Raw genomic sequence first — 135,228 nt, forward strand, 5'->3', positions numbered from 1 at the left:
CTCATTTGTAGTAATGTTCACAGCAAATATTTGAGATTTTCTTGTCACTTCTTATTGAATAAATTTAGCAATAATTCTGCAACTTCACAATGTATTCAGTCTTCAGATTCACTTCAAAAGCAGGATGTTGCTTATGGAGCCACAATACTCTAATTTACAACACAAAAACCCGCAAATCGTTATTCAAGAATGGTTGACATACCCGGTAATATTCTAATAAAGTCTAGTGCCATGGAAAAATGTTTAGTAGTTTGTAAAACAACATCCCAAACTTCAGATGGGACCAGCAGGTGGCGGTCACGCGCAATGTCCACTTCTATTCTAATGCAAAGCCAAGAAGAAGAAAAACAATGCGGAAGATGTCAGAAAACCAACGAATAAGGGCCTGCGTCTTTAAAAACCCTAGGTGACGTCACTTGATTGAACGCGTTGATTCTCTGGATGTATAAACAAAACCCGGTCACGCTTTAAGAAAGTCATAAGGAAAGGTAAGCGTTACATTAGGGGAGAGATATTTTCCCCGTACTTGAAGCAGCTGTATGTTTTACACTACGTAGTATATATTTATATACATTTTTAAAACTTAAGTCACAAACTGGTGAATGCCATCTCTAGCTAACGGCTAAGATGCTAACATGTAGCCTAATTTGTAAATGGTTTTTGAAAGCCTGCAGTGGTTTTTACAGTGAGTACTTTCTAAGAAGCGGAGTTTTAATTTGTGGTTTTGTTATTCCAGGAGTGTGTGTTCATTCCCACCAGGATGAAGGTGGTGAATTTGAAGCAAGCCATTCTGCAGGCTTGGAAAGAGCGCTGGAGTGACTACCAATGGGCAGTCAACATTAAGAAAAACTTTCCAAAGGGGGCAACATGGGACTACCTTAACTTCGCAGGTTCTTTAAGCATACTTGACGTTGCATTGAGTCCGTTTATTGGCGTTTCCTCTTAATGTTTTCCCCTCTGTGTGTGTTTCAGAGGCTCTGATGGAGCAGGCGATGATTGGTCCATCTCCCAACCCACTCATTTTGTCTTACCTTAAATATGCCATAAGTTCACAGGTACGGCAAGAGCAGTCATAAAAACAGAGTACTAATCAGCGTTTTGCTCATTCTAAATATCTCCCTGTTTGTGTTAGATGGTGTCTTATTCCAGCGTTCTCACTGCCATCAGCAAGGTAAACGGCGGGCTGATAAATGTTACTGCAGCATCACGTTTACTGGAGGATTTTCACAGTTTTCTCAACCAACATGTCTTCCAGTTCGACGGCTTTTCCCGGGAGCTGTGTGTCAAGTCGTTGTTGGAGATAATGGACATGTTCTGCCATCGTCTCAAGTATGTGCACAACTAACGTCAGGTTAATGCTACCACATATAAAACAGAACTGCACAGTTTAATGTCTCCAATCAGCACAGCAACACCACAACAGACTGCTTGAGTTTGATATTTGGTAGAATATGAAGTGTATTTACTCACTGCGGTTGTAAATGCAGCCACTTAATGCTCAAACATCATTTGAATTTAAGAGGGATTTAATTTCCCTTTGGGATCAATGCGATATTTTTGATCTGAATTGAATTGAAAGCAGGTGCAGCAGCACAGATTTCTGAACATCAGAGATGGTGGTGGGGGAATTATGAGGACAGGTAAGAAAAAGATGAGAGGAAAATACGCATCCATACATTTGTGCAACATGGAGCAACTTTTAAATCCCACCAATTCAAAGTAGGACTTTGAATTTGATCACAAATTCAAAGTCCATGTGTCAGAGCATCCCTCCTCCACTCAACTCCTTCAGACTAGCCAGCAGCAATTAGCAAACACCTGGTGGAACTGCACATCATCTGAGCTCATTATACAAGCTACTTCTTAGTGCAATACTGGTTAAAAGAAAAGTTGCTAGAGGGTTAATAGAGGAGCCATGTTGTGATGACTTTGTGAAGGCAGACTTTCAGAAAGAGCAGGAGTATCTTAAAGAGACAGAGGTCCAATTTCAAGGTGTTGAATTACAAAGTAAAATTTCTTAATCACATTTGATATATCCATCACTTTTATAAGAAGGTTGTTTTCACTGAATTTCTAAAGGTAGTATTACATGTTTTCCAGGCACATAATACATATGTGCCTTGAAGTTAACATAGTTATTTGATTGTGCTACAAAATTGCACTATTTGCCTGGAAAACACATAATGCTGCCTCTTTAAATGCAGTGAACACAACCTTCTTGAGTAGCTTTACTGATGATCCAGCTGTATTTTCTGCATGCCGTTCGTTCAGCTGCCATGGGAAGGCCGAGGAGTGCATCGGGCTGTGTCGGGCCCTGCTGGGAGTGGTGGTGTGGCTGCTGCAGGGCTGTGCGTTTTACTGTGACCAGCTGAGAGAGCTGGGGCCGTCGGCCAGCACCGAGGCCATCCTGAGAGCCTGCCAGGAGCGACTGCATGGCCTGATAAGCAGCACCAAGAACAAAGCTCTGGTCCACATCGCCCGGCTGGAAGACCCAGGTACCGCTAACCGCTAGCTGCATGACGACACCTACACCAAAGTGTATGGCTGATATATGTTTTGGAGTTAATAGTTTCATAGCAAAGGGTGCTGAATAGGAGATTATTATTATTATTGTATGAAAACTGTGTATATTTTTCATACAGTTTTGGCTTAGTTATTGCTCTGAGAATTTTGTTCTTTCAAAAATTGGCCTTTTTTTTTGAGTCTGTATACTCCAGTTAATGATTAATCGATACTAAGGTAGTTGACAGTTGATAATCTGAATAATCGATTCCTTCTGATTAATGTCCCCAGCCTTACTTTGAGGTACTCTGATCACCATGTGAGATCTCCTTGTGTGTTTCTGCTGCCCCCTGCAGGTTCCTGGGGTAATGTTGAGGAAACGATGATTGCGGTGACAGACGGCCTCTGTAATGTTCCTAACGGGACACTGAGGACTTCCATAGAGGAAACGCTGGCTTTGGTGAAAAGGTGAGGGCTCCTGGATGAATTTGGTGTGGCTAAAGCGGGAATCTCAGTCCAACCTGATGATCTCTTTCTCTCTCTTCTTTTTTCTCCCTCTGTCTCTCTCTCTCTCTCTCTCTTCTTTTTTCTCCCTCTGTCTCTCTCTCTCTCTCTGTCTCTCTCATTCCTCAGTATTCCCCTGATGCTCTCTGCGCAGAGTGAGCCTCCACCTCACGCCTCCTTCCCATCTGTCCACGCCTTCATCATGCTGGAGGGCACCATGAACCTGACGGGGGAGACGCAGCCTCTGGTGGAGCAGCTGATGATGATTAAAAGGATGCAGGTGAACATGATGTGTGGAAGAAATCCTGCAACCAAATCTGCACACATGAAACTCTCGATAGTTTGAAATATTGTAAAGTTGCACCTTTTACCTCAAAGCCTGACTTCCATCCATGTGCTTTAAGTCCAGACTTCTAAGTTTTAGTTTGTATTGTTCTAATTATCATTTCAAACTAGAGATGCACCAATCTGCTTAGATTATTAAAGAAAAATTTCCATATTTCTTTAATATTTAAGCTGGAAATGGTGCAAGATGCTGATTTTAAATACATCAAACGAACAGGGAAATAGAACATTTCTGTGTTTGCCTTGCAGACCTCAGATCAATAAAGAGGAAACTGTTTGTTTGTTGCATCTGGAACAAACAGTTTGTTCCAGATGTGGTGCTGCATTTGCCAAAGTCTGAGTCATCATAAACATTTGCTCAAAAATGACACGTTACACATCCAGGGTTAAGTAATTATTAGAGGGATTTCCCTGATCTGGTAATATTCAGGCTTAATGATAAATTTCAAGAGGTGAGAAGTTATGTTTGTAGTGTTTGGAAAAACAGTATTTATATCTCACACGTTTGTTGCAATTGAATGGAGAAACCACAGAGCATTAGTTGTTGTCATTTCTCTTGTTTATTGATTTGAATTGTTTTCTTCAGAGAATTCCTGGTCCTCTGTTCGTCCTGGAGATCTGGAAGGCTTGTTTCACTGGCCTCATCGAGTCACCAGAGGGCACCGAAGAGCTGAAATGGACCGCCTTCACTTTCCTCAAAGTAAAACTCCTTTGTGAACGTTGTTTCTTTTACTACATGCTCTTCTTCAGTCATATGCAATGGCGTATTTGGGGCATTGCAGATAGAAAAAAAATAGCTAATTTACAGCAAAAAAAAATTGAGATTAATCTCAGATATTTTCTAGAAAAAAGTTGGAAATTTGCTTTTTTATTTTTATTAGATTTTATTTTTTATAAAATTTCTGAGATTAATCTCAAAATTTCCAAGTTTTGTGGCGTAAATTTACTCCTCCCTTTTTTTCTATCTGCAATGGTCCTAATAAGTCGTCATAGTCTTGACTGTGTTAAGCTATCACATATTTTTTAGGAGTATTTAACACTTTCGGAAAATTAATGTTCACCATTTCAGCTCTTTTCAGCTTAATGAATCCAACATTATGACTTCACGGCAAATAAACAGCCACAACAATCTTATTTCTTTGTCTTTTCTTAGATTCCTCAAGTTTTGCTCAGACTGAAGAAATATCCGCAAGGAGACAAGGGACAGGTCAAAGATTCACTCTTATCTTCAAAACAAATTGGTCATACATTAATGGATATTTATTATATTGCTTTTGTCCAGATGAACCTGTAAAGATTTCAGGCACCTGTCTACACATCTTATGTTTGTCTTTTTTTTTTGGTCTTTGGATGGACTGTACTAAAACAAATTTTGTTGTGCTTCTGTGTGATGACAGAAAAGGCTGATTCTGGTTCTGAAATCTCTTTTATTTTCAGGATTTTACAGAGGAGGTAAACATTGCATTTCAGTACCTCCTGAAACTGACGCCGCTGCTGGACAAGGCAGACCAGAGATGCAAGTAAGTCCTCAAAAATCATCACCGTTGTTCCGTTGTTTTCTTTCCGTCTAAACCCGGAAAGCCCGCCTCAGATCCTGGAATCTATTTTAACCTCGCCGCTCTGCTTGAAGTTGCGACTGCCTCGGCATGCTGCTGCAGGAGTGCAACAAGCTGGGCCTGCTGTCGGATTCCAACACCGAAGTCCTCACGTCCAAACGGTACGGCTCTGTTTCTGGAAATACTCACAATACCGAAACCGCTCCACGTTTTGTCACCTTGCAACCGCAACCCTCAGTTGATTTTATGTGATACAGCAACAGAACTGTAGTGTTAGTGTTTGGAGAAGGAAAGTGATGCACAATGATTAAAGTCATTAAGCCTGAATGCACTCAGCTTCTATTCACACCAAATCTGGAACAAGCTTCCAGAAAACTGCAAAACGTCTGAAACCCTGACTTCCTTCAAACTGAGACTTTAAGTCCCATCAAAATGGGAACCATAATAAATGGAACATTGACCAACATATCTGATGCAGGATCATTTTAACAGTGGCACTTGACAAAATGTAATGTCTGTTATTGGTTTTCACAACCTTCTGATGTGTTTACGATGTTTTTCACAATGTGAAACAATTTCAACTGCGTTGTCACTAAAATGTGCTTTACAAATAAGTGCAATTGATTAAAAAGAAAAATTAGAAAAGTGTACCTACATTCGTATTGAGCCATGAAATGTTTTCCGCTGGACACCTGCATTTATAATGAGATTAAACTTATTCGGACTCCATTCTGAAGGTTGCACAGGATTTTTATTTTGGGATATTGCTGCTAACGGGGTTGTATGTGAAAATGGACACTATACCTTTGAGATTTTTCTTTTGAGGGAAAAACAAAATCATTTTCCTTCCACTTCGGCTATGCACTACTTTCTCTTGGTCAAGCACACAAAAGCCCCCATTTCAAATGACATCCGTACTTTAACCTTCTGCACGGACTTTGTTGCGTGTTGAATTGATTTCTGCTGAACTCGGTGTAAGATGGTGGAAGAAATGTAAAAACCCACATCTCTCCTCTTCCTCCTCTCCTCATCTTGTTTATTTTATTCAGGAACGAAGACAGGGAGTTTGCCCCACGGCTAAAAACGGCAGAAAACGCAAACATCCAGCCAAACCCGGGCCTCATCCTGAGAGCGGAACCAACTGTTACAAATATTCTTAAGGTAAACCACCAGGACGTCGCATGGATTGCAGTGTAGTGTAGAAAATTGAAGCAGCCATGTTAGACTGACAGTACGTCGCATCAGTAATGTTGATTCTCATCATGTTGGTGGCCAATTGAACGTTTTCTTTACTCCGTGTTCATTAGACAGTGGATGCGGACCACTCAAAATCCCCCGAGGGCCTCCTGGGGGTTCTGGGTCACATGCTGTCTGGGAAGAGTCTGGATCTGCTCCTGGCAGCAGCAGCAGCCACCGGCAAACTCAAATCCTTCGCCCGGAAATTTATTAAGTGAGTATATCCACACTGCCTTGTCCGTGAAATCCAGAACTTTTATTTCACCAGTGTTTTGTTTAGTTTTTGTTTTTTTTTCCCTCGGCTGAACATTTTTAATGACGTTTAAAACAAAACATAAAATGTTTCCCGTCTTCTTCCAGGCTCAACGAGTTTCCGAAGCACATCAGCGGCGAAGGATGTGAGTTCATTTATGAGAGTCAAGTTCCAGTGGGTGATTAAAAAAAACTGATGCTAACACTGCGGACGTCTTCTGTTCTGTCCTTCAGCGAAGTCTGCGTCTGTACGCGCCCAGCTCTTTGACATTTCCTTCCTCATGCTCTGTCATGTTGTGCAGACGTACGGTTCAGAGGTAAGCTCACGAGATCCAGGAGACATTTTGGCCTTTTTCTTTTTATATATATCAAGTCATTTTATTTTTCTGTGATGAATGACTGAAGCTCAGGTTTGCCAGAACACAGCTGTTTTAAGACGTTAGAATAATAAAGGAATTTACTTGAATCTGGCTAAGTTTATTAAATTTTACAAAAAACCAATACAATTGTTTCAAATGGAACAGGAAAAGTCCCTTTGAGAACTATTTGAAATGACATTTGTGTTCAGACATTTATCTTAGCAAGGAGTAAAAATGTTTCATTTTTGGAATACTTGCTATGTACATATTTATTTTAAGTTTGTCCACCAGATGGCACTACTTTCACTCAGAAAGCATTCAACAAAAATTTCAACTTTTTGTCGAGAGCATGACTTCACTAGTGATGTTAGGTAGCAAATTTTAGCCATTTATTTGACAAAACAGCAAAGCTCCTTGTGGAAAAGCAAAATGAAAATATAAAGCCCCATCTCTCTGCTGAGCTTTCTGACTATAAGAAAGAAGAGTGGGCAGAAGCAGTGGATTAGCAGTTCATGTGAACAACATATGTTGTAATCCAAGACATGCTACTGTGAACTGTCATCATTAAGTCTCTGTCCATATTACAAAGCGTTCACCCGTGTTATTTTTGCAACTATTTACATCCCACCATCGGCCATTGCACAATCTTTTGCTCATCATAATGCATGTGATGTCCTCATTTCCATTGTTGCTAAGCTACAGATGGGTTTGCGACAATATTTGGGATTTTAATCACACCTCACCCTCTGCTACATTTCCAACATTTCAACACGTTTGTTAGCAGCTTTACCAGAGAAAACAAAAATGTTGGGTTTGTTTTATGCAAATGTCAAAAGTTATACATCTCCACAGCAAGGCCTCCTATGGGCAAATCCGACTGCAGTCTCATCTGTCTCTTACCTGAAGGTTACCTGTGGGTTGCCGGTTCGAACCCCTGTTATGCTCATCTCAGACTTTAAAGAACCTTTAGAGTTAAAGTAGCTGCGTTAATTATGTGTTTTACAATAAGGCTACACTATGTCCTCCAAAAAAAACAAGATTAAATGACCTTATTAAATGACCTAACCACTGTTACTCTTTACTGGTATCCACGCAGTTACTTGATTTCAACGGAGACTTGATAACTTACTGATGTCCATATTTCCCATATTGTAGGTGATCTTGTCCGACCCCAGTCCTTCAGTGGAGACGCCCTTTTTTGAAACATGGCTGCAGACGTGCATGCCTGAGGAGGGCAAGACTCTGAATCCAGACCACCCATGCTTCAGACCCGAGCCGGGTAAAGTGGAGAGCCTGGTGACCCTGCTGAACAACTCCTCAGAAATGAAACTAGTGTACGTTGCATCCGAATGAGTGTTTTTTGTGAGGAATATGTGTTGCGAATGCTCCTAGGTGACATGTGTTTTTTTATTTTTCATTTTTTTTACTATTAATTTGACCTGTTGTAAAAGTCAGGTGAAGTGGCATGAAATCTGCCTCAGCACTCCGGCGGCCATTTTGGAAGTTCTCAACGCGTGGGAGAACGGAGTTCTTTCCGTGGAGGCGGTGCAGGTCAGTCCTCTCCTCACTGTCGTCTTCTTTCTATTTTTATCTTTTGCGTCGCTGGAATGTATTGTTTTGAAATTTCCGAAATGATTGCGGCTCACATTACTTTATTGCTTTATCCTTTTTGACTCATCACGATATTTCACATTAAATGACACTTCCACTCTCGTCACACTCCATGACGTCACATTTTCACCCACTTCTCCTTTCTTTCCTGCTTCATTCAGTGTGGACGGATGTCACTTTGCTCATCTTTTTTTGATGAGCACAATTCTTACCAGTTGTCTTCGATCCTTCCTTTTTTTTCTTGCATTGAGCTTAGAAGATCACTGATAACATCAAGGGGAAAGTGTGCAGCATGGCCATTTGTGCGGTGGCGTGGCTGGTGGCGCACGTCCGGATGTTGGGACGGGACGAGAGAGAGAAGCCTCAGACTATGATCCGACAGCTTGTGACTCCCCTGTACGCGGAGAACACGATGCAGTTCTACAACGAACGGTACAAAAGCACACAGCACGTCTCTTCTCACTACTGTTACCCGCAATCGTCCGAGGATAGACGGCTAAGTCTTGCCTTCTTCATCCTCTCTCAAACTGTGTTTAGCGTGGTCATAATGAGCTCCATCATGGAGCACATGTGCGCCGACGTCTTCCAACAAACGGGCGCCATGCTACGTTCGCCCATAGAAGGCCAAGAGCCGATCGCGTACCGCAACCTGCTGCCTCCCAAGGAACCCATCCACCATTCCCTCAGCAAGCAGTTCCAGGTGGTGCTGCGCAAAGGCTGGGTGGATAGTCGGGCTCTGCACCTGTTTGAGAGTCTCCTCAACATGGGAGGGGTCTTCTGGTTTACTAACAATCTCATCAAGGTAACGCGACTGTTGTTACGGTGCCTCCGATCATCGACATAACATACATTGTCCTTGCAAGGAGCTGCTTGGTGCAGTATTTTTTGAGTTGTTATTCACGCTGCAGGATGTAATTTCCCTTTTGGGATCAATGAAGTCGTTTAGAATTGGATAGATTGTTGCTGTTTAGATAGACTTCTGCAGAATTGTATGCTGTCACCTAAAGTATTATTTGCCAAAATGATGGTGACATCAAGATATGGTTTGAACACAGTCCATGTTATTGCATTGTTCAACATTACAGCGTCTTGTTTCCCTAACATTGTGCAGTCCCATGCAGCTCTGCTTGAATTAGACTGGGGTTAAACTTTTTCAGCCTCTTACAGAGTTGTGTCCAGGATTGTCCTGCATCCTTAAAAAGTCTTAATTTCATGTGTCTAAAATCAAGGCCTTAAAATGTTTTAAATTCATTTAAAAAATGTAAGTTAGCCTTGAATACATTAATCACAGATCTTTAATTTTGACATGGCAACACTATTTAGTCTTGCATATTCTCATATACATGTATGTAGTTTTTTTTGTTTTTGTCTTGGGACTTTACTGTCAGACAAAAGTTTTGAGCTAAAAAGCTAACTAGCTAGCTTTTTTTTGCCTCTCTCATAGGTAACTGTTATTTTATCGCAATTTGGCTGGACGGCCTTCATTTTTGCCACTTCTGCTGCCAACCCATATGAGGATAGGTGCAAACATTTAAGCTAGGCACTGCGGATCTTTAGGCTGTACAGATTCATATGCAGTGGGAGAAGCACAAAGCCGCTGCCAAGAGACACAAACAGAAGTTTCACAGTTTTTCTTATGCTTGATTTGTCATGCAACAGGATCCCCCAAACATCCCCTGTGTTTCTAGTTTTTTCAGTTCTAAATTGCATTCAAAATGGCATTAAAAAGTCTTAAATTTGATAGAAAAGCTGTTTTTCACTGAAATTGAACCCCCAACTATAGCTAGTTAGGGGTGTTTAGGGGTATGAGAGTAAAAGGGTCTAGATAAAAGTCTATGACATACTTTTTTTTGTAAAAAAAAAAAAACAATCAAAGACAAACCACCCATCATTTTCTTTCCACTTCACGTTTAGCGTTTCTGCTCGTTAGTGTTGGTCTGTGACATAAGGTCACAGTAAAACAGCTTTGGAGCCGGTGGCGTCTCCATTGTTAGTCCTGATCTTTTACATGCTGGATTTCTTTACCCACTGCTGACCGATTGTGAATCATAACTGCTCCCGGGGTCTTGTTTCAGGAACTGCTGAAGGAAACCCGGCAGGAGTGGGCCACCCGGGTCGTAGAGTTGCTGTACAGCATCTTCTGCCTGGACATGCAGCAGATCACGCTGACTCTGCTGGGAACCATCCTGCCCAACCTCCTGACCGACTCTGCTCACTGGCACAGCCTGGCCGACCCTCCCGGAAAGGCCTTGGCCAAGTAAGACGGGATTTATGATTTGTGCTCTTTGTGACGGAGGTTACACTATTTCTTGCAACTGTTCTTGACCTTTAACCCCAGGCTGTCAGTGTGGTGCGCTCTCAGCTCTTACTCCTCGCACCACAAAGGCCCCTTCTCGGCTCGTCAGCGGAAAAGGCAGAGAGAAGATATCGAGGTAAAACATCCAGTCAGGTCTCATACAAGCTGCCATTGTTATCTCCTTCTTTCTTTTTTTTCCCCTAACACAGATCTGGTTCTATTTGTGTGTTTTTGGAAACATAGGACTACAACAGTCTCTTCCCATTGGACGACACTCAGCCGTCTAAACTCATGCGGCTCCTCAGTTCCAACGAGGACGAGCCCGTCGCTCTCTCCAGTCCAGGTCCGGTTACTAACCCGAACGTTTGAGTTTGACTTTCTAAGATCAGGCTAGCAACAGCTTTCATCCTGCGAGCTCTGTTCAAAACCCAAAACAGATGAGCTTTGCCAAAGCTTTGGCTCTGGCAAACAGCCCGTCTCTCTAGACAATGACTCCCCCGTCGGCAAACTCTGTACTAGGCTGTCTCTTGGGAAGTTTTTTTTTTTTTTAAAAGACCTGCGTTACGCAACAGCAGTGAGATTTTAACAGAGAGCTAAAGCGGCACTGTGTTGTACCCACTTTTTCCCAGCCACATGACTGTTTTAATGAGCTTTTAGACTTTGAGCTTTCGGGAATGAACTTTTTCTTTTTTTCCTTTTGAGTTGCAGCTACCGAGAAATTCCCAGACAAGCCGTTGCATGACTGTGGACAAGAAATGCACAACGTCTCTTGCAGTGTTTTCAAAAACTGGGGTTTCATTTCCTGACCGATGTCAGGAGCTCATTTAGAAACTTTTGAGTATTGGAAGAAAAAAAAAAAACCAAACAAGCATCACGTGAGGATGATGGGTTTGTTTAATGCCTTGTTTGTATTCAGTTGTTTCTTTTTTTCCAAGCCAGAAAAAGATCCCAAACATCAGCAGCCTCCCCAAAACCCCCATCTAACGGGCTTTAGAACCCCTTAGATGAGAAATGTTGCTCACAATTCACCCAATAAGCACAGAAAAGTGCATAAACGTTTGACCCAACAAACTCAAATGTTCCTAAATCAACAAGTTGTGCCAGAATGAGCCCCATCAGTGGAGTCTTCAGCACATTAGGAGCCAATAGCACATTAGGAAACCATTAACATCCAGCGTTTACTATGTACTTTGGTAGGTGCGGGTTAAATGTTCTCATTCTTATCGTCAAGGTGACTGGTGGACATGTTTCTTCCTGTTGGACAGTTTGGATCCGGGGGCCTGTGATGAGGCTTGTTGTTCTGCTGCGTGTTGCTGGTTGACAGTGAAGGCGGCGTGTCGGTTGACCTGAACTGTGTTTTTGATTCGGGTTGGAAGTGTTTGGTTTTCATGTTGGCTGGTGTGGTTTTGCAATGTTAAAACGTCTCTAGCTGTGTTTCCTTTAACCATTAAATGATGCATATTGAAATTCTGAAAATTAATTTGCCGAATTGAAACATGCCAGCTTAAAAAAAAACAAAAAAACTTCTGTTTGTTCGATAGGTTTTTGCAGCAGTAGAAGCGAAAGTGGAACTCTTGAATCTTCAGTAAAAAAATAATCTTGTGTAAATAACCCCAACCATCGTGGCTTCCCTCTTTTTTTTAAAAAACTGTTTCTGGAGTTTGTGCTTTTTCCTGGAGGCACTATAAATAAATAAAAAAGCTTGTGACTCCATCAGCTGTTTTGTCATCTCTCCTGTTGCCTCACAGGAGACCGGTCCATGAGCAGCTCCCTGTCTCCGTCTCAGCTGCACACCGTCAACATGAGGGACCCTCTCAATAGAGTCCTGGGTGAGCCTGTTCTCCGTCACGTATAAAGAAATAAGAACTAAAATCCTAATATCCTGCATTTATTAGTGGTTCTGAAATGATAATTGTATGATTTAAATGAAATGGAAGAAAATGTGTCTAAAATAAACCAACAAACTGAGCTGACTGAAGCGACGGCCTCAGAGGAAACGCACCACACATTTCTGTAGAAATGCACCTGTTGCTGTTTTGTTCACATTGACTTCCTATTATAGTAAAAAAAAATCAGTTCCCATTTTGAATTTTGATTCCAATTTCTTTATGGGGATAATGAATCAGCATTATTAGTAAGCATTCTGATGTCATCAAGTTGGTTGCCAATACTAGGGGAATACCAAAGTTCCAAAACTTCCAACATTTTCCATCTTGCCTTGTCAGCTGGCTGAAAGAGGAATGCTGCTGCATTCATCCTTCACTTTCAGAAAGGAAGCAGAAATGTTGGTTGACCAATGAATGGGCTAATATGTGATTTTTTTAATTTTTTTTATTTGTTATACTCCCTGTATTGATCTCTAGAATAGAACAAAATATACTTTATTTAGCCCCAATGGGAAATTGGGGCTCAATTTCCCATTGGGAAACAAGTATATACTTTATACTTTACTCAAAGTAATATACTTTGAGTAAAGTATATTAGTATATATACTTTAGTAATATACTTCCTCAGCCAAGTGTGTTACTTTGAGTAAAGTATATTACTTTATTGAGTAACATACTTTACTATAAAGTATATTGGGGCTCAATATACTTTATTGAGCCCCAATGGGAAATTGCTTATTTGTGGACAAGCTACTCTATCCAAGGTGTTAAATATTATTAAATACAAATATAACCATATTGCTTATGGTTATATTTGTATTTAATATTAAAAAAATATTATTTGTAAAAAAAAAAATATATAAAACAGATATATACTACATAAGTGTGATATTTTAAGTAATTTAAGTATTACTAAATATAAAATAAAATTATCGTCTAGTTGACTGGCGGACATGTTTCTTCCCGTCCACAGTGCAGGAATAACACAATATGACGTTTGTTAAAAAGGAAACAATTTTTCGTGTTTTGTCGGTAATCGTTCACAATCTAAGGTCGTCACATCACCCACAACTATTAATGCATGACTGCTGTTATGAGTATTTAAGATAAGTAGTAGATAGTAGTTTTAAGAGAAGTCACTGCTCGTCTGATTGGAATCAAAATTGTTTACCTTCATTTAAAAAAAAAAAAATATTTCTGTGTAACTCTGAATCTGTGGTCGTTTTAGTCAGTTATCACACTTTTTACTGCTGACATTTTTATGTCTTAGCATTTTTTTCCACAGAATTTTCTAGAGATAAAGTATTGAATAAAAGTATTTATGCGAATAAAGTCAAGCTACAGTTGAACTGCAACATATCTTACACTGTATCACAGTTAAACACCAAATTACGGCTTTCTAACTGGATCTTCAGTTTATTTTACTATTCAAGATATAAATTTGCTTCATATTACAGGATCATCTTTCCTGCTGATATAAGTTACCACTCTATACAACATGTGTGTGAAGAGAAGTTCTGATTTATTTTTTTATATGTAGTTAAATAGCCTATTTAGTCATTCTTTGTAACTTTAGTTTAATATAACGTGTTTTCTTTACTTGACTGTTAGTTTAGGTTTTAGGAAAAAACGCATATAGAGAAAAAGGATACAACTCTACCAGCATAATTCTGTTTTATAGAAATTATTAGACATGTGGACTGGTTTAAGACATTTAATTAAGATCTCGTTTTTAAGTTTCCTATAAACGGTTTCTAATGCAGGATGTTCTATGACAGATTAGCCTCGGTGCACCGCAATCTGGCAACCCGGCTGAACAGCTGACATGCCTCCACAGAAAACGGTTTCCTCTTATCGAACATCTCAATTGTGGTGAAAAGAAAGCAAAAAAAACCCACTTAGTAATCATTTCCAAACTGAAGATAAGATATGTGGTTGGAAACATGAATATCTTCTGTCATCAGGCCTATTTTGAAAAGGTTTAGTTCACTGTAGAAACACAATTTAATGTTTGCATTTTTTTTTTACTATGAAATTCAATTAACTTTATTGTGAAAATAAAATTTTTAAGTCACTTTATATGATTAGTGTAGATAAAGCAGGGATGTTTGGCTATAAAATGGGGGGAAAAACTGGCTGAATGAGTGAGACAGGAAGCTGTTCAACTCTTACATTTAGTTTGTGCAACACGCATTGCATTATAAATGACTGCTAAAGTGAGATTGCATTTCCACTTTCATTTGAAGCATTAACCAACTGTTAGATGAAAATGAGTATTGGTTGAAATTGAGATATTTCTGTAGGACCTGTGTGCCAGCTCTGCTAACTGAAAACAAACGTTCTGTTTTCTGCTCCTCAGCCAACCTCTTCCTCCTGTTCTCCTCCATCTTGGGCTCCAAGATGGCGGGGCCTCACACCCAGTTTGTGCAGAGTTTTCTTGAGGAGTGCGTCGAGTGCTTGGAGCAGGGAAGCCGTGGGAGCATTCTGCAGTTCATGCCTTTCACCATGGTGAGTTATGAGCTGGGAGGCGAAAACAACAAGAAAAAAGAAAAAAAAAAAGCGTGGTTGGACAGGAGTCAGTGTTGCATCAGGCTTTACTGAGAAAAGGTTTGGAATCCCTCCCCTTAAATTTAGCGCTTGCGGTAAAAAGCGAGCGCCTTATCAGACAGCATCAAAAGATTACCAGTCAAGGGTGCTGTGAGGTGTTTGCATAAGTTGAATAAAAACCAGTAAGATAGTTTAAGAACGCAAAAATAGACGCGCTTAAGACATTTGCCCTCAAGTCAGTTACGGGTGTATTTACGCGAAAGCTGACTCATTGCTGCTATAATAAAATTGTGCTGACTCATCTTTTTCTGTAAATTTTTTGTCACACTGGTAGCTTGACAGAATCAAGTGAACAATCAGAGAAAAATGTTTCGAGCAGCACAGATGACAGCTGGAGTGATGCAAACGCGTCCAGGGTTTTAGAAACACTCAGACCCTTTGAACCCTGTTGCTATGGATGCACCGATAGCAGTTTTCTGGCCAATCACTGAAAAGCCTGACTGTTTTTTTGTTTGTTTGTTTTGTTTTTTTGGATCTGAAAAGCAGGAAGTGGACAATAGTGCAGGGCATTCTGGGTAAATACACCTGGCATCAGAGAAATGGCTCGAGGTCTTTTGCTAAAGAGAAATCCTCCAGCCGCTAAAATCTGACGCCACTTCATTTGTGTTTACATTTTATGAAAAAAGGAAGTTGCGCTCATGCTGTCTTTAAAGGTTTTTGGGTTGTTTCCTTCAGTGGTTCTTGCTGCAGCGCCTCCACTGGTGAGGAGGGGAACAGTTTTTACAAGTGTTTTGGTTCATTAGGCACAGCGCAGTGTAAAAGAGAACCACAGCACCTGAAAATGGAGCAAATGTTGCAGTTTTGGTTCCCATTCGAACCACATCCACCAGACTATCAGGTGTAAAAACACCCTTAGACTTAAAGCCCTGAAAATTATTTTTCTTTATTTATCATTGTACAGTTCTGTTGGTGTGTAAGATGCTGCTCCTTGAGTTTTGTTTTTTACATACAAAGTTGTAAAATTGTTATGTTCAATTAGGCTTATTGGAATAAGATTTGAATTCTTGTTCTAGATCAATTTATTACAAGAATAAATGACATTTGAGAAAATATTTCAGTCCCTTCTTCTATAGAGAGTTTGCCATTACACTGATCAAATACTTTCTTTAATATAGTAGGTCATGAGTATGATTGGTGCCTGTTGGCTGAACCTCTTTGTGTAAAAGGAAAAAAAAACAAAAAAAAAACATAGACGTTGATAGAGCACAAACAGTCTCACCCAGCAGTGTGTGTAAAGTGAATGTGTGTTTTTGTGTGTGTTCAGATGTCGGAGCTGGTGAAGCTGCCGGCGCTGGCCAAGCCCAAAGTGGTCCTGGCCATCACTGACCTGAATCTGCCCCTGGGAAGGAGAGTGGCTGCCAAAGCCATCTCGGCTCTCTAAACTCTTCCCGTTTCCAGTTCCTCCAGCCCCGGACTCACCCGCCCGACCAATCTAACATGTTCTGAGAAGCGAAGATGAAGGACGAAGGGTAAAAACAAAACTTAAGCCTGAACGGACCGACTGGAGTATTAGACTTCCCTTTTTTTTTCTTTACACACAGTATCTTTTTGAGCTTTTTTCATACATCTTTGACTTTATAAATAGGTTTTTGAATAAAAAAAATAGTTTGTTTTGCCAGTTATTTACTTCTGTGACGTTTTTATTTTTGACCAGATCACATTTGTTTAAACAGTTTCGCCTGTTCTTGTGATCACTTTGTGCCTTAGTCAGACTGATGACACTCTGAGGTTTTTCACATGACATGCTGAGGGAGTCATCGTCCTGGTGACAGTTGGTCATCTGCCACTGGCGACACACCTGCAGGAACTCTGTCTGACGTGACGCCGGAGCCGCCGTTTCACTTTTAGTTGCACTTCTGTGTCCTTTGCTGGAATTTCGGAAACAAATTCACCAGCGAGGCAGCGCGTGTCAGCAGGTTTCACTGCACCATCATTATGAAAATGGAACAGTTGTATTTTCAAGAAAAACAGTTTTATTTTTGTATTGGGATGTAGGAAAATAACAACATATTAGATTTTAAATAGCAATACAAAAATAGTTTCTTTTTAAATGTTACACCATCTATAATCGTCGTTAAAGCTGTAGTTCATAACTTTTACAAAAAATGTGTTTTTCCATATTTATTAAAACTGTCAAAATGTTGTGACATTATTTTATGAGACAAGCAATCTGAAAAAATTGAGGTCCTCCATCTCCTCCTAGTGCTAATATTGCATCGCTCTGGGTCAAAATCAGCCAATCAGAGCCAGGAGGTGGGGCTTAGCGCTGTAAATCAACCTCCTTACTGTTACAGAAAAACTGTTAATCCACTGTCATCAGTGGCTATGCTAAATAGCATTAGCATTCATGGCATTCTATGTTGTGGAGAACCAGGTGTAGCGTAGCAAAGTGCAAGCAGGAGGAGCTGAGCACGAGAATGATTGACAGCGCTGAGACCCTCCTCGCTCTGATTGGTTGTTTCTGAGTGGTGAATTTCTGCATTTGGTATTGGGAGAAGCTGTATTTTTTTTTTCAAAGGTTGTGTTTTATACCGTCATGACATGATGATAATTTTAACAAATATGTTAAAAAAAAACATTTTTTAAAAGGTTACATACTGCTGCTTAAATATGTTCCCACAACTCACTAATATGTGTGTTAATAGCTGGTCATATGTCTGACGAGTGCTAAGGTTTTTCATAAAAATAGATTTCCTAAATAAATACAATCTCTCTAGAAATAAATATATAAATAAAAATAGATTTAACAAATAAATAGCAGATCAATAAATATAACAAAACCGGCAACGTAGGTTTTCAGCTCAGGCCGAAAGAAGAATACAACGATCTTTGGTCAGCTCTGGTTGTCGTCGTCGGCGCTGCGGTCCAGACTCCTGAGGCAACGCTCCACGTCCCGGCTGAACGCCTGCAGCTGGACCAGGGTCAGGTGAGCCGCCACCTTGACCTCAAATTCCCCCGGGAGGCGCAGTTCCACCGAGCCCGACGTGGGGGGCGCTGCAGTGTGCGATTGGTTCATTTTCTGCATCTGTGAAATGTATCAGGAAGTTGTGGTGATTGCAAGATGTGATACGAAGCGGGTTTTTTTGTTTGTTTTTTTCTTTTAGCTGCGATACAAACTTCAAAAATAAATTTACCTTAGCAATCTGGTTTTTTAGATCTCTGACATCGGACATCAACGCAACCACTTTGTCTTTCTCTGCTAGTCGAGGGCCGATGGAGCTCAGTAACCCTTGGTGCAGCTGCAGCCCATCATGCATCACTCTCAAAACAGTTTCCTAATACAGAACGAGGGGAGCAACCTGAGTGTCTTTTTTTTTTTCTTTAATAAATATATATATTTATGATTACATTAAAAAAAAAGTTTTCTACGAATGGAAGACGCTTACCAGAGTGAAGTTTTCTGAAACCACTACAGGAGCCGGGGGGAAGCCAATGTTGGTGGCCATGGTTGAAAACCTGCCGATGTCTGAAGAATCCAACTTTAGAGTCTGTGATGAAGAAATTATATGTAGATTGAGAATGTTAAATAGATACGCTTAGATTTTCTGTTGAAGTTGTTTTGATTCAGCATTAAGCCACAAACAAACTCAAACGTCTACAATATTTTCATAATTATGAAAAAATTATTTGCAATAACCACAAAGTACTGTTCACCTATTTCGTAAGATAAACTGTACTTATACTTATTTCAAGTATCATGTAAAGTACTAATGTTAAATTTTATTTTTACCTATGCTTAATGGTAATTTTTTATTTGATATTAAAGCATAAAGCTTTAATGTAGAGTAAACATAGCTTCACAGCAAATAAAGGTCGTAAGACTTTGTATTTTCTGAAAAATTTCTCTCTGATGCTTTGTGAACAGCATCTTCACTCAGTCTCAGATTGTTTAAAGTCAGAAATCTAAGAATCATAATTCAAAAGCTACTTGTTCATTTGAACACTTTATGCCCCATGTGTCTGTACTGGAGTCATGTTTTAAAACAACAAAATTGATGACTTATTTTTTTTCATTTATTAAATACTTTCCTCAATGTAAAATAAAAACCAATCAAGCTCAAGAATTTTTAAACAAATATTAATGTGATGAAGGGCTTTGGGCCCCCCAAATTATATTCTGCTCTAGGCCCTGTGTGACTTTCGGTCGCCTCTGGCAAAGTATGTTACTTTTTGTTAATTTGTAAAAAAAAAAAAAAAAAAGTTGTTTTAAAAGAACCAGCATGTAAAGAGAAAACCGAGAATAAGCCTTCTTGTGGATTTATTCTTGTAATCTCTGAGAGAAAGTGACGGGCACTGAAATGTTAACCGCGCTTCTAAATAGTGCATTTTAAGTTCCAGAATGGTTCCGTCTGCAGCCCAGAAAACAATAAACACATTTCAGACGGACCGAACAACAGAGCCTCATTTCTCCTGACTGAACCCTTCAGCTCAGAGCGTTATTCATTGTTTTGTGTTGTTCCTTACAATGACGCAGCAGTATTGCCCGCATATATTCAGCCGAAACGCAAAAAAAAAAAAAACAACCAAAAAAAACGTGCCAGGTTGCAGCGCCTCACCTCTGTGTGAACGCAGGAGCTGTGCGTGTCGGCTATGGAGTCCAGGATCTTGTGCGTCAAGCTGCGGCTCCTCTGCAGGATCTCCTGGAACTGCGGATCCTCAACAAGTGCGCTGGCGCTCTCCCGCAGAGGCGCGCTGCGGGCGGCGGAGGCCATGAAGCAGGCGAAGACTGCGGGGAGGAAACGGCCGAATAGTTAAGAAGAAGAAGACGCAGAACAACCGTCTTTACAGACAGAACAAAGCCCGTCTCTGTCAGCTCCTGTGTCCTGCAGAACTGAGCCCGAACCCTCACCCAATCCCCCCCTCCTCAGCCCTCCTCTCTCCGCCAATAAACACAAGAGGCTGCAGGAGTTTTATAAGACTCTCTGCAACATGAAACCCGAGGCAAAAAACCAAAACTGGACACGTCTATCCGAGCCCATGTGAAGGAGTGTTTCTATTTAAGATTAAACGGTCCGGTACCAGCCGGAGCGGATCCCTCCCGCCCCCAGTGCCCGGGTCAGAGCTGTCTGTGTGGGAGCTCTCTCCAGAGATGAGCAGCAGTTTTACAACGATTTCCTCACTACTCACCAATCAGGACATGCATGGCCTCAGCTGGGTCAGGTTTCACAAGTATTGACCTGAAAATGAGCACTATTACTGATTTACTCTACCCTTATTGACATATTTATAGAAACACCCAGAGGGGGTGGAGGGGTTTCCATCATCATCATCCTCATCATCATCTTATCTCACAATCCATGACACAAATTCCATTGAAATGTACAAATGACTGTTTTCTTTTTTTCTGAAATGATAGCCCAAATACAACTTGTGACTAATTAGAAATTGGCTGATTTTTGTTGTTGTGATAGGATTATAACATGTATAATTGATGTAAATCTGAAAGTTGGGGTAGAACCGGAACCAATGAAGTACTAACTGGTGAACTAGTTTGTCTTCCTTTTCTTACGTTTAATGGGAATTCATTTATTTGCTTCATGGACAACATAACGATTCGTTGCCAGTAAAAACCTATAACCTTAGCCTGGATTTAATTTTTATTCATTTTATTCTATTTTGTTTTCTAAACTAGAATTAAGAGAATGCGTCATGACAATCCTCTGAGACAATGAAGCATCTCTGAACAAAAAAAAAAAAAAAAAAATCTCAAACTCAACATGTTTTGTAATGAATTCAGTGGGATGGTTAGGTTCACCACCTGTCCAGGCCGTTCCCCGCCTCTCGCCCAGAACGTTAGCTGGAGATGGGCACCAGCACCTTCTGACCCCACGAGGGTCAAAGGTGTTAGAAAATGGATGGATGGATGGATAGACTACAGCCCATCACTGTACAGTATATATACTTGTGTACTGTATTGTACTGGTGTACTTGCATTTAAATGTACTTCAATTGTAAAGTACATTTAAAGTACTTTACATTTACTTTAAATGTAAAGTACTTTACTATTCAAATGTACATTTAAGTAAAATGTACTTTACTCAAGTAAAGAACATGTTTACCTTACTTGAGTTTGTACTGTATGAGGAACTTGTGACTTTCACTCCACTACATTTAAAATAAATGCGGTACGTTTGACTCTACATCTCCAGTTGGCTTGTCGTTTCTCGTCCCTTTCGGCGTTTTTACTCCGATGTTGCTGTTTTTCTTTACTGAAGTGAAATGGATGCACGTCACGGTCTTTGCAAGAACAGGAACCAATCACAGTCGCCGCTCACACCTGGGATTTGGAGTGAGGTCATCTTGGTTAAGTGTCTCGAGCTGACATCCCGCGCGCGCGCGCGGTGAAACTCAAGCGGAGAAACCAATGCAGCCATAGCCGTGTCTGTCTGAGCTCGACGTTTGAATTTTCGGGACTAAATAAGGATTGTTCGTATCAAATGTCTTCTGTGTTTAACATAAACAAGCTATATTTCTGCATTTAAGAACTCGCCTTACAACCCGACAAAGCACACTGAGGTAAGCGCTTTTTTTTCCTTCCAATTTTCAAAAATCGTAAAATGAAGTTTTTTTAAACTGAGGTTTAAGTGGTTGCAGTTAAATGCCATGACTAATTATTGAAATACAACCGACAATTAATGTTCTAAGCTTGGTGACACAAGTTTGAGCGGAAATATGGCGCAATTTGAGCGCCAAAATGACAAACGTGGCGCAGCACAGGAAGCTAGATCCATTCTGAGGTCAGATAGTGACCTGATTGAGAGGCTGGCATCGGTAACAGCGGCCGGTGTTCTGCTGTTTCCTGCTGAGAATTTCTCTGAGACATATTTTACAATGGTCATTAAATTACTATAAATATTATTAAACTGTGAATCCTTTCACTCATTGTAAAATTAACAAATGCTCTTGTATTATAAAAAAAAATTATTTGCAACAGTAACTTTTAAGTTGACTATAATAAGAAATAAAAGAATATGAATATAGTTGCTGATTACTTGCAAAGAAGGTAACATGTTAAATGAATTGTGATATTATTTGAAGTTATTTTCCCCCAGCCATACTCTACAAAATATGATGAAATTGCATTATTTTATTAAAGGTGAGAAGTAATAAAACTTTTTATTGCAATTTTGTTATTTACCTAGTTGTCTACCACCATCATTGTGTGTTGTACTTTTGATGCCATTTGAGTTAGCTCTCTTTAACCAAAGTTCTGTGTTTTTTTAGAGGAAGCGTACAAGGCAGCTGGAGAAATGTAATGAATTGACTACAGCAACCTGCAAGAGAAAATCTGAAGGTTTTCTCACAAACCTCACCCAGATGAAACGGTGCAAGTCTCTCACAAGAGTGTCAACAAGGCAGTTCTGAACTTCATAGTTCATGGTCTCCAGCCGTTCTCTCTTGTTGAGCAGCCAGCGTTTCAGAGCCTTATCCGAGATCTGCAGCCGAACTGCTCCATCATGTCTTGAACCACTGCGCGGCTCCAGCTTGATAAAGCCACATTAGCAATGAGGAAGATGCCATACATAGCCACAACGACTGATTGCTGGACTGCGAGGAGGAGGAGTTTCATTGGCATCACAGCTCATTGGCTGGATCTAAGCAGCTTCTGTTGGTCTTGTATGCATGCAGTTAAAGGGCACTCACATGTTTGACGTCTTGGCAAGCACTTGAATGACGTACAGTTAATATGCAATCTGTGAGAATATAGCCAGAACCACAACTGATCAAACTTCATTAAAGCCGTCTGAGTGCTTGGAGGAGACGAAAACAACAACGTTACTGGTGAGGAGGCAACTGATGAAGATCCAGCACAAGATTGTTAGGATGACGAAGTAGAATTCATCCAAGTTGGCACCATGATGACTGAAGATGATGGTCTCAAATATCAGCTTCTGAAGCATCTTTATTGTGCTTGCCATTTGTTCAATCTGGTGGATGCAAAAAACGCGAACAAGGCAGAGGCCTACAAGAAATCGTTGACGTCGGCCTTTTCCAAGTGCCAGGCTCTCTGGAACAAGACTGTGAGGTCTACTGTTGCTGAAGAGGTGGTTGAAGAACATTGTAAACTGCAGCTGGTGCAACCTAACATGACAAGGTGGAACTCCTTTTACTTGGCTGTAGAGCGGATCCTGAGAATCCTCAAAGAGCAAGGAGAGGGAGCGTTGAGAGCTGTCTGTGCTGCACTTGATGTTCCAGTGTAAGTAGTCAATATTTGGTGTTTTACTATTCACACAAAGGGTGCAATCACACCGGGCCTTTTTAATCTGCATTAATTGAACTGGAGTTGGTTTGCCTAGAAAGTCTGGTTTGTTTTGAGAGGTGTGAATGCGTAATCAAACTCTAATGCAGACCAAAAAGGCGAATAGCGGTCCGGTTAAAACTTAGATCTCGGTTCTATTATGATCTCGGAACCTGTATGGTTCAAATGCAAAAGTGGATGCAAGTGTACCAGAGATAGCTCCAAAAGCAGGAAGTGGATTATAGTGCAGGGCATTCTGGGTAAATACAACCAAAACAAACATGCAAGTCTTGCACTAGTGACAAAAATGGCTTGTCGTCTTTTACCAAAGACAAAAAAGAAATCCTACAACCGCTAAAATCTGACACTTTTCCAATATTTGTTTACATTTTGTGAAGAAGGAAGTTGTACTCATCTCTTCTTCTGAAGTTTTTGTGTTGCTTCCTTCAGGAGTTCTTGCAATAGCGCCTCCACAGGTGAGGGAGGGAAGAGGTTTTTAAACTAGTTTGGAGCGTTTGACTCAGTGCAGTGTGAAAGACAACCGCACCAGCTGAAAAAATGTAACAAATGTTGCAATTTTAGTTCCCAATCAAATTGAGTCTACCGGACTATCAGGTATGAAAACACCCTAGCACTTAATACTTAATAATTACCCAATGCTGCGCCTATTGAAATTATTCCAAGTAAATCTTAGAATTGGTCAGATACCCTGTGGAAAAGAAATTCCGATGGGATGGCTGCTCCCTACAGTCAACGCTCTCATCTCCAAGCTTGACAAAACCAGAGCGTCGCTGAAATTATGCAAGCCACTGGTCGATGCCCTGCAAGATGGAGTGAAGAAACAATTTGGGGAAATGATATCCGACCCGGACCTGGTCACTGCAACCATTTTGCATTTGAGATTTAAGAAATCCTGGACTGCAGATGAAGAGGATGTAAAACTGGGCAGGAAAATGTCAGTCATTAAATCTTGCCCCATCATGTTCCGATTTTGACTTTTTTTGTTTGTTTAGTTAAATGAATCAGAAATCTTATGTAGACACAGAAGACTTGAGAAATCTAGGCCGTTCTTTCCTTAAAAGTCAATTGGACAAATGACTTAGAGCATCGTTATTAAGAGTTTTATAGAAAATGCAATGATTGTTTTATTTAGGTCTCAGTTGCATCAAGGAGCATCTTCCTGAACACAAGACTCCTCTGCAGCCAACAAATCCCTCAAGTGGTTCTGATCAAGCAGATTTTTTCTCCAACATGAAGCACGTTCACACCCAGGAAACAACCAAACAACTTGATGCATACCTGCCTGTGCATCAAGTTGCATACCGAGAGCTTAACATACCGGGTAAGACCTTAAGGTATGTAAAGGTCTTACCCGGCTGTATGCACCCTGTTGCTCAAGCTACACACTGCCAGCTTTTCTTTTGAGTGACCCCCATCATAAGCAACTTGTACACTATTATTTTTTTATACACAATCCTTTGGAACATAATTTTACGCGTCGCACTTTGACCTCACGTCACGACAAATACGTGCAGCACTTTTGCAGACCACCAGTGGTTTGGTCATTGCAGTTTGAGAAAGACTGATCTAGATTAATCTGTGCAGAGCGTTCACTGTATAGTAAGTGTTTATGTTAATATTGACCATACTTATAGCTACTGGTGTTTTTTCTTTTGTTTGGTGGAGTGGGGATTATATAAGGTTAAAAAAATGATGAAAATAGCTTATGGGTTTTTTTATTGCACTTTTATGTCGAAGTTCTACAGATGGCATAGACTTTTTGTTGTACAGGATCAGGTGGTTTGAACAAGTTACAAGTTTCTGCAAAAGCACTTGGAAAACATTACAACAGTTTACTGATACGAGTAAAAATCATTAAACTTTTCAATAATATTCTATTATATATAATTATAGAATATTATGATTATTGTTGTAATAATTTATTGTTTGTCTAATAGTCTCCTAATATGGTCCTAAAAACACTTTCCATTTCCAAGAACAGGAACTTAAGCAAATCTCTCTAGTAAATTCCGTCTTTACCGTTGGTGATTCAGCTGAGCTAGTAGTTTATGAATGAGCTTGTCTAACTGAATGAAATCCCATGCAGCATAACAAAGAAGCCTGGAGGAAGCGGGCATTTCCTCTGACGACGGGAGAGTGAAATTGAAAGTCAGTCCCATTTATGTGGGATTTTCTTTTCTTAATATGCTTTGTGTTTTCCTGGACTGACCAACATTTGCACTCGGCTTTGTTGGTTACCTCTTGTTTGAACTGGGAAAAGGTGAAGTGTGACGTACAAGTGTTGTGTGTGGAGCTATGAATATGTGGGACAACGTTTTAACTAATTCATGCATCTAAGGAGGCAACTTGAGGCTGCTGCTCTGATTCACTCATGAATAAAATCCACTTACCTGCATGATGGACAGAGAAAATAAAAATGCAGGTACAGAACGTTAATCTCTGCTGACTCCCTGCCTGCAGCAGGTTCTGATGTGGGACTAACAACAAGAGTCATTAGAGCAGAAACATCCATCCATTATCTATAACCTATAGCTACCTATCTTCAAAGGGTCATCGTGGGCTGATGTCATTGAGGCAGCGTATGTCCTGGAAAGGTCATCAGTTCAACACTGTTGACCTGTCCAGGATATTAAGCTGTCACAACCTAGAGACAGTTTTAACAAATATGTAAAAAAACCCATTTTGTTTTACATATAAAAAACATATTACAGCTTTAACAGTCTGAAACTCACTTGCTCACAGATAGGTGAGTTTCAGACTCACTTGTCTCTGCCACCTCGACAAGCTCTTCAGTTGCAACTGTTCCATGCAGAAAGTTGATGTAGTTAGAACTAAATGTTTCTCAGCTTATTGTGAGCTCACCCTCTAGTATGTCACTGTTTAGTGGTGCTCAGTTCAAGTTCAAAGAGCAGGACCTTTAAGTTTAATGTTGTGCATACAGTTTAATTCCACTCATTAAGGCTCTCTTCTGAATACAGTTGTAGGCCACATTGGGTTTCGTAATCTGTTTACATGTAACTGCTTCAAGTATACACACAATGCAGAGGAGAGATGAGAAACTGTCTATGAGAACTTTCTAACATCAGCTGCTAAGAAAGTAGCTCTGAATTAGAGTTTTAGTTTTGTAACCATATTATACTGTCAGAAGCAAATCAAAGGAATTTTATTGAGACTCCAGGAAATGTCATGTCCTGGAAAACTGATACATAATATCACTAAAAGCAGCAGATAAATAAAAAGGTTACATTTCATTAATGCAGATCTCCACTGGGTATGATTCAGGGAGCACACCAGACTTTAGATATCAACATAAGGACACGATGGGAGCGCCCTCTGGTGGTGGTAATATTCTTGACAACCTTTAGATCAGGGGTGTCAAACTCCAGTCCTCAAGGGCCACTGTCCTGCAGTTTTTAGATGTGCCACAGGTACAAAACACTCAAATGAAGTGGCTACTTGTGTATAGGCCTGCTAATGACCTAATTATTCTATTCAGGTGTGGTGCAGAAGAGGCACATCTAAAGGTTGCAGGGCAGTGGCCCTCCAGGACTGGAGTTTGACACCTGTGCTTTAGATCTACAATGCAAAAGTTTCAGTCTCTCTCTCTTTCTCTCGCTCTCTCAGATTCTCTCTTGAAATGTAGTTTTATGTTTGTATTGTAGTTTCTCAATTCTACTTCAAAAAAGATTTCATTTCCATTTGCTCTCAAATGATTTTTTTTGCACTTTGTTTATTTAGGATAAAGCCCCACAAATCATGTTAATTTCCATCCATCCATTTTCTAACATGCTTATCCCTAGTGGGGTTATGAGGGGAGCTGATGTCTATCTCCAGCGGTCAACGGGTGAAAGGTGGGTCACCCTGGACAGGTCACCAGTTCATGGCAAATCATGTAAATATGTTTCAAATCTTCTTTTTTTTTCTTTTTTCAACTTAAAGTTGTTGTTTTTTTAGCAAACTTTATTGCCCCAATCTAGCTCCACAGAAAGGGGCCGCGTATTTACTTCATATCGGTTTGACGCAATAATTTTCAGTATCTCACCCCTCCAGTATTGGAGCAGAGACATCGATAACTGGCCCGACTGGAGCTGGACACCCACGGATTGAAGAAACGTTTCAAAGATTCAGATTACTTCACTATGTGTTGCTGCATGATTCCTTGTGGATTTAGTGCGGTGAATCTGTGGCCTCTGAATATACTAAAACATTGCAGTGAGTTTATTTTGAGGCTAAGCACAGCTGGACACGTCTCGGCTCTCTCTTCAAGCAGTTGATCTATTCACCAGTCTGTAAAGCTCCCTAAAACAAAGCTGGCCCTATTTTATTTTTACCTCCTGAATCTTCAGATTGTGTGGCTTTTTGTTTTTCTCCTTTTCTTTTCTTTCTCTATTCTTATGCTATATTGCAAAGGAAGCCAACGATAAGAACGTTTTTGGAATGTAATTCCAAAAATTACATTTTTGGAATGTAATTTCCAAAAATTACATTCCAAACATTGAATTACATTCAAAGGAATAAAATTCCTTTGATTTGCTTCTGACAGAATGTCAGAAAACTGACATTCAAAAGTCAGTTTTCTGACTTTTGAATGTGCTTGACATTAATCTACAGTCACTGCTGTTCAGACACTATAATGTGTTAAAACACACTTGAAATAAGTCGGATGCATTAGCATTCAGGTGACAACTTCTCTGCCTTCAATTCACAATCATGTGCTAAAACATTGTTGCCACTGTTATGCCTGCATACAAATGCAGACATATTTATTCACTCCGTGTTGGAAGACATGTGAAAAGCCTTGAAATGAATCCGTCTTTTAGAGCTGTAGATAAAGGTTAAACAGGAACATTTGGAAAAGATCCAACCTTGGATTTCAGTAGTGGGGGAAATCCCAGATTGAGAAATAACAGTTTTTAACAAAGTCACTAATTACACAACTAGTTGCTACTTCTTAAAATTCCTTGAAGCACAATTTGTACTTGAACTCTAAATTAGAAATTAGAAATCCGTGACATGAGTCAGAGGTTAGTTTCTTTCAGCCACTAGGCTTGAGGAAAAGACCCACTGTAGACTTATGTTGTGTGTGAAAAAATTAAAGTCATAATCAGTATCATAATCTTTCAAAAAAATTTAATGAGGGTTGAATTCTTTCACTTCAAATTTAGTTATTTACTAGATTTGCACCAATCTGACAGATAATCATCAGATAATCTGTGAAAAGATCCATCTTCTGCACTTCCTCTCTGAGCTACTTTTGCTGTCTGAAGAAATGCACCGCTCACGACCAAAAACAACCAATCAGAGCCAGGAGGAGGGGCTAAGTGCTGTTAATCACCCTCAGGTATGCGCTCCTAAATGGGATAATGGTGGAAAAACAACTTACCCTTAATAATAAAACGCTTTTCTGCTGTCATTGGTGGGAGGCATACACAGGAATGATTGACAGCGCTAAGACCTAACGCTAACACTGGTAGGAAGCAGAGGAGCTGGATTTTTTTTCACAGATTATCTATGTCATATAATACTGTCACAACATAGTGACAGTTTCAACGAATAAATAAAAACATATATTTTTTTGTTATAAAAGTTACATACTGCAGCTTTAACCAGACACAAAATCATTGGGCCTGTGGGCAACTTCGCATGAGATATGCTTCCTTACTGTGGATGCCAATGATTTTTTCTGAATCTGCATAAAGGTTGCTCCGAGTTTAGCCACCGCTCCGTAAAATTTGCAAGGCAACACCAGATCACCGACTTTGACATACTTGGATCAGATCCAGAGAGTTTCGTGTTTACGCTGGATGCCTGACACCATTGATCCTACAACACTTTTTTTTCTTCTTCTCTGCGACTGACGTTACTAAGCATGTGATTTCATGTGAAGTGAAAGCAACACTGTGATTACGTTGGAAAACGATGTTTCACTGGAGCCGGCCCAGTCAGGAGATAATGTGTGGAAACTGTGGAAACGGAGCCAGACAGCTCGTCCTCAGGACGGATGTGTAGACATGAAAGGATGTTGCTCAGGAAATGATTTCACAGCAGACAGCATGACAGTGATAAGACGTAAATTTTCCATGAGAGCCTCTATAGCTACTCACTTTGGCACGACTTTTACACAACATAGCTTTTGTCCTTAATGTGGGTTTACAAACAGTCTTGTGCAAATGTTTTAGACCATATCAAAGAACTTCCAAAGGAGCAAGACTTTCTTTTGATAAAATTGTTTATGCTTTCTGGAAACATTTCAAGTTTTTCCTGAACTTCAGCTGCTCTTTAGCTGCTCTTTTAGTTAGTTTCAGTTCATGTCCTTGTACATGACTATTGCAATATATTGTGCAGCGTGTATAAAATAAGCAGGCAAATGGAGGCCAACTATAAACACCAGTAGAACAGTATTTTAAGATGGCGTATTAGGGCCATTGTAGATAGAAAAGGAGTACATTTTTGCCAAAAAACTAAAAAAATGTTGAGATTAGTCTTACAAATTTTCTAGAAAAAACAAGAAAAGTTCTGAATTTGATAAGTCAAAAAATTGCTAGAAAAAACTCAGAAATTTTGTGATTATTGTCATAAATTTTTGATTTTCAAAATTCAACAATGTCAGCTTTTTGGAATATCTGAGATTTTGTCTCAAAAAATGTTCAGACTTTTTGGTGGAACTTTAATCAAGTAAAAGTAACTTCACTGGATGAAGAAAAAAACTTGTTTTAGCCAAAAATAAACCAAACACATACCTGCAGCTTTTGTTAAAGTTGAAAGATATTGAGTTGGAATTTTTTTTTTTGTCTGATTTTGTTGTTTTGCAATTATCCTATTTAGATCAATTATTTACATGTTGGTTACATGTAGTCAAATTAAGTTCATCAAACTTAATTTAATTAATTTTGTTTAACATGACAAGTTAATAATGTAATATGTTTACTTGGATAAACTTAATTTGAGTACTTGTAATAAATCAACTTTTTAAAAAAAAAAAGTTGGATCACCTTTCTTTTTTCAGTGCATTTTTAGCAAATGGGTTCATATTTAAGCCTCTCACTCTCTTCCATAGGGGGAGCTATAAAACATAAAATGAACATATGCAACGATTTATGTTTCTTTAACATAACTGGTGACAGAACTTGCCCAAAGCAGGTGGATGCCTTATTCTTTTATTAGCAAGGGAATTGAATGCTCCAATCTTTAGATTTAAAAAAAAAAATTTCATCTTTTATCGCTTCACTTTTTCTCTAAAAGATGCCGCTTCTCAGGCGGCCCATCGGATCCTTGCCTCAAGAGATCTCAGACCCAGAAAGGACTTCAGCTGCAACTGAACTCCGAGCCGGCCTGCGCTCTGTGGGATTGGATGAGTCACCTTATCCCCCACTTTGTGTCCCATTACCCAGCAGTTGTAATGCTCACACCAGTGTAACGTGTCCCAGGTTGCAGATGGGGCAAGCCGAGCTGCCTTGAAATTTAAATTAACCTCAGCAACATTGATGTGTGTGTCGGAGAACACAGGCATCGGGTTACCTCCACCCTCGCTCCCGCCATGCAAACACACCTGTCGTACATACGGCCGAACAAAAGAAGGAACACACTCGAATCGGCCGGGAGAAATACTGACACGCACGTCTGCTAATAGTTTTCGGTTTGTCCGTTCTTGTGGCGAGTGGCTTTCCTTTAGGAGCGGCTGCTTTCAAAACCACCGCCAGAGTGTGTTAACAAGAGCAGGGGTGTGTGCTCATGCGTGTGTGTTAGTGTGTGTGTGTGGCAGGAAATGTCAGGGAGAGAGGCTTACCATCTATTTTTTAGTACTGTTGAGCCTCCTGCTCGTCACGGGAGACTGCTTCAGGGCTTCCTTGAGATCAATATCGTTTTCTGCACAACCAACTCCACAAATCAGAACATAGGAGCTGATTAAATGGGGCGTGGGTGAGAAAACATATGGCATATTCAAAAAAACAGCCAGCATATCAATTAATAATTATCTGCACGTGTCTCCCTGTACATATGTGGGTTCTCTTTGGGTACTCCAGCTCTCTCTCCTTCCCACCTCCCACAGTCCAAAAACAGCTGCGATTCCATTACAAATGTGCACAACACTTTGTCAATGTCAGAAATACAAAATTTTGCAATTGCAGTGTTTCCATTAAATAAGAAATGCAAAGATTACACCTGAATAAGTTTAAGTCACTAAAAGTAACATGCCGCGCCATCATCCTGTTCTGTTACTTCTTTGTCTTTTCCATCAGTAGTAACATCCGGTTGTTGATCACATGACTCATGGGATGCAAAAAAAGTGTTTTGTGGTTTTGCGAAATAAAATAATTGTGATAGTCGAAAAATTACCTTATCTTAGCAGAAATCTTTTTCATTAAAAATGTAAGCTGTTTTTTTTTTCTTTTTTTAAAAATTGACATGTTTCCATTAAGCGAATTTATTTTCGGAATTCCAATTTGCACTATTATATGATCAATGGAAACACAGCTTGATTACTGTAAATTGTTCCTATAAGGTTCTTAAAGCATAAGTTAATATGTTGCTGTAAAGGACTCTACTTCTCTCTCAGAGTCGGAGACAGAGTCTAACTTTGCTTTTCTAAAACACTTTAAGTTTTTTATTGTTGGAAGGAGCCAGTGGCCCATTTTGCCACCAAGTCAGTATTGATGTTCCCATCATATTTGAAAAAAGTTATTAAAAAAGTCTTATTAATTATAAGAAACACTAAATAGGCGCTGTAATTACAGTCTTTCCCCGTTGCTCTAGTTTCTTTTTACTGTGATGATTTTGAGGGCACTAAATGGCTGTTTATGTGGCCCTGAAGACTCAAGAGGGCCACACAATAAAGCAGTCCAAATATTATTTTATCAGTCAAATCAAATCTGTTTTTATTTCTGTAGTGCCAAATGACACAAATGGGGAAATATGTCCAATATTATTACATTTTAAGAACTACTCACTGAATACATAGAAAGGTATAGAATAACATAATATTTTAATAGGTTATTCGTACATTCTGCCATAAACAGCCCTTTGAGGACCTTCATGATCTTGATGTGGCCCGAAATGAACATGAGTTTGAGCCTTAAAGGGCTCTTTTTGCTGTTTTGTCACGCTTGAATGTTTTAGATCATCGAACAAATTTCCTGCTTAATTTTAATTTTATTGAGATATTTTCTAATTTACTTGTGTTTGTGCTGCTGTAGTACTTTTAATTTGTCCCCACTGGGTTCAGTAAAGGAATATCTTTGTCTTATCTTAAAAAGACAACATGTTTCTGTCTGGAGTTGTTGTTGCAGTGAACACTACAAATGAATCCAAATCCTGAACAATCATCATTCTCTTAACAACCCAGTTGTTTCTACCATATTTTCATATTACATTAGCGCATTATATTATACGTAATTAAATTTTTTTTTTTTTTTTTACAATCCTCGATAGTTGCTATTTTAAAAATGTTGTTGTGCTTTCTTGCACAGTGACAGTAAAGGAATTTCCACTGTAAATCTCTTGTCTGGCTGATGGGTTAGACAGCCAGGTGGAGAGATGCTGGAGTAGGGGATAAGATCCTTGACCATTGTGATTGACAGAAGAAATGGTTTGAACTTCCTCCACGTCTCTCCTTCAATAGACCAATGTATTATTCCCAACTCCTTTGTGAGACTCTTGTTTCACATTTCCCTCTCGGTTAGCTCGACTCCTACATTAACCTACTTCAGATATCATTGAATGGCATAAAATCACTAGAAGTCTAAAGTGTATCCATATTTCCAGTGAAATGATTTTGAAGTGGTACTGCATTTACACAACTACATGACATCCTGCGCTGGTAATGAACATTAAAGAACCAAAGTGAAAGTCTAAAATGACTCCTCAGGAAACTCCCCAGTAGCTCAAGGGCATTTGGAAAGTGCTTCACCCAACGAATGTAAGTCAGACAGCAGAGAGGCGCTGATCCCGTGTGGCACTATCCTCTCATTTCTCCCAAGAAGTAGGTCACAGAAGATGATGGGTGCAGTCCCGGCCTTTCTGCACAAGTTTTTTTTTTGTGATATTCATGAATAACTTATTGGTCTCGCTCTGCTCTGGAGGCATTAGTGAGTCGAACACAAGGAAAACCCTTGTTGACAAACCCTTTCCCACATCTCGGACATCGGATTTCATTATTCAGCACCACATCAGGCTGTTTTCCGCTGGAGAAAGAGCCGATGAGTACATCTCGGGGTTTAGGCCGTAATGGATTCAATTATGCCTCCCTTTCAAATGCATTTCCCTGTTTTTGCAGTCTTGGTCTGGTATTGACTGTTTCATCAGTAGGAGCTCAAATGCATTTGTGCGTGTTGCTCTTTGCCATATGCTCCGGCGAAATGGAAAGTTCACTTCCCTGCTGCCTCCTTTAATGGACTGACCGGCCACGACCTCTTAAATGTTATTTATAAAGCACACGGGAGTGACTGCATTATAGATAATTCATAGAGACACCCTGGCTGCTTAATAAGGATGTTAGATGGAAAGGAAACAGCAGCTGGGGTAATCTAGTTAAGAGGACCAAAAGCATCCAGTTTTACAACCACAAAATAACAAACCCGCAAAGTCCTGCATGACGTAGAAAATACATGTGACAAAGACATGCTGACAACACAAATAACCTAAAAAATATATAGTAATTACATTTTCTCTCATCATTTGTAAAGTGTTATCACCTGTGCCAAAAATAATGCACTTTGCAATCATTTAGAATTTTTATTTCAGCCTCCACTGTCTGACATAGTGAGGTCTGAGCCCCCCAAATTGTAATCACAGATCCAAATAAGATGGTCATTAGTGAGTCCTTCATGTTCCTGTAATTACTTCGAGTGACAGCCATTTTCCAATCTCAATATAAAAACTGTTCTTGTTTAGATTTCTGTTCTCACATTTCTTGCACCATTTGAATATTTACTTGTCAGACCAATCTAATTTGACATCTTGATAATTAAGTGGGATGTCTGAAGCATTTTCTACGCCATCCATCTGATTTAAATGAAAAATTAAATATAAATCACAGAAGTAAATTTTTATATAAGTAAGATTGACTGCCTTGGAAAAAGTATTTTTAGCCCTAAACCTTTTCGCGCTTCTTCTCCACATTGCAGTCACAAACTTCCACACTTGCATAGGAATTTAAAACTGATTGACCAACACAAAGTACTGCATGACTGTGAAGGAGAAGGACAGTTTTAACATGTTTTCATACATAAAAATCAGAAAAGTGTGGTTTGCATTTGTAATTAGCCTCACTGAGTCAATTAGAGCCATTTTTTATACCTGCTAGTCATTTGGGGTTTATCTCTCTAAACTCATCTAGAAACTGATTTTTTTTTTCTTTTGCAAAATAGAAACCTTTTTGGATAGAAACCTACCCACCTTGCAGTCACAAACTTCCACACTTGCATAGGAATTTAAAACTGATTGACCAACACAAAGTACTGCATGACTGTGAAGGAGAAGGACAGTTTTAACATGTTTTCATACATAAAAATCAGAAAAGTGTGGTTTGCATTTGTAATTAGCCTCACTGAGTCAATTAGAGCCATTTTTTATACCTGCTAGTCATTTGGGGTTTATCTCTCTAAACTCATCTAGAAACTGATTTTTTTTTTCTTTTGCAAAATAGAAACCTTTTTGGATAGAAACCTACCCAACCTGGCTGAGCTAAAGCTCAGCCAGGTTGGGTAGATTATCTGATCTGACTATCCTTCCCATAGATTCTTAGTTGGATTTACATCTATGCTTTGATAGAGCCATTCTAACAGATGATTACACTTGGATCTAAACTATTCCATTGTGACTGAATGTTTAGCGTTGTTTCCCTGTTGGAAGGTGAACTTTCGCTCCAGTCTCAAGTCTTTTGCTGCCTCAAAATCTTTCCTCCTGGATTGTCCTGTATTTAACTGCAGCCATCTTCCCTCGTAGCCTCCTTCAGTGATGAAGGGGTCTACGCATCATGTGGCATGTCTGAAAAGAATTGCCACATGATGCTGCCACCATTATGTCTGACAATGGGGATGGTGTATTGACACTCCTCCACTTCTCCCCCCCATTGCCTGCTGACCTCTCCCCCCTACACACACACACACACACACAGAGTTTTGGATGTAGTTAAGTGTTGGTCACATCCAACGAGACCTTCCTCCACATTTGCCCGCAGCCCTCCAGACACCCATCCATGGTGGCAAGCTGGAAATGAAACCTTTTAGCAATGGTTTTCTTAATGCTACTCTTCTACAAAGGCCAGATATGTAAAACTGAAAACTTCTTGTCCCATTAAACGGATTATTCTTCTTGAGCTGTGAATGTCTGCGGCTTCTAGAGTTACAGTTGGGCTGTTAGCTACTTCTTGTCAATTTATGTAGTTGGCTATGTCTTGTTCAATTAGCAGTTGTGTCATTCCATCCGTCCGTCCGTCCGTCCGTCTGTCCGTCCATCATCTTACATACTCATCCCTAGTAGGGTCAGGAGGGGTACTGGTGCCCATCTCCAGCGGTCAATGGGCGAGAGGCGGGGTTCACCCCAGGCAGGTCGTCAGTCCATCACAGTCCATTTCAGATAATGGATTAAAAATGTACAAAGCTTGGGATATCATTTTAGAACTTAGATTTACTGCAGAAAAATTAGTTGAACACATATGTACACCTACCCTGGTACAATCCACCCCCTTGTTCTACTCCTTGCTTCGTCCAAAGGGTCTGGACCTACGGCTATTGTGAAATGACTGCTTCCTGGAGGGGTGGACTCTCTTTTAAGTTTGACCTGATTTTATCCAAAGACTAACGTTTGGACATGATACATTTCCAGTAAGCTTTGAAAGTTACTGGAAATTATGTTCGTTGTAAACTACCGTCCCCCAAGGATTCCAAGGGAGAAGTGCCGAGCTGAACAACATATTTGCCAGCAATAAAATGTCTTAAACATTCCTCTTGCTCCAATTTAAATTTCTCAATATTTGGAAGCATGGCCAATGCGGACTGAATGTCTTTGTTCACATCCTCCGCTCCACTGTCATTGCCAAACTACAATCCTATTTAGGCAGACTACAATTCTAAAACAGCACAGAAACTCAACGCCATTGTTCACAACTTCCTTTTCGCTGATTGGCCCAGTTGAAAATTAACTAGAGAAATGAACTCAGAGAAATTCCAGATGATGCAGTGAAGTGAGATGAGAATCAAGTGGAATTGCATAGGAAGGCAGTTGTCATTGTGGTTAATGTGCACCACACAAAACACATATTTCATGTTCATTTCACAGTTATGCTTTATCTTGTGTTGAGCTAAGAACACACACCAACGTTTGCAGCTGTAACAAAATATGTTAAAGTTCCAAACGTTTAACTGCTCTGAAGCAGTGTGTCTTTATTGTTTTCAATAAGACAAACTCACAGAACATCATATTAACTTGAAAATGCCGTTTTTACTTGTATTAGATGGGTCTATAATATTAGGACTCTGCTGAGAAACATATTACGCAGAGCGTGATAATAGCACTGTCAGACCATTGATATTGCTAACTGTGTCTTGACCACTGTAGAGGAGCATTGAGATACATGCACCACTGGATAAAACCCATTTGTATCCCATTTCTGGAGTTCACTGCTTTTACTTGCTTAGTGTACAGACAAGGCCATCAACTCAGCCAACAAAAAGTTCTAATGGCCTCCAGAAAGATGAATTATTTATCCGGACTACATTACATCCACCTCAGTCTGTCTGTGTACGAAAATGTTTTATTTCCTCTCTTCAACAGCAAGGAAATCCTTGAGATTCCCTATTATTGTCTAGATACATGCCACACCTGCTTGTGGTGATTTAGGATTTTAGGTTCTGTTTGTGACTACACCACAGTGCTGATGGTGGAGGACTCCTCTGACTTGCCCTGCCTGCTGGGCAACGATTTGAGATACTCCAAGTGTCTGCGGGCATCCTCCTGATTTGCACGGACATAGTAGACCAGGTAGGAAATGACCATGGTGAACCAGCCAAACATAACAACCAGCATAGCTACATCTGTAGTCCTCTTCATCACCACACACAGGTCTATATCCGGTTCCAACAGGAACGCAAGTCCTTGAACTTCTATTTCCTCTGGATCAGACGTCTGGCACACTATACCCGTCAGCGAGGCTGGCTCCAGGTCCACACGGGGCAATGCCATCTGCAAATTGCAGTCGCAAAGCCACGGGTTGTTCGTCAGGTTGGCGCGAGCTCGAAGGCCCTCAAAGGCGTCAGGGTTAAAGTTCACCAACTTGTTTGAAGACAGATCCAGGAACTGCAGGGAGGAGCCGAGTCCTCTGAATGCTCCAGGCTCCAGCTGGCTTATCTCGTTGTGCGACAGGTCCAGTTCTACTAAGTGGGTCAAACCAGCAAACGCATTCGTTGGAACTGCGGATAGAAGATTGAAGTCAAGGTAGACACGTTGCGTGTCATTGGGGATGTCCTCTGGGATCTCCGTGAGCTGCAGATTGCTGCAACGCATCGTCTTGCCTCCACTCTCCGTCTCAGAGCAGTAGCACCTCTTGGAGCAAGTGGTGGCAGCATGATGGAAGCAGAAGGCCATCAAGACCAAGCTGTGCAACAGCAAACACATGACCACCGAGTAACGCAGCAGCCAGACTGCAGCCAGGTGCATGGTGGGCTACGGGCATGCTCCAGGGAAGACCGCAGGAGTTCAGGGTGGAAGTCCACATCAACCTCCCCTGGTGCTGACGAACCTACAGCGGGAAAAGCAACAGATGGTCAGAAGCGAAGGAGAGAGAGAGGTCTACGTTTTGAACAACAAAAAATGGAAAAATATAAAATGCAAGTGATTAGCATCGTTCTTCAAACAGAGTTGTCATCTATTGGTGGTACAGCCTTTTATCTAATTGCAGTGTGGAGGCAGCAGGAAAGCTGCATGCTCAAAAAACAGGATCAAACACAGGCTTTAACTCTGCACAATAAACAAGCACAAAAAAGTGGATGATGTTGCTCTGTCTCTTTTATAATTGACGGACCTGCAGCGCGAGGCTATTTCGGTCCCCAGGCCCTTAAATTAACATACTGATCTAACACCATGTGAAACAAAATGTTACAAGCTGAACCTGATCTAAATCTGGCCGGATTGTCAGAGTTAACAGTTTACCACTCTGCTTATTGGTAGAATGTCCTTCTTTGGATTGTTTGAGCGAGTCACTAAAAGGCGCAGTTGCTCAGAAGTGCAAGTAACACAAAGCTTGTCCATCTGTCCTCTAAATTACAGTTTATTTTCTGTACCTCGGCTATTGAAAATAGCAGGCCCTACCCACCCTAACACACTTCATTAATAGCTGATCAGGACTACTGCCTATCCTGTTACTAATCCTCCTAAAGAAAAGTCTCTCAGTTAGTGTAGCATCACCGTTGGCCATGCAATCCTTTTGTTGAGGTAAATGCTAACATCGTAAACAGCAACGAGGCCAACAAACCTGACAGTGTGATGCCCCGTCTTTGTGCTCGGACAGAATGAAAAAAAAAAAACCAAACAAAAAAACAAAACGTAATTCAATCACGCTTGTTAATTTCTTCTAAATGCCAAGAGACTGGGTAAGATCTGCTTACCGAGATAAAAAAATGAAATGGACCTCTATGTACCTTGAAGTATCGCATGACACGGGTGGGTTGAGGACAGTGCTGCTTCTGTGTGATTGCTGGAAAAACAGCTAAGCAGTCGTATCTTCGTTTGGAAAACAGGAGAAATGTTTTGATCCAAAAAGCCAATGGAATTTCACTTTTCCTTGCAAAAGTATCAATACCCTTTTTTTTTTCTTTACATTTTGTCCTAGACTGACTTTAAGATTTTATAAAATAGTTTAAGTAAGTAGTTCACAGTTAAACAAAAGGAACTATAGTTTGTTTACCTAGAAAGCTTGGTTCATTTGGGGAGATGCGAATCAAACTTTGATGCGGACCAAAAAAGTTAACTGGTCTGTCTGAAAACTGAGGTCTCTGATTGGTTGAAGTAAACTCTTGGTGCGGTTCAAATGATACGCAGACTGGAGACCACTCAACAAACAATAAGTAAACTACTGTATAGTGCAGGGCATTCTGGGTAAATACTACTAAAATAAATGCTAGGGTCTAGCGCTAGCAGGAGAAATGGCTTGTAGACAAATGAGAAGTCCTACAACCACTAAAATCTGATACCATTCCATTTTTGTTTACATTTCGTGAAGAAGGAAGTTGCGCTCGGTGTCTTCTTCAGAGGTTTTCATGTTGTTTCTTTCAGTGGTCCTTGGTGCAGCGTCACCACAGGCAAGGGGGCAAAAGGGGCAGGTTTTCCAAAGAGTTTGGTTTCACACAGTGCAGTGTGAAAGAGAGCCACACCAACTGAAAATGTAACAAATGTTGCAATTTTGATTTGATCCCCAATCGACCCGAGTCTATTAGACGATCAGGTATGAAAACACCTTAAATTTCTTCTTTTCTGCCTGTCCACACATGGCATCTTTATGCTGGATTTCCAGCTGTACATTTAATCAAATGAAGCTTAATCTGCAGCTTCAGTCGGTGCAAGTTAAACATCTCAAAGGGAAGCTGGATCATCTCTGCAATCAGCAGATTGTTTCTCATTGGTTACCAACGGATGAGGAATCTAAATTGAAACTGAGTACAGAAAGCCCCACAAGTGTGCTCTTTTTGCATCTTAACCTAAAAGCTTGCACAGCAAGAACCCCACTTGTGCTTGGTCTACATCCCCAGAATAGAAAAGTTGCCTTCTAAAATAGATTCAGAGTACTGCTGAGAGAGATCAGTTAGACACTTTTATGATCTGTAATAATTCATCAGTGCGTGGCATGTCGGTCTTTCAATCTTTGACCGAAATCTCAACCTGCCAGAGAAAATTACAACTTCAAACAGACAAATTAAAAACCCCAGATGTGTTGTCAGTGATTTAAAAGCATGGAGAATTCTAAATGTTAGCTCATTTAAATTAGATTTCTTTTATCTGCTCTTTGTCCATAGCAGTAAAGTTAACAAGGAAGATAAATATGCAAATTATGCACTACTTTATGTTGGTCTATCCCATAAAATCCTTATTAATAACACTGGTGTTTGTGTTTGCAGTGCATAAAGCAGCTATTTTTTACAGCACTGTATCCCTGCACCTTCCTCAAGGCCAAGATAAGACACTTTCAAATGTCTAATCGCATGGAGAAAAAAAAAAGACAACAGCATGCAAGTACAAAGCCTTGTACATTTGACACTAGGCCTTTGCAAAAGGGTGCATTTTTCCCTTCCTGTTTGCCAGGCTGGTATTTCAGCGAGAGATAATTGGGGAGCAGAAGAGGGCTACCGATGAAGGAGGAGAAGGAGGAAGAGGAGGAGGAGGACGAGGAGGAGGTGAAAACATGTGAACAAGAAGTGAAATTGGACACATGAGGAGCTCAGGCTTGTGGGAGAAAGAATGATATCAAGGGGATTTAAGGCGAGGGGTAAGATTACAGTGACAACACAGAGGACATTGCAAGACACTAATGAGATATGGAGGAAAGGGGCAAATGTTTGGCAGGAGGAAGAGTTAAGTGGTTGAAGATGGAGGCAAGTTCTGGATGAGATCAAGGCGGAAATGGATAGAGTGTAAGGGTGGCACAGCAAACACAATAAGTCAGACGGAGGCTCTGCTGGCGTCTCCCTAAAATTGATGGAGTTTTGCCCTCATTGTTATTTATGCCGCTTTTAATTTACGCAGGAAATGCAACGCTCTGGGAATAAATCCGGCGCTGTCGCAGCAGCCACAGGTCAGACTCACTTCATAAATCCCCCGCTGTCGGGGCCGCTCCGTAAAAAGCCACCAGCTGCATAAGGGAGCCATTATGGGGGACTCAAACCCAACCATCACAGCAAATGAAATGCAGCAAATATTTATCAAAGCGGTCAGTTTTAATGTATGGATCAGGCATTTTAATGGAATCCATTCACTGCTTGGTTCTGAATTGGATAAAAAGCAATTAGAAAAGGTAGGGGGGAATGAAAATAAAAAAAATCTACTTTAGAAGTTATGCAACCTGAATTTATGCTCCTTAGCTGATTAATGATGATGACAGGCTTTGCATAGAACTGCTAAAACAACCTTTTGGACTTCATGAATCTACAAGCAGTAAATCGGCTCTTTAATAATAATAATAATAATAGTAATAGCTCAAATTTATATAGCGCTTGAAAACAGTGCTTTTAATTTTTAAAAATGAGCTTCGGATAGACTAATAAAAAGTAATAATACCGTCAATATAGTGAAGATATTTTAAGACTTAGACAAAAAAAATCAATAACGTTTAAATACTTGGTCAAATAAAAAAAAAATTAATAGAAAATGTACTCAAAATATAAAAATAAATGTAAGTTCGGTTTAATATTAGTTTCTTCTTTTTGGGGTAAGAACTCATTTTGACGCTAAAAACTCTACAGTGACACCTTTACGCGTAATGATTGGCATCGCGCGCACTCACGTCGCTGCTCCCGTTTCTGCTCTCCTCTCCATGGCGCGTCTCTGGGTGGATGGAGCGGCTCCCCCGCTGGTCAGCGCCGCGGATCGGTCCGCGCCAACCAGGCTGCTCCGCTCAACCTCTGCACCCGATCCGCTGCGGGAAACCCGCGGACGCGTCTCTGGAAATGGCTCCTGCGCTCCGCGGCTCCTCTCCGCTGACCGAAAACCTTCTCCTCTTTTGTTGTTGTTGTAGTTTATGTTTCCACGCAACCACAAAACCCGGGCAACGTGAACTGACCCCGCGGGGGTTATGCGGTCTCATGGATTCTTAGAAAAAAAAAAGTGCACATAAACCCCCCCCGTTTGTTCCCCCTTCCCGGTGAATGCAGAGCGAGTGAAGCGCGCGGGACGCACGGTGCGACTCAAGAGTGAGCGCGCGCACTGAAGGCTGTTCTCTGCAGCTGCAGCTGAGCGCGTGCAGAGCAAATTCATGTAAATAGCTTGTTTCGTGATAGTCCAGCTGAACGCGTTCACTCGCTGTGCTGATTGCCGGGAGTGAAGGGGGCCTGATGTGCGTCGAGCATCAGGTGCCACTAAGTGAGCGGCCCCTCCCACACACACTCACACTCACACACACAAAACACGCAGAAATGATCTCATGCGATGCTAGCAGCCCACACTAATCATGTTTGATCTGAAAGCTTGTTGTTTCAAACATGCCAGCCTGGCTGCCAGGTTTGGGGATCCTCGGCCTGCTGCGAGCCGATAAGGAAGCTCAAATCAAATTCACTATAAAAACAGCTATGAGAGAGAGAGAGAGAGAGAGAGGGAGACAGAGAGAGAGAGAGAGAGAGAGAGGGAGACAGAGAGAGAGAGAGAGAGAGAGAGAGGGGGGAAGGGAGAGAGAGTCAGCCGAGCAGCGAGGCCTGAGGTATTAAAGGAATTAAAATCAATAAAGTGGGATACTCCACCCAGGCTCGCCCTGGTGCTGTCAGAGTTTTTTTTATGATTAACTTCTTTTGCTTTCTTTGTGGGATGCACTTAAAATCATATTTTGTTGCTCTTTAAGTGAGATATAATATCCCCCTTTCGACAATTTGAAATGTATTAATAAAATGTATGAGACAGTACTGTAGGCCCAACACACTCCTTTATTGCTGCTGGGCTTTTTTTTTCTTTTTTTTTGCATTTGATTTTGGAAGACAGTTACTTCACTGCTGTCTGTCTGTCTGTCTGTCAGCAAGCATGTGCTTTGTGATGTTTTCTATACAGTCGTGTTCAGCAAATGACACGGCTGTATGGACCTTTTAAATATTATTTAATTTTAGTTACTCCATCCACCAAGTGTAACAAGATAATTTCATACAGACTGATGTTTTATTTCTGTTAATTCTGATAATTTTCTGCTTACTTACACAAAACACAACATTGTAAAAATACAACGTGACATCGGACTATTATTTTTACCAACATTTTTAATTCAGAAATGTTGGATTAAAAAAGCTGCAGTTTGTAACTTTTATTTAAAAATATATATATTTTGTACATATTTGTTAAAATTATCATTATGTCACAACAGTATAAAAAAGACAGATAATCTGTGGAAAAAAATCGAGCTCCTCTGTCTTCTCCCAGTTCTCACATTACCGACTGTAGAAACACACAACTCAGTCAGAAACAACCAATCAGAGCCAGGAGGAGGGTCTTAGCGCTGTCAATCACCATTGTGCTCACCGTCTGCTCTTGCTCTCTGCTACTCAGCCTGCCAAGGATGGCATGGTTAGTTAGCATGGCCACCAATGATGGCGGTTAGATGGTTTTCCTGGAACTGTGAGTTGTTTCTCTGCCATTAGCACATTGAGAAGCATTGATTGACAGCGCTAATACCCTCAAACCTCTTGGCTCTGATTGGTTGTTTTTGGTCGGGAGTGGTGCATTTCTTCAGACGACAGTAACAGCACAAGGAGGGGATAGAAGAGATAAATCTTTTCATATTTTAGCTGTCTGATAACATTCTGTCACGACATGGTGACAATTTTAACAAATATGGAAAAAACATATTTTCTATAAAAGTTACATGTTACAGCTTTAATGAGTAGTATGTTTAACACTTCCTTAAGGGCTGTTCTTTTCAAAAGGAATAGTCTTTTGAAAAGGCTAAAGCACTCACATTCTGTACAAAAATAGAGAATTAAAAAATATATATATTACCAAAATAATAATTTTTTTCAGTGTACCCGCTCAACAAAAGAACTAAACATGCAACATTTTCATCAAACAAGTAAAGTCGTTGGGTCATTACATAATGTAGATGTGGAGTAAATGCTCCATGTACAGTCATGTCTTCTCAATAAAAGCCTCTAGTCCTGAAAACAACACAAAGTCATCAGATTTTCCTGGAAATGCAGCTGTAAGTCATTGACTGAACTGCAATCAGCTTGGACTTGATGGTATTATTTTATAACTTGGCTCGGATTGCATTTGAATCAGTCTATATAATTGGACTGAATGGACTATATGTTCCTCTGTAAATTGGAGCTGTTTGGTTTGTAAAATGATTTGAGAGGACAATTGTTGTGGATTGATGCCACATAAATAATAAAACATTGAACTTGTATGCTTTAATGTCCAATCGAAAGATCCAATTGTGCTTACACATCAACTTCAGTAGTTCTACATAAAGTTTTTCCTCATGATGCCATCAATTTTATAAAGTACACCACTTCCTACTACAATCAAGTAACCTTCTCTGTACTTAGTGTTCTCAGGCTTACGAGCTTCAGCCGTATTGCTCTTAATATAATGATGGTCATTATAGTAATTGGAGTAGAATTTATACAGCACTCTAGTCATGCTGACCACTGAAAGCTCTTTACACATCCTCTTTACTCGCTAACATTAAAGCCACTGATAAGCAGATGAGTAGGCAACTTTGAGTTGCTCTGTCCAGGGTCACACTGCTATATGGCAGGGGAGGAAGCAGGAATCAAACCCGCAACTTCCAGAAGCAAGGCAGCTGTAGAAACCTGCCCCTTGTTCCATGCCTTGCTCCTACTGAGAAATGATGGTGTGGACTCTGTTGAAGGTTGAGACGATTGGATCTCATTTTGCCAAGTTGCTAACGTTTGGCCGTGACGTACGTAGCGCGACAACACTATAATGTAGGAAGCTATGAAGAAGCTTAGTGGAGGCTACGTGATGATTTATTTTTTAAGTGATGAAAATAAATCTCTGCTGATTTATTTTCATGTTATTGCCAGCAATAAGATGTCTTAATCATTCCTCTTGCTCCAACATTAATGGCTCAATATTTGGTAGCGTGGCCAACATGGACTGAATGCCTTCATTAACTTCCTCCGCTGCCGTTGCCAAACTGCAACCAGAAGCAGATTACAATTCTGAAAGAGCACCAGAACTCGACACCATTGTTCACAACTCCTCCTTTTCGCTGATTGGACAGAATTAAATATATCTTGAGAAAATGGGCTTTGCACATGCAAAATGTGAGTGACAGCGCATTCACACTCACATCCAACGAGACTTTGCTCCCCTCATCGTTTTTCATCTTGGCGTTTATTGTTGAATTCTCTGTTGTTTCCCGCAAATAACCTTACAGACCTGATGCACGACTAGCTGGAGAATTTTCTTGCCCGTCGTCTTTGTCTCATTGTTGACTGGTAAGGCAGAAATGACTCAAAAAATGTGTCAGGAAACACAATGACTTGCACTATCTCTGCCAACTTAACATTGTTTAACATGGGTTTGCTCGACAAATGCTCTACTTCCTCACAGGTGCGGAAGTAGAGCATTATGCCAATTGCGTAGGATGGCAGTGGCCTGGTCAGTAGACCCAATATAATTTTAGGTTTAAAATGGCCACAGGACATGCCTCTAAAAATAAAGATCTTCGACCTAAAGTACAGTCTCAAATAAAAATCTTGAGTCTGTATTGCTTTTGAAATAATGGCTTCTTCCTTGCAAAGTGACTTTTTGGCATAAAAGAATAGTTTTCTCTGGATAATGGCAATCTTTTACCAGTTTTGGTTAGCATACGCACATTTCACACAAAAACGTATTAATCTTCTAAACAAAATATTTGTCGGCTCTCTGAATAGTGTAATGGCTGGATGTTTTCATGGTGTTCACATGTGCGTATGTTTGTTTGAACAGATAAAAGTGGCAACGTTAGGTGAAACTGTACCCAACTGGCCCAAACCGGCGAAGCTCTGCAATTCTCTTACTGAAATCTCGGCTGATTTATTGCCATTTTTATCCCATGATGTCACAGAGTCCTCACCACCTCATCACCACTACAGCAAATCATGACATTTTTATTCAAGAAAAAGCTAATAGAAAATTCTTTAAACACCTCTATTTCTCATTATTCTGTCATTTGGCAAATAAAAACAAATTCTGGTAACCCTGAAAACACGAGCAGTTTGGTCTAACTTACTATGAGAAAAAATTTATTTTGTGTCTTTGTCACTATGTGGTTTTAACGTGAATTAAATTAAATGAATGCTATTGTTGCTAAACCTTTTACAGCACGTTGTCTAAGTGGATGTCTTTGTCAATTAAAGGAGGATCAGATAGACGCAAAAGCACATGACGGGGAAACAGGGGAAATGGGATTACTGTCTTCATAGACAGAGAAGAGCGCTCTGGCAGTCGGTCCATCGCAGCTTTATTAAATTACGTTAGACGCTCCAACGTGGTTGGCGGCTTCAGGCTCCCTTTGCATTCAAAAACGAGTGTTACTCTTTCAAGAAGATCTGACATGAAAAGGTTTGCCCTCCAGTTTGTTAAGTGTCTCAAAGCAGAATCGAGCATCCTTTGATATCTTTTTGCAGGTAGCAGAGTGAGAGTCTTGGAGAAAAAAAACAGCTGCTGCCCTGAGAAAGACTGCACAATGTCACCGCTGTGTGCCCTGAGCTGCAGCAGAACAAAAACAAAACAAAAAACACTCATATTAAGGAGACCTCTACCTTTCACTTTCATTTCTTATCCTAATTTTTTTTTCCTCCACCAACTTGTCCACACAAACTTTCACACTTTTAGCTTCTTGCAGACGTTACAGCGAGTGCTCGGGCACACAGTAACAGGACCGCACACACGAGTCTCCCCTCCCCCCTGAGCGAGATCAAAGTGCTGCCTTGTCTTTGTGAATGCATTAACCTGCTTCATTTTTTTATTTCTTTGCCTGTCTTGGGCCTTTTAATCAAAAGCTCTCAGAGCGCTGTGTTAAAATGATTTCCCTGCTATTGCAAATAACAGTCGGGCACCTCAGCCTGCCTGTCTTTGAAGTCTGCTGCCGTTCACATTGAAGGAAGGGATTAAGAGCCAACATGAAACTGTTATACATGTTCAGAGCTTTAGATAACTAAACACTTGTCAAAAAAATAAATAAATCCACGAGCCTGCTTATGGATTTTCTGCTGAAGCACATTATTATTACACTTATCCTGCACTGACATTCTATGTTACTGTTTTTAATCCAAAAAGCTTTGAAGGTATTTATAAAAGAAGAAAACAAAGCGAATACAATTTTTATAAAGCCCATATGTTCATGTACGTGTTCCTAATCGTTTTTTTATTGACATGTTTTATTGACTTGCTTTAGTGTTCAGAAAACATTTACACCCAACACATCGTCATCCACTTCTTCTGATCTTGTGCCTGAACGTGTTTTGAGAGCATGATAACGTTTCTATCTTCATAAAACTTGCCTAACTCTAAGCTGCTGTTTTCAAAGTAAAAATTCACACATTTTATTTTAAGCTGTAGCTGCAAAAACTGAAGTTCAGAAAAATAAATCTGCTTATTGGAAACTTGTCAGTTTTAGAAGAGGTGTTTTATTATTATTTTTTTTTATTTGGCCATATCAAAATAGATGTGTTTCACAAAACTGCAATGAAAACACATTTTTTCGCATCACTTGATCAACAGCAGGACGTTACTACAGGCAGAAATGGCGAAAAAGACGACTGGAAGCTGTAGGAGGATGATGTGGCTCCAACAGAGCTCTCCCGGCATCACACAGTTCATAAAAAATTGTTGTTTGAACATGTTGAATGCGTAGCTCTTCCATAAAATCGCACAAAGCAATTTCCCCAAAGCGGGGGAGCTGCTTCCAAGTATAAGGGCCTTGTCACTTCAACGCCTGAATTACAAAAATATCTCGTGTAAATGTTTACCTCAATCGCAACAATGACTTCTAATGACTTGTTGTGTCGACAATCTTGTTCACGTGTGATTTTAATTTCATTTCTTATTTAGTGGAATCACTGCAATTGTAAGATTGTATTTTTTTTTTCAACATCAACAGAATAGCAACAAAGATTAGTGCACATTCGTAATGGAAACACAGCTTGGGATGCACCAGTGTAAAAGCTCCATGCTTCATGGAGGTGAGGCAACTATAAAGTGGCTCATTGGTTCAACATATTAGTACACATAGTGTGATTTAATATGAATTAGTGACAACTGGAACCTGGCATGACAAAATTAACATTTGATAGAGAGTACGCTCATAAGCTTAGACTCTAAAGCCAAAGCCCAGAACATTAACCAGCAGTGCCTCCAACAGACATGTTCAGATGAATAAGTGAATGACATTAATGAATATGCTAATGAATAAATGTTAGGGAATTTGATATTGTGGTCCTGACTGAAATGCATATCGGCAGATTATCATATGAATAATTACAGTTAGCCATTTTGGTTCATTACACAGTACAGGCTAGCTCTGCAGAATATTAATCATAGTGAAATATGTAAAGATCCAATTCTCATCTTTTTTAGACACTCTCGTCAAATACACACACACTCACACGCACACACACACACACACACACACACACACACGCACACACACACACACACACACACACACTCACACACCACAACTCGATCTCTTCAAACAATCACACAGTCAGACACTCACCTTAGAAACATTCTCCTCTCTCTCTCTTTCCTTCTTTTTGCATAGATTGAGTTGAAATCAAACCCCTGCTGTAAATCTGTCTGAAGAATCTTCTCTTCCAAAGCATAAATGGAGCCTAATATGGTTGTTAAATTGTTAATTGATTTTACCTCTGAAATTTTGATAAAGAAATTGTTTTATTTTACCCTGATCAATAGTTTTTTCCCCACCAGTCACCACTGAGCCCTGACCAGTGTCATATTATGAGTACTTCCATGATCTCATTTATTGCACGTTCTCCTTTTATTCTAAGAGGAAGGTACCTCTTACTTACAGTTTTTAAAATTTTTTTTTACAGTTGCTGAGATTGTGATTTTTACTGAAGTACTCCATTTTGCAAATAAGCTAAAGTGTAGTGCTAATTGTTTAAAGTGAAACGGAAAACTACTTTGAAAATTTTGCTTGAGCAATTGTAAAAACAATAACTGTAAAACTTCTAACCAGCAAGCCGTTGTACACAAAAGAGGAAACTCAGAAAGGGAGTCAGGTGTGTTGGAGTGTGAACCTCCTGCTGTAAATGGACTTCCCTTTGATTTTTAATAAAATATTCCAGTTTTAGAGCAAGCTTCCTGCTCGCAAATCTGTGATTCAGAGGAACCTAAAGTGCTTTTCAGATATGGGATACAGAACACTGGGCGTATGCACAAGTCGTTACAGAAATAATTACATTAGTCAGAGAATTATTTTTGCCTGACTCCATTTCGACTAAATCAAATTTCCTCAAAATTGAAGCAATCACCCCCTATACTGAGACTGTGAGATCAGTTTTTCTTACAAATGTGCCATCATGTAACCAAAGAGGGGCGTATTGTGGATCCTAAATCATAGCAGAAACAGAAATATTCATGTCCATCAATTGATTCTTCTGCCATATAGAAAAATATACTGGAAGAAAATTTCATTAATCTGCTAAAACAGAATCTTTCCAGATTGACTCACTGATTTACTCTTTCATATTAAGCTATGAATTATTGGGGATCGTCCAGTTGCACTCCGAACCTACGTTTTGTATGATTACACCAAGACCTGGGAGCTTAAGCAATATTATGCTGCATAAATAAACTGAATAAAGTGGAATTATACCAATATGATATTAGCTACTTAATAAATTAGCTACTTAAGTGAAACTGTAGTTTGAAAACCATGCTACATTGATAAGAGTGGACGAGTGGCACTTTTTTAGCTTTAGAAATATTTCTAAACAGCTGACTTGATGTCCCCTGTAAATGAGGGAATAGTGTAATTGTCTTCCTAGATACAGCAACACGTGGGGGTGGGGCAGGGCTTTCCCTTCCATTTTTATTTATGTTTGCTTTTGGCGTTTTTAAACCTGTTTTAAAGTGTGACACCAATAAACAACCTTCGCCTCGCGCTAACCTGCTGACCAGTGTGACAGACGAAATTATGCTTCGTTTGAACAAGAGCCCACAAAACCAAACGGCTGCTTGGGAAGCGGCTCCTGGCGGTTTCCCGTGCCAAAACCTTTAAATGTTAAGTTGTTATCCTCGCCTGGAGTTTCACGTCTGTCATGATTGATGCAGTTCAAGCTGTTTTCCTCTGCCCTTTTAAAGTAATTAATAATTCTCCTTCTCTCATTGTGTCTTTCAGACCAGTTCACAATGACAGCCAGGAAGGGGTGTTCACCCTAAAGGTCACGTTGTGGACTTCCAAGGGCACTGCTGAGCAGAGTAAACATGAACCAAAAGGAAGCTAAAAGAATGTTTTTTTCTTTATAATGCCTTACTGCTGTAAAGATGTGGAGTTTGGCGACATATTCCAAGTTCCTGTCTTGGTCTTCTGTATGCGCATCACGCCCTACTTCCTGTGTATTTTCTAACACCCACATGGAGACAAGGGTGTTGCCTGGAAAAAAATACACTCAAACACTGTGATGTCAAATGAATATTCAAGCTAAACCCATGCTAATTCATCATTCTGCAAGATATTCTTGAGAAACTGGTGTTAATCACAAAATGTAGCTTTGTACCAATGCAACAGTGTAAGTTAGCTTAGCTTGCTAGCTTAATCTAGTTTGCCTTGTTAAGATGAAAGCCTTCCTTCCTTTTTCTGTTAAAAACAAATACTTTTTTTTGCCTGGACTATTTGCAGTTTTATAAATGTGTGTTTTAGAAACTACCTAATGGACTCCATTTAACTATATAACACTGTTTTGTTTCATTGACCACTCAGAGCTGCATTCATCCTTGGAAGCTGACATTTATACAACTCTCCTTACAGTTTCTCACAGACCACTGTGTGCTTCTCCTCACTGCAAATTGAAAGTCGATGAGAAAATCAGAAATGAAGATGTGCTCAGCGCTTTGCCCTAGAGTTGCGTTGTTATCCTCCTCTGCTCGGTTCCTCTCATGATTGAAGATCGAGGTCAAACTTTCACAGTCAGACTGAAAGGTTTGCGGCAGTGCTTTTAGAACTTGGTCTGGCAACACTCTACGTACAACTAATAATAATTTATTGGGACGGACTTCAATCATACCTCCAATAAAGGAACATAAATGTATCCATTTATCTGTAATGTATTATGATGTGTTACATGTCCAAGTTTCAACTCTCTGATTCAAGCTATCCCTCTAAGATGAATTATTGTTTGTGAGTCTCAAGCCTGACATAAACTTGAAAATGCTGAAACACTTCTTCCCTTCTTCCACAGAGAAACTACCAGACCCAGTCACTGAGAGGATGCTGACCCAAAGACTGACTCCTACTGCAGCCTGGACACCTTCAAACCTGAGCCCACTTAGCAACTGTCCACAGAAAAGCCTAAACACTTTATTGAGAAGAGATTTCAGATTGAACAATTTAGCCACAATGATAAATATGTTTGAAAAAGTAAAGATTAGGTTGGCAAACCAAATAACACTGGGCCAACTGTTGAGCATAGCATCACGTTGTGGGCCTGTTCTGGTGCCAGAAAGGTTGGTGTGCCATAGACGTTTGATAGCGTGATTAAGACGAAAGACTAGCTTCGACCTTTGGAAAGTTGGACCTCGTTGGGTGTTCTAACAGGACAGTGATCCTGTTTGTACGATGGGCCATTGTAGATTTGGAAGAGACAAAAAAAGAGGAGTACGTTTCAAACAAAAAACTCAGATTTTGTTTAGATTATTGTCAGAAATTTGCTAGAAAAGTAAGTACAATTTCTAAGTTTGAAAAGTTGAACATTTTCAAGAAAAAACTCTGAAATATTGAGATTAGTATTAAAATTTATGAGGGAAAAAACTTGTAAATCTCTGAGTTTAAAAAGTCAAAAATTTTGGACTATTGCAAATTCTCTTGAGTTTCAAAAGTTGAAAATGTTCAACTTCTGAAGGTCAGAAATGTCCATGTTTTTTAAAATGTATATAAACTTACTCTGAGTTTTTAACAGAACAACTATTTCAGAGAACAGCGGCCAAATACTCAGCCAGAGTTTTACCTGCATTAATGGCCACAACAACCTGATCGAACTGATCAAATGCGTCCTGAAAGGGCCGGGCGTTTTGCAGTTGAATCACTCGTTTACCTCTCATTCTAATACCTGTAAAGTTTTAGTGTATTTCTGGCTGCAGCAACTCGTTCTTTCAAGTAGCCGTCAACAGATCTGTGACACATGAAGTTTCTGTCTGCTTCACTTCCCCAACATTCAGGCTTCATCAGGCAGCAGAAAACACGGAGCCATCAATAAATAAGCAGGAAAGCAGGTCGGGCTGAGAGGACGTCCATCTACTCTGCTGGGTGACTATTTTTGGATGCTGAGTACTTAGTATTCAAACTGCCCACTTGCACATGGCAAAAGGAGGAGGGCTGTGTGAGTGGATTCCAGAGATGGTGGAGTAACGGCCCAGCTGCAGCTAAGAAAAAATTATCCACTGGAATTAAAATCAACTCTGATGAGATTCATTTTGTAAAAACAGATACTTTTAGTAAAGTAGCAAATAACTACCTATATGATGTCTGTACACAGGTTCCTGATGATGAAGTGGCAGATTTTAGACTCACTGGATTAAGTAATAAGTACTAAGTTATTCCACGCTACTTCATATAATTTATGAATCAATTTGTATTTGCTTTTTACTCAGGTTGCTGCCAACATCAGGTGTGAATTTCACACAAACAGATCCAATTAGAATTTCTTTTTTTTCACGAGAAATTATGTTGATGTTTTCAAGACATATTCTGTAACCAGCAGCACATACTGTATATCAGCTAAAAGTTCAAATTATTTGAGGTAGTCAAGAGAATCACCACTCATCAATCAGCACCACTGCTGGTTACCTTGGAGACAGAACACAGCTGGTGGCTAGACATTGCTGATCACACAAATTTCTCTGGCAACATCTGTTGCCGTGTTGCTAGCAGATGTTGCTGCTTTATACATTTTAATATAGCTTAAACGACAAATAAATAACATTCTACTTACTGTTTTATATGGCCTAATCCTCCACTATTTAAATTGAGCATATACTGTATCTTTTTGTCTGTCTTCTTGCCAGCATCTTTTATTTCTAATTGAAAGTCTTGAAGAAACAAAGTGCATGCCTTGTGTACTTTGAAGATTATTTGTGGATCACCTCCTCATATGTACGGTAACATTTAGGACCAAAAATGGGGGTTACTAGTGTTTTTGCATTAACTTTGACTTTCCATCCATATGTTTCCCATTTCTCTGAAAGGAAGGTTGAGCACTTCTGCAAACGACTCCAGCTGCTACGGAAAGCAATGTTAGAAACAAACAGCATCTAATCACATGAGAGGAGGCAATCAAAATCTGATTTGATTGCTGAGTTGATATAATTTCGTACCACGCAGCGCATTCAAGGTAATTATTAATCCACCCTTGTCATGTTGGCTCTCCACTTTGCTTGCAAAATCTGCACAATATCACATTTTGGCGGTGAAGTACCTATTTGCAGGGACGGAGGAGTAAAAACATCCTGTTTTTTTACTGAATAGAGAGGATGATGACAGCCGACACATTCTTTTGTAACAACATAAATCGTTTTTGCGTTTGAAGATACCAGGTGTTGTGAATCAAAAAGTGTTGTGTACTTGTGTGTTTACGTGCACTATGGATGCACCTGTGTGCATACGTTCATACTGGCCGACAGCATTTCCATCCCGCCCTGTTATTGTGCCGAGGTCAGCTGGGTGGGCAACAGAGAAAAGACTCAACTGACTCAAAACTGCAGGTCAGGGAAATATAAAGATCCTCATTAGTTTGGATCCTGAATAGATTTCTCGCTTCCTTTCAGAGAGACTGACTTCTCAGACGCGTTACCTTAGCAGAGTGAAGCTGTGTGTGATGAGCAACACATTAGCTAAAGGCTATCACTGAAATACATCAGTGCATCTCTGGGGAAATAGGGCCATTAACCGGCAAACGGCTTTCAGACTGCTGTCATGTGTGCTTATGGTGCGTATGCATGTGGGCGTGTGTGTGTGTGGGTGTGTGTGACTGAATAAATGGAGGAAATCAGGGAGGAAGTCCCAGTCAAAGAGGATTGTAATGAATGAAGCAAAAAATCAAAACTTTGGCCAAGAAAAAAGAAGGAATGTTTCTTCAGGAAAAAGAATGCTGTCTGTGGATGAGTTTTTCATTAAAATGAAGAAAATATCTTCAGAAATATGTAAATCTTTTTATAATCCTTAAGTTTTCTATACCTGTATTTTGTATGTTGTTGTATCATGACTGTGGTTGCATGTTTAGGTTGATCAACTTGTACGGTCAACCTTCACCCAGCCTTGAATTTTTTTCAGTATTTAATGTTGGCCTGATTTAATATTGTTTTCACCAACTATGGCCAGTTTCCTGTTCCTACTAAAGGAAAGCTTCCACACAGCATGATGCTGCCACTACTGTGTTTCACCATGAAAATTGTGCGCTTTCAAGGTAATTTCTACTGCTTGTTTCCAACAACACATAGGCCAAAAAAAGTTTCATTTTGCTATTTGATAAGTGTGCTTTCTTCCACATGTACAAAATATTTTTGGCAAACTACAAAACTAGATTTTATTTTCTTTTTTTACTTTACTCCAATAATGTTTTTTTTCTGTCCATAAAGTACAGATTTATGGAGAGCACCACTAACAGTTATCCTTTCTCCATATCCTTCCACCTGAGCTGTTGATTTCTGTGGCTCCTGCAGAGCCTCTGCCCTCTTGTTAAACTTTGAAACAGTCGAAGTTTAGAGTATAGTTGTGTTATCTGCTTAATACATTTGTAGTCATCAAGCACTCAACAATTAGAGTCTTGTTTGTGCAAATCTATCACATAAAATCCCCAAAAGTACATGTCACAGTATGTGAAATAGGTTAAAAGGTAATAATAAAACATTAGGGATACACTTTAAACATCATTGCAATTAAATAAGCTGCAATTGAAATAATGGAGAAATCTTTTGGTGTTTTTCAAGTTCAGTAAATTCTAAACATATGACTCAACAGGAGTCTGCAGCCGTTAGAATCCAGAGAGCCGTTTTACGCTTAGCGCCTCTATGTCAAAGTTCTTTGGAGCTACAAATGTTCCTTTACTTTTTGAAAAAGGCAGCTTATATTTTCTGATAAATAGGGAATTTAAAGTCAGTTTTTAAAGACTCATCATATTATTTCTATTTTCAAGTTTTAAAGTAATGGAAAAAGTATCTTGCAAAATTTTCTCCTATGGGAAGCTTGTAAACTTCTTGAAAAAAAAACTGGTTTCCTACTCTGGCAGTAAAAGTAGATAAAAAAATAATACAGGTACTTTTACTGTCACTCAGTTGTGGAAATTCAATACTATTATTCCACAGGAAAAAGAAACCCACCAAAATTTTCACTTATTACATTCATTTATAAATATTATTTAGTTCTTCATCATTTTTTGCTAAAGTTATTGAAGAGCCATTGTGAAAAGTTCAAAGAGACACTTGAGGCTCCAGAGCCACATGTTGTAAACCCTTTTACTTTTTATTGTTGACATATAGCAAACCGTTGTTTACAATAATGTAGCTGTTGTTTGTAATAAAAACTACCAGTTTAGTAGCACTGAAGAAAATATTACTGAAAGTGTTGAACGGAAACAGAAATACCACGACGCATGTTGATTGGCTTGTGAATATCAAAGAGGCGGGTTAATTTTACTTTTTCTGCCAACTATTGGTTGGCGTTTGGTTTGTGTCCCTCATTGGAGGAAACAAGTCTGGGTGGTCGCAATGTTCTCTCGTCTAATTGGTCAAAGTAGCGAGCGGGAGCTGTTGCCTCAAAATTCGAATCTTTAGTCAGGGTCGCGGTAGGGTTTAGTTCGAAGTTTCGGTAGTTTAAAAGTTACTTCTCCAGGTTTAGCCCTATTTTATTTACATTGTTGCAAGCACAAGGCACCAGAAGAATGGCTCAACCACTCAAGGTAACGTTAATGTCACATGTTCTACTTGTGACTTTTAGTTGTGTAACTGGTTAAAGTTAGCGACCTAGCAACGTGTGCAATTGTTAACGACCTTAGCAAGACTTTAGCTCGCAAACTAAAAAGCTACAAACACAAAGCATGGAGGGTAGTGGCAAAAAACAGGTAATTTTATTGTTCCTGTAGCTTGTGTCTAAGCATATAACATGCACAAAATAATAAGATATCATTTCGTTCCTATTGAAAATGTTGCAAACAAGTATTTATTTATTTAGCTAACCGTGCTAATTTTATATCCATTGGATAAAATTAGCTACGCATACATTTCTGTTAGTGGCATTAATATATTAATTTACTGTTATGAAAGTTGTTAAACTTAGAAATGTAAAGAGCAGATAAATATATTGCGTTAGGGTTAGCAAGATAAATGTCCTTGACTCGTTTTTATGAAATTAATAATTCTACCATTTTTGCAACTTTTCGATGCATCGCAGCTTTTGAAAGAAATGCACAACACAGAACAGGACAACAAAAGGGAAACGAGAGTTTAACAAAACCGAGTAAACCTGCATTTTTCAGCACAAAACATTAAATGATGCAAGTAATTCACAATAAGCGCTGTGAAATTGCACTTTGCAAGACAGATTCCGTGTACAAACACATGTAAACAGTCCAGTCACATTATATTGCATTCTAGTTCATTTCTACTTATGAAAGACGGTAATTTAGTTTAATAAGATAAATTGATAAGTAAATATTTTCTTTTATTTATATGTACAGTGCAGACCAAAAGTTTGGACACACCTTTTAACTCAATGAGTTTCCTTTATTTTTATGACTATTGACATTGTAGATTCACACTGAAGGCATCAAAACTATGAATAACATGTGGAAATATGCACTAAACAAAAAAGTGTAAAACAACTGAAAATACCCCTTATATTCTAGTTTCTTCAAAGTAGCAACCTTTTACTGTGATTACTGCTTTGCACACACTCTGCATTTTCTTGATGAGCTTCAAGAGGTCGTCACCTGAAATGGTTTTCACTTCATAGGTCAACCTGCCCTGTCAGGTTAATAAGTGGGATTTCTTGCCTTATAAACAGTCATGAAAATAAAGAAAACCCATTGAATTAGAAAGGTGTGTCCAAACTTTTGGTCTGTACTGTATATATTAGCTATTCATTTTAAAGTTACAAAACACATAGGGTTGAAGCAAAATATCAGTTCTGCCAGACAGAGAAAAGAAAAAAAAAATTCTAAGGAAGCCAATCAGATTGAATCAAGTCTGATTTGGAGTTGATTGCATAGAGCTATTAATCGTGGGGATATAATCAACTTAGACAAACTTTATGGTGTGTCCTGCAGGCCTTTTTGGAAAATAACCCGATGGAAAAGACAAAGAAGGATCCGAAGCGACTGTCGGTGGAGAGGATCTACCAGAAGAAGACGCAGCTGGAGCACATTCTGCTCAGGCCAGACACCTACATAGGCTCTGTAGAGCCTGTCAGCCAAGTAAGAAATCACTTCACTGTTTTCCAAGATTTTGTGTGTTGTCACTTTTGCTGCTGCAGGAGGTTGATTGGGAGCGCCTAATGGAGTGCGTGCGTGCGCGCGCATCACTGTAATCGCTAATTGGCATCTTTCCCCAGCAAATGTGGGTGTATGACGAGGGCGTAGGACTGAACTGCCGCGACGTGACGTTTGTTCCCGGGCTCTACAAGATTTTTGATGAGATACTCGGTGAGTGATTAGCATGTATGATTTTAAAAAGAAGAAGAACGTCAATCATCCCGTGTTGTGTTCCCTTTTCTTTTATTAAAAGTTGTATTTTTCCTTTTAGTAAATGCAGCCGACAATAAGCAAAGGGATAAGAGCATGTCCTGCATCCGAGTCAACATTGACGTGTGAGTCATCTCTGCTCATCAGTTCACACTGCAGCTCATAGTTCCTCACAGAGAAGTTGGACGGTAATATGTGCGTTTGTTTGAAGGGAGAACAACACCATCAGCGTGTGGAATAACGGGAAGGGGATCCCTGTGGTGGAGCACAAGGTGGAGAAGGTCTACGTGCCTGCGCTCATCTTCGGGCAGCTCCTCACGTCCAGTAACTATGACGACGACGAGAAGAAGGTCACCGGTGAGGCTGATTGTGTTGCGTTTGTTTTTTTATTAGGCCAGCAAATTTAGCTGGTCGATGAGTTGTCCCAGAAGGTATCGCGTTAAATAATATTATTGTTTTGAGACCATTTTCAAATGATATGATGGCATAATGATGCAGGTACGCAACTTTAATTTGTAATGCGCATGTAACACTGGAACTGTAAGATGTTTTAAATTTCCAAAATGAATAAACGAAACACCTAAAATGACAAATCAAAGAAATACTCAAGTCTGTACATAAAATTTTCTTTAAAAAAATTGAACTAGTTGAGACCAAATCACCAAACTGAAGACTTGTGTCATTCATGATTTGGTAGAAAGAGAGAGAGAAACACACACATGGAAATTATCTGACTCGTTTTAATTTATTATGCAATTCATTGATTTATTTCCAACATAAAGGCTTTGGCAAAACAGGAATGCTGGAAAATAATTTCCTCCTTGTTTTCATGTAGGTGGCCGCAACGGATACGGCGCCAAACTTTGCAATATCTTCAGTACAAAGTTCACCGTGGAGACTGCTTGTAAGGAGTCCAAGAAGGTGTTCAAGCAGGTGGGAGGAGCTACGAGTTATATTTATCTGTTTTATTGTTTTCTAAAAGGAGAAAATTCAGTTTAACATCAGTACTCTGTTAACACAGACCTGGTACGACAACATGGGCAGAGCGGGAGACACCAGCATCAAACCTTTTGAAGGAGAGGAGTACACTTGCATCACCTTCAGGCCGGACCTGGCCAAGTTTAAGATGAGCATCCTGGACAAAGACACGGTGGCTCTGATGACCAGGAGAGCGTACGACATCGCTGGCTCCTCCAAGGGAGTCAAAGTGTTCCTCAACAGCAAGAGGCTGCCTGTAAGTCCCTTCAGGTTCCCCCCTGCAGGGTGTTTTTATGTGACTAGTTTCAGGTCATAATTTAGGATGATTTTGACTTGAATTTAAAAACATGTAGCTTTTGTGCATCTTCCTGTGGACTGTCTCCTCAAAAGCCAACTTTAACTTAGGCTAACTGACGTAAAAACACTGTAGTATCATGAGGTTAAAACGAAATCAACATTTCTTCTTGTTTTGTAGATTTCCTGGTATATGGCTAATCTTTAATGCTGTATGTAGCTGCAGGCTTCCTACAGAGTCTTAACTCTAGAATTACTTTGTGCCTCTTAATAACTTTGACCAAAACTACTAAAGAATTAAACAATATTTTAAAGTGTACAGGTAATCATGCTATGAATGCTAGCTTTAGCAGTTTTTCTGGTGTGTTTTTGTGCAATATATTCATAAGATTTTCCCAAAGAATAACCTTAATAGTGTAAGAAATATTTATTTTATGACAAACTTTTCTTTCTTTTCTTTTTTTTTGTCAATAGGTTGTTTGTATTTTGGGTTTTTTGCACTGAAGTTCAAATGTTTACAAAAATTGAACACCTCATAGACAAAACTGTTTGTTAAATTCCAAAACAAAATGTAATATACCACTTACTATTAGGACCACGCTAATAAAATAAAATAACAAAAATACAGTCACAATATCAAGAGAATAAAGTCAAAATCCTGCAAAAGTCTTGTTTCGACTTTTTCTTGTAGAATTTCGACTTTATTCTCGTACGACGTCATGTGATTTGATGTCCTTATTCTTGTAATTTACATTTTTCTTAGTATGGTCCTAATATTCCATCACAGTAATAAACCCCAAAAATAAATTGTTTAAAAATCTGAACAAATTTCCTGGGTCTCATAGAGAAGAGCTTTTTCTCATCGATGAGTCATGTTGCTTTTGTGTCTCTAAACAAATTCTGTTGAGCTGGAAAGAAGGCAAACATGGCTCTGAGTTATTGAGGTTTCTGACCCGTGTTCTAGAATATTGGATTTGATTAGATCGTTTTTAAAGTCTGAACAGGGAGGAAAAAAGAAAACCTTGAGTTATAGTTAGAGTTGAATTTCTTCTAAACACGTTCCTTTGTATATTCCTTTAATATCAGATAGTGTCCATTATCTTTGATACAAGGCAGTGTATCTCAAGTCTTTGCCAGTAGTTAAAGGATAAATACAAAATCATTTAAAAAAATAAATCTGTCTCACCACCATCTTTGTCCTCTAGATGCCCTTAGATCAAAGCTTTTAAACTAGACAAGTGTGTCGTATTTGTGCTACAAACTGAATCCTGCTGTTCCACTACAGGTGTCAGGTTTTCGAAGCTATGTGGACATGTATGTGAAGGACAAGGTGGACGAGCTGGGCAGTCCCCTCTCTGTGGTCCATGAGGTGGTCAATGAGCGATGGGAGGTCTGCCTCACCATGAGCGAGAAAGGCTTCCAGCAAGTCAGCTTCGTCAACAGCATTGCTACCACAAAGGTATTCCCTCATATTCATAACTTCATCGTCAAGATTCTTGAGATTCGTTGTTTTATTCGTAAGAATGTATAGCTGAACTGACTGGCTGTATTTTGGTAACTAAGTTCACAATTGGCTGCTCTCCAGAATTCTGTCATTTCTGACCGAAAACGTTTCTTGTGTTGATAAGATGTGCTGAATGTTTCCTTTGGCTCTCAGGGAGGCAGACATGTAGACTATGTGGGTGACCAAGTGGTTGGAAAGCTAATCGAAGTGGTGAAGAAGAAGAACAAAGCCGGCGTGACTGTTAAGCCTTTCCAGGTATTTCAGTTTACATTTTCTGTTCTAATATTTTTCTTGTAAAAATGTTTTCCGTGGGCTCACATTGTTTCAAAGTTTACCTTGTACTTTAAATCCAGTCCTTCCTGTTTCTCCTCCTCCTTTTCTATGTATAAAATTATACATGTTGATGAAGGGCTGGACAATAAATCAGTAGCAATTAGGGCTGTTGTAAACAAATATTTTAGTAATCGAGTATCGATTATTCTTACGATTAATCGTGTAATTGTGGGTTCGACTCCCGGTCCCGACAACCTTTGCCGCATGTCTTCCCCCCTCTCCTCGCCCTCCTTCCTGTCTGCCTACTGTCGCAAAAATACGAGCCACTAGCGCCACAAAAACTCTTCGAAGAAAAAAAAAAAGAATCTGGAGTTATATTCAATTTAACAATAAAGAGGCAGGCTCACATACTGTATATACTAATGAAGAAATGCTAATTTATAGTTTTTGTGTTCATGTTGGCGACGGGATTTAACACCTTCATTTGTCACACACAGAAACATCTACCAGTTACGTTGAGACTGGGATGATATGAAAAAAAATTTCCGGTTCGTCCATAAAGCTACACTTAGGTTAATCATCTAATGCGCAGCCGCCCTCAGCGTTCAGTTTATCCGCTCACCTGTATAAATACACCTGCAGCGCTGCACCCAGCTGTTCGCTCTGAACCAGCAGCTCCAGGAGGAGAAAAGCTGCCGTACTCCAGGCATCGCTCCCGTCATTTTAAAGATGCTTATTGGTCCCCCGAAAAATGACAAAAACCTAAACATTATCATTAATCAATAAAATCTTTCCAGGCCGAACGTGAAAACTGGACATTAATTATGCTGCTAACACTTAGCTTCGTCAACTCAGGCGGAAGTGAGAATTCTGCACATCGCTAATAATAACCCAGTCGGAACACGGTGCATTAAATAATAAAACATAACTTAACAAAACTTCGAGGCAGATAAATTTTCCTCGAGGAATTTTAATAATCGAGGTACTCGAATCGCTCGAGGAATCGTTTCAACACTACTAACAATATGTGTACAGTACATCGCTATAGACACATGATCAATATCAATAGATGATACATTTGATAAAATTTCCAATATTTTTGCTAAACTCCAATCAAGACCCACACAGCATTCTGGGGGATGTAGGCAGAGGAAAGGCTTTAGCAGCTCAACCTCTCTCGGCCTGCTATGCAAGGCTGGTGGCATCAACTGACTCACACTTTGGTTACCTAGCAACAACCTGTTGAGTGACTTTCTGCAGCAGCAATATAAGGTTTTGCCATTCTGCCTCACAACTGCGTAAAAATATTTTTTAAAAAATGGATAAACCAGGAAGAGGCATGTCATCAGTTTGGCAGTATTCCAAATCTTTAAAATAAAAAACTAATCAATAATTATAAATATAAACTGAAGTGAAATGCTTGTATATGGATCTATTTTTTAGCCATGTATTCCAACCCTGTGTTAGAAATATATATATATTTTTTAGTTGCAAATGCACAATAAACAAATGCTGTTTTATTTTAGGCAATAAAGTGTTTATTTAAAAAAAGAGGAATTGAATTATTTTTTTCTGTATTTCTAACTTTGTATATAATAAGCTCATGTAGTTGATCGAGAATTTGATTGTGCCAATTTTATCTGCTTAATTATCAGAATAATTTATGGCTATCAGTTGCTAAAATTATCATAAGCCGCAGCCTCATTTCCTACATATCTTTGACTTTCCAGGTGAAAAACCACATGTGGCTGTTTGTCAACTGCCTGATCGAAAACCCCACCTTTGACTCTCAGACGAAAGAGAATATGACTCTACAGCAGAAGAAGTTTGGCTCCACTTGTAAACTGGGTGACAAGTTCATAAAACAGGTGCTGGGTTAACAAAGCGGTTTGTGTAGAACTCGGATATCCGTCTGTCTCTAAACGCTCCTTGTCCGCTCATTCTCTTAGGCCACAGGATGTGGGATCGTGGAAAGCATCATGAACTGGGTGAAGTTCAAAGCTCAGTCTCAGCTCAACAAGAAATGCTCAGCGGTGAAGCACACCAAGATCAAAGGAGTCCCGAAACTGGACGACGCCAACGATGCAGGTAATGTCTCTCACCTCTGTTATCTTAAAAAAACAAAAATAAACAGAGACTGCAGCCATTCGGTGTTAACTGTATTCTGACAGGTGGGAAAAACTCCATCGGCTGCACGCTGATCCTTACTGAGGGAGACTCAGCCAAGACGCTGGCTGTGTCTGGGCTGGGAGTGGTGGGACGGGACCGCTACGGTGTGTTCCCCCTCCGGGGAAAGATGCTCAACGTCCGGGAGGCTTCTCACAAACAGGTGGCGCTCCACAGCAGGAAGTTCAGACCAGAGGTGGTAGAGAGTCAAAGGGGCAGTGTTATGTAAAGTCCACTTTTCTTTTCAGCTTTGCATCCCCCATCAAAAACATACCTTTAATCTCCCATGGCAACCACTCAGCTGTGAAAACCGGCTGGGTGGACCTAGCGCCTCCTTCAAGGCAAAGCTGCAGTTTCCAAGTTTTTGAGCTTCTCTGTCCTTCAACTCCCCCACTCAGCTCCTTCAGACTAGCCAGCAGCAATTAGCAAACACCTCGTGGAACTGAGCATCAGCTGAGCTCATCATAGGAGCTGCTTCTCAGTGCAACGCTGGTTAAAGACTTTAAGGGGTTGACAGAGGAGTGCTGCTGTGATGACTTCCTGTAGGTGGAACGCGGGAGTTTTTAAAGAGACAGACGTCCAATTTCAAGGCGTTTAAATTACAAAGTTGTTTTTGATGTATAGCATTTTTATAACAACTGAAGGTAACCTAGTGCCATTTTATAGCATAATCAATTAACTATGTGCCTGGAAAGTGCATAACGCTGCCCCTTTAAAGGTTTTTGGTGAGTTACGTTCGTGGCATTCAAAGCTTGAACACATTGACTGGTCTCATCAGAAAAACCAAGTCTAGCATGGAGAACTGAGGATGACTTTTTTTGTCGTCTTCATCCTCAGATTATGGAAAATGCTGAAATCAACAATATCATCAAGATCCTCGGTCTTCAGTACAAGAAAAACTACAGTGACCCAGAATCCCTGAAGACGCTGCGTTACGGGAAGATCATGATCATGACAGATCAGGTGACCTAGCTTCTTATCCTTTTTTTATGTCCAGACTTTATTCCCTGGCCCTTGTCAGCATAATAAATATCTGAAGTAAAAAAATCTTTTCATTCATTTACCTTTGTATTTGTCCATCTATTCTTTAATGCATCTGTCCGTCATTCCCTTTGTCCGTCCTGTATTTACTGTGGTGTCTGTCTGTGGTGTAAGCTATGAACTACCAACTGATACCCAATAGAAACAGCAACACACGTGTAGAGGCATTATAATCACAGAGAGCTTTGGTCAGATTACCCATAATGCATGTTTACACCAACATTTAGAGGACTCTGTAGAATTTAAAAGCTGTGAAAAGTTATGCAGAACCTTTGACATCAGTTTTCATATATCTTTACAATGTGACTGAATTGTATTTGTTGTTTGGACAGGATCAAGATGGATCCCACATTAAGGGCTTGTTGATCAACTTCATCCATCACAACTGGCCGTCGCTGCTTCGCCATAACTTTCTGGAAGAGTTCATCACACCCATCATCAAGGTAAATGGACTCAAGATTAGGGTTTAAAGCGATTAATCGTGATGCATCGATTATCAAAATAATTCTCAACGTATTTAGCAATTGATTAATTGTTAGTTGGAGTACACAGACTACAAAAATGGCTGAAAATATGACATATTCAGAGTAGTAATTAAGCAAAAACTGTACAAAACATGTAAATATGTTTTGCATTTAACAGAAAAAACTGTCTGTAAATGCATTCTACCCAGAACTCATCAAATGGCAGTTTTAGCTTCACCTGGTTCAAATTCTGTAAAAAAAATAAAAATCTTCTATTAACCACTTTTGCTGTTCAGTTATTAATCTGTCAACAGATAAGCCCTATGCTATATTAATGTCAAGTCCAACAGAAGGCTGAGCTTTTCACATGTTGTTAGAAATATTTTTTTATGATCAAATGATCTAGCACTCACTAAGGAATGCTCTTGTTGAATTTTAGGCAATAAAAAGATTTTCTTGTTTTTTTTTTAAAAAAGGTGCCTAAATGAAATATCTGAGTAATGTTCCCATTTTTGTATCCAATTAGTTGTCAAAATAAGAAATGACTAAAATGATCATTAGTTACAGACACACACACAATGTAATTTTTCCTGTTTTAGTTGTTTTAAGTTTAATAACTTACAGCTGAAGCTCACAATTTTTGAGTTTCAGTGGAGTTTATCAAACCACATGGAACAATGATTTCATAAGGCCCACCATATTTATAGCAGCACTGCCCCCTAGTGTCAAAAACGGTATAGGATGCAATCTTTTAGTAAAAAAAATTTTTTAGTCCATTTTCTGCTTTTGTCTAGTTTCCCTGAACAGAATCATTTTTCCATTCCTTTAGGTGTCTCTCAAGAAAAGCCAGCTGTCCTTCTACAGCATCCCTGAATTCAATGCATGGAAGGAGAGCCAACCTAACCACAGATCCTGGAAAGTCAAATACTACAAAGGTTTGTTCCAAACCCCTGTGTGGTAGTAGAACACAGACAAGTAAGCAGTGCAGTTATTGTCAAGAATACAGCTTCTGGCTGTTGACTCTGTGTTATTTCTATAACTTTTGTTGTGCTGCACAATCCCTCCAGGTTTGGGAACTAGCACATCACAGGAAGCCAAGGAGTACTTCTTGGATATGCAGAGACATCGTATCCCTTTTAAGTACTCTGGCCCTGCTGATGACGACGCTATCACCCTTGTAAGAGCTTCCTAATTGTCTTCGACATGCTGACAGACATAACTAATAGTTTGTCTCATATTTGATGGACTGACATTGTTTAATAGGCCTTTAGCAAGAAGAAGGTGGATGAGAGGAAAGAATGGCTCACCAGCTTCATGAATGACAGGCGCCAGCGCAAGGAGCACAACCTTCCAGAGGTAAAGGCCCAATGGTTTAATAAACTTACTGCTTTATAGACATTTAAAATGAAACATCACACCTCTGCCTGGTTTCCAGGACTACCTGTACGGTCAGTCAACAAAGTCCTTGTCCTACAATGACTTTGTCAACAAGGAGCTCGTTCTTTTCTCCAACTCTGACAATGAGAGGTCCATTCCTTGCTTGGTGGATGGTAAGTGGAATTATTTCTGTGCTTTAAAAACAAACCTGACTTCAGTCCAGTAGGTTGGTGTAACATGCTTGTGTTCTGCATGTTAAAGGGTTGAAACCAGGACAGAGGAAGGTGTTGTACTGCTGCTTTAAGAGGAATGATAAGCGGGAGGTGAAGGTCGCCCAGCTGGCCGGCTCAGTGGCTGAGATGTCAGCGTACCATCATGGGGAGGTGAGAGACTCTAAATCAGATTACAATAAATCCATTTTACCAATTAATCACATTTTAGGTTTATTATTTCATTTTTGAAAATATGGAAATTTGGGGTTTGGGGTCAGAGTGACGGTCGACATCTTGTTTAACAAAAGTTTGAACATTTATTTGAAGTTTGAATATTAGGGCCAAGCTAATTTTTTTTCAGTTATTTTGTCGTTTGTCATTTTGATTTTCATAAAAGAAAGTGAGGAGAAGAAAATAGATTAAAATGGGATCTAGTATGTAAATAAATCTGCAATTTTTATTTTTAAGCCATATTGCCCTAATGTCGATTATCAAATGTTATTTGGGTTAAAGAATAAGGCTTTAAAAAAGGTCATTGGTCGTAGTTATTAACTCGTTATTTTCAACTTTAAATAGATTTTTATTTAACCTGCTTTACATTGCGATCAGTTCTGATTTTCATTAAAAGTTCATTCTTAATTTCCAGGTATCTCTGATGATGACGATCGTCGGTTTAGCCCAGAACTTTGTGGGAAGCAACAACATGAACCTGCTGCAGCCTCTGGGACAGTTTGGAACCAGGCTGCACGGCGGCAAGGACTCAGCCAGCCCTCGATACATCTTCACCATGCTCAGGTCCCAACACGCTTTCATCGGCTCCAAGTCGAAGACGCTGCTGGTTATTTACAACGTGACACTAACTTCTGGCCTTTTTTCTGCTTTTAGCCCCTTGGCTCGCCTCGTTTTCCCAGCAGTGGACGACAACCTGCTCAAGTACAACTACGACGATAATCAGCGCGTTGAGCCCGAGTGGTACATTCCCATCATCCCCACCGTGCTGATTAATGGTTCTGAAGGTATCGGGACTGGCTGGGCCAGCAAGATCCCCAACTACGACATCCGCGAGATCATCAGCAACATCCACCGGATGCTCAACGGCCAGGAACCATTGCCCATGGTGAGAAGAGGGAGTGGGGGTCTGCAATGTCACCAGAGATGCAGAAAAAAAAAATCTATTCTGTAGAAAATCGCAACTCCTACTCCTGGAATTTCAAATTTTGAATAATTCTTTAATGCTTTTTAGTCAAGAAAAAGTTCCGCTAACCTAACACCGGTAATTTAAGTTACAGAATTTTATGCAAAATCCCTTTTTATATATATAAATTGATGGAATTTGTTACCATATGGAAACTTATAGAATTGTTTTAAATAAATGTTTTGTGTTTAAATTGTCTTTTCCTTGTCAGTAACGTAATTTAAGCAAAATCTCTAGACCGTTTTTGAATAGAAAAATTGGTTTCTGAATTGAAAATCATTTCAGAATCAAATGGAATTGCTGGACACTGAAGAACTCGCATCTTTAAATGTCACACCTAGAGTTCAAAACCGATGAATTAATTGTCCTTTCTCTCCCCTAGCTTCCAAACTACAAGAACTTCAGAGGCACGATCGAGCAGGTGATGGATAACCAGTACATGAACAGCGGAGAGGTGGCCATCATTGATTCCACCACCATTGAGATCTCTGAGTTGCCCGTCAAAACCTGGACCCAGGTCAGTCGTTTTAAGCCCGGGCGCGTTAAAGACCCGCTTAGTGGAAGCGTTCTTTCCTCGGAACGGCGAGTTTGTTTTACTGAACTTTGTGCGTCATGTGTTAGGCCTTCAAAGAGAACGTTCTGGAGCCGATGTTGAACGGAACAGAGAAGGTTCCTCCTCTGATCACCGACTACAAGGACTATCACACCGACACCACGGTCCGCTTCGTCATCAAGATGTCTGAGGAGAAGCTGAGGGAGGCGGAGGCTGCCGGCCTCCACAAAGTCTTCAAGCTGCAGAGCCCGCTCACCTGCAACTCCATGGTAACGGCTGCAGCTTAGGGTCACGCACCCACAACACACAACTACAAATACAAATATTTAATGAAATTTTGCGTATATCACCCATTTTAGGTTCTGTTTGACCATGTGGGCAGCTTGAAGAAGTACGAGTCTGTCCAGGATATCCTCAAAGACTTTTTTGAATTGAGGATGAAGTACTATGTCCTGAGGAAGGACTGGTTGGTCGGGATGCTCGGCGCAGAAAGCGCCAAACTGTCAAACCAGGCCCGTTTCATCCTGGAGAAAATTCAGGGCACCTTAGTCATTGGTAAGTTGCAAGTTTGATATTTAAAGGGGCAGCATTATGTAAAAATTGACTTTTGAGCTTTACACAATGGCATAATGTTATTCTCTCATCAAAAACTGGCTTTTAAATATAAATTCTTACTTTGTAGCAGTGGATGGCCAAACAGATGTGAAGGATGATCAATGCAATTTATTTTTACAAGAAAACAAATGACTAAAAACAGAGATGCAAGGTTTTAATTGTTTTGTATTTCAGTTAACAGTAAATCAAAAGTTTTAGCAGGTTATTAGTAAATCTCCTTATAACTTCAGGGTGACATTCTTAAAATGTCTTGAATTTGTGTACCTAATATTAAGGGCCTTAAAATGTCTTAAATTCAGTGAACAAGCTGACCTTCAATTAATAAATCACAGGTCTTAAATTGTGTGGTGGCAGAACTATGTCGTCTCATTCTAATGTAGTTTTCTTTCTTGTGGAACTTTAACGTTACGCAAAACTTTGAATAGCGCGCAGACATCATTGCCTTCTGTGACTCAAGGCAGTTTCAGCTAACAGTAACTAGCTGCTAATATACCCCTGATTGATTCTGATTCCCTCTCATCTTGTAGAAAACAAGCCTAAAAAGGAACTGATTCGCATGCTTCAGAAAATGGGCTACGACTCGGACCCAGTTAAAGCTTGGAAACAGGCTCAGGAAAAGGTAGGACCCTTTCTAAAGAAATATTTAGCTGAAGCAACAGGACCGACAAACCTGTATTTTTATTCCATTTGTTTTTTTGTTTTTTTAGAATGAGGAGGAGTTAGAGGATGAAGAGGAGGAAGGAGCAGAAAAAGAGGATGACAGCGGACCCGACTACAACTACCTGCTGAGCATGCCCATGTGGTTCCTCACCAAGGAGAAGAAGGAGGAGCTGTGCCGGCAGAGGGATGCTAAGGTGACTATATTACTAAGCTGATTAACATGGGTGTCCCACACGGCTGGGTTCTTGGACCATTTGCTGTTTGCACTTTACAGGCAGTCAGTGTGCAGTGTATCATGGTAAACATATTTGGACTCAATAGCCGTTTTTTGAAGGACAGTTTTGTTTACAGAGATCTCATTCATTTTATTCTGTTGTCTTTGTTTAATTATTTTGGATATTTAAAATGCCTTCCAGTTCCAGTGTTAAATGTTTCTTAGAGTTTAAAGTTTACTGATCTTTGAGAATGAATTCTTCCATTACCATTAAATTACTTGAAAATGCTCTCGAAACAACAATGTTATAGTTTATTGCAGTAACCTCTGGGACAATTTATCATCCAACAAAATTTATAGTGACAAACCTATTTATATTGTTATAATCTTATGACATTGTAAAGTGATTGTACATCGGTTTCAATATATGTTTTATGACATTCAGCTGTTTTATTACTCACCTGCTAAGGGACTGCAAATGGAATCTAGCTTCAGCTAAATCTGGCGCAAAACAAAGTGTTTTCAGCACATTGTCCCTGTTTTAAATGAATTTTAAAAAAAGGTAAAACTCTGATCTTCATGATGGAATCCTGTAAAAACTGACTGAAACTATATTGGTTGGTTTAGTTAAGTTTAGATTGTGTCCCACACAGATGACTGAGCTGAACACCCTGAAGAAAAAGAGTCCAGAAGACCTGTGGAGGGAGGACCTGGCTGCGTTCTCAGAGGAGCTGGAGGTATTTCTGCCTGCTCCTTCACATGAATAGTTTTCAGTTTGCATTAGTAACTCTGGTTTTACTCGTTGTTTAGCGCATTGAGGCCAAAGAAAAGGAGAGCGACGGCATCCCAGTGAAGGGGGCCGGCAAAGGCAAAGCTGTGAAGGTGAAGAAGGAGACGCTGCCCACGCCGCAGGGCCGGCGGGTCATTCCTCGCGTCACCAGCACCATGAAGGCCGAAGCCAACAGGAAGGCCGACCTGAAGAAAGGAGAGGGCAGGAGATGCAGAAAAGTCAAGGTTAGCCACTGCTGGACTGCTGCCACATGGTCTGGTGGTTATTACAGCTGTTGGAGTCCAACTCATTTCGTTCTTCCTTCGTCTTGGCGATAGACTGAAGACGTGGTGATGCAGATGGAATTTGATGAGGAGGCTGAGAACGTGGAGCCAGAGGAAATGGGCTTGGCTTCACGGCTGGCCATGAAAGCCAAACCAGAGCCCAAACAGAAAGGTGAGTGTCGGGTCTACAACCTTAAAATAGACAAAAGAAGAAAGACAAATGAATTGGATTTTACTCGCGAGGAGAGCAGAGAGGAGGGTCTGAGTTTCACAGTCTCCAAACTCGCTCTGAGAATCCTCTCTTGCTTCTCCTCCTTCATTTGCATCATGATGCCCTAATTTCCATTGGCCAGCAGCTGATAAAAGAGGTGAAAAAACAAAACCCAGCTGCTAACACAGTCATAAATCTTTCTATACAATGAAACCTCCTGTCTTAGTACATGTGAGGACTTCAAAGCAGTTCCTGTGTCTCTGGGTCACAACCTTTGATCCTTTAGTGTTTGGGTGTTTTACTAAGAGCAGCTCTTAGTTTTGTCTCCAGAATGGCTGGTATCTGCTTCCAATTAGGCATGCTTATCAGTTTCCTGCAGACAGCTCTGAGAATAATACAAAGAATCTCACAGTCCTTAAAGTAAATTTTGAGTATCTATGGGATAAAAGATATTTACAGTTCTAACAGTGAGGAGAACTCTGTTCACTTTACTAGCAGAGATGCACTGAACCAGCTTTCTTTGAGGTCCCACTTGTTGCTTCCAATTTTGACCATGTACTTAAACATATATTAGTTTACTTTATCAAAGAAGTATGTTTAATTTCAACTTAAAGAAAAATCTTTATTGATATTTGCGCGCATATTGAATTCATCAAAACTGTAGCTGGACAATAGATCAACAGTATATGTTGTGATATGGGTCACGATATATATTGTCATGAAATGGAAAAGATTTCTTGAATTCATAAAAGGCTGAACATGATGCAGTCTTAGTTTTGACTCCTTTAATTGACAGGAAATTTGACATTTTGACCTGATTGAACATATGGAGCCGATCAACCCTGATGATCTATGGTTCATCTATTTTCGCATTCTGTTTATCAACATATATGCAACATATACATGCAATTTAACGCTGTGCAATAAAACATCGAAACAGATTTGATATATATCACAAGTCGATTTCAACCCAATGCGTGCTAGTTCTCATTTTAACCGTATTCAGTGTTTTCTAAATGGTGAAACTAGAGAGAAAAAAAATACCAGGATCATCTGTAAGGTTCCCAAACATTTGGTGTTGAGAGCAAACAAATGATTTTGTTGATTTTTCTTTTTTATACTGTAACCATAGATACACACGTCTCTGAGAACTCCAACCTTCTGTTTATAAGTTAATCAGACATGTTTAGAAATAACAACTTCCATGGTAATTGTGGCTGCATTGTCCTTTATGACAGTTTCATGCTTCAACAAAGTTCCCAAAGCATTTAGGAGAAAAAAAACTGCATCCATCATGATGGGGAGTGGGGTTTTTTGTATTTAAAGGAATAAATGGGTTGAAGTCGACCCACAAATGTTACTCCTCTCTTTCATCTTGTGATATAACAACAAACCCGTAAGTGTTGTGGAACTGTTGAAATATGATCCTTCAGTGTCTGACCTGAGAAACACTCTGCTCAGTAGAATCAGGTGCTGATGAAACCCGTCAGCCCCATTCAGACCTGCCACTAACGGGCCTGAATGTTGGAGGCATCCTGAGTGACCCGATTGTCTCCAAGCAACATCAACACACACGACGCACTGAAAACTGTTCTCTTCATGTGTGAAGTTAGAAAATAAAGCTTCTAAAGAAAATGAACTCGACAAGCTGCTCTGATGAATCTCAGCTATGTTGATCTGTAGAATAATAACAAAGCTCAGATGATTTAAAGTGTCTGCAGTGCTCCAGGAACCTTTGTTTATGTCGTGTCGATTGTCTCTCTGTGAAGTGGCTGTGTGTGTGTGTTTGCATGTTGATCAGACAGCTGAAATCTGGTTGCCCTGGATGGATTCTGGGTGCCAAGTTTGAATTGCAGTTGAACTTCCAATGAAATCAGCAACATGCACACGTTTATATTAATTGGATCAAAGCTCACGGTTCTAGTAAGGTTTATCAGCAACCAGTTGGAAATATGATGTCATCTGTTTACGGTGACGAGAAATTGGTCAGTATTATGTAAAATCGACTTATCTTTGCTTACAATGTCATTCCCTCGTCCAAAACTCATACCTAGAGAGGTGCCTTGATTCTGTCATGCATGTTTGAGAAATCTTTTCATCTCCATGGCAACTATTTAACTTGTTCAAACGCCTGAGTGGACCTAGTTCTGCCTTCGAGGTGAACTTCCTCCTCAGAGCTGCAGTTTTCAAGCTTCTGCCTCACATAGCAACCCTTCTCTGTGACTCCCCCACTCAGCTCCTTCAGACTAGCCAGCAGCAATTAGCAAACATCTGGTGGAACTGCACATCTGCTGAGCTCATTATAGGAGCTGCTTCTCAGAGCAACACTGATAAAAACATTACAGGGTTGATGGAGGAGCCATGTTGTGATGATTTCCTGAAGGCAGAGTTTCTTAAAGAGACAGAGGCCCAATTTCGACGTGTTAAGTTACGAACGCAAATTTCTTTTGTCATACTTGAGTTATGCAGCATTTGTTTTATGACACCTGAGGTTATAACACAGCTACTTAATTCTGCTGTAAAATGGTACCTGGAAAACACAACAGTAATAATAAACTTTATTGTCATAGAAACCTTGCAATAAAATTACATGAATTGTAACAAAGTACTGCCCTTTAAAGGATTTATTTGGGGTGTTTTTGTTTGTTTGTTTTCACCCCACTTCCTACTGAAGAAATTCAAAGCTTGATTTTCTCTTTTTTTCAGGTTTTATTTTAAGGCTTCTTGCACATCTAGACCAGGAACACTAACAGATGTCTGTTTCTCGGGGAAACGTGTCATCAGACCTGTTCTGTCGATCACTTTGTCTTGAGCCCTTTGTGTTTATTTGCAGGTAAAGCCGGTAGCTGTGACATGTTGTCATCCAATTATAATGCCTGGTTTGATCTTTTTTATTGAGGCATACTTTATATAGACTTGCACAACAGGCTCATTAAAGCTGGTTCCTATCAGCTCCTTACTGTGATGAGAACTTTTACTTTTCGCTGTTACAGAACTGCCCTGAAGGGCGGTTACTCAAAAACCATTCAAAGCTACAGTTGTGCTTGAAGGGTCATTCTGAGCCAACAGAACTAGTTATCTTAAGGAACTATCATTTAGTCGGTTCTTATGTCGTTATATCACAACAACTTGAACCAAAAACTGAACCTACATATTACCTGTGTGGACCACAGTTCAACATCAGAAATATTCTGTAAATGTTTCCTGACCAAAACCTAACAGCAAACATTTCCAAAGGTAAAAAGTAACAAGACTTTAAATGGCTCACTATGAATACGCCTTCATACGCAAACAAAAACTGAGAACACGAGAAAATGATTGATCACATTACTTCTGGCGTAGGGATATGTGATGCAACACTTGCCTGTTTGGTCCCAAGAGGCATCTAAGAATTAAAACGGTTTTCTTTTAACTACATCTATATCTAAATACTGTCATGCGTTTATTAAAATGTAAAACAAATCTTCTTCCAGCCACATCAAAGGTTGGTAAGCAGACCACTCTCCAGTTCAAGCCCGTTGCCAAGAAGCCAAAGAAGAATTCGCGGTCGGATGATGAGCCTGAAGGCATGTCAGGAAGTGACATGGAGGCAGAGGAAGCAGCGGCCCCCAGGGAGCGCATAGAACGCAAAACTAAAGGTGAATCTGCTTCATTATGTTTCCCAGCATCCCTCACTGAGAGCTTAGCTCATCTAGATCCCAATCGCCCCAAGAATGTGGTCAGTGTTCACTCTTATCTCCAGCTGCCTGCAGCAGAGACTGTTCCTATCTTCAACGGTCATTTCTAAATCTTGTTTATTTAGAATATTTCTGTAAATGAGTGTGTTTCTAAACTCTCCCCCTCCTCTGTTACGTAACGCTCCAGCCTCGGTGAAGTACAGCCTGTCGGACAGCGAAGATGAATTTGATGACTGGGGAAAGAAGAGTTCCCCAAAGAGGAAAGCTGTTATCAGTGACGAGGATTCAAGCTTCGCCCTGGCGCCCAGCACTATGTCGGACAGCGACGTCGACTCCCCTCCGCCCCCTCCCAAAGCTCCAGAGCCAGCGTAAGAACCGGCTAATACTTTCACACACAGTTTTAGCCCTGTTATCTCACCTGCAGGCCTGTCTTTTTTCTTTTCTTTTTTTTATGTTTAGGAAAAAGACAATAAAGAGCAAAATGACGGTTAAAAAGACAGAAACCAAGACATCTGGTAAGAACTTGTCGGCTACTTTTGGCTGGTGTTGAGCTAAAGATGTGAAGGTGAATCGTTTCATCCTGGTTGGGTTTCAGTTTCCTCTGATGATGCGGCGCCAGCATCCAAACCTCCAGCTCAACGGAAACCCAAAGAGACGGCAGCCAAAAAAGCTCCAGCCAAGAAACCCACTGCCTCCAAGAAGAAGGCATCAGGTACAGCAGAGAACGCAGTTTATACATCCCACTATTATGTCACTACAGATACATGTTATTGATTAATGAGTATTGTTTGCATTCCTTATTGCCACCTACTTAACTTGTTTACATTTTGTCACATTACAACCACCAAATTTTTTTTCTTTTCTTTTTTTTTTACTGGGATTTTATGCAGTAAACTGTTGGTTTAAATTCGGGAATTGAATCCTCATCCGTTGATCAGTTTAAACGTCACGATTCCTTTTTCCCCTCCCCCCCAGATGAAAAGCAGCCTTCTATTCTAGATGCTCTCTCCAAACCCAAAGCTTCCTCCAAGACCGCTGCCAAAAAAATCCCCACGTTTGGCTCCAGCGACTCGGAGGACGAAGGGACCGTTCCAGCAAAAAAGCAAAGCAAAGCCGCCGTGAAGAGGAAGCAGATGATCAGCGACGAGTCGGACAGCAGCTCAGACGACCTCATGTCGCGTCTGAAGGCTAAACCGCAGGCCGGTGTAAAGGTTGGTCTCTTACCCAAAAGCGCTTGATTTCTACGTCAACTCATTATTGCAAAAAAATAATACTACTAAAAATAAATACTTTTAAATAAAACTGTAATAATACTTTTTGTAGAAATCAAAGAAGTGGATGGAAGATGACATCTTCCAGATTTCAGACCAAGAGGAAGAGGCTCTCGTTGCCGTGGCACCTCGGGATAAACCCTCACGTGCTCGGAAACCCGTCACCTACAACATGGACTCAGACTCTGATGAAGACTTTTAAACATCTTTTAGACTTATTTCGATATAACACACGGCTTAGGTAAACATTTCATGCTTTTGCTCACTGCTTGAGAAACTCTCAGAACTCATCGCTGAGTGTAGTTTATGAAGAGTTAAAGTTTTTATAGATCTGTTTTCAGCAAAACGTCTAGTTTTGAAGTTACGAAAATTGTTTTTTGTCTGTTTTCCGATGTATGCTGTTGTGTCTTGTAAATATTTTAGTGGTTACTCATAATTGTTCTAAAATAAAGTTTGTTCTGAGTTTTGAAATCATGTGTGAGGACTTTCTGTTTGAGCTGCAAATCTGGTTCCCAGCAGTGAGAGGGGGCGGGGCTTAAGTCACAAACGGTTAGAAACCAATTACAGGAAAAATGAACCTTTGATGAGAGCGAGGCTTTGGTATTTTGAGATTCTGACGGGATGAAACCCTTCAGGGGAAAATATCAAAATGTTGATATTTCCAAACTGAAAAATGTCAAACATGTATAACATGATCTAATTCCCAGGGCTTTTATGCACTCTGGGGAAGAGTGAAAATTGTACATTTTCATGTATGGAAAAATGAAATCTGGATGTGGGAATACACTTCAATTTGAATATAAAATAATTCAATATTTTCTGCCAATTATTTCAGAAAGAGAAGCTTCTATATATGTTCCTTACACAAAATAATTCAAGCTTTCTTGTAGTTTTGTTGACTGGCTGACAGATTATGAAAACCCAAATTAAAATATTGAGAAGAGGTTCAACAATGACAATTACCGTAATTGTATCTCTCCCTAATCAGCTAGTTGGCTCAAAACAACTGCAGAGGTTTCCTGAGTGCCTGATTAAATAATAAATAAAAACACGGTAAATCAGACCAACCTTCTCTTGTTTTAGGACCATTAGAATGACCACAGTTGGGTCTATTCGATACGTCAGAAAAAGTTTTTCAGAGATTTGATTTTTTTTAACCAAAATCTTAACAGTTTTCAGGTAATTATTCCTGATACTGACCGAATATATGCAAACTTCTGAATTTAAAGAAAAAAATACAAAGCAAAAAATCTAAAAATGTTCTCGCTAAGTTTTCTGACATTTAGCAAACAAATAATTTTTGCAATTCTAACCGACCCAAAACAAGAATTTTGGTCTTATTTAGTTTCAGTAAGAAAAAACATCTTTATTCGGTGTATGTCATTCCTACTATTGCAGCATTATGTAGATTTTTTTTTCCCAGTTAACTTCCGATGTAAATTCACAACAAATATCAAAAGTAATCCATCAAATTTATGTGCAGATATAAAAATTCAGATCAATAAGAATCCGATTACATATAAAGATTTACATGTATGAAATTAATAGATTTCCCAGCTATAACACAATACAGGTAATTTCAGTTTATTGGGACAGTTGGTAATAAATTGTCATTTCATTGTATCATGTAATTGATTTTTATTTTAATACCTCGTGAGCTACAGTCATCTCTTTGCACCAGTTGCTGCGTTTCCATTACAAATGTGAGCAAACCTTTGTTGACATTCCGCTAGTGTCAAAAAAAAAACAAAAAACAATTTTGCAATTGCGATGTTTCCATTAAATAACAAATGAAGTTAAAATGTCACCGTGAGTAAGTTTGTGCGATAATTCATTAAAAAAACGCAGCGCCAAGATCTTCCTCCGACTTCCTGTCTTCGTCTTTTCCACCGGTAGTAATACTTGGCTGTCCATCACGTGGCTTTTGATGCGATAAATGTTTCCGTTGAAGTTGTGTAAAGAAAGACCTTCAGCCTAACACAAAGTACTTATCAAAAAACTTTTTTTTTTTATTGGCAAATTTTAAGGTCAAGAGAAACGCAGCGAGTGTAGGCATATGTTTGTGACGTGACCTGCTTGTGACTGACAAGAGGACTGAGAGAGCAAAGCTATGATATTTACACCAAACATTTTCATATAGACTTAAATGACTTTAAAACTTTCACATACATTGGTTCTGGTAACTGTTGAACACAGCCATCGCTGAAATCAAAGTGTTCTGTATTGACTAGGTGATTTCTGGTTCTGAAGCCTTTATCACTGAGCACAACAAACTTTTAACCACCAGCTGTAAATATTTTGCGATTCATTATTGTGCTTGTGATTTCCAGCTGTTTCTATAATTAATTTTATTTGTGATTCTCCCACTGTACGTCATGTGTTCTCATGCTAGCCCCTTGTGATCAGGGAAACTGGTGGTACAACATGAAGCAAATCCTTCCTGCCATTTAGGAAGCGCTTTGAAATGTTCATCAAGAGTTGCCTTTCTTGGGTAAACATCGTCTCTTGCCTGGGACTCTGGATGCAGATTAGGGCGTAGAAGGAATTTCCTTAAAACTGCTGCCGCCCGCCCAGTTAAAAGTCATGGCAAACCTCATACTTGAGTCATTTGGAGAGACCGGCTGAGGCCTGGGCTGTGTGGCGTTAGCGACTGACGGGCTTTTGTAATGCCTTCGGGTTCATCCCGCGATCTTTAAGCCCTTGAGGCTTGAGGAAATCATTCGTGTCGAAACAAGTATGCGGACAGATCAGACCGGACCTGTTTTGTCGTCTTGTAGCTTGTAGGAGGTACTGTAAATGACATGGCATTTTATCTCTACTGGCAGTCGGTGTGTTTTAAAGGCAGCAGGTGGTTGAGGACTACATCATTTTTAAAAGAAGATTCAGATTTGAAGAGGACATACAGATTTTTAAAAATTTGTTTCTTGGCAGAAAAGAACTGGACAAAAGGAAACTGTAAGTAATGTCATAATGGGTTCTACTTTAATTTAAGATTAAATTTGAGCAAACTTAATATTGGATTTTGAGTCTGTAACAATCTCAGGATATTTCCTTTTTTGGTAAATCACTGTAATCAACAGGAAGTTGAATGAAAGCCAGTCTTTACTATCTTACATGTGTCAATTGGACATTTTCTAATGTTTGGTTTTGTTTTTGGTTTCAGGTTAATTAACAACAACACAATGAAGTAACCTTTGAACCACACTTTCAGTCCTGAGCAGGATATATTAGTGTCCCATTCAGTTTCTTTTTAAGCCAGAGACACTTTTCATTGTGTGAGGCACAGGTGAAGACATCTCCAGCCTCCCTCTGACAGATCCCTGACCTCTGCAGCCATGGGTGAATGGGGGTTCCTCGGGAGCGTCTTCGACAACCTCCAGGCTCACTCTCCGATGCTCGGACGCTTCTGGCTCTTCCTCATGCTCATGTTTCGGATCCTAATCCTGGGGACTGTGGCCAGCGACCTGTTTGAGGACGAACAATTGGAGTTTACCTGCAACACCCTCCAGCCGGGCTGCAAGCAGGTGTGCTACGACAAGGCGTTCCCCATCTCCCAGTACAGGTTTTGGGTGTTTCACATAGTTCTGATTGCTACGCCGTCCATAGTCTTCCTCTTGTACGCCACACATCAAAATAAAAAAAAAGCCTTGCGGCCCAAGTCGAGGCGCAGCAGCATTCAGAACTACAAAGACGACCGCCGTTTGAGGAGGCTGTACATCATCAACGTCATCTTTCGAATCATAGCGGAGGTGGCCTTCTTGGTGGGCCAGTGCAAGCTGTACAGCTTCAAGGTGCCAGCCCAGTACCCCTGTGATCGCTTTCCCTGCCCCTACACCGTGGACTGCTTCACCTCCCGCCCTATGGAGAAAACGATCTTCCTCTACTTCTACTTTGGCGTGGGGGTCCTATCTGCCTTTTCTAGCATTGTAGAGCTGTTCTACAGCTCCATAAAGTGGTTCTGCTGCAACCAGGAAGACTTTGATCTGGAAGACAGAGCCTGCAAGAATCTCCAGAACTTCAGGCAAGATGAGTCGGGCAAGAAGACGATGTCAGACAGTGCATCCGGCAGCGTGCAGCTAAAGAAAGGATCAGTGAAGAGCAGCAAGACGATCTCCACTAAAGGCAAGAGAGGCAAATATGTGAGCACCAGGACGTGCATGGTTTGACACGTCAACATTTCCTGCTCAAAAAATGTTGGTTTTTTTTATCTAACGGTGTACGTCATTTCATCTTAAAATGCCATGTATGTATGTGTGACAGAGTTTCCCTGATTGGAGACATAATAAGGAAGCCTTAGGAACGAGGTCAGGAAATGAGTGTAAAGACGAGGCCTGGTTGACCTGCAGGGATCGTGAATCACGCCCAACTCTAAACACTTGAGAGAGAAAAATCTGACAGCAAGGCCCTTGTTAGACCTGTTTAACGCTTCCTTGGTTGCTGCAGAGCTCACTCTGACACTCTCATTGTAGTGAAAAAAATCCACCCTCAAGTGTGCTTTTATGAAGTGTTTCTCTCCATCACTGAAAGTGTCTGAAGAGAAACACTCTTCAGACACTTTCAGTGTCTGAAGAGTGTCTGAAGAGTTTTCCAAAATAGAAAGAAAAATTTGACATCAGAAAAAATACACTTCTGTTGTTTTGTTGTTGAATGAGTTAGCTGCTTAGCTTAGGCTTTGCTAAATTTGAGCCAACTCAAAAGCAATGCTATATTTGAATTTTTGTGAAAGTATTCTACCTGCTGACAAGTTAGGTTTTTATTTTACATTTGTAAGTGTATTGGTCATATGTCAGGCAGAATTTTTCAGTTTGCTACTTAGAAATAAAAGTTTAAAATGTAGTTTACGTCTGCTACTAGCATAAATTTGTTTATTGTGGATGTAATTTGAAAAAAGGGCCATTTTGTTTCTTTTGAATTTTATAAAACAGTATTATTGTCTACATTATACTTTAAATCTATAGTAAACATAAATGTGACTTGTTTTGGAAATAAGGCACCGACTTTAGACTGAAGTAAATACCATATGTGAGCAATACATATTACCCAATACTTTAGCTGATTTCTTTTTCCAACTGGTTCAAACACATTTTTATATCAGTGGTGGGTCATCAGGGCCTGCATGCAGTATCAAAATGCCTACCATTCACAACCTAACTTATTTTTTGTTCAATTAAATTGTATTAATTTACTTCCACGAGTCTATTCTCTTTTTTTCTATATTGTCTCTCTTGGCTGCGCTGCTTCCTGTATGTCTGTGTGGATCGTCGGTATTCCGTCCAATCAGATTTCAGTGCTTTTGTGTTGCCGACGTAGCCCAGGGTGGTAAGTAGAAAAGCTGTGTGATATCGCTAATTTGCACGTCAGCTTCCGTGTTCGGGGAAAAGCGACTCGGTCGCTTCCGGTCTATTGAAAATGGCATTTTAAACTGGGTACTTGCAGGGCTTGGCCTAGGTAACAGTTAATGGAGAAAGGTTTTAAGGTACTATAGCCTTGTTATACATTCAGAGATACAAAGGTGAGTTTTACTTTCTTTAAACTTTGTGATTAACATTAACTTTAGCTTATGCTTGTAGGCAATATTCTTGGGACATTTTTATTATAAAATTGTGCTATTTAAATATCTAAATATTTTAATCCATTCTAATGGACAATATTTTTTACCTTATTCTGTTCTTATTTTCAAGTATAGTATGTGTGTTTATTGTCGTTAGTGTCAAACTGAGACTAGGTAACGGGGGAGGTTACGGTTGGACTAAAGCATCCGCCAACTCCTGGACAGTCTGTGGTGCAACGTGACGTTGGTGGATGGAGCGAGACATGATGTCCCAGATGTGCTCAATCGGATTCAGGTCTGGGGAACGGGCTTTAAAATTAACATCCATATTCCCTGCTTCTTGCTCAGCCCAGTAACTATGGCAACCAGTGACAGTTTAAAAGTCCACTGAGGCTTTCTGCAGTCCACCTTCTGAATATGAAATGAAACTGTGACTTCACAATGTGACATGACAATAAAACTCCAAAAGCAGAATTCTGACATCACCAGCGATTACATAAGTTCCTCACATCGATCTACTTTCATCACAACCTTTTAGCAGCCGTTGTTGATACGTTCCTCTTGAGAGTTTATTGAGCAGTTCACAGTAAGATCTTCAACTTTGTTTGGTGAACATTTCTTTTGGAGATCGACATCAAACTTAACTTGAAATCTTTACTGAGTTTCTAGAAAAGTGATTTATCCTAGAACCTGAAACAAGCAAAGGTTACAATGCAGTCCAACCAGCCTAGAGTTGAAGAGGTTGAATTCGACAAAATTGTCGAAAGCGAATTACAGCCACCCAAGCCACCCAAGCACAAGAAGAAGAAGGTGTCATTTGCAGTCTGGTGGGAGCTGCACGCAGCTGAGGAGCTAAAGATTTCTGCTGAAAATATCCAACAGCAGGACCCTTCACTGGTGGTTGAAAATGGATCGATTGCCAAAGCAAAGGAGACAGTGGATCACAAAGGGGACAGACCGACACCTGAGAGTGAGACCAATGAGAAGAACCAGGTACCATTTAAAACCTGGTCGGAGGAACACGTCCCCATTGACCAAGAGATGTCTGCAGGAAATATTGAAAAGCAGAACGATTCACTGCTCAGTGAAGAAGAGTCCATCACTAGAGTGCAGGAGACAATCGATATAGCAGAGAAGGAACAGCCCTCTAAGTCTGAGGAACAGCCACCAACCACCAGGCGCCACAAGAAGAAAAAGATACCATTTCATATCTGGCTGGAGAAACATGCCCCTGCTGATCTAAAGATTTCATCTGAAAGTGCTGGAACGGAAGACGTTTCACCAGTTACCGAAAAAGCATCGATCTCCGTACTGCAGGAGACAATCAATGTAGCAGAGAAGGAAGAGTCCTTTAAGTCTTGCCCAGACAATGTTAATAAGCAAGACACTTCTCTGACTGAAGAAGGTGATCAGGCTGTTTCCTTAAAAAAGGAGATTTGCGCCGAGGAAACACCACTGGTCACTGAACAAGATTTCATCTCCAAAACACAGGAGACACTGGATCAGCAAGAGGAGGAACAGCCACCAAAGACCGGGCGCCACAAGAAGAAAAAGATACCGTTTCATATCTGGTTGGAGAAACATGCCCCCGCTGATCTAAGGATTTCATCTGAAGGTACTGGAACGGAAGATGTTTCACCAGTTACTGAAAAAGCATCGATCTCCGTACTGCAGGAGACAATCAATGTAGCAGAGAAGGAAGAGTCCTTTAAGTCTTGCTCTGAAAATGTTAATAAGCAAGACACTTCTCTGACTGAAGAGGAAAGTGATCAGGCTGTTTCCTTAAAAAAGGAGATTTGCGCGGAGGAAACACCACTGGTCACTGAACAACATTTCATCTCCAAAACACAGGAGACACTGGATCAGCAGGAGGAGGAACAGCCACCAACCACCAGGCGCCACAAGAAGAAAAAGATACCGTTTCATATCTGGCTGGAGAAACATGCCCCTGCTGATCTAAAGATTTCATCTGAAGGTGCTGGAACGGAAGATGTTTCACCAGTTACCGAAAAAGCATCGATCTCCGTACTGCAGGAGACAATCAATGTAGCAGAGAAGGAAGAGTCCTTTAAGTCTTGCCCAGAAAATGTTGATAAGCAAGACACTTCTCTGACTGAAGAAGGTGATCAGGAAGATTCCTTGAAAAAGGAGATTTGCGCCAAGGAAACGCCACTGGTCACTGAACAGGATTTCATCTCCAAAACACAGGAGACACTCAATCAGCAAGAGGAGGAACAGCCACCAACCACCAGGCGCCACAAGAAGAAAAAGATACCGTTTCATATCTGGTTGGAGAAACATGCCCCTGCTGATCTAAAGATTTCATCTGAAAGTGCTGGAACGGAAGATGTTTCACCAGTTACTGAAAAAGCATCGATCTCCGTACTGCAGGAGACAACCAATGTAGTAAAGGAACAATCCTTTAAGTCTTGCACTGAAAATGTTAATAAGCAAGACACTTCCCTGACTGAAAAGGAAAGTGATCAGGCTGTTTCCTTAAAAAAGGAGATTTGCGCCGAGGAAACACCACTGGTCACTGAACAGGGTTTCATCTCCAAAACACAGGAGACACTGGATCAGCAAGAGGAGGAACAGCCACCAACCACCAGGCGCCACAAGAAGAAAAAGATACCGTTTCATATCTGGTTGGAGAAACATGCCCCCACTGATCTAAGGATTTCATCTGAAGGTACTGGAACGGAAGATGTTTCACCAGTTACTGAAAAAGCATCGATCTCCGTACTGCAGGAGACAATCAATGTAGCAGAGAAGGAAGAGTCCTTTAAGTCTTGCCCAGAAAATGTTGATAAGCAAGACACTTCTCTGACTGAACAAGGTGATCAGGAAGATTCCTTGAAAAAGGAGATTTGTACAGAAGAACCTGTGATTTTTACAACACAGCTGGTCACCAAAAAGAAATCCATCCTGAAATCACAGAAGAAAGTGGATCAAAAAGGGGAGAAACAGACATCAAAGACAAAGCGCATCAAGAAGACGCCACTATTATGGAAATCTTTCCCCGAGTCAGACGCTTGTGTAGATCTAACATTTTTGACACAAAATAGTGACGTCAATAACGGTCCTCTGCCAGAAAAACCAAGTTATCAGTCAGCTTTGCCCAGCAGAGGAAAGAAAACATTTTGGAAAGTGTTCCCTGAATCAGAACCTCGCATTGACCTAAATTTCTTTGCTGAACATATCGAAGGGCAAGATGTTTCAGTTCCGGCAAAACACGGTGAACAGGTAGCTTCCTTGGAAAATCAGTGTTATTCCAAGGACACTGTGATTTCCACAACAAGTCAAGCAAAGTGTTTGTGTCAGGCCAAATCGAAGGAACCTGAATTGGGAAATATCGAACTACAGAAATACTTAATGAGACAGCTTGATGAAATGTTCGACATAAATCGTAAACTAAGTGCTAAACTCAAATACCAGAACGATCTGTTGAAGAAAGTATTCTCAGAGCAAAGACAAAACAGGAAGTCAACAGGGTGGGGCCACGTGTGGGTTGAGTGATTGGTGGGAATTTAAAAAGAGCTACTGATTCTGTTAATTGGACATTTTAGATAATATTAAAAAGCAAAGACATCAGTACTCATGTTCATCCATTGTAAGATTTTTATTTCTAATTGTAAACAGAAAATAAGACAACCACATTTATTAATTAAAGGGAGATTTAGAAAAAGAAAATGTAAACAACATGGAACAAAAAGAGCCTATTAGAAATTTAAACCTATACAAATTGGGAAAAATTTGGAAAACTATTTATCTTTCTGGGAAAGATATATCTATATCTAAATTTATGTCCCTCTCTCTATATCTATCTATCTATCTATAGAAATATATATATACTGTATATATATATATATATATATATATATATATATATATATATATAAATCAGAAATATAGATTTAGATATCCATCTATCTATATATATATATATCTACATATATATAGATCTATGTCTATATACCTATGTATATGTATGTATATATAATCTACACATCTATATCTGTAGCTCTATCTGTAATCCATAAATCTATAGATCTATATATCCATAAACCTATATATATATCTGATTTATAAATAAATCAGAAATATAGATTTAGTTATCTATATATATATGTATATATAGAGAGAGAGATCTAGATATATAGATATATCTATCTACATAGATCCATCTACCTAGATAAAGAAATATATATAGATATACATATCTATGTATATATATATATATATATATACATACAGATAGATCTATATGTGTATATAGATCTATCTGTTTATATATCTATGTATATATAATCTACACATCTATATCTATAGATATCTCTATATATATACAGTATATAGTGTAGATATAGATATAAATATATATATAGATCTCTCTCTCTCTCTCTCTCTCTCTCTCTATATATATATATATATATATATATATATATATATATATATATATATATAATCTACACATCTATATCCATAAATATATATACAGTATATGTATATATATATTTACACTGCTCAAAAAAATAAAGGGAACACTCAAATAACACATCCTAGACCTGAATGAAAGAAATATTCTCATTGAATACTTTGTTCTGTACAAAGTTGAATGTGCTGACAACAAAATCACACAAAAATCATCAATGGAAATCAAATTTATTAACCAATGGAGGCCTGGATTTGGAGCCACACACAAAATTAAAGTGAAATAACACTACACGCTGATCCAACTTTAATGTAATGTCCTTAAAACAAGTCAAAATGAGGCTCAGTATTGTGTGTGGCCTCCACGTGCCTGTATGACCTCCCTACAACGCCTGAGCATGCTCCTGATGAGGTGGTGGACGGTCTCCTGAGGGATCTCCTCCCAGACCTGGACTAAAGCATCCGCCAACTCCTGGACAGTCTGTGTGCAACGTGACATTGGTGGATGGAGGAGACATGATGTCCCAGATGTGCTCAATCGGATTCAGGTCTGGGGAACGGGCTGGCCAGTCCATAGCTTCAATGCCTTCATCTTGCAGGAACTGCTGACACACTCCAGCCACATGAGGTCTAGCATTGTCCTGCATTAGGAGGAACCCAGGGCCAACCGCACCAGCATATGGTCTCACAAGGGGTCTGAGGATCTCATCTCGGTACCTAATGGCAGTCAGGCTACCTCTGGTGAGCACATGGAGGGCTGTGCGGCCCTCCAAAGAAATGCCACCCCACACCATTACTGACCCACTGCCAAACCGGTCATGCTGAAGGATGTTGCAGGCAGCTGACCACTCTCCACGGCGTCTCCAGACTCTGTCACGTCTGTCACATGTGCTCAGTGTGAACCTGCTTTCATCTGTGAAGAGCACAAGGCGCCAGTGGCGAATTTGCCAATCCTGGAATTTAATGACACCCCCTGATGGATACGAATTTGCACAAGGTCTGTATGAAGCATCCAGTGGCAGAAGACTCAAATTCATACCTGTAAAAATAAAGTATGAAAGAAACAAAAGTACAAAGACACAAAATGGCGACAGGCGGTAATGACCAGCATCCATTCTGAAAGCCTGGCGACTGTATTTATTGTTTCACAGTGAGTCTCTTTTCTTTTCTTTTTTTTATTTACTGGATGATAAACTCTGAATTAAGAACACAATGAGGAAAAGATGAACAACTGGAGTCATTTTTCTAATATTAAACTCAGGCTTTATTACATTTAGTGGCTCCAGGTTGACTTTGGACGTGACATTTATCTTCAGAAGTGCACTATGACATAGATCGGGTGAAATGCCCCATGAACAGCCATTTCCAAGATCCATGCTACACGTGCTAGCTGGAGAACGTTAGCCGTTTGTAAGCCGTTTGAATGTGTGCCATAAAACAAGCTCAACAACATTTCTTTCATGCCTTGCCTGGAATATCAACTGAAATTGAACACAAACTGCCTTGTTCCAGCTGTCTGGAATATTGTTTCCTTTCCTTGTTTGTCAGTAGTTTGACATTCAACCGTCTTGGACTTTGTAACTGCGGAGTCACCTCTGCAGTTTCATTCTTACTTAGCCTGAAGAAACTCAGTCCATCACAAGAAGGCAAAACTGATACGTTATCTTTCCAGCATATTCTTATCTCACTGATTTCTTATGTACAGATTATGTTAAGCTAACATGGTTGGTACAAATGGAATTTTTTTTTTATCTCAAGCTGATTTAAAAATGTTAGTTGGAAATAAAGTTAGTTTTCCATTTTCACATAAAATATTTCTCCATGTTTACTTATGGAAGCCCTGTTAGCTCCTATTGTGGTAGATATTATTCTTCCTGGGGTCCACATCACAAACATTACCATAAAATTCTACTTTTACAAACATTACAACAACAACAACAACAAAAAAATACATAATGGAATACCTTAAAACACACATAAAATCAAAATGCAAATTTCAAATCAAAAAATTCTCAACAGGTTTATTATTTCACAAAATACATTAAAACACAAAACTAAAGCAATTTCAAAGATAAATTAAAAACAATAATAATCTTCACTTCTAGCATGAATTCGCCCATTCAATCAAGTCAATATAATTTCATTTTCTATTGTAGGTATTTATAAGGTTTGTTTTAAAGTTTTCATGATCATCAATTAATGTAATTACAGAAGGCAACATATTCCAGTAAGAACTAGTTCTATACACAACATTGTTTTGCTTTTCGTTTTTGTTCTCATTAAATATCTAAGCATGTCTTGGCGTGTAGCAGGTCTTTTGTCGCTGCTGTCTGTGACAACTGGTTCGTAAGAAGTGGCAATAGGCGAAACATGATGTATCAAGTGTGGCGTTTCTCCTCTTCAAGTCGTTGCTCCATGTCAAGATTTAAGCATAATGTAAGGCCACAAGAAAGAAGAAAAGCTGAATCCAAATTTGTGTCTAAGGATTATTTTACCTGCAACTGGAAGAGATCAAGAAAAATAAATATTGTCACTGCATAGCAAAGCGTTTCGGTCAGGACTCTGACTGGTCACCCCAGAATGTTAATCTAACTTTCAGTAAGAACAAACGTGTTGGTAAAATAAAAAGAATACTTCAAACTTTTGATCTATCAATTCGGAACAGAAGTAGTTGTAAAAGTACTATTTACATTAGTAAAACTGAGTGTCTGTATTCAGAGGCTTTTATAAATTTGCTGTAATACAAACTGCTTTCCTGCCCACAGCCACCACCATCTACAACACTTTGACTTAATGTGACTTACAATAATTTAATTTCCCTTTAGGATCAATAAAGTATTGTAGAATTGAATTAAATGTGGCACTACCAGATTTTTGTTTTGTGGGATAAGTTATTAGTATTATTTTTTTTTTACATATGACCAGCCTTCTTTGAATAGTTTTTTTTTCTCTTATAATTTAAATCAATTGAAAACCTAGTTTGCATTTACTTAAGTTATTTGTCGTCTTATACATAATGGTTTTATGATCAGAAATATTTAAGTGTGGCAAAAACGAAAAGTAAAACCAATCTGTTGGTTCTTTTTAATGACCCTGTAGATGGTAGTGAAAGAAAATGTACCCAAAAAGTCCCAAAACTGCAGCCTGATGTAAGATGAAAAATAAACTGAGTCCATGGGGATCTTCTGCCTCATTTCAGAAGGAAGTGCGTGATTCCACACTCACAAACAAATGTAACCTGCATGGGCAGCTTGCCAGGAAAAAACCTCTCATCCCCTCCAGAAACACATTCAAAGAAAACAAAAACCGTTTTTCCATGACTTGTTTGGTCTCAATGACGACAAACACAAACACAAGGCGTCTCTTCGGGAAGAGTAACCTGAGATCGATTGGCGCGGCCAGAGAAACGTGATTATGGTTTATGATTCCTCTACTTCGTCTGGAACTTGGTTAGAGTTCAAAGAGCAGAGTTTTAATCTTATCTTAATGAATCACGGCCTTAAAAAATATAGTTATACCCCTTAAGGCTTTAGTTAATCGACATCCGCTCATTCCAGAGTATTTTTTAATAGATCAAGACAAAGTAGTGCTTCAAATAAAAAAATAAATAAAAAACACTTCCACAGCATGATAAATGTTACTGTCATTCTTTAACCTTAAAGTTGCAGTATATAACTTTAAAAAAATTATATATATATATATTCTTTTCTACATTTGTTGAAACTGTCACTGCCATGACAGTTAATTATGAGACAGATAATCTGAAAAATTGATCTCTGCCTGCTGCCAGTGCTAACTACAAACAGCCAATCAGACAGAGCCGTGAGGCGGGTCTTAGCGCTCTCAATCACAATCTTCTGTGGCTGCCCATCCTCACCTCCCCTCTCCTTACTCACTGCTACATTACAGTTAGCATAGCCTGTTGTGAATCCTCAGGCTAACTAGCGGAGATAAACTGTTTTCCTGTAATGTTAAGTTGTTTCACCGTCATTAGCAATATTTAGCAGCGAGGACTTGAGAATGACTGACAGTGCTAAGCCCCTCCTTCTGGCTCTGATTGGTTGTTTTTGGTTGGGAGTGTTGCATGGTAGGATTAAACAAGAGTTAACTTCCTCCTGCTCCTTTTCAAACAGAAAAGCAGTGGTAAACAAATGATTTTGTTGTTGGTTATGTGTTCGCATGTTTTCTTGTTTTTAAAAACATGCTTGAAATAAATAATTAAGGTCAAATCAAAAATCCCGATTCTAAAATGATTTCATTGTTTAGTTCAAAAACATCCCCAAAACACTTAGGTTTTTTTTTTTTTTTTCAGTCATTAGCATTAAATGCAAACTTTTCACATGAGCGCATAAACGGATTCAGCAGCGTGGAAAACCAAATTAGGCAGCTGAGCAGATTGTTCCGACTCACGTTGCCGTTGGAGTCTTTATGCATTCAGTTTTAGTAAATATTGTCTCAGTTGGTAGGTCGACTTAGACGGGGTGTTGCATACTTTCACCAGCAGGTGGCAGCAGTGGTCCAATTAAAAACAAGTTGTGTTATGAAGCCCTAATCCTCTGAGATGACTTAATTTGCTGCCATGTTATTCCAGTGACAGATTGTCTCCACACTTTCTCATCGCCCAAGCGTCTTATTTCCCACAGAAACAATATATATTTTGAACGCATCTCAACAGGAAGCGACGCCGCTCGAACACTTTGCAGCCGCACGGCTGCATAAACAGACACTGTTCTTCTCTTTTCAGTCATTTCTGCAGGGTTTTGTGTCCTGATTAAACAAAAAAAAGAGAAAAAAGGATTGTCTTCTGAGGACTTAAGCAGTCACAGATCCAAGTGGCTCTGACTAATCTAAATACTCTCCAAAGAAGCTTATTTTAGACTCCAAAAATTCCTGTAAGACACACACACACACACACACACAGTCCTCCTGCAGCTCCCTGGACGCATCACATATGCAGATTGCAAAGCGGTGCAGGCTCTTTGATGTGCATAGAACAGAATTCTGGATGTGCTTTATATAACCACTGGAGAGGAAAGGAAGGAAGAGTCGAGGAGGGTTACCGTCAAAACTTTTCCCTGTTTCCTTTTGTCTGCCTGCCTTTTTCTTTCTACCTTTTCATGTCTGCCTTGTCGAGATGGATGCGTGGCTGTTCCTGTCGCTGTGGATCTGCTCCGTGCGCGTCATCCCTCTCCCACTTTTCCAAGCCTTCTCCATGCCGGTCCTTAATGCAGCGAGGCTCCTGCTGCTGGAAGCCTCTCTCTCTTTATAAAATGTAGGTCATCCGTTTTTGTTTTTTGTTGTTTTTTTCTTCTGCAGCTCCCTTCACACCAACGTGGAGGAGGAGATGGAAGTGATAACATCTTTTTTCTTTCTTTCTGTGTTTCTTCCTCTCCACCTCCTTGTTGCTTTTGCGTGCTCTTTGAGTGAGACACTTCAGGGGCCCCCCTGTGCTCTACCTGTGTCCCCCGTGTGTCTGCCTCTGTACACACGGCGCTGAGTGACAGACAGCTCTATTTGGAGCGTCTCTGCCGTAGCGCAGGTGTTGCCCTGTCATGTAGGGGCGAAGTCTTTGCCGAGATGCCTTCATTTCGAATGGGGGTTTATTTTTAAAACGTCTTCGTTTCGCTCGTTCCCTGTCCTCCAAATATAGCATCGACGTCAACTTGGCTTCGACTTGGTTCATTCTGGATCAAATTCCAGTCAAATTAAAAGGGTTTGTTCACCAGACCTCCTCCTTAAAGAGGCAGTATTATGTGTTTTCCTGGCACATGGTGTAATTCTATAACACTACCACAGTTGTGTTATAAAAATGGTCTATATATCAAAGACTTAAAATAAAATTTACCTTGTATTTCAGTGCCTTGAAATTGGGCTTTGGTCCCTTTAAAAACTCCTGCTCTTTCTGAAACTCCGCCTTCAACAAGTCATCACAACATGGCTCCTCTATTAACCCTTTAACAATGTTTTTACCAGTGTTACACTGAGCAGATGAGCAGTTCCACCAGGTGTTTGCTAATTGCTGCTGGCTAGTCTGAAGGAGCTGACCTGCTCTGTGAGGTGGAGGTTCTGAAGTTTGGAAACTGCAGCTCAGAGGTGGAGCTGCGCCTTGGAGGTGGTGCTATGTTGCCTATGGCAACCGACTCAAAGGTTGCCAAGGGAGATTAAAGGATTTCCCAAACATGCCTGAAAGAATCAAGGCAACACTCCAGGTATGTTTTTGATGAAGGGATAACATTGTAAGATGATGTAAAACTAAAAGTAAAAATTAGTTTACATAACACTGCCCCGCTAAATTTGATCACAAAATTTAGGATCATTTGTGTTAAACAGAAATGTAACTTTGTTACTTTAGCTTTTGGTTGTTTTTTTGGTTTTATTCAAAATTTTCATTGACACACTAAAACAAAGAGGCAAATTGATCAAATATCTGGTAAATACATTAATGTGAATTTATCTTTACATTTAAAAGAATCCAACCTTTAATTTGAGTTCATTCATTCAGTTTAAAACAAAATCTCTTCCCTGTTTCTCCACTAGTGCAGCTCTGAGTCTTTTCCTACAACATTTCACAAAGTACGAGCTTAGAGATACAGATATTTGACCATAGCTCTTTGTAACTTCTAACTAGGTCAAAGGTCAATAGCTTGCAGATCTATATTTTTGCCCTCAGACCTGGAAAGGAACATTAAATTTGGAACCACTAAAGATGTTCAATCATTGAAAAAGTGTAATTTTTCTGTAATTATATCATTTTGGATATTTGTTTTCATTTTGCTTATTAAATTGACACCATTAATTTCCGTTATGGGTATAAATACAATTTATATTCTAAGATCAAGGCTGTATGTAGAATGAATACGTTTCTTCAGCAAATCGTTCATATTTGTGAAAAGTAGTCAGAAATGTACACAATGTGTCATAAAAAACACTGTTTTATGTTAATCTGCTGTGGAAATGTCACAATATTACATTAAAACACATGAACACTAAAGCTAGCCTTTTGTCATAACTTTCATATTTGAAAACATTGCCGAGTTGGTTTGAACGTTTGGTCAAAATTCTGAAATCTCAAATGTGGAAAAAGTCAAAAATGTTAAAATTTTTTCTCCCAAAATTTCAAACTTTTTGCCGGAAATTTACTCCAATAATTGTTTGTTTTTTCCACCTACAACCGTCAGAACCAACTGTCTGCATGTATGATGCTTCACAATCTGGATGCATGCACCTTTCCACTTCTGTAAGAAGCATTTTACTGTTGATATTCTTAATTTTCAGATTGCATTGGAGTAAAAAAAGATAATTTTCTATCAGTCTTGCTTCTAACTAACACAGATGTGACGGTAATTAAACCTAAATAATGCAGTCAGTATCTCTGACTAACCCTGATAAAAGCTCACAAAACTGGAACGAACTTATGCAGCTGGAGAATAAATGTGCCTTGACAGCAAATACACTCCAAGATTCCCAGAGGGCGTTTTCTTTTTCTTACCCACTTAACCCTAACCTATAAATAATCCAAGCATAACTAATGTGTCTACATGTAAGCGACATCTGAGGGGGGGAGCTATTTAAAAATCTTTCTTTTGTATCTGTTGGCTTCTCGGCTTGTTGCTGGTTATGGGTCTATTCTATTAAAATGTCTGTTTGCGTCTACAGAAACACACATGACCTTTGAACCAGCAGAGGGATTCCTAGATGTTTAAAATGGCAGCTGTTTGTCGTTTAGTTTGTTTTATAATGGAACAAAACAATTGACTGAATGTTAGCATGCACTTAAATGTGAGGTTATAACCAGGACTATCTCTATAGTCGCAATGGCAGGTTGGTTTAAAAGACCTGGAGTAATCGCAGCAAACAAACAAAAAATAAATAAAATGAAATAAGCAGATCTAATATAAAAACCCATCAAAGTTAAATATAATCATATTTTCTGTGGCCATATCTGGAACAAACTTCCAGAAAACTCCAAAACAGCTGAAACACTGATGTCCTTCAAACCAAACCTGTTTTGATTGCTGATTAATAATAATAAGTGGAACATTGATCAATATTTTTCATTATTTGATTTTTCATTTGATTCGATGTATATTTGCTTGATGATTTTGACGATGACATTTGGCAGAACGCAATATTCATTTCTTGTTTCATATTTTATAGTGACACTGACTAATTTTCTGTTTCTCAGGATCTGATGCATTTTATTGTTTTTGCTCTCAGATTATTTCTGAACAGGACATTTCTGATTGAAAAATGAATAAATACACGTAGCTGGATTTAAATTTAGGTTGAGTTTTAGGTAAAGTGCATTGAGATGACTTTATATTCTGACTTCAAACTTTATTTTTATCCCATGCCCACAATAACACATGGTGGAGGTTGCATCATGGTGTGGGGACGCTTTTCTTGAACAGGGAAAATGGCGGCTAATTTGAAGATGGGTGGAGTTGTTAGAAACTAGATCTGGTAAGACTGGAGACCGGGTTGGACGGTCATCTTCCAGCAGTGAAGGTGAACATGCAGCTTCATGTCGTAAAATGGCCTAGTCAAAGTTTAAACCTACATCCAATTGGGAATTTGTTGGTCTGAATTGAAAGAATTGAACATTTATGCACAACTTTGTGTTTTTTTCTCTCATAAAATCCCAATTAAACACACTGGGATCAAACAACAGCCTAGTTTGTTTGTAATGATGCAAAAGGTGAAGAGGCTTGAGAGCATGAATTCTTTCTAGATGTATTGTAGAAATAAATCCCTTATTTTCTGCGTTTTTATGTTTTATGATCTCAATATGGTCCGATTCAAGCATTGGGCAGTAAATTAGTACAGACAGAAACATCATGGAGGGGTTCAGGAGATCCAGTTCTTCCTTTCAAGACGTGTAAGGCTGCGTTCAGGCGTAATCAGACAAATCAACACCATCACTGTTTGATCTGAAACTCTGGGAGAAACGATCAGGCATCTCCTAGAGCTCACAGACTCCAAATATACTATATATATATATATAAATATATATATATATATATATATATATATATATATATATATATATATATATATATATATATATATATATATATATATATATATATATATATATATATATATATATATATATATATATATATATATATATATACATATATATATATTTTTTTTCCTTTCCACCTTAGTAACTCCTGGAATGTTCTGCTTCAGTGTTCATGTGCGCTGAGAAGTGTGAGTCACTCAGCTTTCCTCCGTTTGGCTGATTATAGGAAATCCATACATCCCGATGCTCTTTAGAAGTCACACACCTCCTTCTCTCTGCTGTCACATCATCAATAAAACATTAATGACCCGGCGCCATGAGGAGTCCGGGGTGCCGCTCCTATCCGTTGAACTGACGATGCTTTGAATTGTCAACCTTTTCAAACGCTCCCTTGAGTTTTTCCTTCTCATCATCCTTGTAAAGGTTCACTTCCATTTTGATCAGCTTCCTTATTATTCCCACGTTATCTTTTCCATAAGGTCATTTGTCCTTTGTTGAACTGGTTCACGTTGTAGAGTGTTGGTCGATTTCTTCTCCTTCTGTTTTGCCGTTGTGAAAAGGGATTTGTTTATGTTGTTAAGACATGACTTAACTGTGACTAACCACATGTTTTGATGAGCAGGTTTCAATTTGACAAGCCACACCCAGACTGGATTGCCTCTAGAATCAAGAAATCACTTGGGGTGTGTTCACACCAACCCTGTCTAGTCCGCTTTAATCAAACTCTGGTCTGTTTGCGTAGAAAGTCCGGTTCGTTTGAGGAACGTGAGAGAGGAATATGGAATATTCATGGGAAAATAATAATACTGGAGCACAGCGGGAAAGGCTGGTAAAAAACTGTAGTTTCCCAAAACGGGAGACTTGACAGGTATGAAGAGTCTTCTTCAGAGGTTTTTGTGTCGTTTCCTTCAGTGGGTCATGCTGCAGCGCCACCACAGGTGAGGAGAGGAACAGGTTTTTCAAAGAGTTGCTTCATTTGATACAGTCCAACGCGAAGGCGAACTACACCAGATGAAAATGTAACAAATATTGTGAACCAGTCTACCAGGTGAAACCTTTGGTTACTTTATGTCTGTTAACATAAAATAAGATAAAACTTCTCCAAAAGCAACGCATCATATCCAGATGTAAATAAATTCAGAAGCATGAAAGAAGTCACTCGCATGAAGACGACTTTTTACATTTGCTCAGCTTATTTTTGGTTTGATGATAAAATTTCTAGGATGATCTGAAACATTCAACTGTGACTAAAAAGCAAAAGCAGAATCAATCCATAAGGCGAACAGAGACTTCCTGACTGCAGGAGTCCTGATACTCCAAGCTCTACAGACATTCCCGGCTCTACGGAATGCTGCGGCTCCGTTATGTAACTGTAAGTGCAGTGCTGACGCTGCCTCTACAGTGGTGCACGCGCTCACTGACCTTTAACCCTCCACATGCTTGGCCACAGAGCTGATGGCGCTCAGCTCTCTCTCTCTCTCTCTCTCTCTCTCTCTCTCTCTCTCTCTCTCTCTCTCTCTCTCTCTGCGGGGCTCGGGGCGTCTGTCTTCATGGCTTCACCCAGCTGTTTGGGTCACAGCACATCACACCTCACCAGTCGTCTTCCTCCATACATGCAGCTGCTACCCCTCCACCCACAGCCCCACGCCCCCTACCCCACATTACAATGTGATTGCAGCTTTTTTAAATGTTCTCTAGCCTATATTTCCTTTCTTTCATCTCTCCCTCCATCTGCTATCGTCATCTTCTTGCTGATTTCTCAGCCTGAAAATATTGTGTAAATGCCTTTGGGCTCTTGGCCATGGAGCCCCATTGGACACAGTGACCAGCAGAGTGGATGAGCTGACTGCTCTCCCCCTCATTAACCTCCCCCCACTGACAGAATAGCTTTGCTAGATGAAGGCGATGCTTCTTGGCCGCCTCTCTTCTCTCCGAGCGAAGAGAGCTTTACTGTTTGATGACAGTAAATTGCCGCGGTTCGTTCGGAGCAGCGAACACATCTGGGTTTGAGGAGTTTCATTTCCACACCGGGACGTTGTCTGGACACTGAGGCCAGAGAGCCAGACTGCAGCGTCGTTTGAACCCAGAGGTGGGCAAAGACGTTGGGGGCAGGGGAGGGCGTTGGGGGGTCAGGTGCTCAAGCTGTGCGACAATCATGAAACCATCAGCTGGCTGCCTTATAGGGTGAGGGGGGTTTGTTTTTTTTTAACAGGTGAAATTACACTGTAAAAAAAAATTCAGAAGGTCCTTATCTAGTTTCTTGTACACCTGAAATAAGACAAATCTAACTTAGAAATAACTTTTCAGCAATAAATAGGAGCTTGTTTTAGGTCAATAATTCCTCAATATTGATGAAAAATTATTAGTTCCACTGGCAGATGATTTCACTTATAACAAGACCATGTTAGAAGAGAAATCATCTGCCAATGGAACTACTGTAGTACTACCTTGGATCATAAGTATATTTCTATTCTGATAGCTCCAGTTTTCATGTTATGATCATGGATGGATGGATATGAAGTCAGTTTGTTGAACTCTCCAGGTTTCTGTTGACTTATATTCAATGTTCTTGTGAACCTCGTGGGTGACTAACGTGTGTGTTTGCGTCCAAGTGCAGATATTGTGTCCTTGTGAATCTAAACTTGTGTGTGTGTGTGTGTGTGTGTGTGTGCGTGCGTGTGTGTGTGTAAGGCGTGCGCCTGTGTGTGTGGAGCAGATCTGACCAGAGTGGTGTGCTCAGCAGCCGTGCTCGGCTGCACACTAACTGGATGTGACAGAGCAGAAATACCAGTACCCACCACGCTCTAGCCCACCCACCGTCACACACAGCATCTCCACCCGTCACATCCACCACCACCCTCCTCTCCCCACCCCCCATCCCTCTCCGTGGCGCGCCCACACTCCATTGGCTATCTGCTTCCCTCACTCCATGTCTTCTGCTCGGAGACAGAACCGTTCCCCCCCTTACACCCCCATGGTCTCCAGCGTTGTACCTCCACCCCCCAACGACTAAAAACATCCGCCCAACCCAGTTTGCTTATACTGTCTCTGTAATGTAAAATTGGTGCATATTATGTAAGGTGCCATTACGCAACGCCACATTTTGATATGTTCACCCGACCATTAATCAGAGATGAATTATTCTCTGCTGTACTTTTAATACCCCACCGCCACGCCCCCCTGCCCGTCTTTTACACGGTTTGCTCCCTGAACGCTGAGCCAAGGTGACAGTCACAGTAGGGGACACGTCGTTTTGACATTTGCAGCCGTCCCGGTTTGAACCCTGACCTCCGTTCGCTCAGCAGCTGGCGGCCGCTCGCCGATAGGACGGACATGTAAATACCGCGCCATCTTCTCATCATAACACAAACTCAGAGACAGCTTTCCGTTTAGCCTCCGGCCACGGTATCAAGGAGGGGGGGGCAGATTTATCATGCGGCACCTTGCTTCATATTTAGACCATTACACTGTTTCACGCCTGGATGCTGCTGGAGAAAAGGCCGATCTGCGGCTCCTCCGCCGGAGCGTTTCACTCTCCTCATGCTCGGCTGCAGGACATTTTTTTTACTTATTTATATATATATATATTTGCACTTGTTGAGTGAGAAGAGTTGAATTTGAAATATAAAGAACACATGTTTGACACGCTTCAAAAATGGAAAACTGGAGCGTTTCGTGTTCTAAGAGTTCGGGTTTTGGGGATGAATTTATGATCAAGTTTCATATGTGGTGGAGCAGAGAATGTTGAGAAACCATCACTTTTATGTTTGTATGATGTTTTTGTGACGCAACATCATTAAGAAAACTATGTAGAAAGAAAAAGAAACCTAGTATTTTTTTTTTAAATATCATAAATAATAAAAAAAAGAATTTCAGGGCTGAAGCAACTAATCTGATTAATTGCGACGAATAATCATTAACCACAGTAGACAGTTTCTAATTAAGGCCGTTTGCTGAAAGAACAACATATTAAGAGCAGTAATTAAGCCAAAACTGTACAATAAGAATATACATTTTGCATTAAAGATAAAAAAAACTTTGTCTGTAAATCTGTTCTACCTAGAACTTATTTAGAAGACTTTAATAATGTGTTTATTTGCAAATGTTATGTATTTTTAATGCTCCAAAAAATAAGCTTAAGTGGTCAACAGAAAAATCAGCCGATTTCATGTCAGGTTAATCGATTCATCGAATTATCACCAGAATAAGTGATTAAATCTTCGATTACTCAAATAATTTTCAGCTGCAGCCCTAGAAATTTTTACTGTGCCTTTACGCGAGTCAGTAGCTTACTGACCATATAAATTCACAATTTAACGTTTCGAAAATACATTTTCTTAATCGAAATAAGGCAAGTATGAAAAAACTCTCGTCCTTCGATTAAAAAGTTTCGCCGCTTTAGGATGAGGTGATTTATTGGTTTATTTCGCAAAACTACAATAATAAAAACAAATGTCCATAATATGTTAGTTTCAGATTTATTCTAGTGTAAATATTCATCCCAGCAAATATGACCAGTGTTTCTTTTTTCTGGGACAGATTTGTTCTACAGCAGAGGAAAACAAAAATGTTTCCCTTGTTGCATAACTGTTTCTTTTTTCCTTCTCTCTGTTGATCACATTTAATTCAGGCAACTATTTAGACTGGCAACAAAAAACAGAAATATAACCCAGCGGGAGAGGAAAATAAGAATGGGGATCAGAAAAACAACACTGACAGACACAAACCACAAACCCCATGATGTGTGTGTGTTTTTTTTTATCCCACATCATGCCAAACCAAAATAAACTCAGGAACCCATCAGTCTGAAAATGGCTTCAACGCCATTTCCACAACCGATCCAACAATGGAGACAATGTAGAATATTAGTGAACCTTCCCAAAAGGTCACAAAGGAATATCTAAACCATTGCTGACCAAAAGAAACACAAACTCTCATCTCATATAAATAAATAAATAAATACTTGCAGGCCAAATCCATTGTTTAAAAACTAAAATCAAGTTTTCTGGCTTTTTAAAAAAAACTTTTTTAACCTACTCCACAGTAAACTTGGCCTGAAATATTTTAATTGAACAAATAAAATAGTCCGATCTTAGAATGTGTGAATCTCTCTTCATCCAAAATTTCAAAATGGTTGTACATGGTTTTCCCAATTTAACAAAAAAGGCAGTTACTTTACTCATTTATTTTGGGCTCGATTGAAAAAAAACAAAAAACTAAAAAGGATTTAAGGTATTCTCTCAGTAAAAACATGAATTAGCTCATTCTTTCTTTGAAAATGCTTGCTGCCAAGTTAGCAGATGTGGATTGTTGTTTTTAATTTTCCTTGAGATGGTTCTAGTCCTTCATTGGGGTCCAGCTGTGTTTAATTAAACTAATTGGACTTCATTAAAAAAGACACACACCTTTCCTAATGTCACAGCTCACAGTGAACAATGTAGCTACAATAGCTGTTTGAATAAGGTTTCCAGCAACAAAAAAAAAAACAACAGCATGAAAATCTGTTTAGTAGTTAACAAGTTGTTATTAATTAAATGCGCTAATATTTTATTACGTCTGCCAAACATTTAACACTGAGTGGAGCGGTCGACCGCTCCAAGATGGCGGCCCTATCTCAAGTCAGCGACAATAGCGCTTTGGAACCGACGTCACTGCGTATGACTTTTACGTCTCGCGCTGTCGCTCGGCGCCATCTTTAAAGGCCAAAGACCAAAACAAACTTTATTCCGGCGTTTTCATTGTGTTGCCGACCGCAGTGAAGTTGTTTTCAAGTTGGATATTGAATATCCGCGCTCCCCGGACTGAGGGCCGTTTAGCTCAAGGTTGATCCGATTTATGAACGCTGATTCCGGCCAGCTGTTCTCTACCACTCCCTCCTCAAGCGCTCGGAGGTTCACATGGGGACCTTCGATTTTCCAACCAAACACTCCTGTAAATAAATGCCTTGTGACCAACTGATACAAAAAGTGGTAATTCATGCTATAACACGAGGCACACTATCCTCAATTAAAAGTTTAAGTCATATTCAATATTTTAAATAATTTTAATATTAAATAATATAATTCAGCTAATTCTGTGAAATTCAGTCCAGACTGGGTGACGTCCATAGCTATAAAATTAGCATATGATGTTTGTTTTTTTTAACCGGTTTTCTCCTGAATATGGTCCAGCCGTAATTGCAGTCGCACTTATAATCACGTTGCAGTGTGATGTCACACCCAGCATCCTGCCCTTCATCTCTAGAGGGCAAAAAGCTGCTTGCTGAGGATGAGTACCATTGGTACCATTGGTGTGACATAGAAAAGAAAAAGGGAAAAGGGACGCAGTGTTTTACTAATAGTCAACACAACAATAACTAGATAACAAGGTCAGGTCAAAGTTTTAATTCAGAAAAAGATAGCAAGGAAGAGGAAAGTAGGTCAGTCATGCTAGCTTGAGTTTGTCAACCTCACCATGTAGATGTGATGTGGAATGAATTTGATTCAGTTAAGCAAAAAAAAAAAAAAGCGACCTACACACCAACTCTGAAAGCTCTTCAGTAGAACAAGTTTTTAAATTAGCTAAACAACCAACACTATAGTAGATGAGCTGATAGCAGCACTAGCTAATCCACAGTGATCAATTATTAATAACGGCATTAACATAAACCCTAAAAACATAAAACTGTAACGGACTGAATGTTCTGTTCTTTGTCGGTGAAATGTTTGCGTGTTTTTTGGTGCTCAATCCGGATACATTGGCATTGTTGTCAGTTGCTATGGCAAGAATCTGAGTGGTTTCAGTGGTTTTTCTGCATTATTTTCCCCTTTGCTGTGGCACTAAATTAATAACACCTTCATCTCCAGGTTTCATTTGATGCTAACAAAACTGTTCTACTGCGGTGATCAACGGAAAGTAAATGAATTATCTTTTTGCCCTCCATCGTTGTCCGGATGTAAACAATAACATGCGACATGTCTGTACATACATGAGCGTAAACACATACGTAAAAATGTGTTTGAATTAAAGCAACTATGTAAAGATGAATGGAACAGAATTCCTGTGTCAACTTGCTTGAACATTGTGACTGAAAGAGGCACCAGGTGTTAGTCAGGGGTCAATTACCCCTTCATACAGAACCAGGCTGGTTTCTAAAGCTTTGTATTAAGGTAAGATATTGACTACACATAGGCCTTGTTGTTTTTATTTTACGCAACTAATGAACACCTGTCTCCATGTCCCTCTCCTTCCCACCCACCTTCCTCCTTACAGACTCTCTCTCCCTCTCCTTCCACACCCCCTCTCTCCTCCCTCTCTCCTTCCATCTTGTGTATTTCTCTGTCCTCAGGGAGGCAGCTGCGTACAGCAGCATTGTGGATCACTGAGCTTTAAGTCACCGTCTCTAAAAATTGCTCCATTTTTCTGCAGAGCCCTGTTTTTATTTTTTTCCCCCTCAAAGAGTGCCTGAGCGGGACAAGCCGCCTGATATGATGCTAGCTACTTTCCTCCTGGAATCCGCCGTATAAATCAGGGTTTCGATACATTATGGATGCGCCGTGTTTCCTTTTGTCCTTGTCACAGCTTATTAAGTCATATTTGTGGCTTTAAAAGCCTTTTTCAAATCGGCACATCATTTGATGGGAATGTTTTCAAACATAAATCTGCTGTAATGTGTAATAATCAAGACGCCCCCCGGTGGGTGCAGAGCTGCCCTCCTCCTGATTTAATCTATGGCAGTGTAGGTTTCACAGCAGCACGGCCCTGGAGGCATCCATCTTGGATCGTCTCCAGTCCAGGGGAGGCATAGTGATGGTGGGGAGGGGAGTGCACAGTGGAAAATACATCTTGGCTCCCTTCCAGTCCAGTGGATATGAAGCAGGCCTCAGAGGCTCCGTGGATTTCCCTGAACACACCATCCCGCTCTGCTCTCCATTAACCAATTAGAGGAGAGGATCAGCTTAACTGGACACAGAAAAGGCGGCGGGGTTGTGGGGAAAAAAGTCAGAAAGAAACGGAGAAAGAAAAACACACCATGGATAGTAAGAATGAGAGAAAAGGGCCAATTAGAATAACAGAAGATATTGGAGCATAACCTCTCTCTCACACACACACACACGCAAACACACACACTTCCTCCTCCCTCTGCTCCTCCGCCGCTTCTGATTCATCTCTCACACATTTCGCACTCAGATGGGCAGGCCTGTGATAGATGTTTATGAGCTAATGTCAATTTTCTTCTGCGAATTTACTGTCAGGACATGATGAATGCACTCAATATCACTAGTTATTCATCTCATCCGTTCCCGGCAATGGCTCCCGTCGGCATGGCGACGTCTCTCCAATAGGTGTCATCATTGGCCAGCTTGTCTGAGGGGGCCCCACTGAGGAGAGTTTTTTTTTTTTTTTAAGTCATGCTCAGAGTGATCACATGCGGAGGCCAGTATTTAATGAAATAATGGCTTATGTCTCTTTTTTTTTGCCAAAGGATGATCTAGGCAAAAAAATAAATAAATAAAAAATTTCTGCCACAAGACAAAAAATTTTTAGCAAAAAAAAAGTGCAATGAGTCTTTTTTGCCACTTTTGGAAAATATGAGTAAGGCCATCGTTTTAGGAAGTCGATGATATGAGAGATTAATTCATACATCCAAGTTGTATACATTTTTTGTGCTGCTTTTATAGAGCAAAAAAGATAAAAGCTGGTAGAAGTTTTTATATTATCAATCAATCGATCAAATCTATTTATCCCATTAGGTAGATTTGGTTACAGCGATGTGAGTCAGCTTTCTTGACAGACTGGAAACTTTACTGGCAATGAATATAAATATAACGTGATTCAAAACATTAAAACAAATTTGACTTTGTAATTTAACACCTTGAAATTGGGCCTTTGTCTCTTTAAGAAACTCCTGCTCTTTCTGATACTCCACCTTCAGGAAGTCATGACAACATGGCTCCTCTATTAACCCTCTAACAATGATTTTACCAGTGTTGCTCTGAGGAGTAGCTCCTATAGTGAGCTACACAGCTCCACCAGATGTTGGCTAATTGCTGCTGGCTAGTCTGAAGGAGCTGAGTGGGAGAGTCACTGAGGAGGGGGAAGCTTGGAAACTGCAGCTCCGAGGAGGCGGAGCCAGGTCCACCCAGGCGTTTAGCACAATTGAACGGTTGCCATGGAGATTAGATTATTTCTCAAACATGCATGAAAGAGTCAAGGTAACACTCCAGGTTTGTTTTTGATGAGAGAATAAAATTATATCATGATGTAAAGTTAAAAAAAAATCAATTTTACATAATACTGCCCATTTAAAAACCATGAAAACAATTTAAAAAATGACTTATACAGTATCCTCACTAGGACAAGATTAGAAAATCAAAATAAAATGACATTAAAACTAAGCGAAATCTAATTTTACAAGCTGTTATAGCAACAGGAGCCAAACTCTCCAGGTCACCTTTACCTGTGTGTGTCGTCGTCCTTGTGGAAATATAGGGGACTCGCAGGCATTTGGAGGGGCCTCTGCCCTTTTCCCAGTGCTGCCTGAGAAATGTGATGTGACAAGTGGGATGAGTAAGATGGAGCGAGGGGGGAGGAGAGGTGGAGGGAGGAAGGAGGATAGGTGAGATGGTTGGAGGTAGATTCAAGGGGACATTTCAAAACACAGAGAGACGCCCTGTGTTTTGAAACACAGTGCAAACCCAGAACACACACCTGCTGTGGAACGCCCGGGAGAGAGACGGGATTAAAAATGTACTTTCTGGATCATTTCTGCTGGGAACTTATACAGAAAGTAGGAAGTGTCGAGACTTCTTTAGAGATTGTCTTTGACTTTAAAAGTTTGGCTGAAACTGAAATTTGCTGCATCACCTATAAGTAGGAAACAGGAACTGTGCCAAGTTTTTAAGAAGTGCTTAAAAAAAAAAACAACAAAAAAACCTAATTCATACGTCCGACTGAATTTAAAGCTACAGCGTCGTTATTTTATACCAACGGATACGTCAGTATTTTGAATTTCCTGACAGTGAACATTTTTATCAATACTTTACTAAAGTTTATGGTAATTTTTCTTAACTTCTAATGAATGTGGTTACCTTATATGAAACCTCTTGGATGCAGAAAGTAATTCTTGCTTTTAGTAAAAATGTGAATGAGATGTTTCTGGAGCCTGAAGCTAACAGATCAAAGTGGACTTTTACCATCGTAAAACATCCAAAATCTTGGGGAAAAAAAATAAAGGCAGTATGTGCAAATGTTCATTTATGAACCTTTGCATTCTTATTGTTTTTGCATTGGATGGTTGCTCACACTGGAACTGATGCATTCATCTAATCAAAATATATGTCTTGATGATGCATTCTTTTGGTTCCACAAGCCCCGAGATACATAAACTGTAGTGTGTTTCTCACCATACTTTTTCTTTTCATTCAACTTTCTATGAATATGCTATAACTTTTTCTCTCTATTCAAATTTTCTGACACGCTGAGTTTTGGGTTTTAATTGAAATTTGTGTAAGTCATAACTTTCAAAATTACACAAAAAAGTCTTGGAGTATTTTTGCTCTATGTGTAATGAATCTGAGTTTTGCTTTCTGACAAAATTGTGCTCAAAAATCAGGAGGTACATATAGCTATATATTTTGACCGTTTTAATGCGAGTCGCAGCATATTTGTGGGTAAACAGATATGCTGCTTACCCACAGCAGAATATCTGTCAAATATTCCTGTAAGATCGGTCATTCTGCTCAGTAATGTCAAACTCACCATCAAAGGTGGACAGCAGATAGCAAAATATATGAATGAAACAAGACATCCATCCAGTCACCACGTCCAGACAAGGATGTTCATAGCACTTATTTTTAGAGGTCAAAATTCTTATAATCAGCTAAAACTGCATTGTGTACATTTTACAAAAATATGTTGTTTTCTTTCATATTTGCTAAAACTGTCACCATGTCGTGACATTGTAAGACAGACAATCTGTGAAGAGATGGAGTTCCTTCACCTCCTCCCTGACCTGGTACTGCCAATTACAGAAATGTGCCGCTCCCAACCAAAAACAACCAATCAGAGCCAGGAGGAGGGACTTAGAGCTGTCAATCAACCTCCTGAACCTGCTGATAAAAGTGCGAATGGCGGAGAAACAAATTGCCGTCACAGGAAAACCGTTTGTCCGCTGTCATTGGTGGCTATGCTAACTAGCCTTAGCGTTCATGGCAAGCTAAGTTGTGATGAACCAACTGTAGCGTAGCAGAGTGAAAGGGGGAAGATAGACAGTGCTAAGACCCTCCTCCTGGCTCTGATTGGTTGTTTCCGGCGGTGCGGTGCAGCAGATCCATAGAGAGAAGGCAGAAGAGCAAAAAAAAATTTCACAGATTATTTATTTTGTATTACACCAACACGACATAGTGACAGTCTCAACAAATATGTTAAAAACATATCTTTTCAAATAGAAGTTATATACTGTCACGTCTAATAATTTTTCACACATACAAATTAGATTTTTTTTATTTCTTTCAAGATTAAGATTGTAATATATTAAAGCGACTGGGAGCATGCAGAGCGTCCAGTCACCATCAGGCTTGTGTTAGTTAAAAGATTAGCAGAAGGGAAAGATGGTAAGGAAGAAGATGAGAGACGGAGGAGAAATCTGTTACAGTGACAAGACGCCTATAAAGCCGGAGACCTCTGGGGACGCACTCCAAGTGCTTGGTGCTAAAATAAAATACAGAAGGAGGCTAGTGGAATGGATACAAGGAGACACATGTGACTAAATATAAAGGGAGCAGTAGGAGCCAAAATGTCAGCTGTGTATGTAAACACAGAGCCTTCAGAAATCTAACTTCCGGCCCCCGAAAAGCAAATGTAGTGTTTCAGAGTGTGAATGCATATGCTCAGAGACTGATCACTTCTGTTGTACACCGATCGACGTATGGGGGGCATGTGTTCTCCCCTCCCACCCCCCTGACTTCTGAGTGCTACCAGGATGAGTGTGTTCCAGATGTATGTCAGCTCCGATCACTCAGAGGAGACTGGGGGGAGGGGGGCAAGGCGGGGTGGATGTGGCGGGGGGAGGGGGGCAGCAGCCGACATCGACATCAGTCTGGGATGTCGATGGGGTCTGCATCTCAGACAAGAGAGGTGAGGAAAAACAAGGGCTGCAGAGTTTCAGGAAGGAGGTGACAGACGACAGCGGCGGAAGGAGTTCGCTGGGGAGGGAGGGAAAGAATTACCGGAGCTGCTGGCTAATATTCATCCATCTCTTCTCTTTTTACAGCGCAAAAGAATTCATACCCCTCGTCCAATTGGGATTTCATGTGACAGACCAACACAAAGTAGAGCAAAGCTGTGTGTAAGTAAAACAATACATGATTCTTAGATTTGTATGCACCTATAAACCTGAACACTGGGCATCATCGACCCATATCCTGATACCGACAAATAAAATCACCAATGAAAAAAGAAATCAATAAAATACAACTATCTGCCTTCAGAGGGCCACTAAATCAGGGGGTCTCCAAGCTTTCTCGCACTGTTATCACCTTTATGAAGGACAAATGATAAAAATAATATTATGTGTAAAGTAAGATACATATAAAAGGAAGAGGTAAGGTCAAATAAGTTCATACTTCTGCCCTGCTCCTTTTTAAACAGAGTTACCAAAATATTTATCATGGTATTTGAATGTGAATGTGTTTGAAAATCTAAGCTAAACAAAAACTAAGTTAAGCTAAATTAAACTAAATTAATCTAAGCTACATTGATGTAATCTCATCTAAAATAAGGTAAGATAAGCTAAACTAAACTAAGCTTTATAGACTGACTGCAGAGTCAGACTCTTACCGGTTCCATTTTTTACCATGGAGAGCCATTTTGGACATAAGTTGTGCGTCTCTGTGTCCACCTGATGTCAGATTAAGAAATATCACCCAGTGAATCTTCCATTTACTGCCTTTGCACCGTACTATGCATATATGATTAAAAATGATGACTATGAATAAAGGTATTCATTTATTTTTTCTCTCCTGCCATGTCGTTGTGCTAAAAGCTAAAGGACCGGTAAGCAGAGTCAACTAGTGTAATGTAACCCCTGCAGGTGTTCCATGAGAAACATGGAAGTGGCAGTATCGCACCGAGGGAAATTTTTCTTGGGATGGGGCCACTTAGCCACTTAGAAAACATGTGCTAAACACAAGGCTCTAGGGCCAAATCCGGCCCACCATTGTTTGTTTTGTGGCCCTCTGTGGCTTAAATATTTTTTCACCAATCAAATCATATCAGTTTTTCCTGTGTACTGCCAAATCACCTCAATGTGAAAATCTGTTCCCTATTATCTAACCTTAAGAAGCGCTCACTGAATGCAGAGACTGCTTTTTATTAATATGTGAACAGTCTGCTAATGGGTTTTTATCAATACAACGAGGACATTTATGATCTTTGGCCCAAAGTGGAGATGAGTTTGACACTCCTGGCTCAGACTGTGGTGAAGGTTCCTCCTCCACCTGGAGGACACAACCACATATACAAGGACATTGTTCGGATCACAGCATACTGAAGAATGGCAGACTCTTCAGATTTTTATTGGTCTCATTTTTCTTTTACATCATAAGTCTGTGCCCCGTTGTGTTGATGTGTCACTTAAAATCCCAGTTATTTACTCACAGGTTTTTGGTTTTAATGTGACAAAATGTTCACGCCTCCTGAATGCCTTTCCAAGTTATGTTATGTATTTTTATTTCCGGCCTCTCCATATTTCTTCCTCTCTATGTCTCTCTCTCTCCCTGCCCCACCCATGTGTACTTTGACACCACACTCCCACTCAGCATGACGAAGCCACCCCCCCCCCTCTAACGTCCTAGACCTCAGTCATGTGACATTGACCTGTTATGTTTTACAAGGCCTCAGTGCAGCGAGGGGGCCTCCGAGGAAAAGGGTTGAGTTCACCAGCGGCAGGAAACAAAGCAGAACTCGGAGGGGAGAGCTGTCTGTCTGTGTGTGCCTCATTGCGGGGGTGTGCGTGTGTGTGTGTGTGTGGGGGGGGGATCAGGAAGCAGTATTTCAAGGGATGGAACTCCACCATAAAAACTTTGACATCAAGCAGTGTGTGTAGTTTTCCAGCAAAGCCACATTTGGCGCGTGCTGTATTGTGGTCTGTAGGAGATGAAAAAAAATATTTGATCAAAGAAACTTTGATCAAAACCCTGGTTTTTTCCACCTGGCTGGTGTTGATTTTTCAACTCTTATTGACATGCTTGGATGAGCTGAACTTTAATCTCCACCTTCCTTCACCCTCCACCTCCTTTTCTCTCTCCCCCCTTGCATTAAATCTCATGCATCTGAAGCTCATATACCACCCCAGCCCCCCGCCCCCAAACCCTTTCCCCTCCTCGACTCTCGTTTATTCCCAAATGAGTTGACCTTCACCATTGCTGGGCTCCGCATGGCCATAAGTCTGCCCTCGCCTGCTCTGCCGCCTTAATCTATGGCTGCAGACGCTGACGTATCCTGTTGCTCCCCTCCTCTGCGCCCCGCCAGTCCGCAAGTGCACACATGCACACAAAAGAGACTTCACATAGAAGAGAGTGTACATGAGGGATGACCACAGGTACTTATGGGGCAAGTGCGGACACATGTGAATGCACGCAGACTTGCACTCACGCACGCACGCGTATATATCCATGTCGTTCCTGAGAGATTTTCGTCCATTAAACCAGAACAGCCCGGTCCGGTCTCTCAGATCGCTGCCGCCCCCCATTCCTTCTTTGTTCCCCCAAAATCAGGAACAGCTGTGTTCCTCCACAGTTGTAAGTCACTCACTCAGTGGAAATTTAAAAGCCATTAGGCGAGGCCCCTCTCCTCTTCCCCACCTCTTCATGTGAAGGGGGTGTGTGTGCCTGTCTCTCTTTTCCATCTCGCTTATCTAAATCTGCTCAGAGGGACACGGACACATTTATACGGACTCTTGTGTGTGCATGTTGGAAGTCTGAAATCACCTCCCCAAACCCCTCACTCCCTCCTTCCCTCATTCATTCCACCCAGCACAGCAGAGCGCCTCTTGAAGTGGCCTCTCTTATCGAATCACGGTGATCGCGGTTGAAACACCCCTAGTGAAGTGCAGACTCATCCCAGGCACTTCAGCTTCGCTTGCCCAGAAAACTTCCCCTTGTTTCAGCAAGCTGGAGGGATGGTGGTAAGGCGGAGGAGGGGGGGCTCCCTGCAAGGGAGTTGGGCGGTCACATAAGGTTGTGTTGTCTTTGAGCGTGGGACAACAAAAACGAGGCCCCGCTGAAATAGCTCGCTGCTTGTCCATTTTCTTGGCTGAGCCGGCGAATTACTATGCCAGGAAAGAACAACAAGCCTGAAGCCCTTTTTTATGTAGGGCCACTGCACGGATGCATGCACAGCTGCACACTCTGACATGCAGATGTTCAAGGAGACACAGAGACAAAGGGGGTAAGTAGAAGATAACAGAAAGACGGGGGAGACCATAACTTGAAAAGGTAGACGTTCTGATGTCAGGAGTCAGATCTATGATTCCTTTGGCTGTTTGTCTTTTGTAACCCCCTCCTAACCTACTGCTCCTCAACCCCTCTGCTCTATCTCCTGTGGAGATCTCTCATTTCCTGCAGGCCCGATGTTGATTTCATACTGGAGCTCAGGGCTTAAGAGTGGGAGTCTACAAGATTGGTGATGGGGTGTGGGGGAGGTAAGGGGCTGATTGGGTTCATGCCAAACACAACTCTTACCTCCACCTCTCTCAACTGCTTTGTGCTGATACTTTTAAATCTTAAAATCACTCGCCCTTTTTTCCGCCCAAGAAGACTGGGTCGCTGCAGGACTTCCAAGGTGTTTCATGATATAGTGGATCATGATAAATCTACGTAAAAAACTAGTTGGTTATTGATTTATTTCCACAGGTTGGTCTAACTAGTTGTGTTTTCATCACAAGACAAAACTATTAATATTCCGCTAATGTGTAGAAAGCACAGTGGCAGTGTGTCTATTAAATGAGAAACACAATTAAAACCACACGTGAATAAGTTTGTTCACTTGAGAAGTCACTAAAAACATGCTGCAACATCATCCTCCAGGAGAAAGTTGTCTTCTTTGTGGTTTCTGCCAGTGGCAACATCTGGTTGTTGCTCATGTGACTCATCTGATGCAAAAAAAGAGTTTCTATTGTAGTTTTGTGAAATAAACTAATTTTGATATGGCCGAAAAGCCACCTCATCTTATAGCACCAAATCCTTTCATCAAAAAAATGTGGTTGTTTCAAAATTGACGTGTTTCCATTTAGCAATTTTATCTCTCAAAATGTCATTATGCAATTCTGTGGTCACTGGAAACACAGCTACTAAGATCAAATACAGAGAACTCCTGATATTCGTTGGGGTTGTGGGGCACAACCGACAGCCAATACCCGAGATTCTCTCTCTAAAAATGCTTAGTGTTGCCTGACATAATAGTTCAAACACCAAATATACCTTAATATGCATTGAAAAAATATACAAAATAAAAAGTTCAACAAGTCTTAAATCATATTGGTGCTCACCTGGTCCATGCTCATAATGCTCTCATCACTCGCAGTGGGAACTATCTCGACACAACCGCAGAAGCCAACATCAACAATCAACCATATCTCCAACCTTTGGAGTACAGCCAATCGGCAACAAGGAAATTGAGTTGTAGTGTGTTTGGAGTGAACATATTACAAATTTTAGTCAGTGTAGTGTAGTTTTCAAGTGTTTATTGAACAGAATATTGCATATTTTTGTCACCCATTTCCTGACACAACAATAAAGGTTTTAAAAGCTCATATTAGCTGGTTTATTAGTCAGGCTGTCTGTAGGCCACTTACGGCCTCAAACCTTCCAGTATGCTTTACTGACCGATAAATTTGTGTCATGACAAAAAAGCTTGCCACCTGTACCTGCTCACTAGGGTCAAATTAAAAAATATATATAAATAGTCTGCGCATCAGTGCACTATCTGACTGGCCAAAATTATCACTGGCATGCGGAGTGTGAAGGCATGGCAGTTGAAATATGATGTCCTGCTGAGTATTCCCTCCAAGCGGTGCCTTGTGATTCTGATACTGCACTCACTGACGATGCAACGACAACTGCAATTCGGCGTAGTGTGCTGCTCCGTCACAACAGCAATTATATTCCCATCCAAAAGGTGGTGCCAAATACACAGATGTTAAAGGAAAGCACGACTCAGGACATGACAGAAGAAGAACAGCATTTGGATAATGTATCTCCCAGGAATACAAAAGCAGGAAAACTTGATATCATGGTGAGAAATGAATTTATTCTTTCCCTTAAGTTTTTTTTCCTCTTCTTCTTCTTCTTCTCCTGTAGTTTCAACTATGTTTTTGTTTTAATAGTTTGGTTTAATTAAGGCAAATAGAGTATGAACAAATACTTGTGCTTTTCGTCATGGTACACAGACTCACTCAAGGATATGGGGAGGAATGGACCTTACCAAGCTCCGCCCACAACTGACCCACGTGACCGCAAGTCTCACAAACAAAGCCTCGCAGCGCGTTGTTTCTATGTAAACATGACTCAATTAGTGCATCATTTCTACCTTATTTTTACAATATATCAGCTACTAAATGGACAGAGGAACTAACAAGTTCATGTCATCATCTGGGAGGAGGTTACTGGTTTCTCAGTCACAAGCTGGTTGCAAACCTGAGGCCAGCAGGTGTCAGTCCATTATGGTAGATCTGAACTTTGACCTCAATATGAGAAGCTACAGACTGATAGGAGGAACCAAAGAGCTCTGTAAAGGTAAAGGCAAATCTTCTGAAGTTGGGATATAATTAATTTAATTTCACATAATTACCGCGGTAGAAGCCATTTGTTTGTTAAAATTTAATGAAATATATTTGTTCTATTTGATGTTTGTTGTGAATGACGTAAACTCACAAACAAACGTGGTAATTAGTCCAACGTTTAGAAACTACAGCGGCTGTAATGAGCCACAGCAAAGGTAAACAAAGGTAAAATAACCCGAACAGGTGATCAACTCAAAACCACTCTTACCTTTTTACTCTCTCTCTCTGTAGTTTAAGCACACCTGTTACCGTGGCAACCGCCTGCGCCCCGCAAGAAGAGCAAAGATTACGTTAAAAACATAACATTCAGTCCGTTACGATATCAAGTTTCCAGGCTTGATATTTATTTCTCGATTATTAATCAGCGCTTCCCTGAACACAGCGATGGTTGATTGACTAGCCGTACTTGGTGCTAACGTGGCTAACAGGAGTAACGGTTTAGTCCAAAGCCTTTTCTGCTAAAATAAAATCTTTAGTGTATGTCAGATACAGACACATTGCATATTGATCTGTTTAGCTAACGTAAGACTGTGTAGCAGACAGGCTTCAAGGTGTAGAAGTTGTATCAGTTCTGCCATTAAGCTGTACTTAGCTAACGGGAAGCTAAGTGTCTTTGTGAGACGGCCACGCATGTGACCACGTAGAATGGACATCAGCCAATGAAAAGCGGCCCCTGCAGTAAGGTCCATGTCAAGGCTTTAACACACATGATCCTGCCAATTGTACTTCTGAAAACTTCACAAGAAGTTAAATAGTGTATTAGCCTTATTTTAGCTAGCTGACCAGCAGCGCGCAGCAGATGCAGGGAGAGGGGATTACCCTACACTCTATTCAGAAACTTTTTTTTGTATCAGAGGTGCTGTGGTGGCCACTGGAGGCCTTAGTTTTTAGTTTTTGACGCAGACATTGCAGGTTCGATTCCCGGCCTGGTGATCTTTGCCGCACGTCTTCCCCCTCTCTCTTTACCTACTTTTCTAGAGGTAAAGAGCCAAAAAGAATCATTTTTAAAAAAGAATCCCGTCTCCTGTACCTTCTCTGGATTCTTATTAAATCTACTTTAATCTCAAAGAACTGCATGACGGGAATGTTTAGTGGTTTTGAAACGTAACATTTTAAAAACTTAGATACAGGAAAGTGGGCCACGCCTACACCCTGGCATCAGTCTTAGTGTTCTGTTCACTGTATCATGTGTTTAAAATAAAAAAAAATAAGATGAACTTTCAAAGTCCCTAAATAATCACTGACTGACACGTATCATGATTTTGACCTTTGTGGGTAAAGATAACACCTCGCCTGGCACAGGAAACAGTCTAGATGCTTCTATAAGCGGAAACGTAAACTTAGTTGAGGCTGATTCATTCGTTGCCACACAAACCCCCGAATGAATCATTTGATCTTTAAGTCGAAGCTAAACGTGACATCCATCCAGGATCCGTTTGCGCTGTCATTGCTTATCTGGCCAGGCTATAACCGGGGAAAAGGAAACGGCCTGAATAAAAAAGGGGGAAGTTCAAGCCCTGCACGTTGCTGGCGCACACAGACAGCGGCAACATGCGCAATCTGATATGCGCGTGTGGCAGATTGTTTCACTCAGATAACAGCGGCACATGGACAATTTCTGCTCCTCACTTCCTTTCTCTCGTTGTTAGCATAGATGGCACCTTCTAGACATGAACAGCTGCAGCCCTCGGCTTTCACTTCCCCTTCTATGAAACCACACATGTATCTGTTACCACAACAAGTTCTCTAAATGTGGCCTCTAATACCCTCTGTGCCTCCACCATGGCGGCTCATGCACGCATGTGCTGCCATGCATGCTTACATAAATAAATATAGAGAACATGGCTGCCACTGTGGCTCAAATGAAAGCAGTCTGGGAGGTGACTGCAATCTGCGAGGTTGTCCCATGTGTTCATTGTTGCAATTTAATGATGTTTCCAGACCAGTGAGTGTGCAGTGGCGAGGAGAGGGGGGTGGAGGGGAAGAGATATATTTTTTTTGTATGTGCAGCGCTTCCTGTATGCAGGTTTCTTAATATTAGATGGTAGATTTCCATGTTTGCATAACATACGGACTGAACGCTGAAACACTCGAGGCAGCACAGACATGCATGCACACACTGACACAAACTGCAGCATTGCGTGACTGAGGCTTCACACTCTCTCTCTCTTTCACTCAATGAAAGCATGAAAAAAAACCTCACTCACAGTAACGTGAGAACTCTCTCTCTCTCTCTTGCTCCCTCTTTCTCTCCTAATCTCTCCCTCTGTGTGTGTGTGTGTGTGTGTTTGTGTTTTTGGCATTTATCACCTTCTGAGGCCCATTTCACCAACCAATGCTACATTGTGAGCACCCAGCGCTTCTTATGGGCCCTAATCAATTAGTCAATCAAATCTTTATTTGTACAGCACTATTACACGCAGTGAAGTGACCAACGTGCTTCGCAGATAAAATGGGCAAAATAGTGAAATGAAAAGAAATAGGAACACAATGTCACAAAACAAAAAAGGCAACAAAAGCTAACGAAATAGTAACGTAACCAGCCTAATTCTCCCTAGCGCCGTAGAATGGAAAGCCAAGGAAAACAAATGAGTTTTTAAGAGATTTAAATTCACCGAAGCTACTGGCGGACCTCAAGGAAACTGAGAGACTGCTCCACAATTTAGAGAAATAAAAAACAGCCCAAAAAAGCTTGATCTCTTTTACTCACCAGCTTAGTCTTTGGAACAACTAAAAGCATTTGGTTTTCAGATCTTAGTAACCTACAAGGACTGAGTTTATGTAAAAGATCAGTGAGGTAAGACAGTGCCAGACCATTTAATAATTCAAAATCCAAAAGTAGAATCTTGAAAGTTATTCTAAAAGAAACAGCCGGCCAGGGAAGACAGGATAGAATAGGGCTGATATGCTCTGGTCGTCTTTTCCCAGTTAGCAGGCTCGTAGCAGCACACTGGACAAGTTGAGGACAACCGAGAAGGTTTCTGGCTGATCCCACTGTAAAGGGAATTGCAGTAGTCCAGTCTAGTAGTAATAAAAGCACAAATGACTCTTTCAAGAGCAGTTTGAGGAAGATATGACCTAATTTTGTTGGTCAAAATCAAACGATAAAAGTTAGACTGGACTACTGAACTAACCTGCTTGGCAAACTTGAGCTCAGTGTTAAAGATGACTCAGAGAGTCAAGAGGGCCAACAGTTCTGTTTATAAAGAAAACCACTTTGGTTTTCTTGACATTTAGACACAAGTACTTCAACGTCACCCACGTGAAGTTTAGCAGATTTTCAACTGCCTGATCACCTTATGATGGTAGATAGGCTGTGTGTGCGGGCGCGTGGGCGTGTGTGTGTTGTGCATGCATTCTCTGACACAGACTTCCTATGTCTTTGTTTGGTATCTGTCTTTTGTCATTTCCATGTCTACTATATATGCCTGTGCAGAAATAGACTGAGCCTCATGTGCCCACTTTACACACTGGTGGAGGCAGTGTAGCTCACGCCAGAGAGAACCCACCTATGTTTGCATTGTGTACACACATGCTGCTCCACGTTCACACTTGAAGGCCTTTATTTGTGAATGAACTCATTGACACATCAGCTCAGCCCTTTCTTTTTTCTTGTTCCTCCTTCCTTCCACTGGGAATCTGGTGAAATCATTGCGATTTGAAGGCGTAAGCCTGCAGTCATTAACAATGCCTCTCCAGCTATTCCTGCTGAGTGTCTTGAGTGCTAAAAGGAAAGGCTCCTGTTGGCTTGCATGTTCAATTTGCTGCCAAAGCAATCTCGTATGATCTTGTCCACAGAATGAAAAAGAGCGTGTTTTGGGCGCCCAGGTGGCTGATTGAGCTGTTCCCAGGAACGGCCTGTGACAGTGTGCCATCCTGTGCCAAGGTGTTGCCATTTCCCAGGCTTCAGTAATGGATGCTTTCAGTCCCTGTAAAGCGTGTCCAATTACCCTGCCATGGAGTGAGCTCATGGTACCAGGCGCATGGCAAAAGACGCGGGGTTAAGTGGGCCAGTTGATAAGGATCTATAGATGTGCTTTTCCAGACACACGTGCGCAAGCCATTGGGACCTTAATGATTTGCATGCGCTCGGATTCATACTATTCTTGAGTCAGTTGGACCAATCAGAGGAATGTCAGGTTTTTTATAGGGTGGTAATAATGTACTGGTTGTCAACTGAAGGAAATACTTCAGAGTGGTTATTTACCTGGAGTTCAGTCCTTTTTTGGTGTTATGTATTCAGCAAGCATCTTTGCTGTGTTGTCTGTATACAGTTATACAGTGTAACTGTACTGTACTGTGTATATATACAGTACAGACCAAAAGTTTGGACACACCTTCTCTTTCAATGGGTTTTCTTTATTTTCATGACTATTTATAAGGCAAGAAATCCCACTTATTAACCTGACAGGGCACCTATGAAGTGAAACCCATTTCAGGTGACTACCTCTTGAAGCTCATCAAGAAAATGCAGAGTGTGTGCAAAGCAGTAATCACAGCAAAAGGTTGCTACTTTGAAGAAACTAGAATATAAGGGGTATTTTCAGTTGTTGTACACTTTTTTGTTTAGTGCATATTTCCACATGTGTTATTCGTAGTTTTGATGCCTTCAGTGTGAATCTACAATGTCAATAGTCATGAAAATAAAGGAAACTCATTGAATTAAAAGGTGTGTCCAAACGTTTGGTCTGTACTGTATATATATATATATATATATATATATATATATATATATATATATATATATATATATATATATATATAAAAAATTTCCTTCTCACCCACCGCGGGTGGTTCTTATCCTCTGAGCTCAGGTCCTCTACCAGAGGCCTGGGAGCTTGAGGGTTCTGCGCAGTATCTTGGCTGTGCCAAGGACTGCACATTTCTGGACTGAGATGTCTGATGTTGTTCCTGGGATCTGTTGTAGCCATTGGTCCAGTTTGGGGGTGACTGCCCCGAGGGCCCCGATGACCACAGGCACCACTGTGGTCTTCACCTTCCAGACCCTCTCCAGTTCCTCCCTGAGGCCCTGGTATTTCTCTAGTTTCTCATGCTCCTTTTTCCTGATGTTGCAGTCGCTTGGTATTGCTACATCTACCACAATGGCTTTCCTCTGTTGTTTATCCACTACGACAATGTCTGGTTGGTTCGCCATTACCATTTTGTCTGTCTGGATCTGGAAGTCCCACAGGATCTTAGCTCTGGCGTTCTCCGTCACCTTTGGGGGAGTTTCCCACTTTGATCTCAGGGTTTCCAGTCCATATTCTGCACAGATGTTTCTATACACTATGCCTGCAACTTGATTATGTCGTTCCATGTACGCTTTCCCTGCCAGTATCTTGCACCCTGCTGTTATGTGCTGGACTGTCTCAGGGGCCTCCTTGCACAACCTACACCTTGGGTCTTGTCTGGTGTGGTATATCTGGGCCTCTATTGCTCTGGTGTTTAGGGCCTGTTCCTGGGCGGCCAGGATGAGGGCCTCTGTGCTGTCCTTGAGTCCAGCTTTTTCCAGCCATTGGTAGGATTTACTGATATCAGCCACTTGGGTTATTTGCTGGTGGTACATCCCATGTAGGGGCTTGTCCTCCCATGATGATATCTCTGGCACCTCAACCTCCGTTCCCTGTTGTCTGAGATATTCACTGAGCACATTGTCTGTTGAGGCTTTGTCCCTGATGTATTTATGGATCTTAGTTGTTTCGTCCTGGACTATGGTTCTCACACTCACTAGTCCTCTGCCTCCTTCCTTGCGGCTCGTGTACAGTCTCAGGGTGCTGGATTTGGGATGGAACCCTCCATGCATTGTTAGTAGTTTTCTAGTCTTAATATCCGTGGTTTTTATCTCCTCCTTTATATATATATATATATATATATATATACTGTATATCTTATTGTATAACTGCAGTTCTCCATTGTTTTCAGCTTTATCGCCTTAGTATTCGTTTCTGCTACAAACCATGTTCGTTTAGCGCTGTAGCGTTAGCAGAACTAATGTTTAGGATTAGAGTTCTAAGGATTTAGTTTTGCTAACTAAAACTAACATTTTAGTTAGCAGTCTATGAGTGCGTATGAATGGGTGAATGACTGACCGTATTGTAAAGTGTCCTTGATTAGTAGAGAGCTATAAAAGTGCAGATGATTTGTGACCGATATCCATTTCAGACACATTCCGTTTTATTTACAAACCACTGAGGGAACCTGAACGCATAAAAGCCCCTCACACATAAACATGTCTTTAATTAAAAATCAGACAAAGGAAGGGAGAAGGTAAAGTTAAGGCCTGCTTTCGAATCCCATTAAAACACTCCAAATTTAGTATTATGGGAACAGTCTGTCATCACATATCCAAAAAAAAAAAAAGTGAGCATAATACATTTCTGTAACCAAGTATGTTCACACAATTACCTTAACTGTGTGTTTCACCTAATTTAGGTGTCATGAGTTCGCGATGCAGAAACCAGATGAAGCCAGATTTTAATGATGCAGGCAGCTGATGGCTTTCTTCTTTATTCACTCTTCAGCTTTTAAAGATCCCGTTTCATGATAGGCGCATTTCTTCGACTCCGTTCACATGCAGTCGACGCGATTCCGCCTTCACAAAGTTTTTGGATCCTCGCTAGATATTCTTAGTCATTTACTGGAAGCAGTACCATATGTGCATCTGTGCACGTCGATATATCAAAACACACACTTTCTGCTTGTCTTCCCCTCCCGCCCCCCCCTTTCTGTTTTCTTTGGAGAGAGTTGTATTGGGAGGGAAGGCTGTGGTGGAGATTTGCCAGCTGTGAGGAATCCGTTTCACGACTGTAAACACGGTCTGTGACACCCTCCCCCCTACACCGCTACGCCTCCCCCTCCCACCACCACTACCCCTCTAAGCCTAAATCTAATTTATGAAAAGTGTGTCTTTTGAAATGCTTCAGCTCATGGGTGTGCCCCCCAAACCTCTACAACCTACCTACCCTCTAAAGCACCACTACCAAACATCCTACCCACTTTAACCCCCCGCTCCCTTTTCCTTTTTGTGTTTCCTGTTGAGCTGGCTAGACTCCTTTGACAGATTTACAACTCGGGGGTCAAAGTTTTCCGACGGCAGCAGATAAATCTTACACCACCGCCCCCGCTCGCTTCTCCCTCACCTGATAAAAAGACACACAGTCATGAACAGCCATGCTGCGCTGCCCCCACCGTTGGCACACCACCTACCGCCTCACCCCACAACCTTTCATGTGTAATTTGCCTCTCTCTTTTTTTTTTTCCTAATGAAAATTAAAGTCTTTGCTTCTCTGCATAAGTATGTGGGGAATGACTCCTGTGTTCATGTGCTGTAACAGCGTTGTGTGCTTGTGTGCTTGTGCAGAGGGGGGTGTAGGCGTGTGTGTGTGTGTGTTCAAGTCCCTGTTTTGTGGTTCAGAGAACCATGGAGGCAGGCCCCAGTTGTTTCTGGGGGTAGGTCCAGTCCGCTCATTCTTCTTTCAGTAATTTCTATGTTTTGGTCCCAGTGTGACACTCTCTCTGTTTTTATCTGCTCTCCAAGTAGATAAAAGGAGCAGGGGTGTGCTTTATTCCTTACAGCATCAGCGGTACTTCTCCCTACTTTTGTTCTGACCCACAAGATTAAAACACACACACGCACACACAGCTCCGGGGGCCAGGTTTTCCCCACTCTGTCCTTTCCCCGGGTCCTTATCTGCTCTGATCTCTCCTGCAGAGGGGGAGGCGTGTATATCATGGTTCACAATCTGCAGCCAGAGCCCTTAAAACCTCTTTCAGCCAGGCTAATAAAACATACACATTACTGTACTTTGGTCTGCTCGCTCCTTTTCATTTCCCCTCCCCGTGAGAAAGCAGCAGATTTTTAGGCCTGTTTGGATTGGTGAAAGACACAAGGAGCTGTGCTAGCTTGTATATTGATGGTCAGTGTCTCAGTTACCAAAAAGTAAAGATGACATTCTATCTGTGTTTCCTTTGCAGACGTGTGTGAGTCTTTGTAGATACTCTGCTAATGTTGGACAAACACAACTTTGCATTTGCTGTGTTTCTGTTAAATAAGAACAAGTTTGTTCACGTGAGAAGTCATTACAAAACATGCTGCACCATCATCTTCCAACTACTTCCTGTTGTCGTCTTCTGTAGTTTGCGCCAGCGGCAGCATCCGAATGTTGATCATGTGGAAAAAGTGCTTCCATTGCAGTTTTGCGTAGTAAGCCAATATCAATACGACCAAAAAAACCCCTTCGTCCTAGTGCCAAAACTTTTTTACTTTTTTTTTTAATTGTTGTGTTTTCATTGAGCAAATTTATTTTCAAAATGTCAAATCATGCAATTATATGGTCAACGGAAACACAACCTCTGATCTTCGTCATTCAAATGAGACCCTGAAAAAACTAAAGTACTGCAGGAGTTCCGAGGAAAAAGAGGAGGACCACCGTGCATCTATTTGGAAGCCCAAAAGATTTAAATACCTGTTGCTAAATTCCCCTTCACACCAGATGAAGACTGCCCTACAAAGTAAAAAGTTCTGCCAGTACACGGACGCTCATTGTGGGTTTCCAGCGATGTCTTCTAGTGTGAAAAATTGCTTGGCACTTATAGAGCTACTGCAGGTTGATGGTGGCTTTTTATTACGGAGGTAGCAGCACCTGGTGATCCTGAGTATAGTACGATGACGCCAGTGGCAGTGTCTCCACTATGTGGGGCATGATCGGAACCCCTCACCACGCCGTTGAGCCAACAGGGTTCCAAGCAAGTCCATTCAACAATCTTGACTTGGTGATTGTGTTCCACCTTTGCCCTTCCTGCAAACATTTTGGCTGTGCAACTCTCTGACAAAACTTTCACCACATGGTTCTATGATCAACCCGTCCTCAGTGGGGCCAATAAATACTGCAGCAGATTGCATCTCATCCACAGATGAGGCGAGAGAGGCTGAGCTTTCAGCGATTCGTGCACAAACAACGCCGTCCTCTTGGAATATGTGTGCGTGATTCCTTCCGATTAGACTGGCCCAGGTATGCTGACCTTGCAAAATATTTGTGCAGTCAGCATGCAGTTACCAGTCGCTGTGAAACAAATTCCACCAGTGTAAAAAAATAAAAACGTAAAATGTGGTTTCACAGTCGAGCCGAAACTGACAGTGGAAGTGTGGAAACTTTCTATGGACCCTTTCCAAAAGAATTTGAATATCATGGAATAGTTGATTAATTCCCATAATTCCATTCAAAAAGTTAAACGTTTATAGGTTATAGATTCAGGGTCCACAGTATAAAATGATTTCAAGTACTTCCAGCTCATAAAACCTACAAAAGCAGAAATTCAAAAAATTTGAATACCTTGAAGAAAGCTAAACTATGAAACTATAACTTTTTGAATGGAATTATGGGAATTAAACAACTTCTCCTTTTCCATGATATTCAAATGTTTTTGGGAAGAGTCTGTATATACATTGACAAATTCCTTAGTAATACAGTATCAGCAGAACAAAATGACAGGATGTGATCTTCTAGCGCATTCCTGCATACTGTTTCAGTCAGAGGCGTAGTGAGAAATTGGTCACATGCTGAAGAATTGCGGTGGAAAGTTTCTGTTGACAGATAGACCATGGTGAAGAAACAACTCACAGACATTAATCCGATTGGACGCAGGGCTGATGCTGGTCTCCATTTGTAAGCCAAACTTAAAATTCTTAGAATTTTCCAGACTGGGAGAAAAAAAAACAACTGAAGTCATAGTTAGAACTTTCCCATTTGGCTGTTTCTCAAACTGAAAATCCAAAATGGCTGCCACACATTGGACACATTATGATAGTTTGGAGGATGTTTCAAATCCAAACAGATGCATTGCTGTAAACCTGTATTCCTAATTGTCATTAGCCTTGTTATTGAGCGCAACAGTTAGCAAGTCCCACTGGGTTTTGAACCTGCAACCAGATCTCAGAAAGGCTGAACATAACTTTTTGACCTTATCTGAGTTGCGACTTTAAGATAAGTGAATTTCTCAAAGTTTTATTTTCAACCTGTGGAATGTTCTGGTCCCAATAAAAGATCAGATTAATTTCTGCTTCAATGTCATCAACTAGTCTCTCAACAATTTGCTATTTATCCTTATAACAAGAACTCATTCAAGTAAAATAATTACCCAAAATATGAACTAACGGTTCACTACGGTCCCATTTAAAAATAAACATGTTGGTCAAGTTTATGTAAGACTATCCAACGATTTGAAAGGCAAACGCCTTCAGGAGCCGCTAGAATCCTCTACAGTTGCGGTTCACCGTTTCAATGAACTGACTCGACCTCGGCCGATGAGCGAGCTGAAGAAAACATTTCATGCGTCATCGCCACAAATTCTGAGTCACAAGTTTGAAAATAAACATCGGCATGAGTCGGATGCATTTTGGAAACAAGCCCTGTGGACTAATGAGGCAAAGATGTCGTCAAATAAAACCTTTAAGACTGCGCCGTGCAGCGGAGGGCACCGCCACGCTCTCTGGCTTGTTTCGCAACCAGAAGCGCGGAGAACAATCAGCCAGTGAAAGTGGAGTAGATTAAAGGAAGCAGCGCCAATTGTTAATAGAAAAGCAGGCTTTACCTTGTGCTCCGTTTCACCTTGTGAGCCTTGTAAATCAGCTTTGATTATTTTAATGTAATTTAAGATGTCCAGCGCAAACATGTCCTAAACATTACCTAACACACACGCACACAAACACACGTCTGTTCTTCACATATTTTTGAATCGATGGGTGTGATTGATTCGGCTGCCGGCTGACAGCCGGGCCTGATCAATGTTGGATTTGGTGACGGCCACCGACCCTTCATCACTGTCGTTCGGAGTGGCCGTCCAAACAGAGCGTTACAGAGTCCTTCCATCTCTCCTGATAAATAGCTGTCTGTTTTATCACAGCGCCTCATTATGTCCGACATCAGGTTTACCCAGCAAATGTCGTTCTTCAAACTGCGGGCAAAAGGGAGGAGAGCAGGTTAAATATTTATGCCGCTGCAGGCACAAACTTACAAAACCTAAAGCTGTTGGTTGAAGTGATTGATGTTCCAACAAAGATGAAGTTATGGTTATGGTTTAAGTGTGGTGGTTTGGAGTAAAACAGAACCCTGCATGTATGGTGATCTCAGTTTTACGGATGCAACAAAAATCTTCATTGTGAAAGCAGATCTGACTAGAAAGCAAAGTTTGACAAGTCAACAAAGTCCAAGTCTTTTTTTTTTTAGCAAGTCACAAATAAGTCTCTTATCTTTCCTGTCAAGACTTGAGTCAAGTTTAAAGTAAGTGCTTGTAAGACTAACTGGAAACCACAATCAAGACATGCTTTATTTACTTTCAACTCAAATCCAAGTCCTACATTTTAATTGTCAAATAAACAAGTCGTTCAATCTGCAGCAGACAATGTAATGCAGTGTGTTGTTCACATGCTCATGAAGCTATTAACACTATTAGTTTGAGCTTCAAACACCTCAGTCATCATCATCATCATCATCATCATCATCATAATCGTCATCATCAACATATAGAAAAACATAACTGTGAACTTATGACCTGGTCCTCATAGCTAAACAGGAAGGGCGGTTAAGGGGAGCGTTAATCAGAGTCAACACACTTCTTGATGACTCTGCAGAGATCCACACCTTCTGTTGCCAGAATAATTATTATTTTGTAATTATATTGTATTTGTTTGCAGTTTGCCTCACGTTAAGCATGTGAAACAGGATGTTCTGTTTAGAACCATCTGGGGGACATGTGAAACAGTTAACATGGCCCAGAGTTCACAGTGGCAGCATCACACTGTGGGGTGAATAGGGAAAAAAATTTTTGTAGCTGTAATTAAATTTTTTTGTGTAAAATACAAAGAGACTTAGTGATTATAATTGCTAAAAAAAAAAAAAAAGGTGATTTTATTAAAGGGGGGGCTTCATGCAAATGCACACCACACTTTTCAGATTTTTATTGGTAAACAGTTTTGAAAACCATAAATCATTTTTTCCACTTTGAGGTCACGCATTACTTTGTGTTGGTGTGTCGCTTTAAGTCCTAGTAAAACATATCGCAGTTTGTATTCACAATGTGACAAAATGTAAAAAAAAAAAAAGAAATCAGGAGCAATTCACACTTTTACCAGGCAGTGCTAACAGCGAATCACTGCCTTCTCTGCGGCGCAGAAATGTTCTGCAGGTCTTAAAAACAGACCTCCTGTCACTATCTGTGAGAGCGGCCATACTTATGAGACGAAGGTGCGTGACAGCCCTGCAGCGAAGCCCAAATGAATCAACTGAGTCTTAAGAAAGACTCATGATGTTGAAACAAAGCTAAAACAAATCTAAAAGCATGAAAACAGTCAGTGAGAACACACCCAGTCCAAAGGTCACCCTGTTGCACAAACACACACACACGCGCGCGCAGCCCCGCACACACTCAGACTGCTGTCTTTGAATGCACCGTCGGTAGATCCAAGTTCTCCAAAGGCAAATCCAACTTTTATTTTCCCAAGAATACCTTTGTTCTAATGAGTGCTTACTAAACCCTTAACTGTCACCTTCAAAATGCTAAGTCGGTATGTAGATGAGGACACTGGTGTCATCGTGACAGTTAAGAGGTCAAAGGTAACTCCAAAGAAGAATTTAAGACGTTATTCCATTTTGAAAGCCACGCTCTAAAACGCAAGTTGCTCCTCGCAAAGATAAACGCTCTCATTTATGAGTGCACACTATCATCACAGGGAGGCGTATCAAATATTACAAAACATCACAAGGCTTGCGCAACACTCCGCGCGCTGTGGCGTATGTTCTATCATACAGTGACCCCTCCTCCGTCCCCTCAATCCCTCCCACTACCCAACAACCTTCACACATCAGTGCCATGGGAATGAGTGATATGATGGCAAGTGAAGATGTGACAGAAAAAGGCTTCCTGACAGGGAAGAGGAGAGTTAAAACAGTAAAGAGGGAGGGGCGGAGGGGGGCGCGGGGTGGAGTGGGACGGCCACAGGTCTCCGGGGAAATCTCATCGGAGCAAAGTGGGAGGGTTGTGGTGGTGGGGTGGAGGGGGTTTCCCACCGGAGTTAGCACATCAGAGGTGAGGGAGATTCGAGGATTAGCAAATGAACCGATGCGCTGTCCTCTCTTCAACTCTGTATTTACATCTCATGATCATCTTCTGCATGCTTGTTTTCATCGCCTCGGTAAAGTATTTACACCCCTTGGGTTTTCTCCACGGTCACTTCACACCACGACTGCAAACCATAGCATATTTTTTGGGGACTTTATAGACCAATATAAAGTTCAGAGTTGCAAAGTGGAAGTAAAATTGTTTCCCCCCCAAAAAATTGGAAATGGATTACCTACCCACACAATCCTCCACACCTACAGACACACATACTTGTCTAATCTTCATAAACAACTCAAGCTCAGTCAGATGGGATGGAGAACATCCGTTAACAGGAAACTTCTCAAATTCTCAGTTAATTTAGATCTAAACTTTGATTAGACCATTCAGACACATGAATATGCTCTGCCCCAGTCTTCTGAATCAGAGTGAGACTGAATATTTCTGCATCCTTGTATCATTTTGAATTGAATTTGAAATGTATTCAGTAAGAGACAGTGACAATAGTCAACATACATTAAAACAACCAAGCAAAAACAGCAGTCGTGTTTTTAAATCCGTTGTCGTTTAATGATTTGTTGATGTGGTTTGCACTTCAGGGCCACCTAACCCTATCCGATAAAATTCCAATAAAATACATTGAAGTTTGCGGTTGTAATATGATAAAATGTGGTAAAGAAAAAAAAGCTCCATCTCAAAAAAGACGCTGAATCTTAATAAATCTTTTTTACAGGGCCAGTCATCAAATGACTCATGTTCCAAAGCTTCTCCTTCCCTCTTTGACGTTGGTTTACTGGACTTGCTTCTCCTACTCAAAATCCCACCGTCCCTCATCTCCTTCCTTTCTCTCCGGTTCTGAGCATTTCTGTTTCCTCCCCTCCTCAGGGATAATAAGGAAAGGATAGACAGTCGAGGAAGTAGGACAGAAAGAAAGAGAGCTTACATAACACGCTAATCTGGTTGATTTTCTTTGGCTTTGCGCACCTTGTGTCACTCCAGTGGTCTTATGTTGGCCATAATATCAAGTGACAGGCCAGCTTTCCACTTCGACAAGCCTGTGTCTCTAAAGCAGCGAGCAAGAGGGAGGCCAGCACGAGAAAGAGAGGGATGTCTGAGAATGGGTAAAAGGACGGCAAGGGAGATGTTAAAAAATAATCAGATGTGAGCTTGCAGGAGGAGCAGATGAGGATATGAAGGCAAAGAAGATGAAACAGAAACAACACAGAGGGAAAAAAGCCACGCCGTCCTGCGTCCGAGGCTGCTCCTTCCACTGGGTCAGCTCCGCCCTCCAGCAGTGCAGAGGTCGGCTATTCTATACGAGCGATCCAGTGACCTTTGAGAGCAAACATTGATGTTAACTTTACTTGATTTGTTTGCTTGCTCGCTCCACCACAGCGGTGAGGGGAGATAGAGTGAGCCAGGATAGAGAGACAGAGAGTGGAGTGTGTTTTTCTGAAAGTAGGCCAGTCACTGTCTAGAAATGTGGACGCTCCCGTTTCAAGCCATTCCCCAGAGGAGGAAGCCTGACTGCCGTCTGCCCGCCCGCCTGCTCGGCCAGTTCACTGTCCGCTGTGCTGCTTTCACGGTCGTCATCTTTTACGTGTTTCAGATTAAAACCGTTCACAGCCAGGGAGATGGCTGGAAGATGAGGTTTACTTACTTTAAAGAGCTGACTATTTCATGTGTTGCAAAAACCTCTAACCCTCCAGCAGTCTTAAGAAATCCATTGGACCCAGCGTCACACCGACCTCTCATGTGCTTTATTAGTTGGGTTTTTTTTTTGTGCATGTGGTTTTGTGAACTGACGGTCTGACGGGAATATTAAGAAGTATTCACATCTGGCACATCTGGTCCACTTTAAATGGAGCAGAGTTCTTGTTTCCATCAATGACTTTTTGTGCACTCTAGCGATCCCTGGTGTGGACCAAGCAACCTGGCTGAGATCTCAGTCTGCTTCCGAACGAATTCTGGTGCTGTTAGCTTCTGGTGTGAATAGTTACTTCCAAAGTAACTTTTTTCCGGGTCTGTACTTTGTCCCCCGCATCATTTCTGTCCAATGATGCGGGAGCAATGATCGCAATTTGAATGCAAACTGCATCAAGAGAAAAACATAAAGTCCGCTCTTGGCCCTGACCAAACAAAGGACTTCCCTGGTGTGAATACAGCCTTAGTTTAATATCCATTTATGACCAAGTTTTTATTCTGGGATTTGAACCATTTCATGCTTGGACATTGCTTATGCTCCACATTCAGACCGTTCCAAAGCGCCACCCCACAAACTACAAACAGATCTACCAATTTCTGCTCACCGCTAAAGATTTCTTTTTTTTTTAATGCCCAAAATTCACACAAGAATCAAATCTCCCTGGACCTGCTGAATAGAAGCACCCCCCACATTATGATGCTGCCACCACCATGTTTCACAGTGACACCTGTGTTTTACGCCAATCGTACTATTTTGCCTGTAAGCCAGCCAGAAAAAAAGAAAAATCTCCACCAGAGCGCCTTCTTCGACATGTTTAAGCATCAACTGCATCACTTGTGCCAAACTGTGTCAACTTTGTGAAAATAAATTTCTCATCAAAATAATTTGATTTCATCTCAAAAGAATAATAAGTGAAACTGTTTGGGGAGCCGTATAGAAGCATCCAGAAATGGGTGCTTGCGAGAAGCTAAAACTGAACTGAGATAAAGGGGAGAAAACTCTCCACCAAGGCTTAGAGCAAAAGGTTGAGACCTTCGACTGATCTGACCTGCTTTCAGAACTCGTCCCATATCTCTGACTTCATGGCCCTCTCTATAGTAGAAACTGTAGCCATGTGCAGGGAGAATGCGAGGACGATCACCAAGGCGCCCTGCCCACCCCTTATGTCTGCTTGGTGTGGCTAACCCATTAGCATCATGTAGCTCCTAGCGCTAATCCAACCAGGACAGTGTGACCTTAATCTCCTCATTTGTTTCTGAGCTCCTAACACATCTGGCCGTCTCCAGATGCCGCTGACGGCTCTGCACAGCTTGCAGAGGGCGTGATAATCTTGGACGGGTTCTACGGCCCACTCCACACACATCTCTATAGATCACCCCTCACTAGATTGTGCTCCCTAATCAGCTCTGGCATTATGCATGGCTCAGACATGATGGGGATTACAAGGAAACCAGACTTATTAGACCTTTACCTTATGGCCTACTGCTCACACATTCGACCACCAGTCTCATTTTAAACCAGAGCGCTCACAGCAGCTACATCAAAAACCAGCAGGTCCGAGTGATTAGATTATTTGTATGTTTGGGATTGGATTGACATGAAGTAGAATTTTGTTTCTGATGATGATAATTATGGCATGTAAATCGAGCCAAATGACATTATTACAGACTTAACTGAAAACACCAAAACAGAAGTTTGTGGTTAGCTGATCAGTTTAGAACAAAAAAGAATAAACAGTTTGAATTTTAAAAGGTGTGATGTGGGATATTTATGAAACATGTAAGACAGCGTATTAACATGCTACAGAATTGAATTGATGTAGTAGAGGGTACTGTAGTGACCACTAACATTTGCATGTTTTAGACTGTAACATCATGCTTACGGCCTCTGAAGAGGACAGTGACGTGTCTGAAGGTAATGATTCTGATGATGATACCGATTGTGAGACAGTCAGAAAAATTTAATAGGCTACTTCATATTAGGTCACCTCACTAATGTCCCCCTGATGAAAAAGTCTTATATGGATGACATTTAAAATGGAAGCTTAAGGAAGAAGAGAAATAGCTTCAATTAGTCAGAACTATTTTTGGGGGTTTTATGTATTTATGTGTATGTCAGTCCTTGACCTTCACATTGCGAGTCACTCACTGTATTCCAGCTCTGCTTATTTTTGTGACATCCCACAAAAAACCCTCTTTAAAAAAAATCCTGCACACACCCCTGCTCAGCTTTCTTAAAGCTGCAGTATGGTACTTTGACATATTTCTTAAAACTATAACCACCTTGTGACAGTTTGAGACAGATAATCTGTGAAAAGATCAACCTCCTCCTCCACCTCCTCTCTGATCTGCTGTTGCTGTCTGAAGAAACGCGCCGCTCATGACCAAAAACAACCAATCGGAGCCAGGAGGAGGGGCTTAGCGCTGACAATCCATCAGCTTACCATTGTAGGGAAACTTCTTATCCGCCGTCACTGGTGACTAGCCAACATTTGTGGCAGGCTGTTTTGTGGTGAACCAGCTAGAGAGCAGCAGAAAGTAGAGAGATTAATAAAAAATCAGCAATATTTTAATGAAACACCACAATGTTAGTATAGACCCATGACTTTAATATGAACAGGCACGGTATACACAAAAAAGTATATTTCTGGGACCCCCCTCCCCAAATAAAACAAAAAACTGGGAAGCAGTAGATCAGAGGAGAAGCAAGAAACATGGCAGGAACAGGGAAATAATGAAATTTTATGTGTGAAGCTTTAAAAATATATGTTGATTTTTTTTTAAATGATCAATATTTTTGTCTTTTTTATATATATATTTTGACTCAGTGGATGCTACTCTGTCTGGCACCCCTGCACCCACCTCCCTTACCAGTCCCTGTGTACCATACGGTCTTTAAGAACTGTGTTAAATGTTCCCGTGTTTATTTCTTTCACTCTCCTGAATATACATTTCAGATATACTTTTAAATGTAGCACATCAAAGCTGCCAGTCAATGGCGCGGCTACGTTTTTATTTCCCCTGTAATCCCTTTTTTTCTTTCTTTTTTTTTTTTTACATCTTTAAATCTTAGTCAGATTTGGAAACACCCAACGACCTTTCTGCAGATGAGGTTTCGCAGCAAAGTGGAGAAAAACACGAGTGTAAAACACGAGAACACACACTTCCTCTTTCCTCCAACGAGCAGACATAAAACCGCACTGCCAGTGGCAGAGACAACAGGAAATAGCTACGTTGGTATTTTTGTGAATTAACTTGGGGGCATTTGTAGTTGAAAGGTGTCTGGACATAATTTGACAAATTATCTTCCAAAATCTGTGTTCATTTTATTATTACTATTATTATTATTATTATTATTATTATTATTATTATTATTATTATTATTATTATTATATAATGCAAAAACAAAAAAATCATGATTGATGTCCTTAAAATCGTTTTCAGCCACATTGACAATTTTGGGGGTTGATGCAGATCTGCTTTTATTTCCTATAGAAATATAGAAATACATATCTCTTTAAAACTGTGTGGGGGGAATTGTCAGCGGAATCTTGCTGTAGAAAATAAATTCTGTGCTGACACTCATCCCTGCAGCATTTAAACTTTTTTTTTTTTTTTTGAGAGCGAACAATGGCTGCACAAGATTTTCCCCTCTGAGCTCTCGCTTCCACACGGAGCGAGGCGAAGGGAAGGAGTTTCCCTTCTCCGCCTCATTTAGGTGGGCTCTTCAGCAGGTTTGCAGCGGATCACCGGGAGCCATTGGAGGATCATGGGGCTGGCCCTCGTCGGCTGTTTCCGTCGGCGTCTGCGCAGCCGCTGCTGTATTTGTGGCTCTGGGAAGTGCGGCAGCAGTCGCAGATGAGCAACATCTGATCCCAGGCGATCGGTATGTGCCGTATCATTTCCCATTTGCGTGCCGCTGTGCGATGACTCACGGCGACAGTGTGTCAAGAAGTCCCAGTTTAGAGACTGAAACTGGTGACGGAAAAGGCCGACATGTTTGCTTGAATGCGTTTGTGTCAATTTAAAGCTGGAAAAAAAAACACAATCTTCATTATTAACATTTGGCTTTCTTTTTTTTTTTTTTTACACCCCTCCAGGGGCTCTTTTGTGGTCTCTAGTGTCCCTTATATGAAAGTAGGCTGACAGGAAAGAGGGGGAAGACATGTGGCAAATATCGTGGGGTCTGGGAGTCGAGGCCTCAAGGCCTCCAAACATGGGTCACGCTATCCCCTACGCCACCACGGCACGCCTGGCTTGCTTTTTTTTTTTTCTTTTCTTTTTTAAATTGTCATTAAGAGCACATGATAAAATCTGCCATTAGACTCGTTTTATCTAAAGAAAACATTCCAACACAGCCTTTGATCCCTCCCTCCCAATTAGAAGCCAGCTAAACATGCAGTAAATACTCAGATATTGGCGTTTACTTCTGCTTTAAGGCCTTACTTGGAATAAAGGTTTTAGCTCTTTGCGTCTGTGAGCGTTTGTGCGCGCAGTCCTCTAGGGCACATGATGGTGACTAACACAGGAAACCCCAAACAGATCAAGCAAGAGATTTGGGTGGCGATAAAAGCCGAAACCTCAAACTTCCGTCACCGTGCACATGATGTTTTTCCTCCCGTTTCAGCGATGAACTCGATGCCGCACGTTAACGACCAAAGGTTGATGTTTTCAACAGTGGCGCGTCACTTTCTCTTTCTTCAACCGAGAGCTCTCTAAATAAGCAAAAAGAAGAAAAAAAAGCGTCTGGCTTTAAAAACCGGAGCTGTAAAGCAGGTTGTGCTCATGACGACGAGTGTCGGGCAGAGTTCAGTTTAGCTCTGAGGCTGCTTCCTGCTCTACCAGGCGTTGCATCCCTTAGTTTGCATCGCATCCAGGTTTTTCTTCCTTTTGTCACAGTGGGACATGCTAATCAATAAGCAATTAAAAAGGCTAAAGGACAAAGGGGTTACACTACTTAGCTACAAACAGAGACAGATTAATGAGGATGTGAGCCCTTTGGCTAGCTTAACTGGACCATACACCCAATTTTCTCTTACACATGCAAATTATAATAAATCAATGTTGAGGTACACATCAACCTCATGATGCGCAGGCTTTGTTTTTTCCTTTCTCTGAGATCCTCATAACCAAGGCTTCCTTTCTAGTGATGTCTTCATCCACACACACAAAAAAACTGACATTTACAAAAAACATGAGCATGAGTACTTAGCCGTTCTATTCTTTTACCCCAAATTATAATCCTGAGAAACCAATTGGCCTTTAGAAGTCTCCAGGAGTCCAGCTGTGTGTAATTAGATCTCAGTATAAATCGAGTTGCTCTGTGAAAGCCTCCATGTTTTGTTTTTTTTGTTTGTTTTTTTTTTATTAGAGAACATTAGTATATTAGTGGAATCATGAAGACCAAGGAGCAGAGCAGAAACATCAGGTAGAGAGTTTAAAGCTGAGTTATGTTATAGGATCGTTTCCAAGGCTTTCAACATCTCGTGTACAAAAATGGAAGGTCTGGACCAGCTACAAACCCACCAAAACCATGGCCGTCCTCCTGAACCCACAGGCTGGGCAAGCTATTGATCAGAGAAGCAGCCATGCTAGCTCTCAGGTGGAAGAATCTGTCAATGGGGTGATTATTAGCTGGCCTTTATGAAGACTGACAAGGCTGTGAAGTAAAAAAAAAATCTTTAAAGGTTATGTAAAATCTACTTTTTTTGTTTTTTTTAGCTTAATACCATGTTCTAATGTCATTACCTCACTACAAACATAGCTGGAGTGTTGCCTTGATTCTTCAATGTGTGTTTAAGAAATCCTTGAATCTCCCGTGGCAACCATTCAGGGTTTCGAAAGTGCTTGCTCTCACAAAGCGCCACCTATTTCCACAGAGCTCCTCTTCAGAGCTTATTGTAAACGACACAATGGAAAGGCATTGTTGTGATGAAGTCCTGCAGGCAGAGTGTCGGATAAAGCAGGAGCTTCTTAAAGAGACACAGTCCCAATTTCAAGGCAAATTGCAAAGTCAAATTTCTTTAAGTCTTGTCTGATATTCATATGCATTTTTTATAAAGGCAACATAGTTACTCGATTGTGCTCTAAAATGGCACCTTGTGGCTAGAAAATGCACAACACCGCCCCTTTAAAAGTTCAATTTGCAGTTGGCCGCAAGCTATGCAAGAGTCAGAGCAAATCGCTAGATTGGACCGGAACAGAGCTTTTTAGCCCACATGCAACACCGCATGTGAGTGGGAAAACTAACAACCTGAACACACACAATCGCCAGCTTAAAACATGGTGGTGGCAGCATCATGGTGTGGTTAGGTTTGTTTGTCCAAAAGAGGTAGGAAGATGGGTGGAGTTAAATGCAGGTCAGTCAAATCTAGATTTACATAATTAAAGAGACCTTACTATCTTTATACATATACATATATATATATATATATATATATATATATATATATATATATATATATATATATATATATAAATATATATATGTATACATCACAGGCCCATTGTGCAGGACACAGAGATCATAAAAAGCCTCATACTTTACCTCCACATCTCCTGAAAACTCACTCTGCCACTTTCAGCTTTCTGTTCAGCAGCTACAGGCTCGATGCACAACACTCTACTGACATCAGTGTTTTCTTTCGACACTGAGGCCGATTGCGTGAATCTATGAATAACGCCCCAGGTTGCAATAAGTCTTAAAGGAGCGTGGGGGGGAGGGGGAGACAAGCGGGCTCAAGGACATACGATTCCCGGCGGCAACCTGAACCAGGAAGAGGCGTTGGAAACCGCCCATCCTGTGCGAAGGAGTAGCTGCCGCTGGTTTACAGGGAATTCACACGCAGCGGTCACGCTGCTTCTCCCACCCCTGTGTTCCATTGTCACTGGGCGCCGCGGCAACCAGAAAGCAGTTTACAGTTCGGACCGACCAACACAACCCGAGGAGCATATTAAGTTCGTCAGGCGACAGTTTAGACTGTGTCATCTGCTGAGGGAATCGGAGGGAAGCGTGTTTGAGGAAAGATCCCAGAATCCCCTCTTGTTTGTGTTTTTCAGTGTGTGTGTGGCCCGTCTCATTACAATGCCGACACCTCGTTCTGCTGTCTTTTGACCTTGTGAGACAGACAGCTGTGGCAGATGTCTCCCATCAGGCTTGTGCCGTCCACCCCCGACATCTTTGATATGACGAACCTGCTGGCAGCCCTCCCTGGGTGGTTGTTTGAAAAAAGGCTTTAAAGAGAGCAGATCTGTGTGAAGAGAGTCGTGCAAACGCCTCGCGTCAAATTATGTTTTTCTACCTGAACAGCTCTCGAATCCACAAGAATTAGAATGCTTCAGTTCAGAATTATGCAGCAAGGTTTTGCTAGAAGGTTATTAGCATGTTTTTTTTTTTTTTAATGTAGGTCAGCTATGACAGAAAGGCTTGCTATTTTCAATTAGGGTGAAGATGAGTTGTTTCTTAAGGATGAAACTAATGACTAAATAGGAGACAACACTTCTACCATCTTAACCCTCCAGTCACAAAAATGTAATAATACTTTATGTTATCAGGTTTTCATTGAGACTTTACACAGAAGTTGTTGATGATTTACACAGGATATGAAGTCAGGAGGCGGTGCACCAGCAGGGATCTTCCTGTGTGAAACATACTGAGAACAGAACATGTAAAGCATTTTCGGTCCCTTTTCACACAGGAAGCTCATTGATGGCGCACTCCCTCCAACCTCCATTTCCTGTGTAAAGGTTAATTGGTTCTCTGTTCCACAAATTAGCTTATGTATAACCAGCATGTCCATTT

The 135,228-nt window shown here is 40.4% G+C and overlaps 5 protein-coding genes across 6 annotated transcripts; 3 read left to right on the forward strand and 2 right to left on the reverse strand.

The window, feature by feature from the left end:
- The first annotated feature begins 406 nt into the window (after window positions 1–406).
- med24 (mediator complex subunit 24) lies at window positions 407–16,776 on the forward strand. The gene is made up of 26 exons (XM_005813698.3): window positions 407–488; window positions 737–890; window positions 973–1,055; window positions 1,133–1,171; window positions 1,256–1,329; window positions 2,272–2,495; window positions 2,859–2,970; window positions 3,136–3,286; window positions 3,938–4,051; window positions 4,505–4,558; window positions 4,789–4,871; window positions 4,982–5,068; window positions 5,957–6,068; window positions 6,215–6,357; window positions 6,504–6,541; window positions 6,630–6,712; window positions 7,910–8,088; window positions 8,206–8,305; window positions 8,622–8,797; window positions 8,903–9,167; window positions 10,441–10,622; window positions 10,704–10,797; window positions 10,905–11,004; window positions 12,410–12,490; window positions 14,907–15,055; window positions 16,419–16,776. The coding sequence occupies exons 2-26, from the start codon at window positions 761–763 to the stop codon at window positions 16,533–16,535; spliced, it is 2,970 nt and encodes a 989-aa protein (XP_005813755.1). The 5' UTR covers window positions 407–488; window positions 737–760; the 3' UTR covers window positions 16,536–16,776.
- LOC102218830 lies at window positions 16,570–20,320 on the reverse strand. 2 transcript variants are annotated; one of them, XM_023341388.1, is made up of 5 exons: window positions 20,282–20,320; window positions 19,711–19,880; window positions 18,541–18,642; window positions 18,289–18,429; window positions 16,570–18,179 (listed from the first exon to the last, which is right to left on the reverse strand). In XM_023341388.1, exons 1-5 carry the CDS (start codon window positions 20,295–20,297, stop codon window positions 17,988–17,990), a joined length of 621 nt encoding a protein of 206 aa, XP_023197156.1. In that variant the 5' UTR covers window positions 20,298–20,320; the 3' UTR covers window positions 16,570–17,987. The 2 variants fall into 2 exon arrangements, with proteins under 2 accessions (XP_023197156.1, XP_023197157.1); XM_023341389.1 differs by lacking the exon at window positions 20,282–20,320 and adding an exon at window positions 20,174–20,217.
- Window positions 20,321–36,834: 16,514 nt separating this feature from the next.
- On the reverse strand, window positions 36,835–42,445 carry LOC102217558 (leucine-rich repeat-containing protein 3B-like). The gene is made up of 2 exons (XM_005813697.2): window positions 41,905–42,445; window positions 36,835–38,151 (listed from the first exon to the last, which is right to left on the reverse strand). The coding sequence occupies exon 2, from the start codon at window positions 38,067–38,069 to the stop codon at window positions 37,275–37,277; it is 795 nt and encodes a 264-aa protein (XP_005813754.1). The 5' UTR covers window positions 38,070–38,151; window positions 41,905–42,445; the 3' UTR covers window positions 36,835–37,274.
- A 13,660-nt stretch (window positions 42,446–56,105) lies between these two features.
- On the forward strand, window positions 56,106–76,249 carry top2a (DNA topoisomerase II alpha). Its single transcript, XM_023341524.1, has 35 exons — window positions 56,106–56,242; window positions 57,608–57,754; window positions 57,892–57,982; window positions 58,083–58,146; window positions 58,233–58,378; window positions 58,857–58,954; window positions 59,043–59,255; window positions 60,579–60,752; window positions 60,951–61,052; window positions 62,801–62,938; window positions 63,020–63,158; window positions 63,242–63,399; window positions 64,074–64,199; window positions 64,610–64,720; window positions 65,571–65,676; window positions 65,809–65,918; window positions 66,005–66,097; window positions 66,177–66,291; window positions 66,380–66,501; window positions 66,977–67,125; window positions 67,216–67,447; window positions 67,908–68,042; window positions 68,147–68,347; window positions 68,438–68,633; window positions 69,221–69,312; window positions 69,401–69,547; window positions 70,221–70,304; window positions 70,378–70,581; window positions 70,675–70,792; window positions 74,305–74,469; window positions 74,696–74,876; window positions 74,968–75,023; window positions 75,104–75,220; window positions 75,484–75,719; window positions 75,832–76,249. Exons 1-35 carry the CDS (start codon window positions 56,225–56,227, stop codon window positions 75,979–75,981), a joined length of 4,734 nt encoding a protein of 1,577 aa, XP_023197292.1. The 5' UTR covers window positions 56,106–56,224; the 3' UTR covers window positions 75,982–76,249.
- Window positions 76,250–78,405: 2,156 nt separating this feature from the next.
- On the forward strand, window positions 78,406–80,924 carry gjd3 (gap junction protein delta 3). The gene is made up of 2 exons (XM_023340642.1): window positions 78,406–78,734; window positions 78,943–80,924. The coding sequence occupies exon 2, from the start codon at window positions 79,115–79,117 to the stop codon at window positions 79,943–79,945; it is 831 nt and encodes a 276-aa protein (XP_023196410.1). The 5' UTR covers window positions 78,406–78,734; window positions 78,943–79,114; the 3' UTR covers window positions 79,946–80,924.
- The last annotated feature ends 54,304 nt before the right edge of the window (window positions 80,925–135,228 follow it).

The sequence above is a fragment of the Xiphophorus maculatus genome, chromosome 10, assembly GCF_002775205.1.
Source record: "Xiphophorus maculatus strain JP 163 A chromosome 10, X_maculatus-5.0-male, whole genome shotgun sequence".
Taxonomy (NCBI): Eukaryota; Metazoa; Chordata; class Actinopteri; order Cyprinodontiformes; family Poeciliidae; genus Xiphophorus; species Xiphophorus maculatus.

Coding starts and splice junctions, on each gene's coding strand:
- med24 (XM_005813698.3), top strand. CDS start 761: ATGAAGGTGGTGAATTTGAAGCAAGCCATTCTGCAGGCTTGGAAAGAG. Junction 1,056..1,132: donor AATATGCCATAAGTTCACAG/GTACGGCAAGAG, acceptor TGTTTGTGTTAG/ATGGTGTCTTATTCCAGCGT. Junction 8,089..8,205: donor TCCTCAGAAATGAAACTAGT/GTACGTTGCATC, acceptor CTGTTGTAAAAG/TCAGGTGAAGTGGCATGAAA.
- LOC102218830 (XM_023341388.1), bottom strand. Junction 18,643..19,710: donor GCTCCTGCGTTCACACAGAG/GTGAGGCGCTGC, acceptor TCTTCATCACAG/ACTCTAAAGTTGGATTCTTC. Junction 18,430..18,540: donor TTTCAGAAAACTTCACTCTG/GTAAGCGTCTTC, acceptor GTTCTGTATTAG/GAAACTGTTTTGAGAGTGAT.
- LOC102217558 (XM_005813697.2), bottom strand. CDS start 38,069: ATGCACCTGGCTGCAGTCTGGCTGCTGCGTTACTCGGTGGTCATGTGT.
- top2a (XM_023341524.1), top strand. Junction 65,677..65,808: donor GAAAGTCAAATACTACAAAG/GTTTGTTCCAAA, acceptor CAATCCCTCCAG/GTTTGGGAACTAGCACATCA. Junction 69,548..70,220: donor GCCGGCAGAGGGATGCTAAG/GTGACTATATTA, acceptor TGTCCCACACAG/ATGACTGAGCTGAACACCCT.
- gjd3 (XM_023340642.1), top strand. CDS start 79,115: ATGGGTGAATGGGGGTTCCTCGGGAGCGTCTTCGACAACCTCCAGGCT.